General features: G+C 37.1%; 2 protein-coding genes across 4 annotated transcripts; one reads left to right on the top strand and one right to left on the bottom strand.

Annotated features, from left to right (window-relative positions):
- Positions 1–442: 442 nt before the first annotated feature.
- On the top strand, positions 443–7,674 carry NOL7 (nucleolar protein 7). Its single transcript, XM_037843581.1, has 9 exons — positions 443–1,018; positions 1,098–1,158; positions 1,840–1,898; positions 3,209–3,240; positions 3,485–3,572; positions 3,898–4,019; positions 4,098–4,175; positions 4,457–4,566; positions 7,501–7,674. Exons 1-8 carry the CDS (start codon positions 633–635, stop codon positions 4,546–4,548), a joined length of 918 nt encoding a protein of 305 aa, XP_037699509.1. The 5' UTR covers positions 443–632; the 3' UTR covers positions 4,549–4,566; positions 7,501–7,674.
- RANBP9 (RAN binding protein 9) lies at positions 3,254–109,014 on the bottom strand. 3 transcript variants are annotated; one of them, XM_037843573.1, is made up of 14 exons: positions 108,327–109,014; positions 95,217–95,328; positions 50,518–50,570; positions 45,454–45,621; positions 37,280–37,302; positions 28,304–28,488; positions 25,386–25,498; positions 24,113–24,221; positions 23,013–23,203; positions 21,099–21,240; positions 18,170–18,291; positions 16,344–16,495; positions 9,845–9,956; positions 3,254–6,365 (listed from the first exon to the last, which is right to left on the bottom strand). In XM_037843573.1, the coding sequence occupies exons 1-14, from the start codon at positions 108,871–108,873 to the stop codon at positions 6,235–6,237; spliced, it is 2,160 nt and encodes a 719-aa protein (XP_037699501.1). In that variant the 5' UTR covers positions 108,874–109,014; the 3' UTR covers positions 3,254–6,234. The 3 variants fall into 3 exon arrangements, 2 of the variants coding, with proteins under 2 accessions (XP_037699501.1, XP_037699502.1); XR_005217934.1 differs by having other exon boundaries at positions 6,328–6,365; positions 9,845–13,855; XM_037843574.1 differs by lacking the exon at positions 9,845–9,956.
- Positions 109,015–121,896: the final 12,882 nt, after the last annotated feature.

Genomic DNA, 121,896 nt, shown 5'->3' with positions numbered 1-121,896 from the left:
GAAGTGGGAGAAGATAAATACGGTAAGGTTGCCAGGAGCCATGTATACCAAGAGACTCCATTCAGTACGCGACGTTGAAGTCATTCATTCTTGCAACAGGTACTTATTTAGTCAGCATTCGGAGTGGGCCCAGCCACTGTTCAAAGTCGCGGGGCTACAGCAGGGAATCAGGCGAGGTCCCTACCCTCCCATTACACTGTAAAGGGGAGTCAGACAATAAACGGTTTTAGGAAGTGATGTCAGTGACGGCGCAGGGGGCCTGGCTGAGAGGCCCCTTTAGGTGGGTGGTCAGCGAGGCCCTAGGTCGCCGACTCCCGAGCCCGCGTTTGGAATCAGGGTTCATTTAAGCCCGGGTCTCGTCGGTGACAGCCTCCTTCCGCTAAGGGCTTTTCCTCCCTTTGAAACTCTGTTTCTGGAAGGCGGCCGCACAGCGACCCGAGCGCAACGTGACTGGGTTTCCGAGACCCAGCGAAGGAGGACAGCACGATGGGTCTTCCCCGCCTTCGGCCGAAACCCACCAGGCTGCGCCGAGCCGGTACGCACCTGCACGCATCCGCCGTAGCCCGGGCCTCCCACCTCTGTCTGCCTTAGGCCACGCCCTTCCCGCTCTGCGCAGGCGTTCACACCCTTCCATGCGGCCTCCGAGCCTGCAGGGGGCGATGACTCTGCGTTGTGCCGTCTTTCATATCGCGCCCCCCGTGCGCGCTGCTTCCGGGTCAGAGGTCAGAGGGTCCGGCGCTGCGTGGGCAATGGTGCAGCTTCGGCAGCTAGCGTCCCGCGCCCGGGCGCCGGCGTCCGGGTCGGCGATGGTGGATGAGGGCCTGCCGGCCTCGGAGGAGGAGGTGGAGCACGGGCTGTTGCTGGGGCAGCCCAGCAGCGGCGCAGCCGCCGAGCCCCTGGAGGAGGACGAAGAAGGGGAAGATGAGTCCGACGATGAGGCCCCGGAGGAGCTGACTTTCGCCAGCGCCCAGGCGGAAGCGAGGGAAGAGGAGCGGCGAGTGCGGGAGACCGTGCGCAGGTTCGGAGCCGGCCCGGGAGAAACCCCTCTCCACCCCCGCACGTCCCGCCCAGCGCTGATTTGTCACCTTTTCTCCCAGGGATAAAACGCTCTTGAAGGAGAAGAGGAAGCGACGGGAGGAGCTGTTCATCGAACAAAAGGTAAGTTAGAGGGTAGGGAGGCGTCCGTCTCAAGAAAACCCGGCCGGGACTAGAATTCCCGTGCTTGGTACCATTTGGGCTGGTAGGAGATTGGGGTGGGGAAAAGGTCACTAATGTTTCTTCCGACAGCGGTGGAAAGAACGATGCTCACGTACCCCTTGCCGTCCCCACCGTTTGAAAATGGGAGTGGGGAGAATTGTGAATTCGAAATTATTGGGTTAGAGTCCCAACTCTGATAACTCAGCTGGCCGTGACACCGTAGTTATGAAACTGGGTTACTGTGAGAATTAAATGGGTGTCTTTGTAAACTAAGAGTTGGTACACAGGGTGTGATTGCTTTGTTGTCTGTCACCGAAATGATGTCGCTGAGCATTGAAACTAGATGGACAGGGCATAACTGTTTTCACCTTGTAACTGTAGAATAAACTGAGGGTTGACAATTGGTGGGCACCCTTTCCAATTTTCACCACGTTTTCCAGAGAATGTGGAATAGATTCTGATCTTTCAAGGAATTTTTTGGGCCCAGTCTTCCAACAGCTTAGACATGCTGGGGACAGTGTTCAGCTTAATTCATTTATTTGCCTAGATGTCCTTAAAAATCATAAACTTGGGAAGGAATTCCTGACATATTGTCACGTACATCACTTTTTATTGACTTTTAAAAAATGTCTTTATTCCAAGAAAAGAAAACTTCTTCCAGATACTATTCTAGAGAAGTTAACTACAGCTTCCCAGACTAAGTAAGTAATCTTACTGCAATGCTTGCTTACATACACTACCCATCTTTGAAATAGCCAGTAGTGGAATTACATGCTGGCACAAACATTTTGAATCACATAATTGGGGAATTATAATCCCAAATTTAGGGCACATAGTGGATATCTGAATTTGGTGGGAAACATGGAAGGAAATGTTCTTTTTTTTTCCATTTCTTTTTGTTCATTCCCGGATTTAACTCTTTTCTGAGTTCCTGATCCCAAAGTATTTCACTAAATTTTGTTGAGCACCTGTCATTGTGCTAGGGGGTAGGGGCACATGGTAGTGAATAAAACTGTTTTGAAATTTATCGTTTGGTGGGGGCAGTAGACACGTATCCATAAGCTCCTTTAACTCGTCTGGAACTTACCTTATGCGCCATGAACCTGCCCTTCCTCGTTGTTCCCCTTTTTATTTAGTAGCTTTGCCATCCACTGAGTGTTTCAAGACAAAAACTAGTCATCCTCTCCCTCATCCATCCCATGGAGTCAGTCAAAACCTACTAAATTTAGACTTCTAGTTATTTGATATTTTTTGCTACTATTCTCGTTTCCCCTTTATCTGTTACCTAGGTTACTGGCTTTCAAATTTTCAGTAAAAGGACTTTTTAAAAGAACTTTTCCAGAGTTTTTCAGATCCTGAATACATTACACATAGAAATAAATTTATCTGGTGCCGTATTCTCTTTCATCTTCAAAACCAAGCTCAAGTGTCACCTCTTCTCTCTCAACATCCCTCTATCCCCAGTTATTACCTCTTGGCGTACCTTTTCCACCATTCATATGCTTCTGTGTAGCTGTCTCATGTTGTATTTTATCAGTTTACATTTGTCTGTCCATTGGGCCAGACTTCTTGAGGCTGTTCCTTGTCCCTTATGTCTAAACTGTTTACTTAATCCTTTGTGATTTCTCAAAATACAATGAGGCAGGCCTACCACCTTTTGCTTCTAGTAACAAATAGCATGTTATATAACCCATTCTTAAGACTTTTACTTTAATTCCATCAGTCACAGTGATTAATTTCTTTTGGAAGCCTGCTAAAATGTTTTCAGATTCTTAAATTCGGAGAAGACACTATTTTGGTGATTGGGAGTTGCTGGCAGGGAGAGAGTGGTGGTTTGGGGAGTGACTTGCTTTTCCAAAACTGATTCAAGATCCTGTGTAAAATAGGTTGGTGGTTATGAAAGGGGTGGGGAGAGTGTTTTATTTGCAAAACCAAATGAAACTGTATAATTTATGGAATAATCTTTGCTTGCTATCTGCCATTCCAGTCATTTTTTGTTGTTCCTTCTTAGCATAAAGAAATCACTGGGAAAGTTGAAAGAAGGTATGAGCCATTCTTATTTGAATAATCTCTCATTTATTTCTTTAAATAAACATCAAAAGCATTTGCAGATATGTTCAGTGAAATCTCATTGGCCTAGCCAAGTTAGCTTGAAGCCTGTTATCTGTATTTCTGAGAAATAAAAATTGCATAGAAACTTTATGTACCAGATATCTAAAGTGAACTCCAGCAAATGTTCCTGATTTATTTTTATATAAATGCTAATTAGAAAATCTAAATTTTTTAGGTAATTTGCAAAAGAAAAGCGAAGAGAGTGAAAAAGGCAGCGACTCTAAGAAAACTAAAGAGAAAGTACAAAAAGTACAGTCTGTCAGGTATTAATTTTTTTTCATATAGAATGTAATGACACCTTTTGGTAGCTAAAGTATCAGTTTATGTGGGAAATATTAATTAGTAATTTCAGATTAGAGCTTTGGGAAAAATCAGTTTTGATATTTATATAAAAATCAAATATTTGCTCTACCAAAATGTGAATATTCGTCCATTTCCTATAAAAGTTAACTCTGTCACTTATTTTTATCTTATCTGTGCATATACAATATTAGTGCTTAGATTTTTATGAAACTGTTTATGAAAGCAACAAAAACTTTACTTGGAAAGTAAGCATCAGCCTCATTCACTTTCACCTTTTGTCATCAGCCAGAATCACAGCTACTTGGCTGTCAGACTAAAAGACCAAGATCTAAGAGATTCAAGGCAACAAGCAGCCATGACCTTCATACAAAATTCTTTATATGGTCCAGGAACCAACCGAACTACAGGTGATTTCCTTAAGTGCTATTTTTCTCACTTTTTCTGCAAATGAGACAAAAAAACTGACAAATGGTTCTCTTTTCTAGTAAATAAATTCCTTTCTCTTGACAATAAGAGGTTGCCCATGAAAAAGGCTGCAGTTCAGTTTTTGAATAATGCTTGGGGTAAGATCCAGATTTTATTCTCTTGGTTTTGATAGTTTTATGTATTGCATAATTATTTTTAAAGAGCTAGCACATGCTCAGCTAATTATGAAGTATCGTAACTCTTTCCTCTAATGACTTCTATGTTAATTTATGTTGCTTCTGAATAAAAACATAGCAGTTTTAGTTTTAATATTTATGTTCATGTAATCGAGAGGATCTTTAAAAAACATTTTGATTTACATGTTTCTTGGGAATTTTGTATCTCTAATATTCTTACTGCCTAAAACTTTCTGTACTAGGAACCCAGAGAAAACAAAATGCCAAGAGGTTTAAAAGACGGTGGATGTTCAGAAAGATGAAAACAACTTCTGGAAGAGTAAATCGAAGTTAAATGAAGAGTCGCTACTTTGTATGTAAAGAATTTCATGTTATTTAACTTAGAGGATTTTTCTTAAAAATCTAATAAAATATTTGGTAGATCATTTTAAGGGGTCATTATAAAAATCATAAATCTATTTGTCTGGGGAAGTACACATTTCTTCATCCTTTGAGGGTCCTGAAAGGAAAGGCAACTTAAAAGGAATTCTGTTTTCCCTTCTTCTTGCAAGTGTGTATCCATTCAACTGAATGCAGGCAATACCCAAACCAGCAAGAGTAAGTGGGTGCCTGGCAAGGATGGCAGGGAGAGAGAAAAAAGAGAAGAGAACATCAGAAAGAGTCTTTTCAGCTGCTATAGTGTAATTTTTGAGAATTTGTTCACAGACTATGGCTTTGTCATGTTAATGGGTAGCGTCACGAAATAATAAGTAATTGTAAAGGAGTGCAAAACCTAAGCATAGATAAATATCTGTTCCTCTTAGGATTTAAGCTTTGGTGTACAAAACAGTCAACTAACAAACACCTGCCTTGCGAAAGGGAAGGTTAGTTACCTCCAAGAGTTAAATTTATTTTTACCCAGTTTGGAGGTTTGCTTGATTGGCAAATTACATGTGCCATATTATGATAATGAAAACACAAGGAAATTAATTTCCTGTTGTCTATGTTGCCCACTATATCAAGTTTGATTCTAGTCCTGGGAGGCTAGTAGACTGAGGGCAGTCTTAGGTTGTAGAACTCAGACTGATAGTAGAAAAACATTCATTTAATGGTTCAGAATTTATGCTAATCATAAAAAATGTGTAAGTACCTAATATATAAAGTCGATTGACACTCTAGTATATGTAGAAGTAAATTTTTAATGGCTGGTTAATTATATCACTACATTTTTATTGCAATATAGTACTCATTTAAGCACTTAAAAATGGAAGGTGTACAAAGATTAAATTAAGACACGGTAAACTGACTAAATATTTGGTTTTTATATAAATAAAGGTCATAACCACACTGTTGACATGTAATACTGTTATAATACAACAGTTAAACTTGTGAGTCTACAACAGAAGTCATCTGTAGTTAAACAGGAAACAAAGTTGAAAAGACCATGTTAAAACAAAACTACTGGGACTAACAGGTCGGGATTGTAAGTAGCAACAGACATGTTCACTCAGCTCCTGAGTATTTCAAGTTTTACAGTACACATTAAAAATGATTTCTTCCATCAACACTATAAATTCAAACTGTTGGATGTTTATGCATTTTTCAAGTTACACTGATTGAATGCTTGTAAGGGAGCGGGGGTCGGAATGTCTCCCAATTTGAAGTTTACATCACCCACATGCTAACACAAACACAACTTGTTCCATTTCCTTACCCCCTCTCCCCGCCCACAAAGAAGGCAGGACTTTTTGGTTTCTTAAACTAATTGTTTTAAATGATTTGTGATGATCAATTTGAATGTCTGAAATTCAGTAATATTTAACTCTTAGACAACTAAGAGGTTAGAGATGGAAAATAACTTCTCCTAACACTAAGTTAGAAAATCATTTGCATCATGCTGTAAACTAGGAAGCAATGTAAAGCGACAAAAACCTGTCCCCAGTACATAATTAAAAAAATCTAAATTTCAAATCAGCAGAGCTGGTCTACATCCATGTTGACTATATGCCACAATATAGGTCTGAGCTCTCTGAATGCATAGCTAATGTAGGTAGTCTTCCACTGTCGCAAATGCACAGGATCCGATTCCTGATCGAGCCATCAGTCCTAGACATTGTGTGGCTTGTCCCATTGCTAGGGCAAGTGGAGGCTGCTTTGGCAGATTGTGAGTTTCTGAGGGAAAAAAGGTTAAAAAATGGAAATAACAATTAGCAAGACATTTTTAAGAACATTTTCCAATCAGGAAGAAGTGTTGCTTATCAAAATTACCAACACCTATACCACTCTTAACTACTCAACTACCAAAGGTAGTTTCTAATCAAATAATTACTGCCTCAGACAACTACTTAAGTAGTATGGGTACTGAGTATTCAACTATAAAGAAAATTCTTGCAGAATTAGACAGCTTAAGTTTCAGGTACTCAACTGTTTCACTTCCATGTTAACCGTGATAGGAAAGATGTAACTTCTTCTCTAATATTTGGAGTGGGAAGGAGGAGCATTTCTCCTTCGCAAGCTCTTCTGCTTGACCAAGGTCAGCTGATATTTACTGAAAGCCTGATGCCTTTTTCTCTGTTAAAAGTTTCACTGATGGATTCTTCCACTTTAGTGGACGGTACCCAACTGAGGCTGCCTCATCATCTCCAGGTCATATTGGTGAATGCTAATTGGGTTGCTAGGGAGCAAGTGGTTGGTGATGGTGAGAAATGACAGAGCAAAACCACTCTGATTTTGAAGAAGTTAATCTGCAATTTGTAGTTCTAACTTTTAAGAAATTACCAATAAACTAAAGTTTATGGGTCTTATGTATCAGAAATTTCTTAATGTAATAATTACCAAAATTTGTTCTTTGCCAGAGATGATAAAATGGACTAATCTAACCTCCCAAAAGCTGGTCATTTCTTCTTTGGAGACAATGTCCACATTAAGTTGACATAGGTCCTAATTAATAAAATTGCTAATTAAGTCCTTCATAGACTTAATGAAGGCAAAATGGTGCTATGTAGTTGGTATAGCTCCATATGGTTTAATTCCACTCTGGGTTCAGAGGTTTCAGTATGGTTGTGGAAGGAGAAAATTCCAGAAGGAATAGGGCAGAAATATAAAGAAGGATGTTCAAGACTTAAAGGTACAAGAGCAAACAGAACAGGATTAAGAACCTAAGAATGAAAACATACAAGAAAAGGTACAAAGATTGGTGAGCAAGTGTGGCTTGAAAAGTGGCGGTTCTTTGGAACAATATGTTTAGCTAAATTTTGATGGTAATTAGTGTTTTTTTTTTCTCTTTTTTTTTTTTTTTTTTTTGCAGACTCTAAACAGAACTTTATAAGTTGAAACTAATTAAGCCTTAATTGGAATGAAAGATAATTTTTTTACTGTAAAACCTATGATAATAGGGAATAAACAATAAAAAGAAACATTATCTCAAAATGTCTGAGATCCACAAGGAATAACTATGCTCAAAGGTAGGCATCTAAAGCTACTTTATTACAATTTTATTTTGGCCAAAGTGGGCTTCGTGTTATAACCACTGTTAAAACTTCTGGTATATTCAACTTGCAGGAGTTATACACAATACAATAATTTTAAGGACTTCTTAAACATGAACCTAGGTAATACAGCACAGTATGTAAGAACACAACCTGGATAATGGTCCTAAGCAATTTAATATTAATATTTAGAAATTTAATTCCTTTGAAGTTAAGCCAAGAAATAAAAAACTGTCCTCAGAAAACAGGACAAAAGTCTGAGATTACCTAAATACAATGTAGTAATTTCACAGAAGTTACACTAACCCATAATCTGCCATACAATCCCATCGTTACCAAATTTTCATTTTTACCAATAGAGCTAAATGAATTTGTACAACCAAAGAAAAACATGTTAACTGAAGAAAATTCATATTCCTATATACAAATACGAAAACTATGACACGAAAGACCCTACTCCTATTCCAAAACCTCAGTACTATTCCTTAACAAATAAAGAATTGTATAAAGGTAAAGAAACAGACTAAGGCTCACATATGAATACCTGTAATCCACTCTTTGTAGCACGGTCCTAATCTTCCTAAAAGCCCCACATTTAAAGGGCCACTCTAATCTGGAGTAGAATCCCATTTTACCCAAAGGATTAGATTCTAAAGTCACCTGAAAAATCACTCGTGTAACTTATCTTTGAAACCCACCCCCCTGGAATTGCCCAGAAATTATAATATACAATGCAATGTAAACATTCAACCCTGTCGAGTTACAATGCACAAAATGTGCAGTTACAGAATTCATATAAAAAGTCTATTCAGGATATAAATAGTATAATCACACCCTGTAGTGAGGTGCTAAGAGGAACAGAAATCAACCAAGGGAACAAGTAAATCCAAGGGAAAGTTCTCACTTCATGCCCTCCCTGAGTGAGGTAATTGCTACTCCCTTCCTCACCCACTCTTAACAGTTTATTTGGTGAGCAAATATAGTTGAATTTGCTTAAATTAAATGCAGTTATAATTGGATGCCACACGTAGGTGCTGACAAGGTATGCACAAGCCACCTAGTACCTCTGTTTTAAGCGTGGTAGGCGGGAGCTGTGATTTGGGTGGCTCAGGCTACCTCTGCCCACTGGAACTACCTCAAGCAAAACATGGGGAAAATGGTGTAGTAAGGGGTCACCGGCTAGATAAAATGACCCAGTGGGTCAAATGCAAACTTTTCAAGTATTCAAGCTCTTCTACTCCTTTGTTTCCATTTTCACTATGCTTGTTCAAGACCCGTTTCCTGGCCTCTTCATTTTCTTCAAGTTTAGCCTCACTCTAATCTATTCTACTTACTTTGGACCAATAATGAGAAAACATTTTCATTAATATCCCCAAATTCCTTCTACAGCAGCCAAATTAGAACACTAGTTCCAGTCAATCCACTAAAGAAGATGTATTCAACTACATAAAATGTTTTTGTGCCACCATAAATCATACCTTTGTTTCTCAGCTGGACTCTCAATGTCACAAGTTAATAACTTTATTTGTCCTCTGTTAACTATTTCAATTCCTTCATTGGCTCCAATCCAAATTTTTGCCACTTTGTGCAGTGCACACAACTCTCAGCCCCTGATGATTTCTCACTTAGAAAAACAAAAGGCCATTAGGCCTGAATGCCCAATTACCCACCTTGCCGTTCACACCCACCTCCTCCTCTCCAGCATGTGAGGAAGACAGGGTCTAGACAGAGTTTAGAAGAATGCCACCCCTGAACTCCCAGCCTAGAAATGAGTGGCAGAAGACACCTTGCACTAAAGAGGGCTACAAGGGGAAATGGTGTCCTTGATAGAGTAATGTTTTGACCTTTAACATATGGACCACCAGAAGATCTCATTCTAAATGAGAAACACATTCACAGCTACCAGCAATGCTTACATATGTGCACACACAAGACTTATTTTCCAATCATCTTAAGATGCATCCCTATCTACTGTTTTTATTCCATTTGAATCCTGTTAACCTAGAATTGAGATAAAGAAGGAAGGCTTCCACATTCTAAGGTATTTTAAAAATGTAGAAAACATTTCTCTTAGGATTTTACCAAAATATAAAGGCCAGCACAATACCCCCTCCAAAATATTCAGAGACCTTAGTTGAAATTGTACCTTTTGGTTTTACTTACCTAATATTGCACTGTTGAGAGCTGAGCACACAGGTTCTCTCTGAATTGGGTCAAGCTGATTTCCAACTGGGCTGTTCCAAGGATCTGAATAAGCTAATAAACTGAATGCATCCTGTTCAAAATATATCAATTTGGTTTTCAATTGAAATAGTTCAGCCACTATGCCCACAATGGTTCCAAATTGAGCGACAGATAAACTAGGACCTTTAGACCCATTCCTTTACTTCCCCCCATGCCTTTGAGGCTGTACATTTTTAAATTAGATTATGCAGTAAAGACCAACTTGTTTTCATTTTTCTTGTAAATATGTGCACACACACACGCACCCATTCCTACATCAAAGAGAAAAAAAGAGTTGTTAAAAACCTAATTCCTTTGTAATACTGGTTAAGGTAAAGGAAAAGACAAAAGATATTTTATCTGACATTAAAGTGATAGGGCCTGCCTACATTTCTTTTTTTAAATACACGTGAAAATATCAGTTTAAGTAACAAATTAAGCAGATCTGTGGTCAATCCACTGGACATCTCAATGGATGCCATCTTCTCAAACTCAGTAAATCAAAAAACAAACTAAACTGGCTCCCCTTCAAGGCCTCTATTCTTAATATATTCAATAGTTCCAATCATCAAGTCATCCACTCCTCTTAAAACCTCAGAATAGCTAGCATATAGTCTTCCTTTCAAATGACTACTCCAGCTTGTCTCTTTCCTTCTTTCTATGGGAAGCAGCATAGTATAGTGATTGTAGACATTGGCTTCAAGTCCAAGCTCCACTGCTGAGTAGCTGTGTGGTTTCTGGCAAGTAACCACTCCTCTAGGTGTCAGTTTCATCACTGGTATAATGGGGATTACAAGAGATTCTATTTCACCGCATCTTGTGAGGATTAAATGAACTAAATGAAATTAGCACAGTGCCAGTTCATTCAAATCTTTCAATCCAGAGTATTAGAGTATTGTATTATTACAGCAGCCTCAAAATTTATCTCCCAGTTTCTCCCTGGCTCATTTTGTAAAAGGCATATATAGAAAACAGTTTTAAAAAATACATATACATACATATATATAAATCAATCATACAGATACAGGACACTTTCCAGACTCAGAAGGCTACGGAAAATGTAAACCTGTGAACTCAGGAACAAAAGCCTTTCTAAATGCTGAAGGCTGAAATGTGGAACACTGAAATTCCCAAAGAATACTGTCCCCTGGGCACAGCTGCTCAAGTCATGGGATTCCACTCCTGCTGTTGGGTATTCCTCTACTCATCTCACCAGTGTTCAGAAAGAAGAGGAAGAGGGAAAGAGGCTTCCCGATTACCTCTCGCCTTTCTCATCCAAACTGGCCCCTGCACTGTGGATATGGACAAGAATTCCCCATAAAGAAATGCCGTGAAGTCGTCGTGAGGCTACCAGACAGGGAATATGTATGCCTCTAGGGCAAACACGTGGCTCCTGCATGGTCTATAGTGCTGAATATTTCATTTGTATTAGACTTCTCTCCCCAATTATAATGAAAGTTCTTTGAGGATAAATAGTTTTGAATCCCCTATAGCTAGGTGCTGCATACAGGTAGCCTGCTGATGGTCAGACCCGCGTCTTTGGGTGTTAACTATGTCTTCATGCATCCAGCATAAACGAGCATCCAGTAGAACCAACTAGTTGGTTCTATACCCTGGCTCTCCCCAGTCCAAACTTATTGACGGAAAGAATATTATGCTATAACCTGGAACACTGACTTTAATCAAACACATCATTTCTAAGTGTTGAGCTTTGCTCAAGACTTAATTTACCCCACAACCATCTAATGAGGTATCATCCCAATAGTGCAGATAAATTTAAAAATATATTACTAAAAAATTTGTCCAGGGAATAGCTAGTTAAGTAAAACAAGTACAAAAAACTATGCTCATAGGTCCACATTCTGACATGCTACCCCAAAGGGGAAATGTCCCAAATCTAAAATCAAGACCATTATTTACAGCCTCTAGTAAAAACCTAGTTACTGAAAGAACATCTGGAATACAGAATCATAGAAAAAAAAAATGGTCATTTATCCGGCACTAACACCATGTGAGGCAGTGTCTTGAGCACTAACAGGGATCATCTCATTTAATCCTTACACTGACCCTATGAGGTTGCTACTATTATTAAACCCATTTTATACAGAAGCAACCCAAGGCAGTGAGAGGGTAAGATCACAGAACTACAACTGTACTGTTTTGTAAGATGCAGTCTCTTTTTAAATTATCAATCTATATATTAAGAGAGAAAAAAATCTCTATTTTCAAAACAACTCAACCCATGTCTCCTGGGCACAGGTGCTAGACACTGAGGAGCAGATCCTAGTCCCAGCTTCAGGGAACTCACATAATCTGGTAGGGCAGGCAGAGGTATAAACAAATAATATACTGTCTATTACTAGTAACATAATAGGCAGGTTCAAGGTATGTGCAAGCTGAAGCCGAGAGAAAAAAGGAAAGCATCACTGGAACCTTGGATAAGGGCTTAGATCGTAAAATGCCCATGCTTGAAATCTTTCCAATATGGCAGTGGGGTTTTAAATAAAGGAATGATATGGATTAAAGATGACTGTAGAAGGACCACACTGGCAACATTATGATACATGAAACATCAGTTGGAAGTAGTGTGAAGCAGAAAGCAAGAAAACAAATAAAACCATGGAGGGGGAGGGCAGGGAGTAAGGTTGACACTATCAAGCTCCTAGTCATGAACCTTTAGACCTATATCTTTCTTTATAAAGAAGAATGAAAGAAATCAGTAAAGCAACATTTATAGTAGCCAAAGAAATAGAAAAAAGGAATTTTAGGATATTATGTTAAACTCACTGAGGTAGGATTAAGGTAGTGACACTGGTACATTTCTTCATTACCACTAGTAAATCGGGAGGTTTGTGGAAAGCGGTATAGCAGTATTAAGTAAGAGCCACAGTAACATTCATATCCTTTGACCCAACATTTTATTACTAGGACTTTATCCCAATGGAATGATTTTAAGGAAGAAACATAAAAGCACATGTATAAAGGTGATCACTGAACCATTTAATAAAGGAAAGAAATAATCCAATAGAAAAAGCAGAAATAAATTGATACAGCAACATATATGAATCTATATGCAGCCATTTAAAAATAATTGTGTATAATGCATAGAAACTGGGAGAAAATAAATTTTATGACAATAAATAAGAAAAGAATACAAAATAGTGTAACTACAATTTACTAACTAGGTAAAATATATGCACATGGAAGTTATGGCACAAAACTGAAAATACCTGTGAAGTATCATGGCATTGTGGGTTACTTTTTATTTTAAAGAAAAAAAACATTACCTCAGTGGGAATAATTTCTGAGGGAAATGTGACACCATTTAGGTAGGATCCTCAAACTCTACTCATACTTGACTTAAAATCTGGAGCAGTTTCTAAATAAAGTGAATCTAAATGGTTCTACTTCTGCTTCAGTCACTAGATTTAAAGCTCCTTGCAGGCTGGGGCTCCTCATTCATGTCTGATCCCACAGTGCCTACAGCCTTGCCACACTGCAGAAGTTTAATAAATACCTGCTGAACAAGCCAATTCAGGGAATTCTCATGGGAGCCACTGGCAGACCTAGGCAGGTGGGGAACAAAAAAGACAAAAGGAAAAGAGGAGAAGGAAGACAGAAAAATAGAAGAAAAAAGGTAAAGAGAAACAATGGGCCACCAAATGCTACGGGAGGGCCCTGCCCATTTTCAGCCCGGTGGTCTAGTCTTAAAATTTGTCTGCAATAATGCCTGCCACTCCACAGCAGGTGAAGCAAAATGCATGCATCCTTATGATAAAGCAATTCAGGTAAATCTTACCTTCAACCTTAATCAAAGCACTCTCTCTATATATGTATATATAACTCAGAAGTTTAGGCAAATTCAAAAATGTTAAAGATTAAAAAGAAAAAACTTACAATCACCTGGGACCTGAAGTGAAGAAAAGAGAAGCACTTTCTAAATTTCCTCAACTACAATAAAAGAAAAAAGAAAAAAAAAATTTTTTTTTTCCTCCTTGTGTTGCCCTTAAATCCTGGCTTCTCTTTTCCTTCCAGACTTGTTCTTTGCTACTCCTTTGTATCAATTACCTATCTTATCCCCAGCAAATCAAGGTAAGTTTGGAAAATGAAAGGGAAGCAGTTCAAAACAACTCTAGGACACCTGCCTTCTTCACTTTCACTCTCTCACAACTATGCAGGGGGGTGTCCAGGTCCATGACACATGATATCCCAAGAGAGTGAGCGCAGAGGCAGATAAAGGGCTCCAATCTGGCATCAAGCCAGAAATTAAACAGCTTGGCAAAAATGTAAAGCAATGCCACTCTTCTCAATTTTTGTTTTGTTTTGGGAGGGTATTTTTCAGAAAAATGTTATTTACTTAAAGGATTTGTTATTGTTATTTTAAATGAATTTTTATTTTGGTTTTAATTTTACTATGGTAACTATCCATAGATATAACCCCATATAAACAAAAGCTCTTTGAGATAACTTTAATAATTTTGAATGGGTCCAGACATCAAAAAGGTTGAGATCATTGTCCTAAAACATCCTCTGTACTTAGCAAATGAGTCGGTAACTCAGTTTCCTACATGGAGAACTTTAGATGTTCCAAATAATTTAAAAATAGAGCCTGAGGGTGTTAAGTTTCTCTTAGCACTCCCAATATCAGAAAAGGTATACTGGTGATGAAAATTCTCAATCAGGAAAAATCAATTATACTTTTCAAATGAATTCAACTTTGATTTAATAAATATTTATTTAAGACCTATGTTCTATAAACATTAGAAAGATATACTTAAAAAGGGGGTGGGACAGTAAAGACATAATCTGACCTCAAGAACTCTTAATCTTACAGGGAAAATGACATTTTCCAGACATATTAATGTCTAATTTGACTTTAAATAAAAATTGTTCATTCTTAACTGCGCTTAATGGCATTGCATAAAAGAATGTTCTTGTTCATGGTAATTGTATACGTGAATTATAGTGTTTGTTCCAGGATGTGTGCAGCTCGCTCTCATATGTTCAGAATACAGAGCAATAGATGATGAATGATAGGGAGGGAGGGAGGGAAAGAAAGAAATGGTGTGACAGGATGTTAAAGCTGGTGGATCGGGGTTTCGGGGGAGGGGGTTCAGGGTATGCTGGAGTTCTGTGTATGGGGTTTGTATTGTTCTTGCAACTCTTCCTATAACTTTGAATTCATTTCAAAATAAAATTTAAAAAAAATTGTTCAAAGGGCAAAATCTACTAATTCTCTTTTATTTAGCATAAAATTTGAATTATTTATCTAACCCTTTTTTGATAGCTCAGGTTACCATTAGAAATCATAGTTACTGTCACATACAGTAGATGAAGTATTTAATACAGTGAATCCACCTCTCTTCCCACCTCAGCTACTGGAAACACAAGATCACAGGCCTTTAACTTGAGGTGTATCATAGGGAGCACCTTAACCCACCCTAGACTAGGCAGATATGTTATGTCTACACAGGTGCTGTACTGAGGTTATACTGCAGGTAGCTGTTTTATTTCTACCGATTTTATACCAAGTTTACTAGATGAGCTGCTACTTATTAAGTATTGCTGATGGGTACATAGCTCTCAGTTCAGGTCAGGAAGAGAGGGCAGGAGTCACTGCCTTTTGCCCTTTCCTGCCATACCCAAGCATCAAGGCCACCACATGAATCTCTCTTTGTTTTTCTGGACTTCTTTTAAAACATTCAGAAGAAAATGCTTATAACGAATGAACCTTGAACTCAACCTAACGCAGGGTAAAAAAATTAAATTGCTAAGGGTTTGGGGGCTTTTTTAAGTATGAAAAGAAAAAAAACTTAAAAGATCCCTAACATCTTTACAACTAAATGCAACGCTGACCTAAGGAGAAATTCCTTCATCTTCAACTGATACACAAAATGTTACTAACTTACTGAACTGTTTAAATTTTATCCATTTATATCTCATAGACAGCAATCCAAAACAGACTTTAACCATCCTGGCTGTGAAAGATGACTCAGCCCTTCACTAATCCCGATCAAAATTAAAACCTTATATTATACATTCAGTATGCTGCAACAGTGAACAACATTTACTGAAATAATAAAATTATCTCAAATTTATACTTTTATTAGCACACTCATTTTATTTCTCCTAATGACTTTGCCAATTTTATAGCTGAGAAAATAAGACTAAGAACGTAACTTGAAAAAGGCCACACAATGCTGGTAAGTGGTGTAACTGGGGTTTAATCCAGATTTCATCTTGAAGTCCACTGCTCCTTCCGGCAGATGAGCGCTCCCTAGCCCCATCAACAATTTCCACTCTAAGCTGGGCCAGGGGAAAGGGAGATCTATGTTCAAGTTTCCCAACAAGAATTTCTAGTACACTATTCAGTGTTTTACAAACTACATTTTAGTTCACTTGACACATTTATAATTTTTCAAGGGAAAGCAAATGTTACCTTCAGCATTTTTTTATTTGCTGTGTTCTTGCCACATTCTCTCCTCAGTTGTTCACTCATCGCTTGCAGCTCTCTTCCAAAGTGGATCATTCTCTCTATGGCCGCCTGACTTCCCCCACACAACTGGCGTCGTAACTGACTCGAGTCTACTTCTGTAAGCATAACAAACAAGGATTTTACTGCCTTACTGAACAGAGTGCAATGAAGAAATGAACACGAATCATTTATAACATTTCCATACACTTCATTTAGTAACTACTACTTAATGTTTCCCCTAAATATGCAAATTTATTTTTAATTTAAAATGACACTTTACAGTTAAAAGGTATACTTTATCTAGGTCTCAAGGGTCTAGGAATCCAATATCTATCTAGCATGCAGTTAAGAGGTGACAACTTTTTGAGTATTAGGATGTTCCTAGTATGTCAGGAAAGTTTTCAGAGAAGTTAAGTGCAACTCTACATTAAGCAACATTAGAAAAAGACAAAAATAATTGCCTCTCAGGCTGCTTTAACTGACATAGAACAGAGGAATAAAATAATTCCTAGGAGCTAACAGAGACTAATTGAGTCCAATAAAAACAAAGATGACACCATATTATACTAATTAAAAGGATTAATTATACAACTTTTAGAAAAATACTGTTTTTAAGAAAATAGTTTTATAGTATATATCTTGGTTGGCAACAGTCACTGAGCAACAATATAACTGTATAAATCACTAATAATAATTATGTATAAATCACTTATAATGGAGATGATGATGGTAACATTTATTAAACATATAACTTTGTGCTATTAGCTTTCCACAGATTAATTCATTTAATTCCACTAGCCTATGAGGTAGTTATTACTATACCCATTTTACAAATGAAGAAAGTGAGGCACAGAGTGGCTAAGTAACTCACACAAGGTCACACAACTAGTAAGTGGCAGTACCAGATTTCAATTCCAGGTCTGGCTCTAGAAGCCCAGCTTTCAATGCTTAAATTACTCTTTTAAAGTCATGGCTGCCAGTACCAAATAGAGTAAAACTGTGCTTTTTCTTCAAACTGCTTGTTTGGAAAAGCGATTATACACTGGAACACATAATCCTCAACAAGATGGCAATACAGACTATAAAATAATTTTGCATTTATAAAGTCTAACAATCGTTAGAGCATATGTAAGAAATCTAATGCTACCATGGAATTCTGACAAATAATTCAGAAGCATCAATAATTTTTGCTCTCCAGTTGATGGGATAGTTTTCTGATGGTTGAACTTTATGATACACTTCACATTAAGTTGTTAACAAAGTAAAATTATATATGCTGTTATAACTTTGGGGAAAGGAGTGGCCATACTTTGGCACCATGTGCCAGGCACATGGTCACACAGGTTTTTGTTACATGAATTTAAGAAATTCTGTTGGATGAGAATCTACAAAATCATTTCTACCCATTTGGCCTTATTAGCCACATTGAAATTAAGTGTAAAAACTTTTCATTTCTCCAACCCTCAAATACCCTAAATGCTCAATGCTAATAGGTTAGTACTGCTGCATTAATGGAAACACTAAAGTTGAGCCTGAACAGGTATTCAGCAATGAAAAACACCTGACCCTTAACTTTAGAAATTACTGAAAAGTAACCCTCTCTATTCTCTCTAGCAACCCACTGTGTCTCAAGGAAAGTTTAAGAGAAATAATATTTATCATTGTCAAATCCTATGGCACATACATCTTAAATCTGGTTTACACTCATCAGCTGCGGATCAGTACAAGTAAAAACATAACCTTGCAGCCATCATTTTTTTATTAAAAATGTAAGAAATATCACTGCAGACCCATTTCGGTGTCACAATCTTCCATTTCGTGGTCATGTTTAGAGCTACCATTTAGGAAACCATTGGATGAAGTTTCTCCAACTCCATTGGAGTAGTGATCTGTTTCCATGTCTACATCATTACTGAAAATGAAAAAACAAACCTAATTTTAGAAATCGTATACTTGCAGGTTAGTTTAAAATAAATTATTACTCAACTATATAGCCTACTTATAAACTGACTTCACAAAGCAATAGCAATCTGCAAAAAAGGTAGTTAGATCTCAAATGTATTCAAAGCCAAATATGTAGCAGACTTTGAACAAATCTGTACCCTCTGAAGATAAGGAAGAATAGAGAACATATGCTAAAATGGAGTGGTTTTCATGACTTCAATATGGAGAGATCATACCTTGGGCTCAATAATCCTAACTATTTCAAATCTAGAACTGCATCTGATTCTTTATTAATTCACTCTTGCCCCAGCATTCATTTCCAGCATGTAAGGGGGAAACCTCACTCTCAAAACTGAACTTAATAAACCTGGAACCCACTTCACCTCTTTCCTGCCCTCACAATATTCAACCTGCTTCTAGATTATACTGCTTTAATACTCTTGACATTTTGGCATTTGTCCTTACTACTTAAAAATACACCCCTCTCAAAAGTAAAAAATAATCTTAAAATCAAATTTTACAACTACTCAGCCGTACCTTCTCAGACCTTTTCAGCACTCAGTACTATTTCTATGGAACCAGCGTCCTTATTAAAGGTTCTCAAGTATTGCTGAATGTTAATTTGCTGAAGGTTAATTTTCTGAATGTTAATTTTCAAAGTGTGGTATTGGACACTTAGGATATTTCAGATTTTCTCTCATTTCATTTACTGAATGAATACCCATGTGCCAGTTAACTAGATCTGGACAATTTTAAGCTGTCAATCAATGTATGTTGTTCAAAGACCCAACCACACTCTTATAAACAATGATAAATATCTAATCTTTAAGATTCCTTCTGTGAAGATCTAAGTAATGATTATACAGCCCAGAGGCAAATGCTTCATGGAAATTTAGGAAACATTTAAATAAAAATGATCTTTTCTCACAAAGCAATGACTATTCACTGTAGAAAACAACACTGAAACAAATGAGCAAAAAAAATTATGTAAATGCCGCCAGAGGTAACTCCTGGTTAATACCTCAGGGTAAGTGTGTGCATAGCTACTTCTGTTAGTAAAATCTGAAGATCCTGGGGAGAAGGGGGCAGTGGCCCTAGACTACAGGGTCACTTCTTCAGTCAGAAAAGCCTGCTTATTATCTAGATAAACTTTGGGAATTGATAAGAAAAACCAAACTTCTAAAATTAATATTTAATTTAATAGACATTCTTGAGAGCACAGCTTTTAATGGTCTTAATAAACTACTAAACCTTTTGTGGACAATAGAATATTTGAAAAGCATTCATTCATCCAACACACATCTGAGAGCTTCTGAGGCATGTACCATGTTAGAGGCTAAGGATATAATGATGCAACAGCCTCTACCCTCCAGCAGCTAAAAGCCTATTAAAAAGCAAATTACGTTGTCCTATTACATATTGATCAGCACTATGAACAAAGTTCAGCACAAGGAACACTACAACATATGATCCAGTAGTCTGGAAGGGATGAAGAGCAAGGGAAACATCCTGGCAGAGGTAATATCTGAACTGAGTTTTGCAGCTTGAACAGAAGTTAGGATGGAGGCGAGGGAGGGCAGGAAGAAGAGCATTTCAGGTGGTGAGAGGCATAAAGGAAAAAAGCTTCAGTTTAGATATCAGTCAGAAATCCTGGAACTAGTCTCAGCACAGCAGCTGACTAGCTACTAGGCACTGACTCTAAAAAAGAAGTCATTTGCTTTTCTAATATTCAGTTCCACATCGGTAAAATGGTTTAAATTGTTAACACCATCTCTGCTAAGTTCACAATATTATTTTAAGGAAAGACATTATCAACTATAAAGTAGCTGTTACTGTTTAAAGGCTAGTTACCTAAAACTTTACTTTCTTCTTCTTCTACACTGCATGCAAAGGAAGATGCTGTGTCATCAACCCCTTCCGTTACGCATGCTTCCCTGAACTCAGGTAATAATAGGTCTCTTTAGCAACTTCCTACCATGAAGAGAGCGTTTAAGAGAAAACCCCATGAAGTGACTGCAGCCCTACCCTCAAGCAATAGCAGAACTCTTTATCAATGATAGAGAACCATGAAGTACGATACAGCACTCAAGGCTGCTTAGTGGTTTGGGCAGGCTCATTCATGAGCCTGGTATTCAATGTAATGTTCCAATTCAAATTATTCTACTTCATGAGCATTAAAACCCGAGTACGACAAGGGTCCTGGTATATTGATTTAACTATCTCTTTCCTCAAAACTCCTTGCAGTCAGAGACCATGCCATAGTCACCTTTGCATCCTAAGTGCCTAACAGAATGTTTGGTATCCAATAGGTCCTCAATGTGTGTTTACTAAATGGCTCAACCATCTGCTATATACAAGCTACTTAAAGATGAACTTTCAAGAAAATGCCTCTGTAAAACATTCCACACTTTTACACTTACAAAAAAAAAAAAAAAAAACGCACACAGAGTAAAGACGAGTTATAAATGTGTCTTGTATTAACATTAGAGGTTATATACACTATTGTGACTTAACTTGAAAACATAACAAATAGCATTTATGGACTACCTGTGTATGTTCTCTGGTTGGCAGGAAATTCAAAGGAAGAGAGTATATAGAGGGAGTAAAATGAAAAGCTCTGGACAACTTTTTCTATCATTTTATTCTCTGGAGCCTTGGGAACTCTCAGATCCTCACTTGGGGCCACATAATTCAGTTTCTTTCAAAATTATTAACAATGATGATACCTACAGTTAGGTTGCTTACACTAATGCAAAAGCCAGGGAAATCACTCACCTGGTGAAGTTAACTTGCTGTGATCTTGACATATTTATACTGTTCAGTTCTGGAACATTCAGATTGGATGACTGGTGTTTACTATGGCAGTACGATTGATGTGCTTTATTTGATATTACACCATTACTACAACTTTCAAAACCTGAAAAAAAGAAGAAAAGGATACCACATGGAAATAAACACAAACACTAATTTACTGATTAGAATATAAACAATGAACCCATGTTGTGATTTTTGTATTGAAGACTCTTATAATGTAGGAGAGTCAATGGACTACGTCACATCTCCTCTAACATTTATTGAAGGCTTAACTCTGAATCACATGTATAACCCTCACAGTTCCCCTCTGAGGGCAGTCAAATCAGCACCCCCATTCTACATACAACTATACTGAGGCTCAGAGAATTTAAGAAACTTGCCCATGATCACACAGCTAACTATCAATGGTTTGCAGTTAATTAAAACTAATCATTATCATTGTTTTTGAAAGGAAAGCAAACTGTCCCCAAGTAACAATGATACAAATATTTAAAATATTGTTAAGAGATGAGGTGGAGAGGACAGAGGAGTAGAAGAAACAGCATATGTGAAAGCAGAAAAGCATTACCACAGGACATGTCAACTGAATGAAAATAGCTTGGCAATGATGAGGTATAACGTGGAGATGATACTTTTTATGTTAAAGTTAAGAACTCTAAATTTTATTCAGACGTGTGGAATGTCATTAAAAGATATTAACAAGAAGCATGATATGATCAGGTTTGAATTCAGAGGATGACCTGGGCACAAGCGTGGAGGAAAGCAACATGGAGACCAGCCAGGCAGCGCGGGCATTAACCCAGGCAGGCAGTGGTGGTCTTGGATTATGGCGGTGGAAACGAGAGACATGAAGGATACCGAGGAGGAAAGACTGATGTATGACTGGCAGGATGTAGATGAGTCCAAGTTAAAGTTAAAAAGCTGAAATTACTTGGTGTTTTGGCTTTGAGTGACTGAGTGGACCGTAATGCCACTACCAAGACAGGAATTCATGAAAAAAGGTTTGGGGAAAGAAGAAGAGTTGCTTTAGACAGGCCAAGCCTGCAGAGGTTGTATGCTGGTTAAAAAGGGTGATGGTTAATGGCAGCAACAAGAAAATCCTCTGCATGTACAGGATGGTGATGTAAACAGAGGGGCAGTGATACACAAAGAGTAAATACTGACTGAGAAAAAGTGAAGGGTTACTCTACTTTGTTGAAAGGAAAGAAAACATTATTTGACTTCTGTTTGAGAAACCTAAACATACAGAGGAAAGATAGCTTGGAAAACACAGAATTAGAGACAAGCAAAGAAAGTTGATTGAGAAGGAACTGAAATAAACCTGTAAAAGTATTAACACAAAAGCTTTAGAAAGGAGAAAACCAAAAGCCAAAGACAGTAAGACTAGTTAGCTGAGAAAGGGATAGGAGAAAATGAACCAGGCAGAGGGCAGACTCATGCAAGAAGCTTGGTTGGGAAAGAATGGAAAGAGAGAAATGGGCAGCCCAGCTGGGTTTGGTGACAAATGGCATAAGTTATTACAGCCATATCACCTTCATGTTTATACTTCATTAAAACACACAATTACCTTTTCATTACAAAATTATCTACGATTTAATTTCTAGAGACAACTCCTTCTGAATGTTGACTATTTATGAAGATCTGCTAATAACCTATTTTCAGAAACAGCTGTTCTTTAGATTACCTCCTAGCTGATGACACATGAATCTGATGCACCTATCATTTTTCATCCAGAACATTCTGAGACCAAGTATACACATTTGCAAGAAAGCTACCCGGAACAAGTCTAGATTTTTTTTAAAAAATCATTTTTATTTTTCAAAATTGTACGGAACAGTAAAAATTTAAAGATGATTGCATAAAATTGAACCTCACCAGAAAAATGTGCAGTACTTCCTTTGCCTGATGCTAAATTATGGATATTTATTCCATGGCTGGGGCTCATACTTGGACTACTAAAAGGTCGAGGACTAACAGGATAACTGTCTTGAGATTTTGGACTTCGGCCTCCCAAACATCGTACTTCACTATCTGTACCATTCACCATTTCTATAAATTGACGCACTCTAAAAGAGAAAAGAAAAATTCACTTTTTGGACATCATCTTCAAGTGGTCCTTACTTAACAGCAACAGATTTCTGAAATGAAATATTTTAACAACTTGTTTTTATCAGTAAGTCTGGTCTTTAGATAGTGAACTTAAATACTAAATATGGTTTCAAATACTGTATTCCTTAAAGAATAAATTTAAAATTTTCCAGAAAAATTAAAGTATAATGCAAAAGACATCACAATAATTTTGTTTTCTTTAATCAAGATTTACTTGAAAAACTGAAAATCTACCTGTGGCTATAATGAAGTTTAAGTGGGCCTCATTTTAGCTAAAATAATTTAATCAGAATAGTATCTGCAATTGGTAGCAACTCATTTAGTACACAAGAACCTGATGGACTTTTATGTATATACAATACACAGCAATAGCCTCCCCTCACTTCTTAACCAAAATAGGTCTTATGTGAACTTTTATGCTAAAGCAAAACAATTCTGACATTTGGCTTCCAGAGGGATTCTGTTGCTTTAAGACTTGAAATCTTAAGGATGATAACATGCCTTTTATCATAACAAAGATTCATTTAAGACCAATTTAAAAATCTGAAGCAGATGTACTATAAGGTATTTTTTAAAGAGAAAAATTGTGACCCATCTAAATCAGATTTTCACATTTCTAAGCATAGAGATAGAATGATAAAAGAAGAAACACATAGCAAAAGATACCATGGGCTTATTGTGTTCAACACAGAAGTGTTTTCTAACCTATTACTTAAATATGTGTATTACAAAATTATATGTAAATGTCTGAAACAAGGTAAAACAAAAATTAAAACTATGAAAGCATGAAAATGATTTTGGCTATATAAAACACAAAAATGATACATATATATAAAATAATACCACATTTTATTAGACAAACTCACTTTAATGTGAAAAGGAGATTAGGATTTCTTTCAAGTAAACTTGGATATAACTGTTGTGTTGTTTCAATGGCTTCTCCCATTCTTCCTGCTAACACCAATTTCTGAATTCCTATTCAGAAAAAGAAAGCAAGAGATGACCTTTTGAAAATAAAAACATAAACCTGGTAGGATCCTCAAAAAAAGGGTGGAGTTAGTAAAATATCTTTAAATAAATTATTGGAATTCTTTTCCATTTCTTTTTCTAAAATCATAGTTTCCATTAGGGAATCCGGGAAAAATTTCAGACACTAAAAAATTAGAAAACTACTTTCACAAATTATTAAAAAGCCACAAACCAATAGAGAATATAAGAAAAAACCTGTTAAACAATACAGAAGTTTCAAACACTAAAAAGACTATAAAAGATTAGAGATAGAATATGCAAAATGTTTTATCGTATGACCTTTTGAACCCAGGATTAGAAGAATGCTAGCTTTTGAGTAAGATTTGAATTCAACATTCACTGAGGATTCAGTGTGTTAGAATATTTGCTAAATTAGATGGGGATTCAGAATGGGTAAGTGATCATTTCTATTCTTCAGAGCTTATAAAGTAGCAAGACAAGAATAAAATTAGCTGCAACACAATGTAACAGGTGTTATTATAGAAGTTTAACCTATTAAAAAGTTGCTTTTATCCATCATGATTTGTTTTGGTCCCTATGCTCTCACCAAGCCCTACCTCCCCTGATGAACTAACAGCACCAATTTTAGGATGGCTAACGTATTACTGCAGATTGGCTGTCATGCTGACCTGCCTTTGTTAGAACAGGCCCTAGAGCTCTGGCCACATGAGCACTGGTCCTAAGCAATAAACACTTATGATCAATACTATTTTAAATTTAGATAGCAATTTAAATTCAAAGAAATTAATTTTGTTCATGTATTATCTCCACTAACTTCAAATTAGGACTACTTTACTATGAAGAAAACCTTTTTGTAAAATGTTCACTTCCTGAAAGGATAAGAAAACATTTTTTATTTTAAAAAAATGGTAAAGACATTTCTTTCAAAAACTGCTCCAAAATTATCTAAATCCAGAACTCTGGCATAATCCTATGTGATTTTTTAAAAAAACTGATCTTCAAAAGTGTCAATGAAAATAAATTTCAGAGGTCTCATTTTAAAATATATGTGAAAATGTTTTTAATTTAAAAAATGAAATTTCTAAAAAATGAAGTGCCCAAACCTATAATCTGAAAACAAGTGTTAGCCATGCACCACAGGATCCTTACTTTGTCTATTCTTAATGGAAGCTAATTCTTCTAGTACGGTCTGGTCTGTAGATCTGGCAAAGGCCTCTGCTGTGGCACAGTACCCATGGTGGACTAAGTAAGATGAAACCATTCTTAAAATAAAAAGAAGAAACATCTTTTAGTCAAGCAAATACATGTCTCATACTACAATTTAAATAAACAAGGCCTGCTATGGTGTTATAAAACCCACCTATTTCCTTGAAACAATTAAGGCTTGAAGAACCTCAACTTTAAAGTCCAAAAAATCATCCTGTTCTGTTTGTGCAGTATTTTCAAAAAGATATTGCAAATGCTATGTTGATACTACTCTCCCTAAAACAAATAATATTAAAGAATCATGGACATGAAATGGATCTTTCTGATTCTCAGCACCCCTTTACCCTTAAGTTCTTCCCTATTTATTTCTCATCCTTATAGTCAATCCTACCAGCCATAACTTAGTTCATCCTTGTATGATTATCCCAGTAAAGTATATGCATTTTGTAAAGTAAAACCATCTAAAAAGAACAGATTAATTCTTTGTGTTCCAGAGTTCAGCCACTTTCTCTACCTACTAAGTAAAGGAGATAACAAACTGTGAACAGAAGAAATACTCATGAGAACCCAGAGAGAAACTCTTCCAGAGCAAAATCTATGGGGTAATCATACCCGTAAACTGGAGTCTGCTTTCTAATCTAAACCATTTGGTATGGTCTTGCACAAGGAGGTGAATTACTCAAGTATGATAACTTACATGTTGGCAGCATTTATACACTTCCAGAGCACAAGTTTATTTTTAAAAAAGCCACCAAGTGGTCAAAATATAGATTTACATCTACTCACAAAATGTAGTCAGAAAAACTATCAAGCCAACAATATCCAAGCCCAATTTCAACTTGCAAACCTGCCTTTGCCTGGCACTACTGAAGGGCCTAAGGCACCTCAAGTTAGAAAATGGCAGGGGCAGTGGTTCACCTGGAAAGGTGGTCAGGCAGGGCAGTAAAGGAGGAAAAAACCTCAGAAAAACAGATTTTTCAGTTTATTCCATCCAGTCGTTCAAATTAAACTGAATGTGCCTCCCAGGAGGTCATGGTGAGCACCAATTTTGCAGAGAATGAGGTCGGGGCCCTCAATGAACCCTGCTTGCAGGATTAGGATAAACAGGGTTTCCTCTACTCCCATCCTGATGTGATGCTCAGCAGCAACCACTTTTAGAGGACTAAAGGGATGTGGCACCAGGAGACAGCCCACCCATCACAGCTCCAAACTCATGGCGACTATGAGATTCTGAACAAGTGTTCTTTATTCTTTCAAGTGCTCGAACAGATACTAAGTGTCAAGGCTCTGCAATACCAGAAGATAACTCTAAGGAAGAAGCTATTTCTAGAACCATGTCTCACAATCACCATCCCCTCTAAAATATACACCAAGTTTTCTCATATTTTTAAATCTGAGAATGTTAAAAGCATTCATACAGACATTTAAGATGGATTGTGCTGGACTGGGGACATCTGAAAACTTTTGCTGTTTTCTTGGGCTAGATTACAATGGTGACTTTTTTATTCCTTTTTTTTTCCCCCTCAATTATATATTAACTTTATTTTTCAGAGACTCAAAGCCTCCAAATGTTCCTATGCCAGTCAAAACCTGAAACCCATGGGCACCAGTCTTTCAAAGAACAACCAGTTTCATTCCTCTGCCCCCAAATGTAATGTCCCTTCTCAGCAAGTGACAATGACTTTTTAAACTTAATGGTAGTTATTGAATTTTTACATCTATACTGTTTCAAGCTTTAAGAGCTACCATTTAGTATTAATGACATGCAGGTGTCATCTCTAGCCTTTCAGCAAAGGTACAGTCTAAAAGGTTGACAGTCACAGGATTTCTATATGCCTCCTGGCTTCTATAATGAAATTCTCCTTTTTAAAAAACAAACAAACAAAAACTGCCTAATAAAACAGGTTGAAAGATTCTGGTAGAAGAGGAATTGAGATAAAAGTTTTTCATTTTATAGTACTTTTATTTGACCACACTTTCTGCTCTATTTCAGGCCATCCTCCACCACTGTTATTATTGAATCCTAATGACTGATCCTGCATTTCGAAATCTTAATTCCATATTCATTGCTCCTTAGTCTTTTCATTCCCTTTACCTTCTCTTAAATGTCTAATAATAACATATACAAGTGAGTGGCATTAAAATTCATTAGTAAGGTATTTTAAAATTCTTTAAGCTAGAGGTAGTTGGTCAGGCTTTTTCATTTATAAGGCGGGCAATTACAATCTTCTTGAATCTACAGGAAAAATATATAAATATTTAGCAAAAAGGGGCCCAGTAAATGAAAATTCAGCCAAATCCTGAAATGTAAAATATATTGTCTTCATTCCCATACATACATAAGCTATACCATTATTTTGACTGCTTACTCCTACCAAGCAACAATTCTCTCATCAATATGTGAACTACTGCTGACCTACAGAGCCAAGTTCCTATCCAAAAACCAAAAATCCTAAATTATACAATCTAGATTATCTCTCTGAATCTACCTTTTCATTGACATCTTTAACAACTGAATCATGTAACCTTTGGAAATCATTAAATCCCATTACAAAGGACAGCAAAGGGATTAATCTAATTTAAGCAACCTGGTGTCACTTTATTTCTCCTATCAAATTAATGTCAGACAAATACAATTCTGTATGCATGTCTCCCAATCAGACATTATTTTTTATTTTGTTTAAATTGCTGGAAGTAAATTAAAATATACATTTTAGAGAAATTGTAGAGATTAAAATATACATTAAAATTATGTTTAAATTAGTAGATTAAAAAAACATTCCACAAATACCAGAAAAATAAAATGCTTAACATAAAAAAATACTTTTGAATAATGTCAATTCAAATTTCTTCATTCTTACTTTTGTATCATAGTCTGCCATTCCCCTTCTCGTTCTCCAATGGGAAACCGGTCTATCTGTGCCTGTATTTTGGTTCTCCACTCTCGCATGTAGTCTTCGATATCAAACACAAATGGATGTTGCCCAAAATTGGCATCAACTACTTCTCCTGGTGTCTGAAGCCCCACAGTAGGATACAAATTTGGCTGTTAAGACAATATATTTCATTAACTGTCTATCCCTTTTATGTTAAGACATTCTTTCTTTCAAATGCTATCTTTAAAAGAACAGAACTACAAACTTATTTAATGAATATTTTAAAATCCCTATCAAAATATTAATAAAGACTTTCAAATGATTTTAAAAACATTATATGTTAGATGAAAAATATAACTTCCTGAAATCTAAACACTGAGAAAATACACAAAACAACCTAAGCATATAGTAGGAACAAGTTCACAGAAATGTTGCTATATTATGTAACTTTCTTGGGGTAAAGTAGGAACATGTTGGAAGTTAAGCAGTTATCTTAGGTTAGTTGTCTTTTTCTTACTCCCTTGTTATGGTCTCTTTGAAATGTTCTTTTATTGTATGTTTGTTTTCTTTTTAACTTTTTTTTTCATACAGTTGATTTAAAAAAGAAGGGAAAGTTAAAAAAAAAAAAGAAAAGAAAGAAAGAAAAACAAGGAAAAAAAAAAAGATGTAGTGCCCCCTTGAGGAGCCTGTGGAGAGTGCAGGGGTATTCGCCTAACCCACCTCCATGGTTGCTAACATGACCACAGACATAGGGGACTGGTGGTTTGATGGGTTGAGCCCTCTACCATAAGTTTTACCCTTGGGAAGATGGTTGCTGCAAAGGAGAGGCTAGGCCTCCCTATATTTGTGCCTAAGAGTCTCCTCCTGAATGCCTCTTTGTTGCTCAGATGTGGCCCTCTCTCTCTGGCTAAGCCAACTTGAAAGGTGAAATCACTGCCCTCCCCCCTACGTGGGATCAGACACCCAGGGGAGTGAATCTCCCTGGCAACGCAGAATATGACTCCCGGGGAGGAATGTAGACCCGGCATCGTGGGATGTAGAACATCTTCTTGACCAAAAGGGGGATGTGAAAGGAAATGAAATAAGCTTCAGTGGCAGAGAGATTCCAAAACGAGCCGAGAGGTCACTCTGGAGGGCAGTCTTACGCACACTTTAGACAACCCTTTTTAGGTTCTAAAGAATTGGGGTAGCTGGTGGTGGATACCTGAAACTATCAAACTACAACCCAGAACCCATGAATCTCGAAGACAGTTGTATAAAAATGTAGCTTATGAGGGGTGACAATGGGATTGGGAAAGCCATAAGGACCACACTCCACTTTGTCTAGTTTATGGATGGATGAGTAGAAAAATAGGGGAAGGAAACAAACAGACAAAGGTACCCAGTGTTCTTTTTTACTTCAATTGCTCTTTTTCACTCTAATTATTATTCTTGTTATTTTTGTGTGTGGGCTAATGAAGGTGTCAGGGATTGATTTAGGTGATGAATGTACAACTATGTAATGGTACTGTAAACAATCGAAAGTACGATTTGTTTTGTATGACTGCGTGGTATGTGAATATATCTCAATAAAATGATGATAAAAAAAGAAAAATAAATAAATAAATAAATTTATACCTCTGAGCACTAAATGTAATGGAGGAAAACACATATGTATTGATTAGTTTCAACTTAAAAATATGACCACAAAAAAAAAAAAAAAAAAAAAAAAAACCTAAGCATCTATTTTATTTTTTCAGGGACCATATTATATTACATGGTGTGGCATTATACTTCTACTATGTGAAGGCACAATTCCTGTTTTAAGAATATGTCATAACACAGTTATGGAGATTCAAGTATAAACACATAGTTCAGGTTTATCACTGCTTTATATATGATATATTTCTATAAAGTGCATGTTATAAAGCTACCACAGAAGTACAATCCTCACTGGGCATGTACTATATTTTTCATTTACTACTTTCATATATCTGTACATTTGGAACACCTTTAAAAAGGGAAGGGAAAGAAAATAAGCCCTCTCATCTACATAAAACATATTTCATTACACAAAAATTTAAAACAACATAACCTTTTATGAAAGAAATTTTGGCAAAATCTATTAAAATTTCTATTAAAATTGACAAAGCAATTTCAATGTAGGAATCTAATCCTACAGAAAAGCAAACATGTGCAAAGATATATTTGTAATGGCAAATATATCTATTTACATTATTTGTGATATAACAATTTATATTATTTGTAATGGCAAAAAATTTAAAAGAATGTCCATCAATAGGTGATATTACACACATTCATCAAATCTGTTTCAGTAATTGTAGGTTAGATATACCATTATTTTATGTCTGAGAAAAAACAATGCCAATTAAATTCTGACAACCTATAGATTCCAAGATGCACCCCATCTCAGAAATGTTAAAATACGAAAAACTGTGTGCCTTAGAATTGATAAATTGTGGTAGCACGTTTGTACAATAAGAGATTATAAAAGAAGCAAAAAGAACAGAGAAAAAATGTGTACACTGATACAGAAGCATGTCCAATACTAAATGAAGAAAGTAATCAACAAGAATAGTGTGTATACTAGGATCCCATCTTTTTTGTAAATACCTAAACAATGGACATATAAAGAATGGCTTACTTATGTTTAGAAATAGGTCTGGATGGATAGACACTCAAGTTAAAACAGTCGTCATATCTAAAGAAGCTGGGATTATGAGGAACTTCTCTTTTGTACATTCTGTATTTATAACCATTTCCTTTATTATTTGAATATTTAACACTATTTTTACTTCTGTAATCAGAAAAAGACAAAAAAAAAAACTTGAAATAGTATTAAGTCAGTTTGGGCTCACTGAAAAGTAATTTAAGTATAATTTTTATACACCATTTACTCAACCTTAAAACAGAAGAATTTGGGGGAAAGGGATTTAAGGATATAGTTCTTAACTTGCTAGATTACAGATTTTTAAAAATATAACAGCCTTTTAAGGGTACAATTGTGCAACCATAACCACAAATTTTAGAGCATTTTCTTCACTCCAAACAGAAACCCCATACCCATTAGCCATCATTCCCCTTTCTCCTGCCACCCCAAACTCCTGACAACCACTAATCTACTTTCTACTCCTATGGATATATTACCATTCTGAACATTTCATAGGAATAGAATCAAGACAATATATGGTTTTCTGTGACTGGTTTTTTTCATTTAGAATACTGTTTTCAAGGTTCATTCATGTTACATCATGTATCTGGATTATAGATTTATATGAAATAATGTTTTCCAGGAAAATTTCTAAATTAAAAAAAAAAATTCCTATGTACTAGACAAAGTAAGAAAATGTAAATCTTAATGAAAAGAATCAAAAAATAGGTCTCATTTCTATTAACTTGTGAAAGATAAAGATATACTAAAATTATTTTCAATCTAGAAACTGTTCAAAAGTTGATTTCAAGTCAACCTAAAGAGCTGGAAGGTAGCATCATTTTAAATGAAAATAGCCACTATAACAAAAGGAATTTACCTAATCCCAAACTGAATTAGTCTGTAGATAAAGATATTTCTCAAATTGGTGAGGTAAACTGGGGAAGAAAGACTGTTCTGAAAAAGCTCTAAGGTTTTCGGAGCTGTATAAACATCCTAGGACTGTTCCATGAATGTGGCAATACAATCTAGGTAAACTGGTTTTTCTGCAAATCTACATTCTCCCAGGATTTAATGCTGCAACTGGCTAGTGAGATCACTGGTATGGAACATACAAACACTGGCTCGGTGTTTCCTTTAAGGGGCAAGGACTAACTTTTTCCTTCCTTTTGAAGTAGAAGAAACTATGTAGCATGTGGAAGTCCCAAAAGATCTCAGTAATAAAAACGAAAACCTCTCAGAACCACTCTATTAAAAGGAAACGTTAACAGCCACCATAACAACCTTCTTACCCACTGTTGCAAAGTGGAATTACTACCATTATTTAATTACAGACAAGGGAAAAAACATAACTGATGATTCAAAAATTGGGCAAAAAATAATCAGAAGTAATTTAACTTGTATGGTCAGTTTATTCAAACAGCATAATTACATGGAACTTTGAATAGGAAATGAGATCTGGTAGGTTTGCACAGGCTAGTATGAAATCCTGATACATCTGAAAGTAATTTGGGCAGAGAATAAAAATGTATTTGCAGGGCCCCCCTGTAAGAAAGGAATAAGTTTAATTTTCACATAGAGACAGCATGGAATAAGGGAAATGGAGGCAAAACCAGTTTAAACAAGCCCCAGACAAAGAGAAGAGAGAATCTGCCTGCTCCTTATATGGAAAAGTAACCATAGTTACTGGAATGTAAAGAGATATGAGGTAATATCAGAGGCGGGAACTCACAGCAAAAAAAAATAAAAATTTGGGGGGGATAGGCTGATCAGTTCAAAATCTCAATAATGAGCTAGTTGGCTCTCTAGAATTGGCTGTACAAATTAAAATCTCAAAAGATGAATTAGTTAGTGTTCTCGGATAGGCTGTAACCTCTGTAGTACCCAGTCAATGGGGAAACAGGGGAGGGACTTGCGAATTAGGAGTAGGAGATTTAAAGATCGCCATTCTCTTCCTCTGGCGCGCCAGTCTTCCATGTGTTTGGCTGGACGCCCTATCTTGCAAGATTGTAAATAAATTCTTTTCTCCTCCAAAACCGAGTGAGCGTTTATTCCCTTACAGGAACCGCTTTATTTCCGACACCCCTGAGGAACTGGGGGAAAATGCAGAAATATTAAACTTCCCCACCTAGGTTATTACCGATGTTCTTGCAAGCACTGAGGACTACCAACGTGATATGCTGAGCCCTCGATCTTCAGGCTTGCCCTTATGAAGCTCATTACTGCAAAGGAAAGACTAAGCCTACTTATAATTGTGCATAAGAGTCTCCCTCTGAATGTCTCTTTGTTGCTCAGATGTGGCCTGTCTCTCTACAAGCCCACTTGGCAGGTAAATCCATGGCCCTCCCCCACTACATGGGATATGATTCCCAGGAGTGTTATCTCCCTGGCAATGCAGAACATGACTCCCAGGGATAAACTGGGAGCCGGTATTGTGGGATTGAGAAAATCTTCTGGACCAAAAGGGGAAGCAAGCAAACTGAAACAAAATAAAGTTTCAGTGGCTGAGAGATTTCAAATGGAGTCAAGAGGTCACTCTGGAGGGTATTCTTATGCATTATAAAGAGATCTCTTTTCAGTCTTTAGTGTATTAGAATAGCTAGAAGGAAATACCTGAAACTGTCAAACTGCAACCCATTAACCTTGATTCTTGAAGATGACTGTATAACTATGTAGCTTATACAGTGTGACTGTGATTGTAAAAACCTTGTGGATCACACTCCCTTTATCCACTATATGGACAGATGAGAATAAAAATGGGGACAAAAAATAAATGAAAAATAAGGTGGGATGGGATGTTTTGGGTGTTCTTTTATACTTTTATTTTTATTCTTATTTTTATCTTTTTTTTTGAGCAATGAAAATGTTTAGAAATTGATTGTGGTGATGAATGCACAACTATATGATGGTACTGTGAACAACTGATTGTATACTGTGGATGACTGTATGGTATGTGAATATAGCTCAATAAAACTGAATTTTAAAAAAATAATTAAAAGGCAGCACAAAAATAGTCACTGTGTCTACAACCAAATAAGCCTTTTCCAAATGATCACTATTTACCAATGAGAAATAAAAAACTAACAAAAACCTGCTTACTCTGACAAGTTGGTTTTACATGCTTAGTGCCAGCAGGGGGAGGGGAGAGGAGACAGAGAGAAAACAGCCACTAAGCCCTCCTTTAACCAATTCTAAATAAAACTCTAAATAAAATTTAATCTTCCCAAGACCTCTGAAAGTCACAAACCACATCAACCCACCTCCCAGCCTCTACATCTACATATGCTTACTCCACTTGTCATCACAGATGGTCTCATCACAAGCTTATCCTCCCCTCCTCCCCCTACTTATATACTTGATCCCATCCCCACTTGCCTATTCCAGGATATGATCACTATGCCACTTTTCCCCAACATTTTTTTTTTTATTAACATCCTTTTTGCTTCCTACTGAATCATTCCCATCTGCAAATATCCAGCTACATTTCCTAACCTTTAAAAATCCTTCTACTGCCCCCATTTCCACCAGGTTTTTTTTACTCCCCGAAGTGGCCCAAGTCCTCTACAGTTTATCCATATCCTAAAATTTCTTACTATTCTCTCTTAGCTTCTCCAATCAAGATTTCTCCATCACTCAGCTGAAACTTTCTTGTCAAGGTCACAAATGACCTAAACTCTGCTAAATACAGTGGTCCATTCCTGGTTCTTATATCAGTGGCATTTGACAGGGGAGATCGCTCGTTCCTCTTAGATAAATTTCCTTTGCCTTGCTTTCAGGACACCCAATTCTTGGTCTTCCTCCTACACCTCACTTATTGTTCCTTCTCGATTTTTCCTTTGCTCCCAAATTTGGCACACCCCAGGACTCAATCCTTGGCCCACTTCTCTTCTCTGCATACACTCACTCCCTTGTAGATCTTCTCCAGTCTCAAGACTTTAAATAACACCTAAACACCAATGACACCCAGCCCAGGCTCTCTTGAATTCCAGGCTTATATATTTAACTACCTACTTGACAACTACATTTAACAATTACAAAACTGAACTCATCTTCCCCCTCAAAACTTGCTCCATCGCTAGCCTATTCCACATCAGTAATTAATATCTCCATCCTTTCAATTCCTCAGGTCAAAAATCTTGAAGGCAGATCCTCTTTCTCATATCTCCACATCCAATCCATCAGCAAATTCTTGTGTTTCTGAGTTGGACTTTTTTTAAAAAATTGTATTTATTTTGATTTTGACTGGACTTTTTTTTTTTCATTTCTTTAATTCATCTGGAATTTACTTTGCTATAAAATGTAAGGTAAAACCCTACCATTATATATTTTTCCAAAAAGATTAACACTAGTTTCATTACTGCTTATTAAATAATGCTTGGTGAACAATTTTGATCTGCAAACACCAAACTTTCTTTGGCTTAGCAAAGTTATTTCCTATTATAACTTGGATTTCTCCTATTTTTTCAGAATTTCCTTCAGTATATCAATGATCTATAAATTAGGTTTCCTTTCTATGCCTCTGAATCTTCCATCATCTCTCTCAAAAGATGTACTTTTTAACATCACTGCAACTGGAATGCACACAGAATGCCTTAACTGACAGCATCTCAGAATCATTATTGGCCAGGCAGCTGCCATGATATAGCTGTCACTGCTTGCACATCTGTGAATTTGTTAAAGAATGAGCTCACTGAAAAATGCTGCGACTTGACTGTTTTTTCTTATGAAATAGCTGGACAATTGCAGCCGCTAAGACGTCTTAGTCAACCAGCCGCTAAAGGACCAAGTGAGAAAGGAATATCAGAATTTTGGTTGCTGGCAAAAAATCTTTGGTTAATACCTTCTGGTAATATTAAGAAAGTGACAGCAGCAAAACGTGCAAAACAACATCAGCAGCTTGGAAGAAAATTCCCAAAGACAGAATGAAGAACTCTTAAGAAATTTTGCCTCACCAGTGTTCTTGATGGCATAGAAGACAGTGTTATGGCTGGAGTCAAATATGAAGAAGTTTGGGAAATACCTTAATCAATTTATATTGCTTAGCTCATCCTTTTTATTATGCAACAAATACTGATTCAAAAAAACGATCTATGTCTAAATAATTCTAAGAGATCTTTCGGTAGGTATACAATAGAAATTCTTAGTGATAAGAAAGCACTGTGCCATAGTTTTTTAGTCCCCCACCCACCCTTACTGTTACATATCATGCATATTACAATTAACAGTGTCTTGGATTTGATAAATAAGGTATCTAGAATCAGACCACTTCTCACATCTCCCACCTGAATTAGTCAACCGGCCGCTTAAGGACCAAGTGAGAAACGAATACCAGAATTTTGGCCTCCTTGCTTCTCCCCTTACTCCACCACAGTATTTTTCAACCCAGCAGACAAGAGTGATTTTGAAAAATTGAAGTCATATCATGACAACTAAAACTCTGCAAAACCTTTCTCACACAGAGAAAATGTCCAAGTTCTTGCAGCGTCCCACAAGGTCTAGATGATCAATCCACCCCTACCCACAAACCCGTGATCTCTGACTCCCCCCGACTCCTCTCCAGCCGCACTTCCTGCTGTAGTTCAAACAAGCCAGGTGGGTCCCTGCCTCAGAGCTTTTGCTCCAACAGTTCCCTCTGCCTTGAACACTCTTCCTTTACAAAGTCACTCAGCAAACCTCCTCACTCCTTCAAAAATAAGCAACTTGTACAACCCCATGTCCTGCCTTCAGCTCTCCCAGGCTCTATTTTTTCTCTTTCTTACAATATTACTTAATATCTTCTAAAATATATGTTATAATTTTCTTATTTTCAATGTATTCTTTATTGCTTAACTCCCCCAGCTTCAGTAATATAAAGTCAAAGAGGACAAAAATCTTTATCTGTCTTGTTCAATGATGTATCCCAAGCACAGAAGCTGTCATACAGCAGACACTCAATATATATTGAATAAATAAATGACTAGAATTATTGTACAGTCCCTTGTTGAAAAGGCCAATGATGCTAAATAAGCACATTTTGAATGAATGCATAGTGACATTAAAAATTGTATTCTAAGTAATCATTATGATTCATTTTTACCAACAACAAAATTCCCTTGGGCCAATGGATCCAGAACAATTTAAAGCTTACGTTTTGAAGGTTCACAACCAGGGACAGCTAGAAAAAGGATCTCTATTCTATAGATGACAATATTAATTTAATAAATAGCAATAAAATTGCATTCTAAACTTTCTAAACCCGCTCAGTATGAATATCTTTATATTTTCTTTAATAAAAAATAAAAAAACTGCTTTTAAAATAAATTTTGTCTTACCGGTAGGTCAGTGAAAGCAATACCTGAAAAAAAAAAAAAAGTGGCGTTAGAAGCTGTTTTTCCAAAGGCTATGGTGACAAAGCTGCATTTCTCACTAAAAGGAAGGTAAAGAATGCCAAAGGGAGGAAACAAAAAAAATTTAAAACCTAAATATAAAATAACGAGACTAATTTTTTTCTCAACAACAGTAACTTGCATCTGAGTGAAATTGTACCCCCTCAAGATCATCAGCCTTGGTACTCATTTGCAAATTTTTATTGCTAGTATGTTGCCTTCAGTATTTCTGAAATGGTTTTAGATTTATCTTCAAAACTACTTAGGAACTACGTAAGAAAATTGGTTGCAAAATAATCATATCTTATTTTTAACCCCCAAGCTGCTTTTCCCAAGCCTCCTCACTGAATCTTATTCTTCTAGATTTAGTTTTAAATATATGGGGGTGAAGGGTAAAGAGGGATTTTGTGTTATAAAAGGTGAAAGGGGGGGAATATAGTACCCTTTTTACTCTGAAAAAAAAATCAATTCCTCCTTCAAAAGATAAAGATTATACAGCTGAGAAAAATGTGTCCTCTGACAGTAATTTCAACACCGTAATGTTCCAAACATGCTTGAGCATGGTAACATCACTAGTATGAGTTTAACAGCATCCCAAAGTTAAGACTTAATAATCTTTCAAATATTCAGATATATTCTGTAGCTGAAAATACTATAATAGGACCTCACGTTTAAAAGATTAAAAACTCTGGAATAATAAGAGGGGGATGATACTGGTGAGTCTGTTAATCTCCATTCTTCTAGTCTAAACTCACATTAACACAAACAAAACACACCAGCACATAAGACCTCTAAAGTCTTTAATCAGCAACTATAAAATGGATTATCTTTAAGGTCTAAAACTAAATTATCTTTAAGGTCCATCCCACTTGAGATTTTATACCTCGATGATTGTGCTTTATCAACAGAGAGCAGAAGTGACTTATTAAAATAATAAAGTTTAAAGGCAAAATGAATATAACCTCTTCACTATATATATTTTTAAATAAATGTATAAAAATAGTGCTTTATACTTAGAAAAGCCCTGATTTTAGGACTTTTAAAAACTAGTATACTCATGTTGGCTTGCCAAAAGGAAAGCAAAGCTGAGGGGCTTTTTTCCCCCATATAAAACATTCTGATTACTTTTAGCTCCAATAATTTAAGAAAGGGCAAAGTAACTGTAAGCCAAACAAAATGAAAATGTATTCTAAAATTTTCAGAAAATTAAAAAGGATATAGAAGGGGAGGGGGCAAGATGGTGACATAGAGAGCTGTGGAATTCAGCTAGTCCTCTAGAGAAACTAATAAACAACCCGGAACAACTAGAAAATAGTCTGGAACAACTGCTGTGGGACAAACACAACTGTCCACACAGTACACCAGCCTGGAATGGTACACCAGCCTGGAATGGGTGGAATGGCTAAGACTGCAGCATAAAAGCTGTAAGTAAAAACTGTGGAACGGCACCAGGAACCCCCTCCCTCACAGCAGCTCCGTCACTGTGGGAGAAAGCAGCAGTCCCAGAGCGGAGCAAGCAAATATAGCTCAACCTAGCTCCAAAAGGGGTTTTAATTAACAAATGTGGATGGCTGAATTGAAGATACAAATACAGACAAACCCCTAACAAGCAGCAAAGTACCCTGAGGTCGCTCCCAGTGGAGAGGAAGTGGGGCTGATGGGGAAAAAGAAAGAAAAAAAAAAAATACAGAGGCTTTTGGATACTGTTGATTTTAGAGAGCCAGAGGATGCCTGTGTCCTGGAAAGGGAGCCCAGGAGAGCAGATGCTGTCTCTGGCTAATGGGAGAAACCGGGGAGGGGGGGTGGCGTGGACTGGCTCTGAAAAGGGGCTTTCTTTCCCTTTTCTTTTCCCTCTCAACCTGAGTGGCTTGGTGGAGAAAGCTTCAGCCATTTTCAGTTCATAGTGCTCTGACCCAGACAGGGATGGAGTTAACAGAGTAAGAGAGACAAAGGAGTAATTCAAATGCAGAAGATAACTCCCTAGGGGAAGTATCTTCCCTAAGAGTAAAGAGGTGGGGCCCAGCCCTAGGGCTGGCCCTCCCTTGGGAACTCAGACCCCAGGGCCTGGGGGAAAACAATCAATTCAGAAACAACTTAACCTGAAAATTAAAGGGACCACACCTCTTTACACCAGTGGGGAGCCATAGGCTGACAGGCACCATCTGCTGGGCAGGTTAGGAAAAGCACAGCAGCTAGAGGCCTCACAGGAAAAGTCTGTCATGCTTCTAAGATATATCCTCAGGGAAACCTGAAACTGGTAAATGCCCCATTTTGAGACCTGAGCCTGTTCTAGTCTGGGAAAATCTGATTGGGGTAACCAAGGAAACCAGATGCCTAGACAACAGAAAACCACAAATCACACTAAGGAAAACGAAGATATGGCCCAGTCAAAGAAACAAACTTACACTTCAACTAAGACACAGGAATGGAAACAACTAATGCTAAATCAGTTCAACAAGTTTAGGGAAGATATAGCAAAAGAGATGAAGGATATAAAGAAAACACTGGGTGTACATAAGGAAGAAATCGAAAGTTGGAAAAAACAACTGGCAGAATCTATGGAAATGAAAGGCACAACACAAGGGATGAGGAACACAATGGAGACATACAACAGCAAATTTCAAGAGGCAGAAGAAACACTCAGGAACTGGAGAACAAGACACCTGAAATCCTACACACAAAAGAACAGATAGGGAAAAAAATGGAAAAATATGAGCAACATCTCAGGGAATTGAATGACAACATGAAATGCGTGAATGTATGTGTCATGGGGGTCCCGCAAGGAGAAGAGAAGGATGTAGAGGGCGATTAAGGTAGCATGCATGAAGTCCACCTTCAGCTATGCCGGAGATGTGCAACATGGCCGCCAGGGCTGATACAACAATAGCTTAAGTTACCCTCAGCCTTCTTTACGGAAGTAGTTCGCACCAAAAGTGCTAGTTCGCGCCAAAAATGCTAACCCTACATCTGCCATCCGCCCTAGCAACAGCAGCCACCAATCCTAGACCGCCACGAGCCCTTGCTAGCCACTTCCCCTTCTCCTAGAGTATATATGCTCTGCCTCTTCAATAAAGTTTTGCAGCTTGATCAGAAACCTGTCTTGCTGTCATTCCTCGTGTCTCTTGTCCCATACCATTCCTCCCTCACAGGACTCGGAGCCTCCGTTGATCGTCCCGCGGGCCGGGACAGAAGGGAAAAGGGGCAGGAGCAATAATGGAGGACATAATCCCTGAAAATTTCCCATCTCTTATGAAAGACATAAAATTAAAGATCCAAGAAGTGCAGCATACCCCAAACAGAATAGATCTGAATAGACCTATGCCAAGACACATCAAAGACAACGAGAGAATACTGAAAGCAGCAAGAGAAAAGTGATCTATCACAAGCAAAGGAAGCTTGATAAGACTATGTGCAGATTTCTCAGTAGAAACCATGGAGGCAAGAAGACAGTGGTGTGATATATTTAAGATACTGAAAGAGAAAAACCACCAACCAAGAATTTTATATCCAGCAAAACTGTCCTTCAAATATGAGGGAGACTTTAAAATACTCTCTGACAAACAGACAATGAGAGAGTCTGTGAACAAGATACCTGCTCTACAGGATATACTAAAGAGAGCACTACAGAGAGATAGGAAAAGACAGGCGTGAGTGGTTTGGAGCACAATTTTGGGTGATGGTAGCACAACAATGTAAGTACACTGAACAAAGATGACTGTGAGTATGGTTGAAAGAGGAAGCTTAGGGGCATGTGGGCCTTAGGGGGCATGTTTAACTGTATAACTTAGTGAAACCTAGAGTGCCCAACAATTGTGATAAAATGTACAAATATGTTTTTACATGAGGGAGAACAAATGAACGTCAACCTTGCAAGGTGTTAAAAATGGAGTGGTATTGGGAAAAAAAAATACAATCAATGCAAACTAGAGACTATAGTTAACAGAAACATTGTATACTGCTTCCTTTAATATAACAAAGGCAATACACCAAAGCTAAATGCCTATAAGAGGGGGACATAAGGGAGGGGCATGGGACTCTTGGCATTGGTCATGCTGTCTGACTCTTTCATTGTACTTTATCTTTTCTTTTGTTGCTTTTTAGCTGTCATTTTTTTTTCTTTCTTTTTCTTGTTCATTTGTCTTGCTACCTTTTTTGACTATTCTTTTTTTTTCTCGGAAAAAATGGAAATGTCCTTATATAGATAGTGGTAGTCGTGGTGAATGCATAACCATGTAATTATACAGGGAACCATCAATTGTTTACTTAGGATGGAATGTATGGTGTGTGAACAAAACCATCTTAAAAAAAACAACAGGTTGATGAATGTACCTTGAGGGCATTATGTTGAGTGAAATAAGTCAGACACAAAAGGACAAATAGTGTATGGTCTCACTGATATGAACTAATTATAATATGTAAACACATAGACATGAAAGATAGGTTACCAGGATATAGAATGAGGCTAAAGAATGGGGAGCGGTTGCTTATTTTGAGAATGTTTAACTACGTTGAACTTAAGTGTTCGGAAATGGACAGAGATGTCAGTAGCATGTTATTGTGAGAATAACTAACAGTGCTGAATGGTGTGTGAATGTGGTGGAAAGGGCAAGTTTAGAGTCATGTATGTCACCAGAAGGAAAGTTGGAGGTTAAAATATGGGAATGTATACAACAGTGAATCTTGTGGTAGATAATGTCTGTGATTAACTATACAAATATTAGAATTCTCTTTCATGAACTACAACTAATGTATGACACTATAACTAGAAGTCAATAATAGAGGGGAGGCATATACAGTGAAAAAAAAATACCTATTGCAAACTATGTACTATAGTGAATAATATTCTAACATTCTTTCATCAACAGTAACAGATGTACTATACCAATACTATGAGTCAACAATGGAGTGAGGGGGGTTTAGGGGTATGGGAAGATCTGAGTTTTCTTTTTTATTTTTATTTCTCTTCTGGAGTAATGCAAATGTTCTAAAAATTGAAAAAAAAATTGTGATAAATGCACACCTATGAGGTGGTGCCATGAGCAACTGACTATACACTTTGGATGATTGTACGGTATGTAAATAATCTCAATAAAATTGAACTTAAAAAATTGTCTGTGGTGATGGCACTGTGAACAACTGCTTGTACACTGTGGATGACTGTATGGTATGTGAATATATCTCAATAAAACTGAATATTTTAAAAAAGGATACAGAAAATAAGGAAAACATTTTAATAAAATAATACTATACAGATGTTACCATTTTCAAAAAATAACAGCATAATCAATTACTTTTTTCAAAGATGTCTATTTTTCTGCATTGAATAGTAACACTATAAATAAGATTGTCTAAATTTATATTCTTAACAAAAAAAATCTTTTTTAATAGTAATTACTGAAATCCTCATTCTACCAAAAACTCCAAATTAACAAATCCAAATTAATGCCACACATTACCATCTTTGAACATTGCCAAATGTAGCTACCATAACCTATAAACATGCAGACCACAAAAAGATGCCACTTTAACAAGTTATAATTAAGTTTTATACAGAAAACAATTTTCTCTATTTCTGATTTCCCAATTTCACTCAAGAGGCTTTCTAAAAAGTGCTATTCAATTGAATGATATTGTATAAAACAAAATCAAAATATTTTTAATTTAACCTATATATTGAAATGTTTCCTCCTTAATGATTTTCTCAAATAAAAACCTTTTCATTTCTCTTTTTATGGTTAGGTTAGTAAATTTATATTCTGAAAACTCTGCATAGGGCAGAAACTAAAGATGTATCAGCCTCTGTGTAGAAATTATCCACTTTGGGAAGTAAGAAGGAATAGTAACTGAATGGTATTTTATCTTCTAAACACTAGAATACAGCCTAGGTCAGCAAACTTCCCTGTAAAGAGCCAGATAGTAAATATTTTAAGGTCTGCAGGCCAGAAGGTCTCAATTGCAAACTGTTCAACTTTGCCACTGTAGCAGGAAAGCAGCCAAAGATAATACATAAATCAGTGGGTATGGCTGTTTCAGTAAAACTTGATTTAATAAAACAGGCAGCAGGGTGGATTTGGCCTACAGGTTACAGTTTGTTGACCCTTGTTCTAAAGGAATAATTTTCCCTCACTAATGTTTTACCACTGAATTCCCAGCATCTAGTCGAGTGCCTGGCAAACAGTGATAATAACATTTAGTGAGTGCTCACTATGTGCCAGACGATAATCTAAGAACTCTGTATGCATCATTTCTGTCTGCTCTAACAACCTCAGGAGGCAGGTATCACAGGGATCCTATTTCACAAGCTGAGAACAGGGAGGCTCAGGAATGTGAAGTAACTTGCCTGAGGTCACATGGCCTAGGCCAGGATTCAAACCCTGGCAAGTCTGACTGAAGTCAAACCCTGGCAAGTCTGACTGAAGAACCCACCTTCTAAACCACAGTTAAGCTATCTCTCTACATGCTCAAAAAATAAACTTATGAGTAACACCAACGTTTCAAATTTATTTAAAATTAAGAAGTGATTCCATCATTAAGTACCCTTTTTTTAGAAGCATCTTACATTTTCAAAATAGCTTTCTTATTCAAGTGAAAAATTCAGTTCAAATGTTTGTGAAAATCTAACAGGGAAAAAATAAAATCATATTACCTATGATCTCCCCATCTCCTAAAAGAAAATATTTTCTCTGGAAAATCTGAAAAGTTGTTAAAAAGACTGATTGAGGTTAAAAAAAAAAAAAAAATTCTTTTTTGCATTTTTGAACCAAAGGTCCCACCTACAAGCAGAGTTCTCTTGTCTTAATTTAAGATCTTAAACATCTTAATCAGCCAAACAAACTAAGACAATACCAGTTAACTGCTTTCACAAGTCAAGGCCAGAGTAGTAACAACAAATAAACTAAAGGGGCTGCATTCTTCTGGAAACCTGCTGCCCACAACAATCAAGTCACGATTCTGCTGTGGATGAAAATATAACCTTTTTTTAGATTTGAGACAACCTTTAAGTCAAGTAACACGGAAGTTACTTAAGAATAAAAATTAATAATCAAAGGTAAAAGTTTTGAGCTGAATGTAAATATTAGACTTTGAAAAAAGACATAAATGTTATATTAGGAGTATTTTACGACACCAAAGAAGAAAAACTATTACCAATGCACCAGAAATTTAGAATTTACTACAGAAAGAATATCTACTTATGGCTAAGCATACTATTTGCCTTCAAATTTTTAAATACTATTTATAAAAATATGAGGGGTTGCTGCCTTCCAGGATTATTTAGTTTTTGCCTTTTTTTGCTTTACCCCATTAGAAATAAATTCTTACAAATCAAGGACTTTCCGAGTAGTGAAAGATAATGGAAAAATTTTTTTAAAAACCATCAGTCTTGCTGACGTTTACACTGTCTGAAATACACACACCAAAAAAAAGAAATAAATAAACTTCTAAGAAAAGAAAATATAATAAACACACACAGTTTTAAATTTCTAGTGCTCCTGGTACACATTCAACTAAAAACCCTAATTTCCTGTTAGTCTTACAACCTACAGTTTCTTCAAGTGTTCACTAATCAATTTATTTCTTATGATCTACCTGCCTTTCATTCTTGTAGAAGTTTCACTACCATTCACTTGTTTTAATTCTGCTCCCTTTCACAGCACTAACTTGCAGTCCTCATTCTTTATCAATTTTTTTTAGGAGGTCTACCCTTTTGGTGTGTGAAAGCCCTTTATTTCGTTGATAGTATCACACTTTTCCTTTCTCTCATGGCTCCCCACGCTATCTTAGAATTGAAAACCCTTTTTTCTTAGAACCTGTTACCTAGAGAACTGGATCACAGTGTTTTATTCAAAGCAAGGCAAGAAATTTTTAGCATTTCTATTAATAGAACAGATAGCTGAATCTGGGGATTATTTCTACAGTTATCCTTATACATGTGATACAAAGTGGCCTTCACAGAATACAAATTTTCACCATTTCCCCAACTTCTCCCCAGGAGCAAAGCAACCATTTTCACAGGCATCTATCTATCTATAAAAGACAATCAAATAATAAATATGGCTACAAGGCTAAGTCCGATAATCACAATATTTGGTTATTCTTCATGCAACACATTATTGCAGTACCTAAACTATGTCCATTCTTGGTGTAGAAGCAGGTATTGTTGATAAGATTAACACAACAGCCAATGACATCACCAGTTGTAAAAGTTGGTCCGTAAGGTTGTCCCGTTCCAGAAGAACAAAATGAATGTCCATCATCCCCATGGTAACCATATGAATGTTTATCCCAACCTAAAAAGAAAGTTCCAGTACATTACAATGAAAAGTAAGGTTTCTCGGTACTAGATTTATTCACTAAGATTTCAACCAGATAAGCCAGAATAGTACAGCAGATAGTACAGACAGTAAATTCCCAAATGTGTATTTAAATTCTCAAAACTCACATTACATATTTTTTCTATTTATTAAAATAATGTTTACAACATAAAAGGAAATAAATTTGCCACACAGAACACTAAAACATTTATTAAACAGAAAGGATTTATATCAGAAAAAAATAAATATACATGCAACATCCACAGCAAAACAAGTTTTCCATATTCTTTGCCAAATACACCAAGGGAATTTTGCTTTGATTTAGTTTTATTAAAAACATATTTTAATGTAAAAGAGAAGATTACATCCTATTCAATCATAGCAAGTTTTCCAGGTTGTCATCAAAACATAAAAGTCAGTTTGTGATCATCCAACAGCACTAAATACAGATAAACCTACATCATCATTAAGAGATTTATAACTACATGTATTTTATCAATTTCTTTTAAGGAGAATTTCAATTAAAAACCTCATTTAAATCCTCTTTCAAGTATAATTTTAACGAATGCTGATAAAGTATGGCCAAGTTTACAAATCTGATTACCATTAGATGACAACCACATGGGCTTTTTCTTTTTTTTTTTTAATACATTACATCTGGTTGTATACTTGCTGTTTTGCTTTGTATGTCAAAAAATTTCCCCAAATACTGATTTTTTTTGACATCTTTTCCTCCTTAATAATTCTTATTTTGTCTCATTATTTCATAGATCTTCATAGAAGCCCTCCCTTTTCTAATCTTCTAATTTCTATTCTAGTAACACATATGACCTAAAATTTCCACTTTTCAACCAGTGATGTTAATTACACTCATAATAATGTGCTACCATCACCAGCATCTATTTCCAAAACTTTACAATCAACCTAAATGGAAATTCTGTACAAATTAAGCATTAATTCCCATTCCCTACTCCCAAACCAGCTCCTGGTATATCTATACCTATATTCTAGATTCTGGTTTGCTTATTCTAATTATTTTGTATCACTGAGATCATAGAATATTGGTCCTTTTGTGATTGGCTTATTTCACACACCATGAAGTCCATGTTGTCACATGTATATCAGGATTTCATTCCTTTTAACAGCTGAATAATAGTCCATTGTATGTATATGCCATGTTTCGTTTATTCACTCATCAGTTGATGGACCACTCATCAGGTGATGGACACTTGTTACCCCCCATTTTCCTGAATTTACTGGCTCTAGGAGCTTTGTTGTCATTTTCCAGGACTCTCTAATATTTAGTATCATGTCATCTACAACTAGGGAAAGTTTTACTTCTTCCTTTCTAATTTCCAATTTGGATGCCTTTTATTTCTTTCTCTTACCTAATTGCCCTGGCTAGACTTCCAGTACAATGTTGAGTAACAATTGTGACAGAGGGCATCGTTATCCTGTTCCTGATCTTAGGGGGAATGCTTTCAGTCTCTCATCATTGAGTATAACATTAGCTGTGGGTTTTTCAGATATGCCCTTTGTTATGTTGAGTAAGTTTCCTTCTATTCCTACTTTTCTGCTTGGTTTTACCAAGAAGGGATGCAGGATTTTGTCAAATGCCTTTTCTGCATCAACTGAGATGAGCATGTGGTTTTTTCCCCCTTAATTCTCTTAATGTGGTGTATTAAGTTAAATTATTTTATGTTGAATCCCGTCACACACCTGGGCTAAATCCCAGCTGACTACGGTATATCATTCTTTCATTGGATTCAGTTTGCCAGGATTTTTTATGAGGATTTTATTCATAAGGGATAGCAGTCTGTAATTTTCTATTTTAGTGACATATTTATCTAGCTTTGGTATCAAGGTGATACTGACCTCACAGAATGAGTTAAGTAGTGTTCCCTCCTGTTCAGCCATTTTGTCCCTTGGTTTTGTATGTCATATCTTTTTTTTTTTTTTGGGGGGGGGGTCTCTTTTTTCCTTTATTGCAACCTCCTTTTCTGTATAGTTTATCTTTTGCAATGTAGCTGATCCTTTTCTCATTTCTGTATATTTTTAAAATACTTTCTTTGTGGCTACCCTGAAGTTTATATTATATAACATATACCTATAGCCTACTAATTTGAAAAGATACCAACTTAGCTTCAATAGCATACACATCCAGTGCTCTCACATCCCTCTGTCTCCCCTCTTTATGTTGGTTTCATCCCACATTACTTCTATATTTTGTGTGTCCATTTTCAGGAAATATGCCTTTTTCTTATTTAATTATATTCTGACTCTTGCAGGAACTAAAGAGTAGAGTTGTATATTGAGGATACAGTACTATTTGGCTTTGTGTTTACCCTTTTAGTTACACTTACTGGTGATCTTCATTTCTTCACACAACTCCAAGCACTCTCTCCTGTCTTTTCCTTTCAGCCTGCAGAACTCCCTTTAGTAATTCTTGTAGGGCAGCTCTCTTGTTGATGAATTCTCTGTTTCTGTTTATCTGCAAATATTTTAAATACTCCCTCATTTTTTGAAGGATAGTTTTGCCAGATAAAGAATTTAGGGCTGGCAGTTTTTCTCTTTTAGTGTCTTAACTATATCATACCACTGCCTTCCCCCCTCCAGGTTTCTAATGAGAATCAGTGCTTAGTGTTACTGAGGATCCCTTGTACGTGATGAATCGCTTTTCTCTTGCTGCTTTCAGAATTCTCTATCTTTGGCATTTGACATTCTGATTGGTATGTGTCTTAGAGTAGGCCTATTATGGTTTACTCTGTTTGGAATATGTTGTTCTTCTTGGGCATGTATATTTATGTCTTTCATAAGAGTTGGGAAATTTTCACCCATTATTTCCTCAAACATTCTTTCTGCCCCTTTTCCCTTCTGTTGTCCTGCTGCGACACCCATGTCGCTTATGTTTGTGCTCTTTGTGCTGTTAGTCAATTCCCTGAGGCACTGCTCAATTTCTTCTCTTCTTTTCTCTATCTTTTCTTCTGACTGCAAGATTTTGATTGTCCTGTCTTCTAGTTCTTCTACCTGTTCAAATATGCTGTTGTATGCTTCTAATGTATTTTTAATTTCTATTATTGTGCCTTTCATCCCATAATTTCTGATATGTTTCTTTTTATACTTTCAAATTCTTCTTTATGTTCACACATTGTCTTCTTAATTTCCTTTAGCTCTATATTTTCCTTCATGTTCTTGAAATGATTTAGGAGATTTGTATGAACTTCTTTGATTAGCTGTTCCAAATTCTGTGTCTCCTCCAAAGTTTTAATTTGTTCCCTTCACTGAGCCGTATCTTCCTGTTTCTCAGTATAGCTTGCAAGTTTTCGCTGATGTCTGGGCATCTGATTATCGTGATGAGTTTAACTCTGAATGTCTGTTTCTCCCTCTTGTCTAGGGCTTCATTGTTGGTTGGCTTTGTGTTAAGGCTCTTCTTTTTCACTTGGGTCCAACTTATTCTAGGTATTTGGAGTAGCCCATGTTTAACTGTTCAAACTTTTCCAGCTCTTTGTCCTCTGAATCTTGCCCTGGATATACAGTACAATTTTTATGATTGAACTTTTTGTGTATTGTTTCACCTCCAAGAAAAAGCTTCCTTTCCTCCCTCTGTTCCTTCTCCCAGAACCTTAATCTTTTCTGTCTGTTTTTGTGCAGAATTTTCTTCCCAGCTCCTATGACTTGTTTAAATTCTCTCCCTCACTGTCTCCTTTTCCTTACATTTTTCAGTTCTGGGACCTGTCCTGTCTTACAACAGTTCAGTTTAATATCCCTACCCCACTCCCTTTTTTTTCTATGAAGCTTTTCTCTCTCTAATTTCTTCCCAGATAGGCTATCCCACCCTAGGGAGCCTGGTGGGATCAATCCAGAAAGTTGAGTCACTCCAGAAAAGTCCATCTGTGCTTAGGTGGTGGGATTGTGTGTACCTTTTGCCAGCAACTGTGCTAAGGTCTCCTTTCTCTCCCAGGGGGCCCTCTGGTATGCAGCATAACTTAGTGGCTTGTGCTCTGCCCTGGGCCTCTGCAGACTTGCATCTCTGTGCCTGGATATGCATGGGCTTCTAACTTGATGCTGTTAGTGGCTCTGTAAGCCTGCAATTCATGGCTGGAGGCCGTGCTGCCTCCGTGGGACTCCCAAGCTGTGCAGGACTGAGGGAGAGGGATTCAGACTGGGGTGTCAAGGACAGAAATTTTCTGCCTGATCCTGAAGATTATTTTTCTTTTTCTTCAATTCAGTGTTTGTGGAGTCCTTCAGTCTCTATCGCCCTCCAGAGTTCTAAGCAAGCTGGACTTATCTTTTTATTAGTCGATTCTGAGGGAAGATTTTCCCAGGGGATGTCTCATGTCGCCATGTTGATGACATAAAAAATATTGACTTTTAAAGTTAGCAAACAAAATACCAGGAAAGATAATCCAAGAATCACTTCCTTCTGGTTAGCAGTGCTGGAAATCAGCTCTGCCATCTCAATCTTCCTTAGTTTACTTTTAATATTAGCCTACATTCTCAGAACATTAAACAAGTGAAGATGGATTAAGCCAAGAATGCACTGGGTAGCAAACAGAATCTACCACATTGTAATATTTAAAATAGCTGATATGATAATATACTGGAAGTTAAAAATACCAAAAAACACAAAGCCAACAAACAAACAAAATACATGGTATATATACTGTAAGTTTTGCCGAACAGAATAAAATTTTTCAATATTAAAAAAAAAAAATTCAGCTCCCACTTAAAACTCATGATATAGACCATCAAAAACAAAGAAAATCAATATATTTATATTAACTATTTTAAACTATTATTTGAAATTATTAACCAGAAAGAGCCAGCCATAAGATTATACTTTAATACTATATAATTCAATTATAGGTATACCTGGTAGTCTATTCATGTTCACACCTTGAGCAGAAAGACCAATTCCCATGTAACTGCAAAAGAGGAAAAAAAAGGAAGGCAGGTTATTATATTCATATATATAAATTATTACTTTATAAGCCAGTTTCCCATTCACAATATGAAATCTGAATAAGACAGTTTTACTTTTTCTCAAATCATCCTTCTATTATAAACCCAGATTGCAAAGGAATGTTAAAACTAAATGACAGGGCCTTTTTGAAAAAAAACAAAAACTGAAGTTCTTGACCATTTAATGCAGAACAATGACTATCTCTAAAAATGACAACCCACCACTTTCTTAGTAGGGTAACAAGTTCCTTTATGCGGCCATTTTCCTGTACAGTTTTTTTTTTTTTAATTAATTTTAATTTTTTTAAACTTTTCATTATTGTAACATACACAACTCATTTTTCCATTTTAACCACTTCCAAGTGTATAGTTCTGTGGTATTAATTAGATTCATGGTATTATGCTACCACTGCCAACATCTGCCACCCCAATTTTTCAAAAACCTCAAACAGAAACTCTGGACCCATTAAACAGTAACATCTACTTCTCCTTATCCCCCCATCCCTGGTAAACTATAATCTACTATCTGTCTCTATGAATTTGTGTATTCTAGGCGCTTCATATAACGACAGTATACAATATCTGTCTTTTTGTGCCTGGCTTATTTCACTCAATATGATATCTTCAAAGTTCATCCCATGTTGTAGCATGTTATCAGTTTCCTATAAATTTTACAATTACAAAGATTAGAGACAAAAACAGAGCCAAAATGAAGTTAGAAAATTATCACCTTAAATAGTTACCGTTTGCTGAACACATTTATTTACCAAGCAAAGAGCTAACTAAATACTTTACATCATCTTATTTAACACTTTGAATACCTATACAAGTATTATTAACCCCACTACCCAGATGAGAACACTGATATTAAATAATTCTATTCAAAGTACGGTGCTAGTAAATGGAAGGCCCAGAATTCAGGTTGCAAAATATGCACTCTTAAAGGAAAGGAAGAATATATTACAGTGTTAGGACCAGTTTAATCACTGCTAATTCTGACTCAAAATTGCCCTCTAAGAGCACCCTTAAAATTCTGAGATCTCACTATATTTCTCATATACTTATTAAAGATGAGTACAACCGGTTTCACAGATTAAATTCTATTTACTCTATAGAATTTTAGCATTTTCTATTTTCATAAACATTCAAAAATTCAGTAAAAGTATCAAATTACAAGGAAATTACAAATAGGATTCTGCTCGACAAAATGATTAAACTTTGATTTATAAGCACTAACACATTTTTGAAAAAACATCAAGTCTTTTACCATATGTTTAAAATAGGGTATTTATATTTGAGAAAGAATAAAACCAAACCTTCAACTTAAAAAAACATATAAGATTCTATACATGAAGGTTTCAAATACAGTAAAACATCATACTCTAGAGCAACCACACTTTGACTTTCTAAAAGTATAACAGCAATAAAATAATATGCCCAAATACTAAATAAATAATAGCCTATAAGAATATGAAAAATATAACCATGAGATCCACAGAACTAAGAGAAGCAAGAGATATGATAAAATTTATACTAGTAAATAGTCTGCTATCAACTCACCAACAAACTTATTACCCAGTGCTTATATAGCTCTCTCCAAAACTTTCAAATCAACCTTTATCAAATTGACTGAAACAGTTTTCCAGACTCTCTTCTTCCTCTACCAATGAGTAAACACAAAATAAGATAACTTAAAATAAGATGTCTTTAAAATTCAGTTTTACTGAGATATATTCACATACCATACAATCATCCATGTTGCACGATCAACTGTTCACAGTACCATCATATAGTTGTACATTCATCACCCCAATCTATTTTTGAACATTTTCCTTATACCAGAAAGAATCAGAATAAAGATAAAAAATAAAAATAAAAAAGAACACCCAAATCATCCCCCCATCCCACCCTATTTTTCACTTAGTTTTTGTCCCATTTATCTACTCATCCATCCATACACTGGATAAAGGGAGTGCGATCCACAAGGTTTTCACAATCATCCTGTCACCCCTTGTAATCTACATTGTTATACAACTGTCTTCAAGAGTCAAGGCTACTAGGCTGGAGTTTGGTAGTTTCAGGTATTTACATCTAGCTATTCCAATACATTAAAACCTAAAAAAGTGTTTTATATATATAGTGCATAAGAATGTCCATCAGAGTGACCTCTCGACTCCATTTGAAATCTCTCAGCCAGTAAAACTTTATTTTGTTTCATTTTGCATCCCCCTTTTGGTTAAGATGTTCTCAACCTGAATAATCAGGTTATTTCACAGGCTCTCTGTTGCTCTATCGGCATTATTACTGTGAGTCCACTATATACTAACACCTGGCATTCTTAAGGAGTTGAGAGAACAGAGGAAGATAAAAAGGGTTAATAATTATAATTAAACAATGATTCTCCAGGCACCCACATGTACACAATATCACACACATATCTTTAGCTGTGTACACTCATAAAACAGTACCCTCTTCACCCCACGAACCCACCTGCCTTAGAGCTCTCGTTAGTAATGAGTGTATTCCTTAGCTGCACTGAGGCAGGTAGGCGTGTTAAAAACAATACCAACACAGAATAATAAGTGCTAATAAGAGGCACACATGGCATGTTAAATATAAAATAAAATAAAAGAGTGTTGAGCAAGATCAGGGCAGTCTCAAGGTACAGAGCAAGCGAGAAGAGCATGGGCACATGGTCGCAGGGAGAGTTGTGTACGCCAGAACGTGGAGCTGCTCTTTTTGCTGGAGATAAGAGAAGCCATTATACTGATTCCAAGACACTCTGGAAGCAATGAGTAGGACAGAATGAGGCAGGAGGAAGAGATGATAGTGAAAGAGAAAAACTAGGAAAGAGCTTACGAAAGGTCTACCTAAATAAAAATAGGATTAATAATACATGGCCTCTAGGACTTCTGGCATTTATGTTTTGCCCCAGTCTCACAATGCTTCTACCTTGAAGACACGGACAAATTAGAGACCTAAAGAGGATATAGCGGTCTGGCATTGTAAATTTACCTTTCAGTTAGTCCTTACACATGGTCTTGTTTTGATGTGATGATTACTATAAAGCTGCTATCCTCCCAATTTTAACACATGTTGATGAAATGAGGAGCTATCTTAGCATGTAAATGGTTTATTTTTACTGCAAATCAAAGTACCATATGAAGGACTGGCTTTACAAAGGGAATAATCAATTCAAACATTAATGATCATCTGCTATTGGGCAGGCACCAAACACTTCAGTGGTGAAATGCCTTCATTAAGATGCCATCATCAGAAAACAGTGTTCAATTAATTAAATATTCTCTGTTACAACAGTAACTGAATATCCGAAAAGATTACCTACCTATAAGTCAAAAGCAAGCAATTTTAAGTCCTGTCAGATCCAAACATTTGTTTATTCACTCAATAAATACTGCTTGCATACCTTCTATATACGAGATACTGTGCTGAAGTCTAGGAATACGAACTCTGTGAACAAGACAAAGTCTGCATCATGAAACATATATGCTAGTGCGAAAGACAGCAATAGACAAGTAAACAAACATACCGTCTAATTAGATTTGCGTGAGTGCTAAGAAAGACACAAATCACGATGATGCAATAGAGGTATATGTAAAAACATTAGGGACACAGATCTGTAAAATATAGTGTGTGTTCGTGAATGTATTTCAAATAACTAAATAATCCACAGATACCAGATGTATAAACACAAGCAAAACTATGTATATTACAAAACTCACCAAGTGATTGAAAGCACAAGCATAGGAAATCAATATAAAGATAACCAAAACGAGCTAATACTTCAAATTGAGGAAACCATGTTCCTCTAAATAAGAGTGGAAAAATAAAAACTGTGGAAGAGTGGAAAAGAGGGAAATGAAAACTGAAATTACAATTTATATGGAAAGCAAGGAAAAGGAAAACACTTCATATCAACTACGGAACACAGCTAAAACCACACTCAGAGTAAAACATAACAAACCTTATATTTTTTCATCATTTCTATAAATAAAAGCAGCTGAACATTATGAAATTAGAAGAAAAAAAACTCCATAAAAGAAACACAGGAGAAAAAGGTAATTATTAAGGTGTCCAATTAGTTTTCAAAAGCTTATAAAACATTAGTAACAAAACTTGATAAACACAGTCCAAAAAAGAGAAAACTATAAAACCATCCCACTTACAAGTGTGGGTACAAAAAGAAAAACTAAATAAAAGAGCAAACTGAATCCAGTTGGTTAAGAGGTTAATTCACCATGACTATATTAAAATTCAAGAAGGCATCTGATAAATTCTAGCTACCATTCCTAATAAAAATCCTAAGTAAAATAAGAATGAAAGGAAACTTTAAATATGACATTTTTAAAACTCAATTTTATTGAGATATATTCACACACCATGCAGTCATACAAAACATACATTCAATTGTTCACAGTACCATTACATAGTTATGCATTCACTCATCATCAAAATTAATTTTTGAACATTTTCATTACCACATGCACAAAAGTAATAAGAATAAAAATTAAAGTGAAAAAGAGCAATTAAAGCAAAAACAGAACACTGGGTGCCTTTTTTTTCCCCCACATTTTTCTACCCATCCATCCATACACTGGACAAAGGGGACTATGGTCCATATGGCTTTCCCAATCACACTGTCACCCCTCATAAGCTACATTTTTATACAATCTTCTTCAAGATTCAAGGGTTCTGGGTTGCAGTTTGATAGTTTCAGGTATTTACTGCTAGCTATTCCAATTCATTAGAACCTAAAAAGGGTTATCTATATTGTGTGTAAGAGTGCCCACCAGAGTGACCTCTCAGCTCCTTTTGGAATCTCTCTGGCACTGAAGCTTATTTCATTTCCTTTCACATCCCCCTTTTGTTCAAGAAGATGTTCTCCATCCCACGATGCCGGGTCTACATTCCTCCACGGGAGTCATATTCCATGTTGCCAGGGCAATTTACACCCCTGGTGTCAGATCCCACATAGAGGGGAGGGCAGTGATTTCACCTGCCAAGTTGGCTTAGCTGGAGAGAGAGGGCCACATCTGAGCAACAAAGAGGCACTCAGGAGGAGACACTTAGGCACAATTATAAGCAGGCCTAGCCTCTCTTTTGCAGTAACAGTCTTCCCAAGGGCAAGTCCTGTGGTGGAGGGCTCAGCCCATCAAACCACCAGTCCCCTATGTCTGTGAGCACATCAGCAATCATTGAGGTGGGGAAGCTCAACACCCCTGCATTCTCCACGAGCTCCTCAGGGGGGCTATGCATATTTTTTTTCACTGTTTTTTTTTAATTAACTATTAACTATATAAAAAAATTTTTTTAAACATAAAATAAAAAAACATTTCAAACAAACCAAAACAAGGGAATAAGAAAAAAACAACTAACCTAAAATAACCACTTTTCTTCCAACATGTTCCTACTCTACCCCCAGGAAATAACCTAATACAGCAACATTTCAGTGAACTTGCTCCTACCATACCCACTAGAAATTAACAAACCATAGTCATTCCTGGGCATTCCCAGAACTTAGTTAACTTTACCCACAATAGCTTATCTGTTCTTATTGGGTTATCGTTCCAAATCTGACAAAGCAAACAAAATATTCAACAGTGAAATACTAAAGCAACTTCCATTAACATCAGGAACTATGAGGTACTTACAATTAATTGTTCAACAATGCTTGGGAGGTTTAAGGTAATATAATAAGAAAATTAAGCAACCAGTATAAATACTAAAAGATATAAAATTATATTTATTTGTAGTTGGTGTGATTATATAACACAGAAAACCATAGAATCTACTAAAAACCTTTAGAATTAACTCAGTATTTTAGCAAAGTAACTGGATACAAGAAAAACATTTTAAGTTCTCTTCTACTAGTAACCAACTAGACAAAGGAAGCAATGTATGTACATCTACCAGTCACAATAACTACCACGACTATAGGACTATAGAGCAATATAAAGTTCTCAAATAAGGTAACTAAATATTGAAATCCCTAAATAAACAGATGTACAATGGATCTGGAAACTAGATAGCATAAAATTGGCAACAATTTTTTTTCAAAACTGGACAAAATTATTTTAAAGTTCATATGGAAAAATATAGGATTCTGTCCAAGAAAAGTCAAAATTTTTAAAAAGAGCAATAAATTAGGGTTTGCCCTGCTAGACATTAATACTCATACTTAACTGATTTCACAAGGGTATATTACTAAAATAAGAGCATGTGTAGAGTGAAACAAGAGTGACAAAACATTAAGGAACAACATTTACATGTCTACTCAAGAACACTCAGGAAGTTTGGATACTGCTTCTCCTCTTTTGCGCCCCAAACACCACATAAAATGTAAGGATTTTTTAAAAAGACTTCATAAGGCACAATAAGACAATCTTTGCACAACAGAAGAGAAAAGAAAACATAAAGCAGTGAGTAGAGGAGGCCAGGGGCTTGCAGGGCTCTAGTCTGCTAACCGACAGTAGTGTGTCTAGAAGCACCTCCTCTCTGGGGAAGCAAGGACTAAAAACGTTCCCACAGGAATATCAGTGAGGCTCACTGCTTGAAGCCAAGGTTGGTACAGGCTTCTAGTCCTGAAAGGCAGCTAGAAAAAATAGGAAAAATACTGATGTTGGCAGTGGTCTGAGCCTAGAGTTTAATTGACATTGTGGTCCTGTGAGGGGGAAAGACGTAGCAGGAGCCTCTGGAGCAGGATCTGAATCAAGTTGTCGAATGGATCAGTGGCTGAATCTGCAATGTTCCCAGTATCAAGGTGAAGGAAGAACCTGGAAACTCTAATGAAGACCTGGTTTTTAGAGTTAGGAAGCAAATACTAAATTACAATACAGATAATAGCAGAGAAAAAGACAGGTAAACAAAAGGAGGAAAATTTTAAACTTCCCAATTGAAACTGCAAAGAAAAATTTCTAAAATAGACCTAAAAAAGAAAAAAAAAAAAAAAAGGCCAACAAAATCAACAACTAGAACATCAACTTTTTAGATGAAACCACTGGACAAGCATGACAAAAAAAAAAAAATTAAGCACTTTTTTAGTAAACATAAAAGAAAAAAGAATGAATCACAATCACTAAAAAATAAAACAAAATTATGAAACTGCAAAACAGGCAGAAATGAAACTAATTAGAAAGATTACAAATAAAAAAGTTATTTTAATAAAAAATTTAAGAGAAAATAAACGGAAACCTAAAAAAATTTGAAAGAGAATCTTAATGAACTAAATGATAGCAGTGAGGAATTCACCATGAACAATGCACAAAGAAATAAGACAGTAACAAAAAAGGACAGAGAGACATGGGGAAAGGTTGAAGGTCCAGTATATGGCCAGTGGAACACCCAGAAAGAGAATGGACAGGATAGTGGAGCAGTAATATTTTTTTAGATAATTTAGCAAAAATTTTCCAGAAATGAAAAATATGTCATTGAAATGAAATTTCACTCCACATACTGAGGAAAATAAAAATAAATTCATACTTATACATACTGTAGTGACTCTACAGAGCATCAATGATAGATATAATCTTAAAAGCTGGCAGAGAGAGAAGGCAGATTACATGCCAACGAATCACAATAAGACCAACAGCACACTTCTCCCCACCATCAGGTGACAACAAAGAGCAATGGAGAAATATGTTCAAAGTTTTGAGGATAAAGAACTGTTAATCTAGAAATTTAATTCTCAGCTAAAGCATCACTCAAGATAAGGACACAAAAACTAAGAGCTTCCCATACAATAACCCTCACAGAAGACTATTTAAGGATATACCTTAGTAGGAAATTAAGTAAAAATAAAAACAGAAGAAAGGCATGGGACAAAGAAACAATCATCAGCACAGAAAATGTTGAAATACATCACTAGAATTAATTAGTGATTATAAAAATATATTCTTGATTTCTGGAACCTATAATTTACAATATACCTAAGATAAAATTCAAAAATACTTGTTATATAAGGAAACACGAAAAGGTAACAGATATTCAAGAAAGAAGACAACAGAGGATGAGTCTGAAATGATCCAGATGTTGGAAATCGCAGTTGAAATTTTTTAAGCAGCTACTGTTACAATGTTAGAGATGTAAGGGAAAATACACTTACATTAAATGAAAAGACAGAAAACTCAGTAAAGATACAAACCACAAAAAAAAAAAAAACACAACCAAATGGGAATTCTAGAAATTAAAAATACCAGAAATATTATATTTTATTATATATTTTATTACATCCAGTAAATATTTTACTGGATGTACTTAATGGCGGAAAGGAGGTGAGTGAACATGAAGACACATCCAATCTGAAGAACAGAGGGGTAAAAAAGAGAAGCTCTAGGACAGCATCAAAAGGTTTAACATACATATAGTGGAGAAAAAATGAGGGAATGGGACAGAAAAAAAACATTTTTTTTTAAATAATTGACCAAAATTTCCAAATTTGCCCATTTGAAACTCAGCAAATTTCAAGTAGGTTAAATACAAAGAAAACTGTACCAAGGCATAAACTGTTCAACTGCTAAAAACTAAGGATAAAGAGAAAAAACTTGAAAGCAGCCAGAGAAAAATGACATATTACATTCAAGGGTACAATGTTCTGAATTATCAGACTTCTTATCAGAAATCTGAAGGCTGAAGATAGAACAGAATCTTTAACAAAAAAAATCTAGCAACACAGAATATTATATTCAAGGAAAACATTTAAGAATGAAAGTGAGATAAAAACATTTTTCACATAAATGAAAATAAGACAATTTGTTGCCAGCAGACCTGCACTAAGAAAAATGCTAAAGGAAGGCTGATATCAGATGGAAACGTGAATTTTCAGGTAGAAATGAAAAGCACTGAAAATAAGAAATACATGGGTAATATAAAAGACTGCTTCCTCTCTTAATTTTCTTAAAATATATTTGACTCTTTAGTCTGCCCCAGAGAACCTCTTTTGTTGCTCGGATGTGGACTGTCTCTCTCTAAGCCCACTTGGTAGGTAAATTCACTGCCTTCCACCAATATGGGGCAAGACTCCCAGGGGTGGAAATCTCCCTAGCAACATGGGACATGACTCCAAGGGATGAGCCTGGACCTGGCATCATGGGACTGAGAAAGTCTTCTCAACCAAAAGGGGCAAGCGAAATGAAACAAAATAAAGTTTCAGTGGCTGAGAGATTTCAAATGGAGCTGAGAGGTCAGCCTGGAGGGCATTCTTACGTGCCATACAGATATCCATTTTAGTTTTTAGTGTATTGGAAGAGCTAGAAGGAAATACACAAATTGTCGAACTGCAACCCTTGATTCTTGATTATTGAAGATGATAGTATAACTATGTAGCTTACATGGTGTGACTGTGTAACTGTGAAAAACCTTGTGGCTCACATTCCCTTTATCCAGTGTATGTATAGATGAGTAAGAAAATAAAGACAAAAAATAAATAAATAAGAGGAGGGATGGGATGTTTTAGGTGTTTTTACTTTTATTTTTATTCTTAATTTTTTGGAGTAAGGAAATGTTCAAAAATTGATTGTGGTAATGAATACACATTATATGATGGTACTGTGAACAACTGATTGTACACTGTGGATGACTCTATGGTATGTGAATGCACCTCATAAAAAGAATTTTTAAATATATATATGACTCTAAAGAAAAAACTAACATGTATTGTGGAATTCAAAGCATAAAGCTAATATGACAACTACAGCAAAAAGGATAAAAGGAGGGAATAAATGGACCTATATTGGTTGCAAATGGTACAATATGAATTTTCAATATATTATCAAAACTTGACTATGTATACAGAAATCTCTAGAGTAACCACCAAAAAATGCAAAGAGATGTGGCTAGTCAATAAATAAAATGGAATTTTAGCAATATATCAAAACAATAATATACCATGAGCAAGTGGTGTTAACCCAAGAATACAAGATTCAAGAACCATTCAGGCAGACTGGTGAGCTGTATGTTTTAGTTACTCCTCCAGGAAAGTAGGGAGAAAGCCAGGAACTGCGTGGACTGGACACCACAGAGCAATCTGACTTTGGGCATACTTCATACAACACTCATGAAAACGTGGAACTGCTGAGATCAGTGAAATCTGTAAGTTTTTCTGGCCAGGAGACCCGCACCCCTCCCTGCCAGGCTCAGTCCCCTGGGAGCAGGGGCCGTCAGCGCTGGGAAGGAGAAGGGAGAACTACAGTGGCAGCTCTTATCGGAAATTCATTCTACTGATCCAAACTCCAACCACAGATGGACTGACACCAGACACCAGAGAATCTGAAAGCAGCCAGCCCAGCGGAGAGGAGACAGGAACAGAAAAAAAAAAAAAAAAAACAGCACGAAAAACTCCAAAATAAAAGCGGAGGATTTTTGGAGTTCTGGTGAACATAGAAAGGGGAAGGGCAGAGCTCAGGCCCAGAGGCTCATATGCAAATCCTGAAGAAAAGCTGATCTCTCTGCCCTGTGGACCTTTCCTTAATGGCCCTAATTGCTTCGTCTCTTAGCATTTCAATAACCCATTAGATATGTGAGGAAGGCCCTTTTTTTTTTTTTTTTAAATCCTTTTTTCTTTTTCTAAAACAATTACTCTAAGAAGCCCAATACAGAAAGCTTGAAAGACTTGCAATTTAGGCAGGTCAAGACAAGAGCAGAACTAAGAGGGCTCTGAGACAAAAGGCAATAATCCAGTGGTTGAGAAAATTCACCACAACTTCCCAAGAAAAGGGGGGTGTCCGCTCACAGCCATCATCCCTGTAGACAGGAAACACTCCTGCCCATTGCCAGCCCCATAGCCCAGAGCTGCCCCACACAACCCAGTGTGATGGAAGTGCTTCAAATAACAGGCACACACCACAAAACTGGGCGTGGACATTAGCCTTCCCTGCAACCTCAGCTGATTGTCCCAGAGTTGGGAAGGTGGAGCAGTGTGAATTAACAAAGCCCCATTCAGCCATCATTTCAGCAGACTGGGAGCCTCCCTACACAGCCCAGCAGCCCAGAACTGCCCTGGGGGGACGGCACTCACCTGTGACATAGCACACTCATCCCTCAACAGAGGACCCGGGGTGCACGGCCTGGAAGAGGGGCCCACTTGCAAGTCTCAGGAGCCATACGCCAATACCAAGGACTTGTGGGTCAGTGGCAGAGACAAACTGTGGCAGGACTGAACTGAAGGATTAGACTATTGCAGCAGCTTTAAAACTCCAGGATCACCAGGGAGATTTGAGTGTTAGAGCCACCCCCACTCCCTGACTGCCCAAACACATGCCCCATATACAGGGCGGGCAACACCAACTACACACGCAAGCTTGGTACACCAATTGGACCCCACAAGACTCACTCCCCCACTCACCACAAAGGCAAAGCAGGGGAGAACTGGCTTGTGGAGAACAGGTGGCTCGGGGACGCCACCTGCAGGTTAGTTAGAGAAAGTATATTCCACAAAGCTGTAGATCTGAAAAATTAGAGATAAGGACTTCAATTGATCTACAAATCCTAAAAGAACCCCATCAAGTTCAGCAAATGCCAAAAGGCCAAAAACAACAGAAAATTATAAAGCATATGAAAAAACCAGACGATATGGATAACCCAAGCCCAAGCACCCAAATCAAAAGACCAGAAGAGACACAGCACCTAGAGCAGCTACTCCAAGAACTAAAGATGAACAATGAGACCATAGTACGGGATACAAAGGATATCAAGAAGACCCTAGAAGAGCATAAAGAAGACATTGCAAGACTAAATAAAAAAATAGATGATCTTATGGAAATCAAAGAAACTGTTGACCAAATTAAAAAGATTCTGGACACTCATAGTACAAGACTAGAGGAAGGTGAACAATGAAGCAGTGACCTGAAAGATGACAGAATGGAAAATGAAAGCATAAAAGAAAGAATGGGGAAAAAAATTGAAAAAATCGAAACGGACCTCAGGGATATGATAGATAATATAAAACGTCCTAATATAAGACTCATTGGTGTTCCAGAAGGGGAAGAAAAGGGTAAAGGTCTAGGAAGAGAATTCAAAGAAATTGTTGGGGAAAACTTCCCAAATCTTCTAAACAACATAAATACACAAATCATAAATGCTCAGCGAATTCCAAATATAATAAATCCAAATAAACCCACTCCGAGACATATTCTAATCACACTGTCAAACATGGAAGAGAAGGAACAAGTTCTGAAAGCAGCAAGAGAAAAGCAATTCACCACATACAAAGGAAACAGCATACGACTAAGTAGTGACTACTCAGCAGCCACCATGGAGGCTAGAAGGCAGTGGCACGATATATTTAAAATTCTGAGTAAGAAAAATTTCCAACCAAGAATACTTTATCCAGCAAAGTTCTCCTTCAAATTTGAAGGAGAGCTCAAATTTTTCACAGACAAACAAATGCTGAGAGAATTTGCTAACAAGAGACGTGCCCTACTGGAGATACTAAAGGGAGCCCTACAGACAGAGAAACAAAGAAAGGACAGAGAGACTTGGAGAAAGGTTCAGAACTAAAGAGATTTGGTATGGATACAATAAAGGATATTAATAGAGAGAGGGGAAAAAAATATATATGACAAACATAAACCAAAGGATAAGATGGCTGATTCAAGAAATGCCTTCATGGTTATAACGTTGAATGTAAATGGATTAAACTCCCAAATTAAAAGATATAGATTCGCAGAATGGATCAAAAAAAAATGAACCATCAATACGTTGCATACAAGAGACTCATCTTAGACACAGGGACACAAACAAATTGAGAGTGAAAGGATGCAAAAAAAAAAATATTTCATGCAAGCTACAGCCAAAAGAAAGCAGGTGTAGCAATATTAATCTCAGATAAAATAGACTTTAAATGCAGGGATGTTTTGAGGGACACAGAAGGCCACTACATACTAATAAAAGGGGCAATTCAACAAGAAGAAATAACAATCATAAATGTCTATGCACCCAATCAAGGTGCCACAAAATACATGAGAGAAACACTGGCAAAACTAAAGGATGCCATGGATGTTTCCACAATAATTGTGGGAGACTTCAACACATCACTCTCTCCTATAGATAGATCAACCAGACAGAAGACCAGTAAGGAAATTGAAAACCTAAATAATCTGATAAATGAATTAGATTTAACAGACATATACAGAACATTACATCCCAAATCACCAGGATACACATACTTTTCTAGTGCTCCTGGAACTTTCTCCAGAATAGATCATATGCTGGGACATAAAACAAGCCTCAATAAATTTAAAAAGACTGAAATTATTCAAAGCACATTCTCTGACCACAATGGAATACAATTAGAAGTCAATAACCATCAGAGACTTAGAAAATTCACAAATACCTGGAGGTTAAACAACACACTCCTAAACAATCAGTGGGTTAAACAAGAAATAGCAACAGAAATTGCTAAATACATACAGACAAATGAAAATGAGAACACAACATACCAAAACCTATGGGATGCAGGAAAAGCAATACTGAGGGGGAAATTTATAGCACTAAATGCATATATTAAAAAGGAAGAAAGAGCCAAAGTCAAAAAACTAATGGATCAACTGAAGAAGCTAGAAAATGAACAGCAAACCAATCCTAAACCAAGTAGAAGAAAAGAAATAACAAGGATTAAAGCAGAAATAAATGACATAGAGAACAAAAAAACAATAGAGAGGATAAATATCACCAAAAGTTGGTTGTTTGAGAAGATCAACAAGATTGACAAGCCCCTAGCTAGACTGACAAAATCAAAAGGAGAGAAGACTCATATAAACAAAATCATGAATGAAAAAGGTGACATAACTGCAGATCCTGAAGAAATTAAAAAGATTATAAGAGGATATTATGAACAACTGTATGGTAACAAACTGGATAATATATAGAAAATGGACAATTTCCTGGAAACATATGAACAACCTAGACTGACCAGAGAAGAAATAGAACACCTCAATCAACCCCTCACAAGCAAAGAGATCCAATCAGTCATCAAAAATCTTCCCACAAATAAATGCTCAGGGCCAGATGGCTTCACAGGGGAATTCTACCAAACTTTCCAGAAAGAACTGACACCAATCTTACTCAAACTCTTTCAAAACATTGAAGAAAATTTAACACTACCTAACTCATTTTATGAAGCTAACATCAATCTGATACCAAAACCAGGCAAAGATGCTACAAAAAAGGAAAACGTCCGGCCAATCTCCTTAATGAATATAGATGCAAAAATCCTCAACAAAATACTTGCAAATCGAATCCAAAGACACATTAAAAAAATCATACACCATGACCAAGTGGGGTTCATTCCAGGCATGCAAGGATGGTTCAACATGAGAAAATCAATCAATGTATTACAACACATTAAAAATTCGAAAGGGAAAAATCAAATGATCATCTCAATAGATGCCGAAAAAGCATTAGACAAAATCCAACATCCGTTTTTGATAAAAACACTTCAAAAGGTAGGAATTGAAGGAAACTTCCTCAATATGATAAAGAGCATATATGAAAAACCCACAGCCAGCATAGTACTCAATGGCGAGAGACTGAAAGCCTTCCCTCTAAGATCAGGAACAAGACAAGGACGCCCGCTGTCACCACTGTTATTCAACATTGTGCTGGAAGTGCTAGCCAGGGCAATCTGGCAAGACAAAGCAATAAATAAAAGGCATCCAAATTGGAAAAGAAGAAGTAAAACTGTCATTGTTTGCAGATGATATGATCTTATATCTGGAAAACCCTGAGAAATCGACGATACAGCTACTAGAGCTAATAAACAAATTTAGCAAAGTAGCGGGGTACAAGATTAATGCACATAAGTCAGTAATGTTTCTATATGCTAGAAATGAACAAACTGAAGAGACACTCAAGAAAAAGATACCATTTTCAATAGCAACTAAAAAAATCAAGTACCTAGGAATAAATTTAACCAAAGATGTAAAAGACCTATACAAAGAAAACTACATAACTCTACTAAAAGAAATAGAAGGGGACCTTAAAAGATGGAAAAATATTCCATGTTCATGGATAGGAAGGCTAAATGTCATTAAGATGTCAATTCTACCCAAACTCATGTACAAATTCAATGCAATCCCAATCAAAATTCCAACAACCTACTTTGCAGACTTGGAAAAGCTACTTATCAAATTTATTTGGAAAGGGAAGATACCTCAAATTGCTAAAGACACTCTAAAAAAGAAAAACAAAGTGGGAGGACTTACACTCCCTGACTTTGAAGCTTATTATAAAGCCACAGTTGCCAAAACAGCATGGTACTGGCACAAAGATAGACATATAGATCAATGGAATCGAATTGAGAATTCAGAGATAGACCCTCAGATCTATGGCCGACTGATCTTTGATAAGGCCCCCAAAGTCACTGAACTGAGTCATAATGGTCTTTTCAACGATGGGGCTGGGAGAGTTGGATATCCATATCCAAAAGAATGAAAGAGGACCCCTACCTCACCCCCTACACAAAAATTAACTCAAAATGGACCAAAGATCTCAATATAAAAGAAAGTACCATAAAACTCCTAGAAGATAATGTAGGAAAACATCTTCAAGACCTTGTATTAGGCGGCCACTTCCTAGACTTTACACCCAAAGCATAAGCAACAAAAGAAAAAATAGATAAATGGGAACTCCTTAAGCTTAGAAGTTTCTGCACCTCAAAGGAATTTCTCAAAAAGGTAAAGAGGCAGCCAACTCAATGGGAAAAAATTTTTGGAAATCATGTATCTGACAAAAGACTGATATCTTGCATGTATAAAGAAATCCTACAACTCAATGACTATAGTACAGACAGCCCAATTACAAAATGGGCAAAAGATATGAAAAGACAGTTCTCTGAAGAGGAAATACAAATGGCCAAGAAACACATGAAAAAATGTTGAGCTTCACGAGCTATTAGAGAGATGCAAATTAAGACCACAATGAGATACCATCTCACACTGATTAGAGTGGCTGCCATTAAACAAGCAGGAAACTACAAATGCTGGAGGGGATGTGGAGAAATTGGAACTCTTATTCACTGTTGGTGGGACTGTATAATGGTTCAGCCACTGTGGAAGGCAGTCTGGCAGTTCCTCAGAAAACTAGATATAGAGTTACTATTCGATCCAGCGATTGCACTTCTCGGTATATACCCAGAAGATTAGAAAGCAGTGACACAAACAGATATCTGCATGCCAATGTTCATGGCAGCATTATTCACAATTGCCAAGAGATGGAAACAATCCAAATGTCCTTCAACAGATGAGTGGATAAAAAAAATGTGGTATATACACATGATGGAATACTACACGGCAGTAAGAAGGAACGATCTCGTGAAACATACGGCAACATGGATGAACCTTGAAGACATAATGCTGAGTGAAATAAGCCAGGCACAAAAAGAGAAATATTATATGCTACCACTAATGTGAACTTTGAAAAATGTAAAACAAATGGTTTATAATGTAGAATGTAGGGGAACTAGCAATAGAGAGCAATTAAGGAAGGGGGAACAATAATCCAAGAAGAACAGATAAGCTATTTAACGTTCTGGGGATGCCCAGGAATGCCTATGGTCTGTTAATTTCTGATGGATATAGTAGGAACAAGTTCACAGAAATGTTGCTATATTAGGTAACCTTCTTGGGGTAAAGCAGGAACATGTTGGAAGTAAAGCAGTTATCTTAGGTTAGCTGTCTTTTTCTTACTCCGTTGTTATGGTCTCTTGAAATGCTCTTTTATTGCATGTTTTTTTTTTTTTTCATACAATTGATTAAAAAAAAAAACAACCAAGGAAAAAAATATGTAGAGCCTCCCTGAGGAGAAGGTGGAGAATGCAGGGGTATTGGCCTACCCCACCTCGATGGCTGCTAGCATGACCACAGACATAGGGGACTGGTGGTTTGATGGGCTGAGCCTTCTACCATAGGTTTTACCCTTGGGAAGACGGTTGCTTGAAAGGAGAGTCTAGCCCTCCCTATAATTGTGCCTAAGAGCCTCCTCCCGAATGCCTCTTTGTTGCTCAGATGTGGCCCTCTCTCTCTAGCTAAGCCAACTTGAAAGGTGAAATCACTGCCCTCCCCACTACGTGGCATCAGACGCCCAGGGGAGTGAATCTCCCTGGCAACGTGGAATATGACTCCCGGGGAGGAATGTAGACCTGGCATCGTGGGACGGAGAACATCTTCTTGAACAAAAGGGGGATGTGAAAGGAAATGAAATAAGCTTCAGTGGCAGAGAGATTCCAAAAGGAGCCGAGAGGTCACTGTGGTGGGCAGTCTTACGCACAATTTAGACAACCCTTTTTAGGTTCTAAAGAATTGGGGTAGTTGGTGGTGGATACCTGAAACTATCAAACTACAACCCAGAACCCATGAATCTCAAAGACAATTGTATAAAAATGTAGCTTATGAGGAGTGACCATGGGATTGGGAAAGCCATAAGGACCACACTCCACTTTGTCTAGTTTATGGATGGATGAGTAGAAAAATAGGGGAAGGAAACAAACAAACAAACAGACAAAGGTACCCAGTGTTCTTTTTTACTTCAATTGCTCTTTTTCACTTTAATTATTATTGTTGTTATTTTTGGGTTTGTGCTAATGAAGGTGTCAGAGATTGATTTAGGTGATGAATGTACAACTATGTAATGGTACTGTGAATAATCGAATGTACGATTTGTTCTGTATGACTGTGTGGTATGTGAATATATCTGAAGAAAATGAAGATAAAAAAATAAAATTAAATTAAAAAATACAAATAAAAATAAAAAAAATAAAAATAAATTAAAAAAAAGAACCATTCAATGTATTTTTACCAAATTAAAAGACTACAGGAGAAAACTCATATAACCATTTCAACAAAAATGCAGCAATTTTTTAAATAAAATTCAAGACCCATTTACAACAAAAACTCTTAGTAAATTAGGAGCACAAGGGAACTTCCTCAACCTGCATCTACAAAATAACTAAAGCTCACACACTTATAGTGAAATATTGAACACTATCACCCTAAGATCAGGAACAAGGCAAGAATGCCAGCTCTCACTACTTCTGTTCAACACTGTAGTGGAAATCCTAATCAATTCAATAAAGCAATAAAAAGAAATAAAAAGGAAGAAAGATTAAAAAGAAAGAAATAAAACTGTCTCTATTTACAGATGGCATGACTGTTTACAAAGAAAATCCTAAGGAATCTAGAAAACAATCACTAGAATTAATGAATGGATTTAAAAGGGTTGCAGGATACAAGGTTATCAAAGAAAAGTCTATTGTATTTTTATATACTGGGAGCAGATGATAGGAAAATTAAAATTTTTAAAACAATTCAACATGCACCAAAGACATGAAAGATCTGTATATGGAAAATTATCAAACATTGCTGAGAGAAATTAAAGATGGGATAAATACATGGAACGATGTATTATGCTCATGGACAATTCAATTTTATTAAGACTTCAGTTCTTTTGAAATTCATCTTTAGAGACAATGCAACTCAAATCATAATCACACTGAGCTTTTTCTTTTTTGTAAAACTGACAATCTGATTTTATTAAAATTTATATGGAGATGCAAAGAACTTAAAATATCCAAAGAAAATCTGAAAGACCTGCAATGTTGTAGGACTTATACATGTGACTTCAAGACTTAACATAAAACCAAGTAACCAAGACAGTGCAGTACCGACATAAGGATCTATTTTAGATCAATGGAACAAAATTAAAGGAAGAGCTGGGAAACAGAATCACACTAATATGATCATTTAGAATTTTACAACAGTGCCAAAACAATACAAAAGGGAAAGGAAAGCCCTTTTAAGCAAATATTGACAGAATTGATATGTGCATGGAAAAAAATGAACCTTAAATCTACCTCATACTATTTACAAAAACCAATTTGAGGTGCCTTAAATGTAAAAGTTAGGTCCTAAATGTAATGGTGCTAAATAAAACAGTTCTAAATGTAAGCATTAAAACTATCGTTTCTAAAAGAAAACATGTAAGAATGCCTTTAAGACTTGGGGATAAAGCAAAGATTAGGACGCAGAAAGCAAGAATCTTAAAATAATAAACTGCTAAATTAAACTTCTCCAAAATTAAAAACTTCTGCTCAATAAAAGCTGTAAGACAACCCAATTTTTAAAAACGGAGAAAAGCTCTGAATACACACTTCACAGAAGAAATTACAAATGGTTAAGAAGCAAAAGAAAAAGTGCTCAACCTCATTAGTCATGAGGGAAACGCAAATTAAAACCACACTGATACAACACTACACACCCACCCAGAATGGTTAAAATTTAAAAGACAGACAATGCCAATGTTGCCAAGGATATGGAACACAAGGAACTCTCAGGCACTGTTGGTGGGAATTTAAAATGGTACAACTTCTTTGGAAGAAAGAGTGTCAACTTTTCAGAAGACTAAACATGTAACCTACTCTATAATCCAGTAATTCCACTAATAAGGGAAAAGAAGACATATGAACACACAAGGACTTGTACAAGAACAGTACAAGCTATTCACAGCAGCTTTATTCGCAATAATGAAAAACTTGAAACAACCCAGGGTAAACAAATTGTAGGATATTCTTCCACTCACCAACAAAAAATGAAAATAAATTACTGACACATACAACAAGGATGAATCTCAAAAACATAATGTTGAATCAAGGAAGCCTTACAGAGTATACATACCATATGATTCCTTTTATGTGACATTCTGAAACAGGCAAGACTAGTCTATGGTAGAAAAAACAAAAACAAAAACAAAAAGCAGTGGTTGCCTTTGAAGGGTTGGAGACATGACCTGATGGGAAGTTAACATGAAAGAACTTTTCTGAGATTATGGTACTGTTCTGCATTTTAACACATTTTAACAGCGGTTTGCATTTCACAGGGGTATTATGTGCCTGCAAAACTCAACAAATGGTAAAATTAAGATTTCTGTATTGGGTGGAGTGTAAATTCTACCTCAAGAAAAAACAAAAAACAAGTATCAAACACTATTAATGATATGCATGCTTAAGTGTTTAGGGGTGAAAAACACTTTGAAATACATCAAAATAAGATGGATTAACAGATGGACAGAGGAAAGGACAGATATGCGATAAAGCAATTATAATTAGTTGTGTTATAATGTGGCACATGCATTCCTAAAAATCATCAGACTATACAAAATCACACACAAAAAATCATAGAGCTTATGGGGAAAATGGAATTAATAGCACAGCACTAAAACTTCAACAGTAAAACATAACAAAAAAAAAAACACACAAAAAACAGGAACACATAAAAGCAATAACAAAGTTTTATGCATGTTAAATGGTAAAGAAATACATTACTACTACAATAACTATGGCACTTTATTTTTAAAACCACCTGAATTTTGCCTGGGGAAGCAGATATCAGAAGGGTGAGTTACTGTGAAGTGATGGAAGGAGGATTATCTGACAAAGGGAAATTTGTGACATCAAATGTGGATAGTGTGGCTCCTAACACACAGGAACTTAGGAGATGTCTAAGGTGTGCATGTGGGTATTTTTAATGTATTCCTACCAGGCTGAGTTTACAAATGGTTTACAGATGGTTCTTGGGGACCAAATCACATACAAGCAAACGCAAAATTTACATCAAGTTGAAATCCTACCCCAATATATCACTTGAGCTGCAAAAGATTCACATTTTCAAAATAAGCACTGCACCAGAACTGACTGAACAGTAAGTTGTTAAAGGGAACCTAGGTAGGGAGTACAAAATATGGTTGTACATACAATAGACTACTACTTAGCAGTAAAAAAGAATGAAATTCTGATATACACTCCAACAGTGATGGACCTTGAAAACATGATGCTAAGTGAAATAAGCCAAACCCAAAAGACAAACATTGTATGATTCCACTTTTATGAAATATCTAGAAAAGCAAATGCATTGAGATAGAACGTAGACTAGAGGTTACTGGAGGCCCTGGTGGAGGGGAAAATGAGGAATTAGTGCTTAAGGGATATAGGGATTCTGTTTGGGATAATGAAAAAGTTTTGGAAATAGATGGTGGGGATGACAGCACAACACTGTAAATGTAATGCCACAGAATTGTACAATTAAAAGTGGTTAAAATGACAAATTGTAAGATAGATATCTTTATCAGTACAAAAAATTGAAATAAAAAAAATGGGCAGATTTCTATTCTCTATTTTTTCTCTGTTGTTTTTATTCTTTTACACTGAATATATTATAATTTTTAAAAAAGAAAAGTCATATAAAGTCAATGATAATTCTTTAAAAGTGTAGGACTGGCATAGGATGACATAAATCAGTAGAAGAACACGAGATCCAGAAACATATCTAAGTATACAGGAATAAAAAAGGAGACATTTCAATTATCCAAGAAAAGCATGGTAACCCGCCTCCAGGCCCTTGATGATCCCTGCCTCCTGGTAGCCAGACTTTGGGTAGGCCCCACCCACACATTACAAGAATTTGGTCCATGTGGCCAAAACAATATGGCAGAAATGATTGCATATCGCTTCTGAGATTAAATTAAAGATGACGGCTACTCGTCTTTAATCTAATAAGGACGCTCAGGCAGCAATGGGTAGCCTACATAGGAAGGAGCTAAGGCCTGCCAACAACTAGGTGAAGATCAGAAGTAGATTTTTCTTTTTTTTTTGCCCAGTTGAGCCTGAGATGACTGCAGCCCCAATCAACAACTTCATTGCAACCTCATAAGAAACCCTGAGCCAGAACCAACCAGCTAAGCTGCTCCCAGATTCCTGATCCACAGGAACTGGGAGATAATAATAAATGTTTGTTGTTTTAAGCTGCTAAGGTTTGATAAGCAAAAATAGATAACATGAAAAGAACAGAATGTTAATTAAATGATATTGGAAGTATTGGTATCTGTCTGGAAGCAAATTAAGTTACACTACAAGAAACAACAAAATTTCATGTAAATTAAAGACCTAAATGTAACAACAAAATTTCATGTAAATTAAAGACCTAAATGTAACAACAAAATTTCATGTAAATTAAGACCTAAATGTAAGACCTAAAATGTATCAAAAGAAAATCTATGAGAATATTTTTATAACCTTGGGATTGGTGTGAATGGTCTTCTGAAGAATGGGAGGAAATGCTGAAGGAGTTATATTATTATAAAAAAGTCAAACATTTACTCTGGTAAAAGACACCATAATTTAGTTAAGCATCTGTAACATGAAATAAAGATTAGTATCTGTATGATACATACATATAAAAAAAAATAACCAACCCAACAGAAAAATGGGCAAAGTGTATGACAGGCAATTAACAGAAAAGGACATTTAAGTGATCAATAAACATGTAAAAACATGCTCAAACTCAACAGCAGTGAGGATGAGGCTTAAGTACCCGGACAGGAAATTTATTACTGTGGTACTATGTGTTTAAAAAGGGAAATGGACAAGAACATTTTTCAGATCAACATTTCAATAGATAAATTTAAATTTATTAGCATTAAGTACATGATGTTTACCATCACATAACAGAAGCTAAATAGGACAAGTTTAGTTTAACTACTATTATACACAGGTATATCAACCTCTTTGATATTTGTTTTCTACTATCCCATCTCATCTCCATTCACCCTTTTCTGTATTCCTTGGTATTTTAATTGTTTTATTTCAAGTTCTATTAGCTTTTTGTTATGCCCTTTACCTTTGGGCCATATCCCACATATCCTTAACATTATGTGCTACATTAATTTTTACCATTCTTTTTCTCTCTCTGCTTCAGTTTGGATATTTTCCACTGACTTATCCTTGAGTTCGCTAACTCCGTATCCTGTTCTGCCCAGGCTGTTGTTAATTTTAGGTAACTATTTTGCAGTTCTACAATATCCAATTGACTTTGGTACAGGTTCAATTATCCTCTAAAGAGCGTAGGTTTTGTTCCGGCAGGCAACTAAATTACTGGCAGATATCGAACTGGTCAAGGTTTGTTATTTTTCTTTCCCCTATTCTTAAACTTTTTATTTTGAAATAATTTCAAACTTACAGGACACTTGCAAAAATTATACAAAACCCACAAAGAGAACTCCTCAAGGCTTGGTAGTTTTAAGTTTGTTAGAGTGGGTACATTTCAGCTTTGCTCCCTTTCTGGAGCTCCCTCTGCCCTCATACTGTGTTCCTCAAATCACAGCCATCACAGATCCACAAACTCTTATTTGTTTCCCCTGCCCAGCAAGACTGTCACCATCTTTTCGTCTTGGGGAATATGTCCCTGTGCTGTAGTTTCAGGGGGAATCTGTGGTGAACAAGAAGCTAATCTCATATGCTTTCCTTCTCTCAGGGATCACAGCACTGTATTTGCTGCTAGTGTAGATGAAAATGAAGAACAGAGAATTAGGATATCTTTCTCAGTCATGAAAGTTAGTATCAAAAGGAAAAAAACACATAATTGCTAATGAAGATAGGGATAAACAGATCTTTTCAAAGGTTGCAGTTCAGAATGTGACTTGATATAACCTTTTTAGAAACTAACCTGATTATCTCTCCCAAGATGTGAGGGTAAATGTTTAAGAACTGGCTCTCCAGGACAAAAGCCCCATTTAGTAGCATTTGCCAATTTCTATGGCGTAAACATTTCTACTACGGCTGATTTCAAGCTACCAATGTGATGTCACTGAACACACAGGTGTGAAGAACCCCTCACAATTGGCTCACATGACCTAGCTGTAACACACCATTACTTCATAAATATAAAAGTATCAGTAGATGGTAACATGTATGACGCAGCAATTCAGCTCCTAAATATACGCCAAAGAGAAATGAAAACATGTCCACACAAAAGCACATACCTGAATGTCCATAGTAGCACTTTTCGTAATAGCTACAAAGTGAAAACAACCTAAATATCCAAACTGATGCACAGATAAACAAAATGTGGTATATCCATACAATGGAATATTATTTGACAATAAAAAGGAATGGAGAACTGATGCATGTTACAACATGCATCAACTTTGAAAACATTAGGCTAAGTGAAAGAAGCTGTGCTGATCTGAATCTGTTATGTACCCCATAAAAAGCCATGCTCTTTAATCCAATCTTGTGGGGGCAGACCTATTGTGGGTGAGATCTTCTGATTAGATTATTTCCATGGAGATGACCCCGCCCATTCAAGGTAGGTCTTTATTAGTTTACTGGAGACCTTTAGAGAGCTCAGAGGCCAACACAGACCAAGACACTCGGAGATGCTGGGAAATGCAACGTAAACTATGGATTTTAGTTAATAATAATGTATCAATATAGGTTGAATTATAACAAACATACCACAATAATGCAAGATGTCAGTAACAGGGAAAACTGTGGGGGAGAGGGAAAGAAGGTATGGAGAGGGAGTATAGAAACTCTCTGTATTATCTGTTCAATTTTTCTGTATAACTTAAAACTGTTATAAAAAACAAAGACTATGAATTAGGGGGAAAAACATCATATTCAAGTATAATCGGCAAACAAGTGAGGAGAAATAGTCCAGCATATACAATAAGGGATTATATCTTTAATATGTAGTATACTTAAAACAATAAAAAAAAAAATCCACATAAAAACCTGTATGCAAATGTTTACATCAGCTATATCCATAATTGCCAGAACCAGAAATAACCCCAAGTCCTTTAACTGGGAAAAGGATGAATGAACTGTGGTAATACAGTGGACTATTACTCAGAAATAAAAAGTAATGAACTATTGGTACAGGCATCAACATGGATGAATCTCAAATGAATTATGCCAGGCGAAAGAAGTCAGATCCAAAAGTCTACATGCTCTATGTTTCCATTTGTATGTCATTTTTGAAAAAGCAAATCTATAAGGAAGGAGAGTGGTTCCATGGCCTCCAGGAGTGAGCAGAGGGAGGATCTGACTATGAAGGAGCATAAAAGGGAATGTGTGGGGGTTGATGGAATTGTTCTGTATCTTGATTTTTGTGTTTACAAGGTCTCTATATGCAATTTTCAAAACATACAGAACAGGAAACCACCTGAAACAGTGAATTTAACTTGATGTTCATTAAAAATAAATTATTTAAAGAAAGGGAACACTCCAATAAAAAATGGATGGAATACGAAGAAGGTACTTCAGGGGAAACAAATAAAAAATAAACATGAAAAATATTCAACCGCAGCAGTAATTAAAAAAAATTGCCCTTAAAATGGCAAATCACTTTTCACTTATCTAATTCATAAGCACTTTAAAATGTGGTAATATTCAATATTGGTCAGGATGCAAGAAAACTGGCACTCACAATCATTGCAGTTGGGGATGCAAGTGGTAGAGCCACGTAAGAGTATGTGAATGGTGACCCCTGGAAATGTGCAGTGCACAGCTTGCTCAGCTATAAATGACGGCCCTGTCATGGGTCAACTATAGCAGCTGGAAGGAGGGATGGAAAGAAGGTAGGGAGGGAGACAGACACAGAGGAAGGGAAGGAGTGAAAGGAGGGCAGGAGGGAGGGAGGAAAATTTTAAGGTGCTTGCATACTCTCAGATCAGTAATGCATCTAAGAATGTGTCAAGAAAATAATCATTCATATAGGCAAAGATAGTCATACAAGGATGTCCAACGTGGTACCATTTATGTAATTTAAAAACTGGGAATAACCTACATATCCAACAATAAAGGATAGGAAATAAATCACTGTATATTCATACACTAAAATTATGTGGCACTTCTGCCCCCATCTCAAGAAGGCCACACCCAGCCATGTGCACCACACAAACCCGATGGCTAGAGAAAGAGGTGGTCCTGCCTGTGAAGCCAAACTTTGGCCACACCCTAAAAAACAAAAAGAAAAACAAACAAACCTATGTGGTCATTATAAATGTTGCTATAAAAATAGCATTTAATAAAATGAAAAGATATAAGACAGTAATAGAGGGAAAACATAAAACAGCTTGTACACTGCTCTCTAATTTTTTGTTGGAAATGTAAAGCAACAGTGCTTTCCTAAGTATGGACCTTTTGAGTGAAATTATTCTATTTTTAGCAGTTACTAAAAACTGGCAAGCTAAAAACATTTTTGTCCTGTACTACTGGAATTAACTTTTAATTTATAAGATAATTCATTTAACCAATGCTTTATGTGAAAATGTAAAAGCATTGTTACAAATGTGATTTCTTAACACAGCTGTTTATCAATTTCAGAAATCAAGAAATTTTCAAATTATACTAAATGTTAGCTGCACAATAAACACACACATAATGGGCATAATTATGATCATCCACCAAATTCCTTCCTTGATGTTCAATTTTAAAATTTCAAATTCTGAAGTTTCTTCATGTACAGAAGTTAGATACTCAAGCTGCAAGAGTGATCTTTTTTTTAAATTGTGGAATGTAACATATTTACATAGAAGTAATAACTTTCCAAGTGCAATTTAACAAGTAGTTAGGGAGCAAATTTCAAAGAATGTTATGGGTTACACTTCCACAGTTTCAGTTACTTTGTCTCACATAACTTAAAAATTACTTAATACCTTTTAAAATAGATGCCTTGTTTCTCCCAAATGACATCATTAATATAATGAAATAAGACTATTAAATTAAGAGCACCCAAAGTTAACTACTGCAGCAAGATATACTGGTATCCATCCATCCATCCACTTTTAATGAAACTCAGGTCACTTGTCTGTAACTCACAAGCTACCAATCTTAAACATTTAAAAAGGATTTGAATGTGCAACCAGTTCTCCATATGGAACAATAAACTGTCACTACTTTCAATTTTATAAGTGAATGGCTGATATACATACACCCAATTGGTGATTCACACAGCAGTACTATAAAATTGAACCAAAAACATTTCATCTAAGTGTGTAGAACAACTGCAGATGCTCAGGCAAAAATATTGTGATCATGCTTTTAAAGGAAGTTTATTTCAAGGTAAAAATAACTAACTAAATAAATAAATCACTGGACAAAAAAGGCAAACAAAAAGAAAACAACTGTTTAGAAAGCTCAGGTTATGAAACAATCATTAACTTAATATATCAGAAATTGTAACAGAAATAGATGGATCTTCACTATTAGTACACAAAATAAACTAAAGAATACACATTCTCACATTATTGCAAAATTAAGTACTAATCATAAGACAATTACCTGAGACAACAGTTAAGAAATTCACAATTAAAGTAACAGGAATGGAAACCCTTTTTTCCAATTTTACTATCCAAATCTAAAACACTTACATTTCTCATCTGTAATACAAAGTTTTGTTTCAATATTAATTCTATGCTGAGAGCAAAGCTTCTACTTATATGTAAATATTCCATTTCCCCATCCCATTCCTCACAAAGTAAAAGGATCACAGAAAACAGAAACTCACAGGTTCTACTTCTCGCCTTTGGAAAGCCCACAAAATACCTCAACCCTATAGTTGCATCTTTCTCCCATTACCTTTCAAAGAACTATGTAAAAACACAGTATCTTCATTTATGGCCTCGCTATGTTTACTAAGATGGCCTTCAAGTACCCATCCATTTATCCTGCCTTTTAAGTAATAATTAAGACAACAAAACACTAATATAAGATCAAGAAAGGCAGAATACTAGTTTGCAAGTTCTTCTAATAACTCTTTGTGAAAGAATTTCATCTACAGTTGAGTACAACAACAATAAACAAACACAACTTGGTTTCTTGGCTTTTTAAAGTAGCCTGCTATATTGTTCGGTGAAAGATAAGGAAAAGAACTGAATCACATTATATGTCTAAAACAACACATCCTACTTTTACCTCATAGGTACTAAATTATATGACTCCAATTAAGTGACTTCTTGGTTAATAAAATTAATTAGATCATTATATTGCAATTCATATTTTTAAAACTCTGTTTTTCAGCATGGCCCTGCAAAGTTGAAAAATGAAAATTAGCAATTACAATTCATATAAATAACTTAATAAGAAACTGCTTCATATTTCAATTTTATAAATTTTGAAAGTACTACCCATCATACCAAATGAGGTATACATATATTATCACAAGCTATGGAGTTTGGAGTACATTTTACTTTTTGTTTTTTCAGCAATAATCTTTCCCTTCACAAGTTTTGTAATTCAAAATTTATTACACTGAATTGTCAATATTTTTCATAGGAAGTTATCTCCAATTTTTAATTAAACCAATTGGAAAACAGTTTTTATGTGCATCAGATAAAAAAGAAGGAAAAAAAATTTCAGAAATGAAGACAAACTGAATGGAACACTAAAGTGAACACAGAGAGGTCCTGGAAGATCACAGCTGAGAAGGGGGGCCCACTTGGAAAACCCAGGGACACTATGTCAATGCCAGTGGTTTGTGGGTCAGTGACAGAGAGGGTCTGGGGCAGAACTGAAACGAAGGCGTAGACTCTTGCAGTGGCCTTGAATCTCCGGGAACACCTGGGGGGTTTGAATATTAAAGCTGCCCTGCCTCCCTAGCCACCTGGACACACGCTGCACATTCAGGGCGGACGGCTCCAGCAACACACCCAAACCGAGTTCACCAACTGAACCCCACAAGAATCATTTCCCCACACACCACGACAAAGTTGAGGACAACTGCCTTGAGGGGTATAGGTGACTCGCGGACACCACCTGCTGGTTAGTTAGAGAAAGTGTACGCCACCAACTTGTATTTCTGAAAAATTAGATTGGCATTTTTTTTTTTTTTACAACTTGAAAGAACCCTATCAAGCAAAGCAAATGCCAAGAGGCCAAAAACAACAGAAAATCTTAATGCATATGATAAAACTAGACAATATGGAGAACCCAAGCCCAAACACCCAAATCAAAATATCAGAAGACACACAGTACTTGGCACAATTAATCAAAGAACTACAATCAAGGAATGAAAACATGGCAAACGATATAAAGGACATGAAGAAGACCATGACACAGGATATAAGGGACATAAAGAAGACCCTAGAAGAGCAAAAAGAAGACATTGCAAGAGTAAATAAAAAAATAGAAGATCTTATGGAAATAAAAGAAACTGTTGGTCAAATTAAAAAGACTCTGGATACTCATAATACAAGATTAGAGGAAGCTGAACAACGACTCCGTGTCCTAGAAGTCCACAGAACGGAAAATGAAAGAACAAAAGAAAGAATGGAGAAAAAAATCAAAAAAATCAAAATGGATCTCAGGGATATGATAGATAAAACATCCAAACTTAAGACTCATTGGAGTCCCAGAAGGGGAAGAGAAGGGTAGAGGTATAGAAAGAGTATTCAAAGAAATTGTTGGGGAAAACTTCCCAAACCTTCTACACAATATAAATACACAAAGCATAAATGCCCAGAGAACTCCAAATAGAATAAATCCAAATAAACCCACTCCAAGACATATTCTGATCAGACTCTCAAATACTGAAGAGAAGGAACAAGTTCTGAAAGCAGCAAGAGAAAAGCAATTCACCACATACAAAGGAAACAACATAAGACTAAGTTGTGACTACTCAGCGGCCACCGTGGAGGCGAGAAGGCAGTGGCATGACATATTTAAAATTCTGAGAGAGAAAAATTTCCAACCAAGAATACATTATCCAGCAAAACTCTCCTTCAAATTTGAGGGAGAGCTTAAATTTTTCACAGACAAATGCTCAGAGAGTTTGCCAATAAAAGACCTGCACTACTTCAGATACTAAAGGGAGCCCTACCGACAGAGAAACAAAGAAAGGAGAAAGAGATAAAGAGAATTTTAACAGACATATATAGAACCTTACATCCGAAATCACCAGGACACTCATTTTTCTCTAGTGATCACAGATCTTTCTCCAGAATGGACCATATGCTGGGACATAAAACAAGCCTCAATAAACATTAAAAAAAAAAAAAAAAAAAAATTGAGTATATTCAAAGCCCATTCTCCCACCACAATGGAATACAAATAGAAGTCAATTTTTGAATTGTAACTCCACTATTTACTTCCTTACATGATATAAAATACACAAACTCTAATGACAAATCAGTGGTTTTGAACTCAATGTAAAATACGTAATTTTTGACAAGAACTACAGAAAGGTGGGGGAATGGAGGAGTATAGGAACATAGTTTACATGTCCTATTGAAGTTAAGTTGGTACCAAAGAAAAACAAGATTGTTATGGATCTAAGAGGTTAATTTTAAGCTCCACAGTAAACAAAGAAATATTCAGAGAATATGACCGTAGAGATGAAAAGTAGAGTATGGGTTAAGAGAAATGGGGGAAGGGGCAATGGGGAGTTAATAAATGAGTGTAGGGCTGCTGTTTGAGGTGAAGGGAAATTTCTAGTAATGGATGGTGGGAAAGAGACAGCATTACAACATTCTAAATGTGATTAATTCCACTAATGGAATGCTAGGGAGGGGGTGGAATAGGAAGATACAGGCTGTATATATGTTTCCACAACTGAGGGAAAAAAAAAAAAACACAGTCTAAATAGATGACAATTGAATGCCAAGGATGACCCTGGATGGGATCTGAGGAGGACAGGAGGCTCAAAGGGACACAGTTAAGACATGAGGAAAAGGAAATATAGAATGTAAGCTTTGTATCAATGTTGAATCTCTTGTACTTCTTAGCTGAGTTTAATGGAATTGCATAAAAGAATGCTCTTGTTCATGGGAATTGTATATCTGAATTATAATGTTTGTTCAAGGATGTGTGCAGCTAGCTCTCATATGTTCAGAAGACAGCAATAGATGATGGATAACAGGGAGGGAGGGAGGGAGGGAAAGAAACAGCAGTGTGACAGCATGTTAAAGTTGGTGGACTGGGGTATCAGGGGAGGGGGGTCACGGTATGCTGGAGTTCTGTGTACGGGGTTTTTTTTGTTTTTGCAACTGTTGCTATAACTTTGAATTTATTTCAAAAAAAAAAAAAAAAGTGAACATAACCCGTAAGAAAAAGAGAACAGAATGGAGAAAAATTTCTAAATAAACCAATAAAGAATCAAAAGGTTTCAAGACAAAATGATATAGAAGTTATAGGCAAAGAAAATCCAACATATATTCATAATTGGAGTCCCCAAAAAAAGAAACCCATGCAAATACTGAAAACTACCCTATAAGATAACTTTTCCAAAACAAAAGAAAGCTTGATTCTACTATTTAAAAAACACATCTGAAGACCATATTTAAGTACTGGTTCTTTAAAGAAAAAGAAATATCTTTTAGGCATCCAAGCAAAAAAAAGACCAACTTTCTTATAAGAAAAAAAAATGGCATGCAATTTTGACAGTAATATATCAAATCCAAGGCCATGGAGTTCAGAAGAAAATGTGAGCCAGAAATTTTATCCAATCAAACTTCTAATATAATGAATGTAAGAATCATAAACAAATAGCTAAGAAGCAGTCAAGAGTTAAACTTAAGGAATTCCCCCATGAATTCCTCCTGAACTCTCTACTACAGAATGAGATTCAAACAAAAAAAAATTTAAGAGAAGCTTTGGGATACGGTCTGGTGGTGAGGACTCAACATATTTAACTGTGGAACCAACACTAAATGATGGGGAGAGAAATGAGAGATTTGTGTATCTAAATGTCTTGTGCTCTTACAACATAGATATAATTAACAAAATTATAGAAAACAGAACAAGCTCACTGATTTCCACCATAAATAAAAAATCAATTAAAAAAGCTGGATTATTCATAATTACCAAAAACTAAAAACAACCCAAATGTTCTTTGTTGGGTAAATTAATAAACTGTTAAACATCCATACAATAGAGCACTACTCAACAGTAAGAAAGAATGAACTATCAATACACTCAACTACCTGGATGAATCTCAAATGCATCATGCAAAGTGAAAAAAAGTCACTCAAAAGGTAACATTTATAAAACATTCTGGTTTCAACAGGCAAAACTACAGGGATAGTTCTCTTTGCCCCAACTACTGCGAGAATGCAGCCCATTCTCAGTGACTAGATTGTCGACATTCTAGAAGGGACGCACAGTTACTGTGAAGGGCCCCAGAGGAATCCTGGGGAGGGACTTCAGTCACATCAACAAAGAACTCAGTCTCCTTGGGAAGAAAAAGAAGAGGCTTTTGGTTGGCAAACGGTGGGGAAACAGAAAGGAGCTGGCTACCACCCACACTATCAGTCGTCATGTATAGAACATGATCAAGGGTGTTACACTGGGCTTCCAGTGCAAGATGTCTGTGTGTGATCACTTCCCCATCAACATCATTATTCAGGAGAGTGGGTCTCCGGTTGAAATCCGAAATTTCCTGGGTGAAAAACAAATCTGCAGGGTTCGGATGAGGTCAGGTGTGGCCTGTCCAGTATCTCAAGCCCAGAAAGATGAGTTAATTCTTGAAGGAAATGACACTGAACTTGTATCATATTCAGCTGCTTTGATTCAGCAAGCCACAACACTTAAAAACAATGATAAAGAACAATTTTGGATGGTATCTATGTCTCTGAAAAAGGAATAGTTCCGCAAGCTGATGAGTAAGACCTAAGAGTTGTGTAGCAATGGAAACAAGATGTCAGATGTATTTGTGATTTTAATAACACAATTAAAACTCGTTGAGCTGTTTTTTTTTTTTTAAACATTTTCTGTCCTAACTAGGACTAGTAAGGCTTAATGGATGATATTTCAGATGAGGAATATTATAGTATCAGTGACAGGTATGGCTCTTACATAAATCTTCATTCAAATCAGCCAACTGGATATTTGATATTAGAAGTGATGGTATGGTTAGCTTATTTAAAGAAATACAGATCAAACCTACGATTTGCTTACAAGTATTTGAAGTGGGTTTAGAATGGGGTTTTGAATGAAACAGGATTTCCCATGAGTTGATAAATGTTGAAGTTGGATGATGGAGCTTCATTATTGTATTCCTACATTCATAAAGTTTTGAAATTTCTCATAATGTAGAAAGTTTAAAAAAAGAAAAAAAACACAACAACTATAGGGCAGGGACAGAGAACAGATAAGAGGTTGCCAGGAGTTAGGGGTGGCAAGAGTTTTATTATACAGGACAACAAGAGAGAAATTGGGGGAATAAGGGAACTATTCTATATCTTAATTGTGGTGGTTGTTACATGACTCGATGCATTTGCCAAAACTTACAGAACTAAACACCAAAATGAAGTGAATTTTAGTGTATGCAAATAATAACTTTGTAATGCCAAAAAAAAAGAGAGATTCTGAAGAACAGGGAAGGAAAGGTAAAGAAGTTATGAGCTAATTTCTTTATCACTTACAACAGAATTGTATCTTAAAAGGAACGGACTATAGGTATTAGTACAAAGGTAAATTTCTAAATGTAAAAGGCTATTACTCTTCCTGCCCCAAAACAGAGCAAAGAAAACAGACATCATTTTTTAAAAAATCCAAAAAGAGAAAAAAAGTTAAAGGTTTCCCTTTTACACCTGTCCTCAGCTACCTACTCCGTCTACCTACCTGTGATAGCTGGGGAGGGGTATTTTATGGCATATTTGCTTACATCTTCAAAAGGAAACAAGGGGGAGGTAGTTTTGAAAAAGAGGAGGAGGCAATGTGACTACAGAAGCAAAAACTGGAGTGAAATGGTCAAAGTCCAAGAACTCTGGGGAGTCACCAGAAGACAGAGGAGACAAGGAAGGGTTCTTCCCTAGAGCCTTTGGAGGTGTGTGACCCTATGGGCATCTTGATTTCTGACTTCCAGCCTCCAGAACTATTAAGAGTATCTCTGCTATGAATGGTGCCTTCACCTCCTGCATGAACTAAAATCTGGCTCTCCCCTGAGAAATCTGCTTGTCCTGCCTCCTGCTCATAGAGTAGCAGTTGCCCGTGCTCCCAGTATGGGCCCCAGTCCCTGGTTCCAAAGGAGTAGAGCACACTTCATTAGCGGATTGAGATGTTTGCTGGCTGCCTGCAGGACTGACCCAAGGTGCTCATCTCTGACTTGCATGTTCCAGAACTTACTCAGGATGGAGAAGCAGCAAGGTTGGCTATGAAAACATTTAGGAAATGATCAAATCGCAGCTGCCTGAGGGTGAAAGATTATTGTTGAGACATATAATAGAGCACCTGGAGACTGGGAGAAAGACTGGAAGAGTTTACTTGGAAAAGTGGGACACTCAAAGCATCCAGGAATATGGGGGAATTTAGAAAACCAAATGCAGGCCCAGGGCAAGGTATGTGGTCAGTAAGACCCAAGAAGGGCCAATCTGCAAAGACTGGTTCAGGTGAGGATTTTTGTTTGGGTTTTTTTGGTGGTTATTATCAGCTCCTGGAATTCAAGGAAATCTGCCAAAACATTTGCTGAATAGAAGTCAAAGGAGCAGAAACTTCAAACTACACATGACGAGGAATACAGTCTTGGCAAAACAAACAAACAAACAAACAAACAAAAACAATTTGGAAAAATCACTAAACAAATACAATTCTACAACCTTCAACAATGAAAAAAACAAAACAAAAACCGGCAAACCCTGGGAAAGAGGAGAATCTGATCTCCAGAGTGAATACATTAAAATATTCAACTGTCCAAATCTCAAGAAAACAATTACAAAGCATATAAAGAAACAGAAAAGACGGCCATTCAAAGGAACAAGATAAAGCAACAGAAATCATCCCTGGGAAATCCAAATATTGGTATTACTAGTCACTGACATTAAGGCAACTGTCCTAAGTTTAATAAGTTAAAGGAAACCAGGGACACAGAACTAAAGGAAATCAGTAAATTACATATGGAAAAAATGAGAATTTCAATATAGAGATAGGAATTGTTAAAAGGAAGCAAGCAGATGTTCTGGAGTGGAAACATACAATTTAAAAATTCACTAGAGGGGTTCAACAGCAGATTTTAGCAGGAAGAAAAAAGAATCAGCAACCCTGAAGACAGAACAATTCAAAGTATACAGTCTGAGAAAGCATATAAAGGAAATGGAAAAAAAAAAGAACCTAAGGGACCTGTTGGCCACTATCAACCATACCAACATATGCATTTTGAGAATCCCAGAAGGCGAAGGGGGAGGGGGGCACACAGGAGAGAGAGGGAGAAGGGAAAAATGGGAGAGGGGGGAGGGGAGAGAGGGGGAAAAGAAGGAAGAGGTAAGGAGGGAGAGGGGGGGCAGGAGAGAAGGAGGGAAGGAGGGAGAAAGAATATTTTAAGAATTTGTCTGAAAACCTCCAAATTTGACAAATAACATGAATATACACATCCAAAAAGCTCAATGAACCCCTAACAGAATAAACTCAAAGAGATACACACCAAGACACGTTATAACCAAAGTGTCCAATGTCAAAGACAAAGAGAGAGAATTCTGAACTCAGCAAGAGAGGTCATATATAAGGGATCCTAAATAAGATTAACAATCAGTTTCTCATCAGAAACCAGTAAGACCAGATGGCAGAGAGATGAAGTTTAAATTCCTGAATGAAAAAAAATTAGCAACCAAGAATTCTCTATTTGGCAAAACTGTCCTTCAAAAATGAGGAAGAGATGAAAACATTCCAAGATAAACAAAAGATGGGCGAGTTTGTTGCCACTATGCCTGTACTCCAAGACACGCTAAAGGGAGTCTTCCAGTTGACAGGAAGGGACTCAAAGTCATCTGAAGAAATAAAGATCTCCAGCAAAGGTGGGAAACATAAATGCCAGCACCACTGTGGTTTTGGTTTGTAACTCTATTTTCTATGTCTTACAAAGTTTCAAATACAAACTGTAAAAAAACAATTACAGAGACAGAAAGGAGACAGCCATGTGACAGAGGCAGAGGCTGAGTTGTGCTACAAGCTATGCCAGCAGACCACCGCCTGAGCCTTACAGCCTTCACACACAGCATGGCCCTGGTGACACCCTGATTTGGACTTCTGGCCCCCAAAGCTATAAGACAATAAACTTCTGTCGTTTTAAGCAAAAATTTAAAAATTTAAAAATTGTGTATCTGTGTTTTTAGGCACACAATGTATAAAGATGTTACTAGTGAAAAGAACAACATGAAAGTAGGGTGATGTAGATGTACAGGGGAGTACTTTGCATATGCTATTGGAGTTACGTTGGTTATCAACAATTCAAAGTGTATTGTTATAGATTTAAGATGTTAAATGTAGGCTCCATGGTAACAATAAATAAAATACCTAAAAAAAGTCTAAACAAAAGTGAATAAAGGTAGCCAACTCAATGGGAAGAAATTTTTGGAAGCCATGTATCTGACAAAGACTGATATCTTGCATATATAAAGAAATCCTACAACTCAATGACAATAGTACAGACAGCCCAATTATAAAATGGGTAAAAGATATGAAAAGACAGTCTTCTAAAGAGGAAATACAAATGGCCAAGAAACACATGAAAAAATGCTGAGCTTCACTAGCTATCAGAGAGATGCAAATTAAGACCACAATCCACAATGAGATACCATCTCACACCAATTAGAATGGCTGCCATTAAACAAACAGGAAACCACAAATGCTGGAGAGGATATGGAGAAATTGGAACTCTTATTTATGGCTGGTGGAACTGCGTAATGGTTCAGCCACTCTGGAAGTCAGTCTGGCACTTTCTTAGAAAACCAGACATAGAGTTACCCTTCGATCCAGCAATTGAACTTCTTGGTACATACCCGGAAGATCTGAAAGCAGTGACATGAACAGATATCCGCACACCAATGTTCACAGCAGCATTGTTCACAATTGCCAAGAGATGGAAACAACCCAAATGTCCTTCAACAGATGAGTGGATAAATAAAGTGTGGCATATACACACGATGGACTACTACGTGGCTGGCTGTAAGAAGGAACGATGTTGTGAAACATATGACAACATGGATGAACCTTGAAGACATAATGCTAAGCGAAATAAGCCAGGCACAAAAAAAGAAATATTATATGCTATCACTAATGTGAACATTGAAAAATGTAAAACAAATGGCTTATAATGTAGAATGTAGGGAACTAGTGATAGAGAGAAATTAAGGAAGGGGGAATGATAACCCAATAAGAACAGATAAGCTATCATGGGTAAATTTAATGTTCTGGGAATGCCCAGGAGTGACTATGGTCTGTTAATTTCTGATGAGTATGGTAGTAACAAGTTCACAGAAATGTTGCTGTATTAGGTTATTTTCTTGGGGTACAGTAGGAACATGTTGGAAGTCAAGTAGTTATCTTAGGTTAGTTGTCTCTTTCTTACTCCCTTGTTATAGTTTGTTTGAAATGGTTTTTTATTGTTTTTTTTTAATATATATAGTCGATTAAAAAAAAGTTAATTAAAAAAAAATGAAAAAAATATGCAGAGCCCCCTTGAGGAGCTGGTGGAGAATGCAGGGGTGTTGGGCTTCCCCATCTCGATGGTTGCTGATGTGCTCACAGACATAGGGGACTGGTGTTTCGATGGGCTGAGTCCTCCACCACAGGACTTGCCCTTGGGAAGACTGTTGCTGCAAAGGAAAGGCTAGGCTTCCCTATAATTGTGCCTAAGAGCCTCCTCCTGAATGCCTCTTTGTTGCTCAGATGTGGCCCTCTCTCTCTAGCTAAGCCAACTTGGTAGGTGAAATCACTGCCCTCCCCGCTACATGGGATCTGACATCCAGGGGAGTGAATCTCCCTGGCAACATGGAATACGACTCCCAGGGAGGAATCGAGATCTGGCATCGTGGGATGGAGAACATCTTCTTGAACAAAAGGGGGATGTGAAAGGAAATGAAATAAGCTTCAGTGGCAGAGAGATTCCAAAAGGAGCCGAGAGGTCACTCTGGTGGGCACTCTTACGCACAATATAGACAACCCTTTTTAGGTTCTAATGAATTGGAATAGCTAGCAGTAAATACCTGAAACTATCAAACTACAACCCAGAACCCATGAATCTTGAAGACAACTGTATAAAAATGTAGCTTATGAGGGGTGACGTGATTGGGAAAGCCATACGGACCACATTCCCTTTTGTCTAGTTTATGGATGGATGAGTAGAAAAATGGGGGAAGGAAAAAAAAAAAAAAGGCACCCAGTGTTCTTTTTTTACTTTAATTGTTCCTTTTCACTTTAATTTTTATTCTTATTATTTTTGTCTATGTGGTAATGAAAACATCAAAAATTAATTTTGGTGGTGAATGCACAACTATATAATGGTACTATAAACAATTCAATGTACTCTTTGTTTTGTATGACTGCATGGTATGTGAATATATCTCAATAAAAATGAATTAAAAAGTGAATGAGAAGGGATCAAAACTACACAAAAGTTGGCAATAATGGAGGTAAGGGACAAAAAAGGTATAAAACATACAAAAAACAAATATCAAAATGACAGAAGTTCTGCCTTACTTTAAATATAAATGGATTAAGCTCTCCTATTAAAAGTCAGAGGTGGGAAGAATGAATAAAAAGCATTACCCAACTATACTCTGCTCAGGGTAACAAAAATGTTTTGGTAATAGATAGTGACTATGGTTGCACAACACTGTGAATGTAATTAATTTAAAGTAATTAAATTTACACTTAAAATAATAGTTAAAATGGCAAATTTTATGTTATATAGATTTTACCACAATTTTTTAAAAAAGGGAACAATGGAAGGATAAATTAAAAACTAATAAAAAGGGTTCCATTCAAGGGGTAGGAAACAAGGCTGAAAGTGAGAATTCTCAGAATCATCTTTTTATTCAATTCTAATTTTGGCACAATGAATGTTTTAAATAATTAACAAAAGCAAAAATTTAAAGGAAAACAATATCTCAAATAACTGAAAACAAATTTAAATAAATGAACCTAACAATGTATGAAGTTGGTGGTAGGTCCATACAAAGAAATCACTTCAAATGACTTTAAAACACAGTATTTTGAATATATTTCCTTAGTGGGATATAATCTAAAGATAGATAAAAAAAAAACAAAAAACTTGCACAGCAATCATACAGCATTCAATAATCTTATTAGTAATAATTTTGGTATTTTAATTTAGAAATTTATAGATATGTTATACGAAAGAACTTATGTTAATAAATCACTAGAAACAAAGATTTTCAGACTAAGAATAAGATACAAGTGTAAAATTAAAGCATTTAAGCACAACATAGTTGGAAACTCTGCAACTTACTTTGAAATATGTTAAAAATAAGATGGATTTGTGATAAAGCAAACTCAGCAAAATCTTAACCATAAACTATAGGTGGTGTCCACTATGCTAATTCTTCTATATGTCTGAAAATGTTAGGAAAACTGCTTAGACCTGTACTCTCTAAACCACAGAGAGAAAAACTGGGGTGAAGCTCAACTCTTAACCAGCCTATGCCACTGAGCAACAATTACTACCCAGCATCCATTTTAAATATTTCAATCACCCCTCCAGAAAAGCCTACCCAAACTACCAAAACATATTTGAAAAATCAAAATCTCTAGGACCAACAGAACACTTCTCATTTCAGAATTTTACTTTCAGTTAAGTGATTCCAGCAACAGGCAAATACCAAGCAGTCAATGTCTGAAATAAAGACTGGTTATAAAAAGCTTTCTGGTTCTAAAAAAAACAAAATACAATTTCAAGTAATATATTCATTAAGACAAAGCTATACTTACTTAGCTTAGTATCTAGCTCAAATAGGTACTCAACAAATCAAACAAGCAGCAACTCCTCCTGATTTTTTTTTTTCATCTTTACTATCTATCCCTAGGCACCATTCTCATAACCTAATCCCTCCCTCTAGCCTCTACTCTCTCCAGCCATTTTTCATACTGCCACCACATACTACACCTCCTCCCCACCCAGTGCTGTCTTTCTAAAACAGGTATCATGTCACTTCCCTACTCAAAAAGACTGAAAGCTCCCTATTACCTAAGAAGTCCACCTTAGAACCAACATCAAGACTATCTAATGTCTGCTTCCCTTCTTACTTCCATAAACTCTTCCTGAAAATCCCCAGATCCCCAACAATATTGAACCATACACCTCTGCCAAAGGCACCATACAGCTCCACTCCTCCCCCGAGACTACTCAAGCCACTTATCACAGTCCAGAATACTCTTCCCCAATAAGCTCTCAAATTCTTCCTCATTCTTTCTAAAAGCCCATCAAATACTACTTCCTCTATAAATCTGATTTTCTGAACCAGAAATAATCACTCTCTCCTCAATTCTCCCATGTACTTTTTCATAAGTACTTGATATATTATGTCATGATCTAGTTATTTATGCATGCCTGCTCCCTGTCTCTTTACCCACTGCACCCTCCAAATACTGAATTCAATATTCCTTGAGGGAAGGGACCACATTCAGATCACTCAATACATTTATTTAATATCTACTGAGTGACAGATCCTTTACCAGGAACTGTGGATAAGACAACGATGAATAAAATAATTTACTTATAATCACTCAGCTACTGACAATGCCAGTTACATCACTGGTGTTCAATATATATTTGTTTAATCAATATACTGCTTATTTGATGTCTTTGTTCATATTTTCCATTTGCTACCAACAGGCAATCAAATCTAGAAGGAAAAGACCTTTTAAAGCTATATGGGAAGTGTTTTGGGTTGAACAGTGACCCCTCCCCCCAAAAGATATATTGAAATCCCCATCCGCAGCACCTCAGAATGTAGTTTCCTTATTCGGAAACAGGGTCGCTGCAGAAGTAACTAGTTAAGATGAAGTCACACTGGGTGGGCCCTTAATCTAATATTACTGGTGTCCTTATAGGAGGAGGAGAACAGACACAAAGATGCTCAAGGGAGAAGGCCATGTGAAGATGGAGGCAGAGACTGGAGTGATGCAGCCACAAGCCATGGAACACCAAGACTGCCGGCCACCACCAGAAGCTAGGAAAAGGCAAGGAAGGATTCTTCCCTAGAGCCATCAAAATGAGCAAATCCCTGCCAACATCATAATTTAGGGCCTGTAGCCTCCATAACAGTGAGGGAATAAATAGCTGTTGTTTTAAGACACCAAATTTGTGGGAGGATTTACAGCAGCCTTAGGAAACTAATACAAAAAGGAAGACCTTTAATTCTCTTCCAATGTCCCAAGAAATAATCCAGAAAGCCAGCAAGGTTAAAGAAGCAATATTCTAAAAGACCATACTTTATCATCAGAAGAATTCTGGAATAGAACATAGAGACTGGATTACCTGCCACCACTTCATGAATCACTGTCATAGAATGGCATCATTATTTTGTTTGAAGAGCTAAAAATCCCACCTTCATAATAAATTATATTTCTAAAATTTTCAAGTAAAAATTTATCTCTCACATTAAGAATTAACTGTACCTCCACTAGCTCTATTAGTATGCAGAATGTGAAAGCTGAATGAAATTCCTGACCTGAAAAGATATGGTGTGCTTTTAGAAATTCATCTAGGTCAATTGATGATTGTGACCAAGAACACAAAGCAAACATATATCCTTCAAATACATCTCCTAATAAAAAGCCATGCAAATAAGAGGATAGTTTTTTTTTGTTTTAAAATGCATTAGAAACTTATTTTTAAGTTAATCGCAAACCACAGAACAGACTAGGTTATTTTGTATAATAAATTAAGTTTATTTTGCTGAGCATATATAAAAATTACGTTTAGTTTAAATGTAAATCCAAGGCAGAAAACAAGATCTCCCAATAAAAGGAAATCCCTTCAAATCTTATGGCTGTAGGCAATAAAAAAAAACAAACAAAAAAATGTCCAAGATAGACTCAGACATAATGAATTTCAGATAACCTAGTAGTCATTTCAAGCACAAAACACATTAACACCAGTTTGTCCTCTTTTCTTTCACTCTTCTAAAACAGGCAAATCATTCCCAACTGTCCGTTTCATGAGAAAACATGCAGCCAATGACAATTTTTCTAAAAAAACTGAGATCTTGAATCCAAATATTTACCTCTCCTAATACTGAATAAACACCATGTTTAAAAGAAAATTCTATTTTAAATTAAGTCTAATAAACACTCGGACAGAAGGTGCTATTTCTGGTTCATTCTTTACAAAGAAGTTGGGATTTAAGGAAAGAATGTTTATGTCTTTTCATATAGCACAATACATCTCCAGAAAGCAATTACTTGGTCAAAATTAGCAATATGACTTCTTTTTTTCTCCTACATGATTTGTTCTTCCCTCCCAAAATCACTGGGTTAGAGTTAAAACACAATTCCACAAGTTCACCAGACAGGTAAATGAAATCTTACCAAAGAAATATGACAGTTTTCTCCATTATACAGGAGATAGGTGCTGTTTGTTATCCATTCATTTATTCATTTGTTTGAATGCTATCTACAAATTAAGTGGAGTGAGCAAAATATAAAATAGCCCCTACCCTTGAATCTGTGGGATCACACACCAAGTAAGCATACAATTAAAACAATATAAATAATATAATCAGAATCTGTCCCCAAATGTTAAGAAAGCCCAGAAAAGACACAATTCTATATTAGGAAGAAGAAAGGGCCACAAAAAGGCAAACCCGTAAACCAGAATTTAAAGAATGATTAGTTATCTGGGCAACAAGGGAAAGGAAAAGGTGAATATAAGGAGAAGGAATGGGCATGCATATAGAACTAGAAATATGAGCCAGCAGGTGAGATCAGAGAACTACAAATAATACCTTATGGGTGAAACACAGGTAAGAATTAGGCATTCTTCAACATCATTAGTCGTTAGGGAAATGCAAATTAAAGCCTCAAGAAGACACCACTAGATACCTATTAGAATGGCTAAAAATTTAAAAGCACAAACAAAAGAAAATAAAACCTTGACAATACCAAGTGCTGATGAGGAGGCAGAACAGGCACTCTCTCATACAATGCTTGTGAGAATGTAAACTAGTGCAGCCACTTTCGAAAATAATTTGGCATTTTCATATGAAGCTACTAATACACTTGCATTTACTCAATAATTACCTGAGTAAAATGAAAAATTACGTTCACACAAAAATCTGTACATAAATGTTTACAATGGCTGTATTTGTAACTGCCAAAAACCTGGAAACAACCTAGATGTCCTTCAGCTGGGGAGGGGGATAAGCAAACTGCTGTTAATTCATACAATCAGCAATAAAAAGGACAGCACTAGCAACATACACAACAACACTGATGGATCTTAAATGCGGTGTAAGTCAAAGTCGTCAGACTTAGTCACAGCTTTTATTGTACTGTTATGATTCCATTTATATGACATTCTGGAAATGCCAAAACTATATAGAGACAGAAAACAAACCAGTGGTTGCTAGGGGCTAGAGTGGAGAAGTGCTGTCTACAAAGGGGCATGGGAGAATTTCTGAGGGTAATAAAACTGTTCTATATTGACTCTGATGGTGGTTACACTTCTGTATGCATTTGTCAATCACAGAACTGTACAATAAAAAGGATAAAATTTACTTTGTGTAATTTTAAATTTAAACTTAATTTTTAAAATGAAAGGAAAAAAAAATGAGAGATCCTGGCAACAAAAACACAAGACTGAAGAAACATGAAGGAGTCAGCCATATCATGAAGGAACCTTGCTGAGGAGTTTTAGACTTTATCCTCAAAGCAAGAGATGGAACAAATGATCTTAAGAAGGGGACACAGATAATTCAGTTCTGTATTAGAAAGAACACAGACAACAAACAGTATATAGACTAGAATGAGAACCAAACAGGGAGCATATAGGAGATCAATTAATCAAACACTTCAGTAATTCAGGAGATAAATCGCCAGGACTTGATTAAGATAGTAAAGACAGACAGAAAAAGTTAGAGGCAGGAAATTCTCAAGCATCCAGCAATAGTGAAAACACTAACCAGGAACGTTTTGAGTGAAAGGGCTTTTAAGGAAGATAAATTTGAAATGCTTGTGGGACATTCAAATACAAACATGTGGTTAGGTGCAATGGTCAGATACAGCTCATCTTATCCACTCAGCAGCTTTACCTTGGTAGCCAGAAATGTGACCCTATGACTGCTTTCACAGATCCCTGGTACCACAATGTCATTATCAGGAAATACCATAGGGAAAGAGGTCCAATGATTCCAGGTGATTGGTTCTTAACCAGAGACATAAACCAAAGTACCTATCTTGTCCGAGTTCTACTTCTGAAAATTCTGATCTAGTGCTTTGGTATAAGGCCCAAACAACTATGTTTTTAATAGTCCCATAAGTGATTCTGATGCCCTCCCCAAACCTCCTGACTCCAATTTGAAAAGCAATGATCTAAAAGTTGGTTCCAGGGTCAAGCATGGAGTTCTCACTTGGAAAACGCTAAACCACATCCTAACCCCTGGGAATCTCTTCCAAATGGGAGATACAGACATACATTTCCCAACATAAACCTAAAATAGTAAATCCTAACCCTTGTAAAATACCTATGAATCACCTCCTGGCTTGGGTCAACTAGCTTTGACAAGATTTAACTTCTTAACGGAATTCAAGGAAAGGTAGTGTAAGAAAATGAGTCATTGTCCCTCTACTTTTTAATCCCAATCTCTGTTTAATGACAAACCTACCATAAAATCTTGGGTAATATCAACAGCTCAAGCTTTAAATTCAACTAGTATTTAAGCAGAACCATATCCAATTTGCTATACTGGAATATTCAGATTTTACTTTTCCAACTGCCAAAATTCCCCAAATTCTAATTTTCCAATTAGATAATATATGAATAAAAGCAAAACTATTTATCCAAGAACAACAAACAATATTCACCAAAATTTACACTTACCCATCTCTTCCCTTACTGACAATTTTTACTTCAAAATAATATATCCCACAGGCTGCTGGTATTGGATGTGTGGCACGAACTGATGCTGCATCTTTTGGGGTTTTGCCATGACCTGCATAAGAAATGGGAAGGAAAAACATCAAACGAAATATTCAGATGGAAATGTGAACACACAATTCAGGAACAAATATGGCCTTTGGAATTACGTGTTCATTCAGGTTCCTGTCAGTTCAAATATTTAAAGACTTAATCAAACATCATCACAATTAATCCAATATGCAAAAGAGCCCAAGTTAACCACAGAACTCTTCACACTATTACTAGTTTTACAGATTTCAGAATCTGGATACACACAACCTAGCACCCGTTTACGCAAACTGAAGTATTTCAGTAAACTATATTTAGAGATAAAAAGCTATATTAAAAGAACATGATGAGAAAAATATCTTAATTTTATCATACTTAAATCTGCATATAACTTATAAAATTCCTAAACACTCTTTTGCCAAAGGCCAGACTTTTTAAAAGCAAAAGCATCTGTATATAGAATACATTTTTAAAAGAAATTTTATATCATTAGATTGAACTGGAAAAACAGCTTTCTTACCTTAAGAATTTGTAATTTGGTTCTTTTGATATAGTTCTTAATAATTTTTTATACAAAGGCTGATTCCATACAATTTCTTTGGTCAATCACAGCCTATTCAGAAATACATTAATTACTAGTTGTGTTTTGTTTCTTTTTTAAGAAAGAAACACCATACCATCACTGATTTTTTAGGAAAACTGTTAGATAATGGTTTCTAAACTTTTAAAATTAGCTATTCCTCAATTCTAATCCCAGAGGTTTTCCTTCCCTCACAATCAGCTCCCCTCCCCCTCCCCAATATACAAATTATGTTGAAACCCAGCATGTGAACAAAATCAAATGAGCAGGAGAAAATATGCCCCAAAAAACCACAGAACAAAAAAAACAGAAGTTGAAGTAGCATGCCAGAAAGTACTCAGAGTATGAGTGAGACAAGTTCCCACAATCTCCAAAAGGGACTGTGTGAGAAACGGTTCTTTAAATCATCCTTCAGGTGCGCTGGCTAGATAGGTTTCACCTGATACAACTTACGTATGTCATTAATCTTCCCATTCTATAAAATTACCTTCATGTGTAGAAGAATGCCCCTTCACAAAGTTATCATGATTTTTTTAAAACCATCTTTTTTAAATTAAAAAATGTTATCTTACGATATACAATAACTGCCACAGATCGATGAGATCACATCTTCCCTTACCGCACTTATCAAATTACCAATTCTTACTCGCATTAAAAAGTTAAGTTTACACTTGCAGTGCAAATAAGCACATGGTCCAAAAGAAACTGAATAAACTTGGTCACCCCTTTCTACTACCATAAAGAATGTGTTATGGGCAGAAACATTTTCACAGCCTGGTGACCAAGGATAAACATGGATGCACTAATTTTCAGACACTCCAAAACTGCTTTAATACAGGTAGGTAATAGATTTACACTGAGCTAATTAATTAGCAGAAGAAAAAATATATACCTACTCTTTAAAATATATTGTCATTTAAACAAAAAAGCTTGGAACCAGGCCATTATCAATTATTATTATGACATATCTAAATTCTCAAACATATTATGCTATGAGAAATTAATCTGCAGAACACTGGTCACTTCTTAATAAATATCTCAGACAGTTAATAAACTATGGTTTCAATTTCTTTTTCAGTACAAGTGTGTTCAAATAATTGAGTTGGCTGGAAAAAGGTCACATAAACTAAATACACTTCTTAAAAATTAGACAGGAACACATCTAAAAGAAAACCCTGGTTCAGAAGCTAACTGGAGTCCTAAATCAACTAGACTGTGTTTGCTTGGTCTTTTCTTCTTTATTTTTTATTTATTTTTTTTTTTTCGGGGGGAAGTAGCTAAAACTTGTAGGCCCAAGGTAAATCTCAAGGTATAACTGAATAATAATACATGATAAAAATAGTTAATATATATTTAATACTATGTAAAAGGCACTGTTTTAAGAGCGTTATGTATATTAGCTCATTTAATCTTAACAACAACACAATGAGTAGGTACTATTACTAACACTTTACTACCGTGGAAACTAAAAGATAAAGAGGCACCTTTGAAAGTTACAGATCTCCCTCAATGTAGAACATAGTCTTACCTATGATCCAGCAATTTGGAACCAAGGTATTTAACCAACTGATTTGAAAACTTAAGCCCACCCAAAAATCTGCACATGAATGTTTATAGTGGCTTTATTCATAATCACCCAAAACTGGAAGCAATCACGATATCCTTCATAAATGAACGGATAAAGTGTAGTACATCCATGAAATGGAATATTATTCAAAGATAAAAAGAAATGAGCTATCACACCATGCAAAGACATGTATGAATCTTAAATGAATTTTAAATGCATACTGCTAAGTAAAAGAAGCCAGTCTGAAAAGGCTGGACCTCATTCCAACTGTATGCCAACTATATGACATTCTGGAAAGGCAAAACTGTATAGACATAAAAAGATCAGTGATTGTCAGGGATGTGGTGGGAGAGGGTTGACTAGAAGCACGGGATTTTTTAGGGCAGTAAAAGTATTCTGTATAATACTGAAATTGTGGATACATGACTCTATGCATTTGTTAAAACCCACAGAACTTTACAGCACAAAGAGTAAACCTTAACATATACTATTTTAAAAAATCATTTAGGAGGTGGGGGGAAATCCCAGGATAGAAGGCAGAATGTGATGAAACAATCTCACAGAGGGGGGTTAGAAGGAAAGGTGCTGACCTAAGTAACTTTGGAAATTAGGGAAATCTTTAAAACTAAATATTAAAGGAATTGTACATAAGCACTGTACTCTAGTTGATAAAGTTGTATCCCAAGGGATATGGGTTAACAATTCTGATACTGTTATAAATGTATCCTAGAATTGAACAATTAAGTAAATGGATGGTGTATGGTGGGAGCCAAGTTTCTGATGCTGGAGTAGGAGGTTACAGATAAGCAAAGGCAGGAAGCTAGAATGATCCACGTGGTAATGCGTTAAGAGTTGGAGACATCAGCATGAACTCATTTTTAGCTTAATATACATACAAATGATTACATACAAAAATGTAGACGTGTATATACACAGGTTAGTGTACACAAATATATTTTCTTCTGTCAATGAGAGAGCCTAGGAGCAATGCACCCTTGTAGCAATGAGCTCACCTGGAACTCAGATTTTGTTTCTAGTACAATTTTCCAATGAAAAGAACCAGTGAAAACCTAGAGAAATGGCTAATTCTAGGACTGGGGCAGGATATGATACAAGATGTATCTGGAGCACCTAGTAGTACCAGAAAAAAAGGAAGGAAGTGTTCAAACCACCACCACTACCACCACAAAAAGCCTAACTAACACTGATAGAAGGATGTCACAGGGACACAGCTTGGAGGAAAAACACTTCTAAAGGTCAAAGCTGAAACAATCGAGCAACAAGATAAACAGTAAGAGAACCCAACCCAATTGAGATTGCAAAGTGAGACACTTCAGGACTCCGCCCCTCCCCCACCAGAAGCTTCGAACAACCAGCAAGAACTGGCAGAAACATCTTTTTCAAAGCTTCAGAAAACAGTTAATGAACAGCAGTAATAGGGCAAGCACTGATCAAGAAAAAGACTACTTAAAAGTAGTAGGATTTTGTGGTGCCCTGCCTGGCCCTTCCCCACCAGTCAACAGCTTGGCTTGGCAGGGCACAGACCCAGCCCACATTCCCAGTGCATATTCCTGGTATCGGTACCAGATGGAGCAGAGTAACCCTTGTGCACATACTAGGAGCTGGCATATCTGGGTAAATGTGTCTGGTGGCAGCCTAAGGGGATTCACCAACACAGAACTTCTGCATGTAGAAGGCAGCTATCATAGAGCTCTCCAACAGAACACTGTGGGAGAGCAGTCAAGTTGTGCTTCCTGGGGCAAGGGACTGCTGGCTATAGAGCATATGGTGCAGTGCTCAGGATAGTGAGGAAATTGTTTACTAGGCAACAGGGGCCATCTGTATGTGTGTCAACTGGGGAATTCCTACCTAACCAAGATGCATGCACAAAAAGGATTAGGGAGGCCCCTACACTTTGGCCTGGAGCTGTTCTCCAAACAGAGTATGGCTGAGCCCGAAGAAGAGTGTTAGCACAGGTCAATCTGCAAAGATTAGGAAAGGTGTTTTCTTTTTGTTGTTCTTTTTTGTTTGTTTTTTGTTTTTGTTTTTCTGTAATCTCCTGGCATTCAAGGAAACCTCTGTAATAATATAGTTGGACACAAGCTTAAGGAACAGGATGCTCAGAATCTAAATTACAGCAATAATGCATTAAGCCATCAAAATACCAGATTTCAACAAAAGATAACAAAAAATACAAAGAAACAGGAAGCAAAGGCCCAGGGCAAAAGAGAAGATTAAAGCATGAGAAACCACCAATGAAGAGGATCAAAACTAGAACACACCAGACAAAGACTTTTAAAAATGATCCTAAGTATGCTCAAAGAGCTAAAGGAAAACACAAAGAACTAAAGGAAATCAGGAAAATGACAGATGAACTCAAAGAGATTATCAATAGAGATAGAAGTTATGAAAAGAACCAGAGCTGAAAACCACACTAACAGAAATTTACAATTCCCTACAGGGATTCAACAGCAGATTAGAAGGAAAGAACTGAAAGAATCAGAGAAAACTGAAGACAAAATAATTGAAATCCATCAGTATGAGGAGACGACAGAAGCGATAATGAAGAAAAGTGAACAAAGCCTAAGGAACCTGTGGGACACTATCAAGCGTACCAATATACATACACACAGTGGGAGTTCCAGAGAGAAAGAGGCAGAGAGACTGTTCAAAGAAATAATGGCTGAAAATTTCCCAAATTTAACAGAAGAGAGGAATATGCACATTCAACATCCAAACAGGATAAACTCAAAGAGAACCATGCTCAGACACTTAGTCAAACCAAACCATGACAAGTACAACAACAGGTGGGGACAGAGGGACACAGGAACAGTGTTCGTGTATGTATTCTAGTCAAGTTGGTATCAAATCAAACATGATTATTGTTGATTTAGGATGTTAAATTAAAGCCCTACAGTAACCATAAAGAAAATACATGAAAGAGAAGGCAAAGGAAAAAAAAAAAAAGAAAGAAAATACATGAAAAAATAATTACAGAAAGAAATGACAAGGGACTCAAAATGGCACACTACAAAAAAATCAAATAAATATGAAAATAGGAGTCAATGGAAGAATTGAGGGACAAATCATTGTAAGACTTACAACACCCAAATATCAAAATGACAGAAGAAAGTCCTGCATTATCCATTTAAATGTAAACAGATTAAATTTGCCAGTCAAAGGCAGGTATTAGCAGAATGCATTAAAAAAAAAAAAGCACAACCCATTATATGCAATTTATAAGAAACTCACCTTAAAATTCAAATACAAGTAGGTTGAAAGTAAAAGGATGGAAAAAATACACCATGTAAACAGTAACCAAAAGAGAGTTAAGGTAGTTATATTATTATCAGATAAAATACTATATACTAATAAATAATCAGTTTAATAAGAAGACATAATAATTGTAAACATATATGCACCTAATATATATGAGCCATAAATACTGACAGATTTGAAGGGAGAAATAGGCAGTTCTACATTAATAGTAAGAGACTTCAATGCACCAATTTTGATAATGAATATAAAGTCTAGACAGACTATCAATCAGGAAATAGAAGACTTGAATGATACTCTAAACCAACCAGACCTAACAGACATACATAGAACACTTCACTCAACAGTAGCAGAATATACATTCTTCCCTAATGCACATGGTCATTCTCCAGGACAGAACTTATGTTAAGTCACAAAACAAGTCTCAATAAATTTGAAAATATTGATATCATACAGTGTATCTTATCTGACTACAACGGAATGAAGCTAGAAATCAGTAACAGAGGGAGAGCTGGAAAATTCACAAATATGTGGAAATTAAACAACACACTTTAAACACTAATAGGTCAAAAAAGAAATCACAAGAAAAATTAGAAACTAACTTGAGGCAAATGAAAACAAGAGCACAACATACCAAAATTACAGAATGTAGCAAAGAGTGCTGAGAGGGAAATTTATAGCTATTACATTGAAAAAAGAGAAACCTCAAATCAGAGACCTAACCCCACAACTGGATAAACTAGAAAAAGAAGAGCAAACTAAACCCAAAGCGAGTAGAAGGAAGGAAATGACAAAGATCAGAACAGAGATAAATGAAACAGAGAATAAAAGAACAATAAAGAGAAGCAAGGACACCAAAAGCTGGTTCTTTGTAATTGTCAATAAATTTAACAAAACTTCAACTGTGCTGTCAAAGAAAAAAAAAAGGGAGCAGACGCAAATAACTAAAATCAGAAATGAAAGGGAGGACATTACTACCAATCCCACAGAAATAAAAAGGATTCTAAGAGGATACTATGAACTGTACACCAACAACAAATTAGATAATCTAGATGAAACAGACAAATTCCTAGAAACACACAAACTACCTACCCTGCCTCAAGAAATATAGAAGAATGCAACAGACCAATAACAAGTAAAGATAATGAATCGGTAATCAAAAACCTCCCAATGAAGAAAAGCCTAGAACTAGACAGCTTTAATCTTATTAGATTTACCAAATATTCAAAGAGTAAACATCAATCCTGCTCAAACTCTTCCAAAAAATTGAAGAGGCCATAACACCTCCTAATTCATTCTATGATGCCAACATCACCCTCATACCAAAGCCAGAAAAAGATACCACAAGAAAATTACAGACTAATATCCCTTATGAATATCGATGCAAAAAAAAAAAGCCAGCAAACCAAATCTAATAGCACCTGAAAAGAATTATACATCATGATCAAGTGGGATTCATCCCAGAGCGTTTCAACATAAGAGAATCAATTAATGAAATACACCACATTAATAGAAAGAAGGGGAAAAAAAACATGTTCATCTCAATTGACACAGAAAAAGGCATATGACAAAATCCAGCATGCCTTCTTGATAAAAACACTTAGAAAACTAGGAAAAGAAGGAATCTTCCTCAATATGATAAAGGGCATATATGAAAAACCAATAGCTAATATCATCATACTCAACGATTAAAGACTAGACAGCTTTCCACTTAAGATCAAGAATAAGCAAGGATGCCTCTGTTGCCACTGTTACTCAACATATTACTGAAAGTTCTAGCCTAAGAGATAGAAATAAAAGGCATCCAAATTAGAAAGGAAAAGTAAAACTTTCCCTATTTGTAAATTACATGATACTATATATAAAGTCCTAAAAAATGATAACAAAACTCCTAGAGCTAATCAATTCAGCAAAGTGGTGGGGTAACAAGATGAACACACAAAAATCAGTAGTGTTTCCATATATGAGCAATGAACAATCTGAAGAGGAAATCAAAGGAAAAATTCCATTTACAACAGCAACTAAAAGAATCAAGTACCTAGCAATAAATTTAACCAAGGATGTAAAGGTCTTGTACATGGAAAACTACATAACATTGCTGAAAGAAATCAAAGACCCAAATAAACAGAATGACATTCCATTTTCATGAATTGCAAGATTAATATCATTAAGCTGTCAATTCTACCCAAAGAGATTTACAGATTCAATACAATCCCAATCAAAATTCCATCAGCCTTCTCTGCAGAAACAGAAAAGTCGATCATCACCTTTACATGGAAGGGGAAGGGGAAGAGGCCCCAAATAGGCAAAACCAACTTGAAAAAGAAGAATGACGATTTTAAAACCAATCACAAAGCTACAGTATTCAAAACAGCATGGAACTGCCACAAGGAAAGATAAAGAGCAATGGAATAAACTTAAGAGTTCAAAACTAAAACCTCACACCTGGGGTCAACTGTTCTTCGACAAGGGTGCCAAATCCACTCAATGGGGGAAAGAACAGTGTCTTCAACAAATGGTGCTCTTCTCACTCTACATACTCTGTCTGCATTTCCACAACCACCAAGAAGTGTCTCCCAAATCAGCTGCAACCTAGATCAATTATGCTTCAGCTCAATTATGGTACCCGCCAACCCCTTCTGGGAGAAACTACCCCACATACTGTCCCTTACTGAAAGAAAAGGGGCCTAGACTATTCTTGTTCCAGGAGGATGGTTTGAATTTCATAACTACCCCCACACCCCCAACAACTGATTCAATGCCTCTGAAGGTCAGCAATCCATGCCATAGCATATAATGAAAAACTCTGCCCAACTAAGAATGAGGGCAATTAGGCTAACCTGCTAAGTCTCTCAGAAATCTGAAGTGGGAAAGAAAGGACAAGACAATCAGTAGGGTAAGGAGGAAACAACCTAGAGACAAGGAGATTGTAGCTGAGTCACTTGAACATGAACTCCTACTGCTGAGATCATACAGAGCAACCTAATTCCAGTAAACCTATAACTTTACTTTCTGTAGGGCTTCGTTCTCTGACTTCTCTCCTGGTTTCCATAAAGTCATGGCCAAGATTCCCATTCTTCCATATCTCCAAATATATTCTAACACTGACTTCCTCATGATCATTATTTGATTCGTGGTTCACTGCAAGTACCTAACAGAGCCAGAAACCCAGGTATCATTCTTGACTTCTCTCTCCATCATTACTCATATCCTGTCAGTGTTACCTTTAGAACATATCACAAATATGTCTGTTCTTCTCCACCCACTACCACTGACCAAGTTCAGGCCCTTATTTCTTATGCAGTCTACTCCAACAGTCTTTTAAGTCAAGTTTGCAAATTTCAGTCTTGCACCCCTCAAGTTTATCTTTCAATCAGCTGTGTTACCTGACAAAAACGAACATGCAAGCATGTCACTCCCTACTTAAAATCCTCTGATGATTCCCCATCTCTTACAGATCTAAGCTCAATAAAATATTCTACAAGGGCTCGCAAGAATTTTCCCCCAGCTGCTTCTTGTCAAAACTCAAAACTCCAACAACCCAAAACTGTAAATCCTAACATATACAAAATTTTTCTATTTTCTTTTACTCAGGCTTGCCCTTTACTTATAATGTCCAGCCCCTCCTTTTCTCCTACATCTTATTCACTGATCTCATCTCCAAGAAACTGTCCCACCCCCACCTACTTCACCCCTTCCCAAAGTCATTCTGGGTAAGAGCCTCCTCTTACCTTGCATAGAACTCTCATTAGTACTTCCCTTACTACACTGTTTTATGTCCTCTGATCTCTTTGAATTCAAAAGCATTATCTTATTCACCTTTGACTGCCCAGAACCTGGGACAAAGTAAACAGTCATTAGAAGCTTGCTGAATAAATTAAGAAATGAACACTAAGCAAGATGTACATATAAAGGTCTAGCACAATATCTGCCCTATAGCAATTGCTCAAAAAAGTATCATTGCCTACTTTTCTGTAAGTATGATCATTAGTGTCACTTGATTCTTGCAATTATCAACTGGCATTTTCTAAAGCTAAATGTCTCCAAATTCTGGCAAGGGATCCCTGAGAAAAGCAGAGTTTGGTTTTTAAATTCCATAATTTTAAGGAACATCTCATAATTCTTAACACAGACATTTGTATTGTTAGGCAAGTAAACATCTGTTGAAATACTTGTACCATAAGAAGTGCCACAAACTAGATGAGAAATTATATTTAGGAAGTGGTAAAGGACCAATAGCTGGTGACACTAGGGTTTGGGGGTGTGGGGGTAGTCAGGCATACCAAAAGTTCAACTTACCTGTTTAGATACTGTTAATTTAAAAGTTCAATTCACTGTTTCATCGCTTCCTATCATTCCCAACTTTCACTCATCTTGTATTTCTTCTAAGCTGTTCCAAATCAGTATAGTCGAAGTGCCTGGCCTTTTCCATGATATTGGTGTATTCCAGTACCTTCTGTAGTCTCAACTATTCTTTGAAAAGTTCTAAATATGATCACTGGACTTTATCTATTTGAGATAATTAAGTCAGTCTCAAACAAATTGAAATAGGCAATACTGGTCTAGTGGAAAGCACAAAATTTGGAGTGGGTGAAAATTAGTTTCCAATCCTAGCTTACTTGTGATTAGGAAAATCCAACTTCCAGGTGCTCCCACTTTCTCATATCTGAAATGAGAATTCACAATCTTGTCCAGACTAACGTGTGTATCAAAATGCTTTTTGAAGTAACCAAATGCTGACAGTAACTTAAAATTCAGAAAAATACAATTCATAACTGAAACATTTAGATTAATCAAATTCACTGTCCTGTTCATTAAGTTGGAATAAAGTTATCATTATAGCTAAGTCACACTTGTATTTAATCAAAGCTGAAAGAATTTTAAAAATAAGAGGGGCCATCCCCAGGTGTTCCATTTGCTGGTTTGTGACTGCTAAGCAAGGAGCCTTTTTAAAAAATTTTAACATACACTATACATAACCTATTATTCCTCTGCAATCCAATCAACTTTGCATGTCTGGCTTTGTTTAACATTAATCCCCTCAAATCATTTAAGGAACAATGTCACTTCCAAAAATAGTGATCTCAATTTAGAGGAGTATCTTAAAAACAGAATACATTCTGAACCAAAAAAACCAAGATACTTCTATTTTGTATCAAATATTAAGGTTAAGAAGCACCCTTGTCATTCTTGAAAACACTTATGATCATTTTTTTTTAATTTTCTTATATGCAAATACTATATGAATAGTAGTTTTTAAGGTTAGAAGTCACAAAATGCTTAGGTAAAATCAGAAGCAGCACAATGATAGCTAATTAAATTCACTCTTCTTACTTTGTGACTTCAAAGTTTTATTACCTATAGCCTACAACAGTTCCCCTTTGCTCCCTTCCTGTGCTACTGGGACACTGTTGCCCAGTACTTTTGGTACAGTTTGTTCAGAAGGAGGGCACACAGGAAATCACACACACACACACAAATAACAAGACAAGAGGAAGACGCAGAAGGGGAAAAAAATAGGGGCTGTGTGACAAGGGGAAAGAAAGAGACAAAGAGAGGATAGAAAAGAGGGAGAGAAAAGAAAAGAAAAAAGGATGACAAACAGTAAAATCTGTTCTTTCCGAAATAGTACTTTATGTTTATAAAATCATGATATTTCCAGAAAGTGAATCTTAGTATTACACAACAGAAAGTAATAAAGAGGCCAACAGAAAAATAACTGAGACAGCAGTGGCTTAAGTATTCCAAACCCCAACTAATTTCACATAAGCATGCACTTCCCTCTGCCCCAACTCATCAATTTTGTGTAAAAGGAGAACTAATAAGGGCATGTTATAGTGTTAAATAATCTGTAATCGTGAATCTTAGATATGGAAATTCAGAGCTGGAAATTTCCTTACCATCCAACTCAACTCCCTCATCACTCAGGAAGAAACTTAAGCCCTGTCTTGTGACATACCTAAAATCACAAATGATTGCAGAACTTGGCAGGGCTCAGGATTCTTTGTTCAATAACCTTCCCTATAATTCTGCCTAGGATTTTATAAGCTAATTATTCAGCATCAATCATAGACTTTAAATGATAAAAAAGTTTTGTCAAATCCAACAAAAGCTTTCTGGCAGCCAGATCAGAAGTAAACACTTCGTAAGACAGCACTGTTCAAACAAATTAAAAAACAAAATTAAATAATAGCTTTCACAGGGTATTAACAAAATGTCCTAATCCAATAAAATACAAAGGTCCAATATTTAAAAATACTCAGCTGTTTTGATTAAGGAACATAACATTTAAAATTGAAAGTACTTCTCTGGATCTGTGGCAAGGATAAAAAGAATATTCGACAAGGCCTGTTGTTGTGCATGATTCTTTGCAGTGAAATCATTTATATTTCTGTTGCCATTCTCCTTTCAGAATAAATAATTAACTTCTTTATCAAGGTTCTTCTCAAATATCAGTCATATATAGTTTAAGAATTTAACCATTGTTTTTACCCTCTACATTCATGTCACTCTGATCTGATTAAGACCCTCCCTTTGTAGCCTATCAATATGAGGCTGCTTTGAAAGCAAAAGCTACTGCTTCAGGTCTGGGGCCTAAAAAACTGGATTTGTTTCCAGACAGACGTGTACATTAGATCGATTTTTTTTTCTTCCCAGAAGTAAACTTGATGATGCATGATATTAACCTGGGGTATATTTCAAAACTTCCCACAGCAACTTATAATTTTATATACAATATGTGTAAAGCTTTGTTTTAACATAAGAGAAGATAGGTGAGGGAGAGGAGGGGGGCACGATCCTAAGGTAACTGTTTTTTTTTTTTGTTTTTTTAATGCAGGTGTAAAGTATGAGTCTATTTTCTTTAAAATATTAAATAATGGAAAAATCCAAAACCTTGTTTTTCATAAGAGTTCACATAATACCAGTACGTAAATCCAGGGCATTTCCAGTCTGCAGAGGTAGGTTTCTGCTCCCCTAAGAAAACGCGTACTCCTGTAGTTTCCACCTAGTACCCGTCCAGCTGTTTTTAGTAAGATATATTGACGGCAAACTTGGGCCCCCTGTCCTTTTGTCCCCCTAGACGATCTCTGCCCTGATTTTGGGCAACATCCTCCACCGATAATTCCTCCTTTATATCCCTGCTCTCCTTTAATTAGAAATCATACCTCAGAATCGTGCCGCCCCCCCCTACGTAAGAAGAGAACGCCTGACCCACCACCTGGAGAACAATGTAACCCAACTCCGAGTCCATGGATTCCTCAATCCGAGCCCTAAGATTTATCTTACAGGGAAATCAGAAAGCGAGTTCCGTCCTGTCATTCTGGATTCACTCAAGGTGTCCTACTCCTGGCCTAGGATTACCAGCTCCATCAGCCCTAGGCGCATTATACTCACCTTCCTCTGCCAGGACTCTCCCTCACCCTCGAACCTTTCACCGTCACCCCCTCCCCACCCTCGGAGATGCAGCACCAGCAGCGAGAGTCACCTGCGAGAGCACCGGGCCCGGGAGGGAGGGGGTCGGGGGCGGGTCGCGAGTCGCAGAGCGGCCGGACGCGTCGGGTCAGTGCCCCGCTCCCACCGCAGCACGCACGCCCTATACCTTTGTAGTGCACCCGCAGGTTGTTCTGCGAGAGGCCGATGTAGCTGAACTTGTCCTTCGGGCTCCAGGACCGCGGCAGCGGCGTCTCCTGCTCGTCCACGGCCGGGTAGAGGCGCTTCAGCCGCCGCTGCAGCTCCTTCTCCTGCTCGTTCAGGGCCGAGTCCCCGTGCGGGAAGGGGGCCGCGGCGCTGCTGCCCGCCGCCAGGCCCGGGCCGGGGCCCGCGGCGAGGCCTGGGGGCGCGGGAGGCACGCTGGCGGGGGCGGCCGCTGAGGCGGGGGGCGGCGGCGGCGGTGGCGGCGGTGGGGCCACGGTAGCCGGGGGCGGTGGCGGCGGCGGCGGCGGGTGAAGGAGCAGGGCGGCCGCGGCGACCCCCAAGCCGCTGCCCGCGCCTCCGCCAGGAGAGCCGGCAGGAGAGGAGCCGGCGCTGACGGTAGCGGGAGCCGGCAGGACGACTCCGGACACCGGGGCCACGGCCGCAGGCGGTGGCGGCGGCAGCTGCTGCTGCTGCGGCGGCGGCGGCGGTGGCGGCGGCTGCTGCCCGGACATCCCGGCCGCGACTCAGCCTGCGGCCACCTCCGCCTCTTCTCTCCTTCCTCCTGCGCTTCCCGGGGGCGCTGTCGCAGCGGCCGCCGGCACCAGGCGCCCACTCGCCCGCCCCGGAAGCAGGCGGTCGGGCCGCGCGCCGAGCAGAGCGCGACGGTTGGGGGCTTGGAGACCCGGACGGGCTTGGGGCCCGGGGCGGCCCTGACAGAACGTTGAGGAGGACTCGGACGCGTGGCCCTGGACGAGGCGCGAAGGCTTGGGGCGACGCGGGCGCGCGGACGGAGGAAGCGCGATGGAGCCGCCGGACTGCTGCTCTCGCGGCTGTTTCCCGGCGGGCGGGTGCGAGACGCTGCGCGCGGGCGGCGCCAGGCGAGGGGGCGGGGACGGAGAGCGCGAGCAGCGCGGGGCGGGGGGCGGGCCGCGGGGTCCCGGGCGCCGCGCGCCGGCGCAGGAGGCCGTGGGGAAGCCGCGTGCTTGCAGTGGCGCGCTCGGCCGGGACGGCGGAGTGTTGTCCCGGGGCCCGCCTCGGGGGGTCACCTCCGAGAGTTCCTCCCACCCGCCCGCGGTACCCTCCGGCCCTCCCCGCGGCGAGTCTCCTCCTACTTTACTTCTTTTTGTTGTCTTCGCTCCACCTCCCCCGTAGGTTACCGCTGGAGCGGCGGCAGCAGCTCCCGCCCAGACGAAAGTAATCGAGCCCAGTTGGGCGCGCCGCGAGGCGGACCGCGGGCGCCCCCGAAGTGCTTGGGCTTGGGGCGTCCAATGGGGTCCCCGACGCGAGCAGCCTGGAGGTGGGGGAGGGTGGGTCCCGTTTCCCGCCTCCACCTTTGAGGACGCACTGCTTTCATCTTACTGCTTTTCATACTTCACTGAATTTAATACCTTCATGTTTACCATATGGGGAGTGGAAACCATTTCTGAAGGCAGAGTCTCCCATTTAAAATAGTATTTCATTAATTAATTTAACGAGGATTTAAAGTGAACTTTAGTGGTAGAAGGTGTCACATTATGCAAACTAATAAAGACTGGCATATCTTCAAAGAGCAAGAACATGAACTGTATGAATACACGATTATACTGTGTATTTAGGAAGGGCTTCTGGAGACGTTAAAGCATTTTATGGACTCGTTAATTTTCATAACAGTCCTCTGTTAGGTAGCAAAAAATTATGCCCATTTTTCAAACAAGGCAATATTCACTGAAGTCAGCAGAATAAAAAATAGAACTTTCTACTTCGCAATTCCTAGTAGTGTGCTTGGTGGACTGATTTGGCACAACTTGCGAAGTATTGCTCTCTGACACATCAAAGCTACTATTTTGTTTTCACCACTTTCCTTTGTTTATGTTATCCTTTCCCTAGCTGGCAAAATCTGGCTTTACATGTATAAACTACATGGTATAAACTACGTGATATAAACTCTGACATTCTGCTTGCTTCCAAAGATACTATAATGGTAATTGGTCAAATAAGCAAAGCACAGTTTGCTGAATGGAGAATTATTTATTTTCTCTTGAAAAGGGAAGGTAAATAGTGATTTAATTGTAGGCCCTCAGTCTCTGGCTGGAACTAATAACAAGGTCATTCAGCCTAATTTCTCCCTCAGTTACCCAACCGGATACCCTGTTGTTCTGTAATAAAAAATACCAGATCATTCTAACTTACTGTTCAATGACTTTTTTCAAGTCACTGGCACTTTGCCACAGGATTTCATTGTATTTAAATTGTCTTAAAACTTTCATTTCCATTACAGTAACAATGAGTTAAAGGTAAGCCAAGTGCTATTTAAATGTAGGATGGCCTTGAGAGAATAAATGGACTGCAGGCTTCATCAAACTTTCTTGAAATCGTCATCAAGGTTTTATTTATGAAAAGTTATTTTTTTGTCAGCACACTTGAAAACCACTTAGAACTTTACATATCCTAGGAGTGGTTGAGGGAGCATAATTGTCTGACATATAGTTGGAAGATTTTTATAGGAGGGACTGGTTACTCTTCAAACAAGCAGCCTCCAGAAATTAATGATTTCAGTTGTGGAGGAGGATGCTGGGAAATGGGCACTTGCATATACCAAAAGTGGCAGAGAACACTGATAACATTTTAGAAAGCCTCATATTTGGTAATATTTATAAACACTCATGAAGATGATTGTGACTTTTGACCTATGTATTAGTTAGGGCTTTCCAGGGAAACAACCTACAGGAGATATTTACATATTATGTAACTGGACAGCATAACCTACCCAAGTTGACACATATGAACTTAACCATCACAACTTGTATACTCCAAAAATCAAAACTGAAAAAAATCAAAATCTAAAATGTGGAAGAAATTTAGGCCCCAAAACATTCAACAAGAAGTATTAAATAGGTTGAAATACAGAAGCAAAATAAATGTCCAACAGGAAAGAACTCGGTGCAATTATTGTATATCTACTCAATGGAAATAGGACTGTAGGAGCACATATAACCCATGTGGGAGCCCCAGGCCCAGGGCCTTCCCCAAGGCCTTGAAGACTGTGCACACAGCAGCTTGCGTGACCTAGGTCAGTTAAAGTTTGACCTACTCTCCGTGTAAAATCAGGCCTCCTGTGCTAAATGTAATCTATAGCTTACCCCCCTCCTGAAACTACCTCCTTCCCTGAAATCCCTGAGATATTATCTACAAGATAACCTATAATCCTCCCCTCTTCCCTGTTGACTACAATTGATCCCTGCCTATGTCACAAGACCCCTGCTCCCGCGCTTATGCTCTCATACCCGTTTGAATGTCTTTGCCCTAACCCTTATAAACCACTCCCTGGCATCCCCTGCTTTTGCAGAGTATCGTCACATTGAGCTCTGAACCCGCCGCCATTCAGAGCAGCTCCTGAATCCAGGGCAATGCAACTGACTTCCATTTCCTTGTAAGTAAGCCCTGAATAAAAGCTCATGTCTCAGAATGTGCCTGGCGTCTTCTTCAGTCCTTCGGCTGCAAAAGCCCCCTTGGGCCGTGATAACCTATTTGTGTGGATTTTTATAAAGACATCCCTTCTGGGAAGTGGAATTGCCAAAAGAAGGTGGCTGACTGTTTCTCTTTGCTAATGCTGATGTTATGCAAAATACTTGAAATGGATTGGTTTTATAAAGGGGATTTATTAGGTTGCAAATCTACAATTCTAAGGCCATAAAATTGTCCAAACTAAGGCATCAACAAGAGGATACCTTCTCTGGGGAAAGGCTGATGGCATCTGTAACACCTCTGTCAGCTCGGAAGGCATGTGGCTGGTATCTGCTCGTCTTTGCTCCTGGGTTATGATTCAAAATGGCTTTCTCCAAAATGTCTCTGGGGTTCTGTCTCTCAGCTTCTCTCAGCTCTCTGCTTGGTTCTCCTGGGGCAGTTCTCTCTAAGCATCTGGGGGTCCTCTCTTAGCATCTCCAAATGTCCTTCTATTTGCTTCTCCAAGCGTCTCCAAGTGCCAGTGTCTGTGTTGGCTCCTGAGCTCTCTTAAATACTTCAGTGAACCAATCAAGACCCACAGTGAATGGGCAAGGTCCACACCTCCATGGAAATAACCCAATCAAAGATCTTATCCACAGTTGGGTGAGTCACATCTCCATGGAAACACTCAATCAAAAGATTCCAACCTAATCAAAGACTATCAAGTCTGACCCCACAAGATTGCATCAAGAACATGGCTTTTCTGGGGGACACAATATATCCAAACCTGCACACTGACCAATTAGGAAAAGGCACTCTGTCCTCTTAATGGATCTCAGGTGGAATTTTAACCCCTGTCCATCCAGGCCCCCTTGCACAAGCATAGTCTGAAACAAATATTATGTGGCGTCATAAAAATGTGATTTTGAAGGCATGGAAAAATGATTATGAAATGCTAAATGATAAAAGGCTATATGATAATCTTAACACTGCCAAAATCATTACTAAAAGAGACATGAAGGAACATCATAAACTGTTTCTATAATGGACAATTATAATATTATAAATAAAAGTACACTTTTACTATGAAAACATTAGAATTGTGTATAGAACTATAAATGGTGAAAAATTCATTACCTCGTACAAGCTTATCTACATTCTTCCTGAACCTGAATCTTTAGTTTCTTACAATGTATTGCTATAATATTGATAAAATCTGTGTCTGTTGGGTTTCTCAGTAGCAAACAATAGAGCTAATTTGGGCTCTCTTACACAGAAAAGGAACTTAATGGAAAGATATCGAATGGTTCTCAGAATTGACCAGAAGTCTGGATAACCAGGCCTGAAAATAGACAAAGACCAAAGAATGGCAGGCAGAATAAGCAGGCTGTCCACAGCGTGCACTGCCAGATGCCACCTTCACCACCTGGGCTCTTATCTCTCTGACCCTCAATTGTTCACATCAATCGCTCGCATTTCAGAGGTGGCCAAGCCTAGGTTGCATGTCCATGCCAGCAGAGATTCCCAATTTATCCCACGGGTGGGGTTGAGAGGTACTGAACTGTTGATACCCTCAACTCAGGGTGGGCCTGGGGTGGCTGGAGTCTCTGGAGCTGGTCCTTTCCAGCAGTGAGCAACCTCCTACGTTCATAGAGTACCTGATACATATTCTCATTTTCTGTGCCTCGCATGACACGAAAAAGTCTAGAATACACTGCCCTTGTGAGAGAAGGGCCACTAGTGCCTAAAGGAGGAGATTTTCCAGTGCAGAACCTAGCCAGCCAGTTTCCGTAAATGTCTACCACAGGAGCCTCTAGGTACTGGAAAATGTGACAGCTATGTGAACCAAGATTTAGAGTGTGGTTTTAAGGTCTGTGTTAGTTATCTATTGTTGCATAACAAATGACTCCAAAACTCAGTGGCTTAAAACAGTAACATTTACTATCACACATTTTCTGTGCATTAGGAATCTATTACAACTTAGCTGGGTTCTCTTTCGTGGGATGCGGTGAAGGTGCTACCTGAGGCTATGGTCAGATGGGGAAGGATCCACCTCCAAGTTCACTTACCTGGTCATGGCAGGATTTGGATCCTCAAGATCTATTGGATGAAGGGCCTCGGTTCCATGCTGGCTTGGCCACAAGCTACCCTTAGTTCCTTGCCACGTGGGCCTCTCCAGAACGAAAGCTAGCCTCATCAAAGTATGCAAGAACAGAAAGCACTAGCAACAAGACAGAAGTCACAATCTTTTGTAACATAATCACAGAGGTGACATCCCATCACTTTTGCCATAATCTGTTTATTGGAAGTAAGCCCACAGTCAAGGATTACACCAGGTATGAATATCAGGAGGCGGAATCTTTGAAGATTACTTTTGAAAGCCACCGACCCCAGGTGCCTGAGATGGACTGCACTAGCTACACGCACCTCAAATATAGCTTCAAGACTAGGGATTGCAAACTTTTTCTGGAATGGGCCAGAGAGTAAATATTTTAGTCTCTGCAGGCTATACAGTATTTATCACAACTACCCAACTGTGCCATTGTGGAGAAAGGGTAGCCATAGACAATACATAACAAATGGGTGCGGCTGTGTTTCAATAAAACTTTATTTACAAAAATGGGCAGCAGGCGGCATTTGGCCTGAGGGCCTAAGTTTACAGACTCTCATTCTTGACCATTACATCAATATCTCATATAAACCAGTCTTAACACTAAATGGCAAGACCAAGTCAGTAGCAGTGAATTCTCAGGAGTCAACAAGTTCAATTGTATTACCAACAATGTGTGTTGCCCTTCGTGAATGGTGTTAGGATTTTCGGTAGCTAACATGCAGCGAATTGAAATGGATGGCAAAAGGCTGAACCTTGCTAGGAAACGACAGCAGGAAGCAGTCCAAATGAGCACTGGCTTTTCAGAGACAGGGTAGTCCTCAATCAGCATTTATTAAGCATCTTTTATGTAAGGAACCCCGTGTTAAGTTCTGGGCATGGAGTAAAGAAAAGAGAGAAGAGGGATTACAAAGATGAACCAGGCAGTGTGGAACCTATTTGTTCAGTGAATACAGTCTAGTCAGAGGCAACGTTAGTACACATGAATTAGAGCAGTGTTTCTCTAACTTTAATGTCAGAATTTGCTGAGGGGGCCCTGAGATTCTGCATTTCTAACAAGATCCCAGGTGCTGCTGCTAATGATGATTCATGGATCATACCTTGAAAAGCAAGGACATAGGGAACCATTTGATGCTCTTTGGAAACAAAGACTCCAAAGAGTCAAAAGGCAGGTAGAAAAAGGTTCAGTGAGTGAGGACTCTGCATCAGAATCTGTATGCTGTTTTGTACAGCCCAGGAAGGGGTGCTGGCTATAACCACAAACCAAAAACTTGCCCTTCTGGAGTTCAGGATTCAGGGTGAAAAGGGTCTTGCAGAACCGCATGGCATAACAGAAATGCACTATTTTTTTTTTTTAATCTTCATTTTATTGAGATATATTCACATACCACGCAGTCATACAAAACAAATCGTACTTTCGATTGTTCACAGTACCATTACATAGTTGTACATTCATCACCTAAATCAATCCCTGACACCTTCATTAGCACACACACAAAAATAACAAGAATAATAATTAGAGTGAAAAAGAGCAATTGAAGTAAAAAAGAACACTGGGTACCTTTGTCTGTTTGTTTCCTTCCCCTATTTTTCTACTCATCCATCCATAAACTAGACAAAGTGGAGTGTGGTCCTTATGGCTTTCCCAATCCCATTGTCACCCCTCATAAGCTACATTTTTATACAACTGTCTTCGAGATTCATGGGTTCTGGGTTGTAGTTTGATAGTTTCAGGTATCCACCACCAGCTACCCCAATTCTTTAGAACCTAAAAAGGGTTGTCTAAATTGTGCGTAAGAGTGCCCACCAGAGTGACCTCTCGGCTCCTTTTGGAATCTCTCTGCTACTGAAGCTTATTTCATTTCCTTTCACATCCCCCTTTTCGTCAAGAAGATGTTCTCCATCCCACGATGCCAGGTCTACATTCCTCCCTGGGTGTCATATTCCACGTTGCCAGGGAGATTCACTCCCCTGGGTGTCTGATCCCACATAGTGGGGAGGGCAGTGATTTCACCTTTCAAGTTGGCTTAGCCAGAGAGAGAGGGCCACATCTGAGAAACAAAGAGGCATTCGGGAGGAGGCTCTTAGGCACAACAACAGGGAGGCCTAGCCTCTCCTTTGCAGCAACCGTCTTCCCAAGGGTAAAACCTATGGTAGAGGGCTCAACCCATCAAACCACCAGTCCCCTATGTCTGTGGTCATGTTAGCAACCATGGAGGTGGGGTAGGCGAATACCCCTGCATTCTCCACAGGCTCCTCAAGGGGGCACTACATCTTTTTTTCCTTGTTTTTCTTTTTTTTTTTTAACTTTCCCTTCTTTTTTAAATCAACTGTATGAAAAAAAAGTTAAAAAGAAAACAAACATACAATAAAAGAACATTTCAAAGAGACCATAACAAGGGAGTAAGAAAAAGACAACCAACCTAAGATAATTGCTCAACTTCCAACATGTTCCTACTCTACCCCAAGAAAGTTACCCAATATACCAACACCTCTGTGAACCTGTTCCCACCATATCCACCAGAAACCAACAGACCACAGTCATTCCTGGGCATCCCCAGAACGCCAAATAGCTTATCTGTTCTTCTTGGATCATTGTTCCCCCTTCTTTAATTGCTCTCTATTGCCAGCTCCCCTACATTCTACATTATAAACCATTTGTTTTACATCTTTCAAAGTTCATATTAGTGGCAGCATATAATATTTCTCTTTTTGTGCCTGGCTTATTTCGCTCAGCATTATGTCTTCAAGGTTCATCCATGTTGTCATATGTTTCACGAGATCGTTCCTTCTTACTGCCGTGTAGTATTCCATCGTGTGTATATACTACATTTTATTTATCCACTCATCTGTTGAAGGACATTTGGGTTGTTTCCATCTCTTGGCAATTGTGAATAATGCTGCTATGAACATTGGCGTGCAGATATCTGTTCGTGTCACTGCTTTCCGATCTTCCGGGTATATACCGAGAAGTGCAATCGCTGGATCGAATGGTAGCTCTATATCTAGTTTTCTAAGGAACTGCCAGACTGACTTCCAGAGTGGCTGAACCATTATACACTCCCACCAACAATGAATAAGAGTTCCAATTTCTCCACATCCCTTCCAGCATTTGTAGTTTCCTGTTTGTTTAATGGCAGCCATTCTAACCGGTGTTAGATGGTATCTCATTGTGGTCTTAATTTGCATCTCCCTAATAGCTAGTGAAGCTGAACATTTTTTCATGTGTTTCTTGGCCATTTGTATTTCCTCTTCAGAGAACTGTCTTTTCATATCTTTTGCCCATTTTATAATTGGGCTGTCTGTACTATTGTCATTGAGTTGTAGGATTTCTTTATGTATGCAAGGTATCAGTCTTTTGTCAGATACATGGTTTCCAAAAATTTTTTCCCATTGAGTTGGCTGCCTCTTTACCTTTCTGAGAAATTCCTTTGAGGTGCAGAAACTTCTAAGCTTGAGGAGTTCCCATTTATCTATTTTTTCTTTTGTTGCTTGTGCTTTGGGTGTAAAGTCTAGGAAGTGGCCGCCTAATACAAGGTCTTGAAGATGTTTTCCTACATTATCTTCTAGGAGTTTTATGGTACTTTCTTTTATATTGAGATCTTTGGTCCATTTTGAGTTAATTTTTGTGTAGGGGTTGAGGTAGGGGTCCTCTTTCATTCTTTTGGATATGGATATCCAACTCTCCCAGCCCCATCTGTTGAAAAGACCATTATGACTCAGTTCAGTGACTTTGGGGGCCTTATCAAAGATCAGTCGGCCATAGATCTGAGGGTCTATCTCTGAATTCTCAATTCGATTCCATTGATCTATATGTCTATCTTTGTGCCCGTACCATGCTATTTTGGCAACTGTGGCTTTATAATAAGCTTCAAAGTCAGGGAGTGTAAGTCCTCCCACTTTGTTTTTCTTTTTTAGAGTGTCTTTAGCAATTCGAGGCATCTTCCCTTTCCAAATAAATTTGATAACTAGCTTTTCCAAGTCTGCAAAGTAGGTTGTTGGAATTTTGATTGGGATTGCATTGAATCTGTAGATGAGTTTGGGTAGAATGGACATCTTAATGACATTTAGCCTTCCTATCCATGAACATGGAATATTTTTCCATCTTTTAAGGTCCCCTTCTATTTCTTTTAGTAGAGTTATGTAGTTTTCTTTGTATAGGTCTTTTACATCTTTGGTTAAGTTTATTCCTAGGTACTTGATTTTTTTAGTTGCTATTGAAAATGGTATCTTTTTCTTGAGTGTCTCTTCAGTTTGTTCATTTCTAGCATATAGAAACATTACTGACTTATGTGCATTAATCTTGTATCCCGCTACTTTGCTAAATTTGTTTATTAGCTCTAGTAGCTGTATCGTCGATTTCTCAGGGTTTTCTAGATATAAGATCATATCATCTGCAAACAATGACAGTTTTACTACTTCTTTTCCAATTTGGATGCCTTTTATTTCTTTGTCTTGCCGGACTGCCCTGGCTAGCACTTCCAGCACAATGTTGAATAACAGTGGTGACAGCGGGCATCCTTGTCTTGTTCCTGATCTTAGAGGGAAGGCTTTCGGTCTCTCGCCATTGAGTACTATGCTGGCTGTGGGTTTTTCATATATGCTCTTTATCATGTTGAGGAAGTTTCCTTCAGTTCCTACCTTTTGAAGTGTTTTTATCAAAAACAGATGTTGGATTTTGTCTAATGCTTTTTCAGCATCTATTGAGATGATCAATTGATTTTTCCCTTTTGACTTGTTAATGTGTTGTAATACATTGATTGATTTTCTTATGTTGAACCATCCTTGCATGCCTGGAATGAACCCCACTTGGTCATGGTGTATGATTTTTTTAATGTGTCTTTGGATTCGATTTGCAAGTATTTTGTTGAGGATTTTTGCATCTATATTCATTAGGGAGATTGACCGGTAGTTTTCCATTTTTGTAGCATCTTTGCCTGGTTTTGGTATTAGATTGATGTTAGCTTCATAAAATGAGTTAGGTAGTGTTCCATTTTCTTCAATGTTTTGAAAGAGTTTCAGTAAGACTGGTGTCAGTTCTTTCCGGAAAGTTTGGTAGAATTCCCCTGTGAAGCCATCTGGCCCTGGACATTTATTTGTGGGAAGATTTTTGATGACTGATTGGATCTCTTTGCTTGTGATGGGTTGGTTGAGGTCCTCTGTTTCTTCTCTGGTCAGTCTAGGTTGTTCATATGTTTCCAGGAAATTGTCCATTTCTTCTACATTATCCAGTTTGTTGCCATACAGTTGTTCATAATATCCTCTTATAATTTTTTTAATTTCTTCAGGATCTGCAGTTATGTCACCTTTTTCATTCATTATTTTGTTTCTATGGGTCTTCTCTCTTTTTGATTTTGTCAGTCTAGCTAGGGGCTTGTCAATCTTGTTGATCTTCTCAAAGAACCAACTTTTGGTGATATTTATCCTCTCTATTGTTTTTTTGTTCTCTATGTCATTTATTTCTGCTTTAATCCTTGTTATTTCTTTTCTACTACTTGGTTTAGGATTGGTTTGCTGTTCATTTTCTAGCTTCTTCAGTTGAACCATTAGTTCTTTGATTTTGGCTCTTTCTTCCTTTTTAATATATGCGTTTAGTGCTATAAATTTCCCCCTTAGCACTGCTTTTGCTGCATCCCATAGGTTTTGGTATGTTGTGTTCTCATTTTCATTCATCCCTATATATTTAGCAATTTCTCTTGCTATTTCTTCATTAACCCACTGATTGTTTAGGAGTGTGTTGTTTAACCTCCAGGTATTTGTGAATTTTCTAAGTCTCTGATGGTTATTGACTTCTAATTGTATTCCATTGTGGTCAGAGAATGTGCTTTGAATAATTTCAGTCTTTTTAAATATATTGAGGCTTGTTTTATGTCCCAGCATATGATCTATTCTGGAGAAAGTTCCAGGAGCACTAGAAAAGTATGTGTATCCTGGTGATTTGCGATGTAATGTCCTGTATATGTCTGTTAAATCTAATTCATTTATCAGATTGTTTAGGTTTTCAATTTCCTTATTGGTCTTCTGTCTGGTTGATCTATCTATAGGAGAGAGTGATGTGTTGAAGTCTCCCACAATTATTGTGGAAACATCAATTGCTTCCTTTAGTTTTGCCAGTGTTTCTCTCATGTATTTTGTGGCACCTTGATTGGGTGCATAGACATTTACGATTGTTATTTCTTCTTGTTGAATTGCCCCTTTTATTAGTATGTAGTGGCCTTCTTTGTCTCTCAAAACATCCCTGCATTTGAAGTCTATTTTATCTGAGATTAATATTGCTACACCTGCTTTCTTTTGGCTGTAGCTTGCATGAAATATTTTTTTCCATCCTTTCACTTTCAGTTTCTTTGTGTCCCTGTGTCTGAGATGAGTCTCTTGTATGCAACTTATTGATGGTTCATTTTTTTTGATCCATTCTGCGAATCTATATCTTTTAATTGGGGAGTTTAATCCATTTACATTCAACGTTATAACCATGAAAGCATTTCTTGAATCAGCCATCTTATCCTTTGGTTTATGTTTGTCATATTTTTCCCCTCTGTCTATTAATATCCTTTATTGTACCCATACCGAATCTCTTTAGTACTGAACCTTTCTCCAAGTCTCTCTGTCCTTTCTTTGTTTCTCTAGAAATGCACTATTTCACATTCGAATCTAAAAAGAAATGGTTACAATTCAATGTTCATTAAATGAAATATACGTGAAAAAAAATTAAATCTAGAGGAAACTGTTTATTAATCTATTCTAGAAGAATTTGAACAAAAATTACAGTTTTGGCTTAAAGAACCAGAACTAACAATTATTTAATAGGTCAATCCAGTATCAATCTCCTTCCCATCCACCGTGAAGAGTCCACTGTAGGTCTTCTTTCATTTACCAAAATTCCCATTCTTCCTTCCATATTGCTTTCTATGGCCCTCTTTCTTGCTTCTGGATAGCTGACGTGAAAGGTACATTCCAAATAGAGTGACAACAGGGAACAGCGAGCAGAACTCACTTCCTCTGCACCGTCTCCCTCACATTGTTGGCGAGATTTGATCGAGTTCTTGACAGAATCATGGAATGGGAAGGCTGCCCCCAAATTTCTCTGAATCCCAGTGAATGCCACCTGCAGACCTAGGAAATACCTAGGGGTTCAGTGGATGCTACAGTGCAGGCCTCCAAAGACCTAGTTAGGAGGAAAGAGACAGAAAAATGAAAAAGAGGCAATAATAGAAAGCATAGAAAAAACTGAGAGAAGAGAGAAAACAAATGTGCCCTTAAAAGACAATAATAGCTCCCGATATCTCTCAGGACCACAACTTCCCTACCCACTTGGCCCCCTATTTTGCTCAGTTGTGGGCTGCATTTCATTTAACATGTATTAAGTACCTATTGTATGCAATACATAGTGCTAGGCAGCATGTGGAAATTAAAAAAAAAAAAAAAGGAAAAAAACATTAAGGCTCTTGCTCTCTAGGAGTTTATAGTTTTGTGGGAAAGAAAGTTACATGCACAACCAACTTTTCAGGCAAGAGTGTGAAAAGTGCCATAATAGAGATCTAAAGTGCCGAGGGTATTTTCTAATATCCCACAAAAAGTAATTCCCCAGCCTAACCCCTCTTTATAAGTGAAATGGATTCATTCTTCATTTTAAATTTCTTTGTACCTAGATTGTAGCATGGATGTAATTAATACAAATATTTCTTATCATAATGGTCCTCAAAGAATCACAAGGTCTAATTTATGATCTAAGCAAATATAAAAAGAAAATAATTTAGTGAAGCAATTTATTTCACAATTCACTGTTTTTTTTTTGTTTTTTGTTTTTTTTTCATCATGGCTATATATCATTTTATGCTTGGTAATAAATATTTTAGACAGTTTTGTTTGTTTTCCTAAATGCCTTTAAAGTTATGCAAGGAACTACATGCTCAGCAATATGTGAGACTTTCCAAAATTCTAAAATTTCGAAGATGTCAAAACATCTGTGTCTTAAACAACAGCACAAAGAGTGAAACTGGTT

Source organism: Choloepus didactylus, chromosome 7 (assembly GCF_015220235.1).
Source record: "Choloepus didactylus isolate mChoDid1 chromosome 7, mChoDid1.pri, whole genome shotgun sequence".
In the NCBI taxonomy this organism is placed as follows: Eukaryota; Metazoa; Chordata; class Mammalia; order Pilosa; family Megalonychidae; genus Choloepus; species Choloepus didactylus.
This window is presented reverse-complemented; position numbering and strand designations above follow the sequence as displayed.

Excerpts from the sequence above, each read along its gene's own strand:
- NOL7 (XM_037843581.1), top strand. The coding sequence starts at position 633 with ATGCGGCCTCCGAGCCTGCAGGGGGCGATGACTCTGCGTTGTGCCGTC. Across the intron at positions 3,573-3,897 it reads CAAAAAGTACAGTCTGTCAG|CCAGAATCACAGCTACTTGG; the intron begins GTATTAATTTTT and ends TTTTGTCATCAG. Across the intron at positions 4,020-4,097 it reads AGGAACCAACCGAACTACAG|TAAATAAATTCCTTTCTCTT; the intron begins GTGATTTCCTTA and ends TCTCTTTTCTAG.
- RANBP9 (XM_037843573.1), bottom strand. The coding sequence starts at position 108,873 with ATGTCCGGGCAGCAGCCGCCGCCACCGCCGCCGCCGCCGCAGCAGCAG. Across the intron at positions 50,571-95,216 it reads GTCAGTAAGGGAAGAGATGG|TTACATGGGAATTGGTCTTT; the intron begins GTAAGTGTAAAT and ends CCTCTTTTGCAG. Across the intron at positions 24,222-25,385 it reads TTCCATTAAGAATAGACAAA|GAATTCAGAAATTGGTGTTA; the intron begins GTAAGGATCCTG and ends TTTTCTGAATAG.